We start from the raw sequence: 136484 nt of genomic DNA, 5'->3' as shown, positions 1-136484 counted from the left end.
ACTATTCGGGGGATCCTGCCTCCACTTCCTTTCGTCCTTTCCATTTCGCCTTGTGAGCAAACGGAAACGGAAGTTGCATTTGCGCCTTTGATGATGCGTATGTGGAACATCCCGTCGAATGCATTTCGCCTCTCTTGTTTGCTGTTTGTTGATTTCCAGCTGCCTCGTAACACATTTAACCCGCATCCCAATGCCAAGCAATTTTCCATTCCTTCCTCAAGTTTCACCATTCTTTTTTTTCTATTTTCCTGCTCACGCAGTGTCGACATATTTTCAATATTTGCTCGATTGGGAGTCAATTCAAACCACGTTCTGCTGCCCCATCATCGGCAAAGGGTAGAGAAACCATTTCAGTATTGATAACTTCAGCTAAAGATTAATACAGTACCGAATCTTGGACTGAAATTACCATGGAAACTTCAATGCAACTCCACTTAACCGAGCTGTTGGCTGAAGTCAAATGAGTGTGTCAAACATGACGTATACGCAATTAATTTACGACCATAAATTCATAGCAAGCACACACCAAAATGTCACGCAGCGCGGATATATGCGTTCATGTGCATATATGAGGTCCATCATTTTAAGGACCCATATTGCAGCATGATTACGACTTAAGCAATTGTGGCAAGGGGGCTGAAAACTGGAAGGGGAGAAAAAGAAAGCGGGGAAAGCGGAGAAAGCATGGCGGAGAGGCGAGAGTTATTGAAATGAAATGCTCGCAATATGGCCAATAAAAAAATATGCGGAATATAAACGAAACGCTTAACTCGAGCCGGTCGGCGAGCACTTGGCGAAAAATGTTTGCCAACCAATATCAATGTGTATATGGTATGCATATGTACAAGTTAAATGCAGGCCGCACACACAGACGAAGTTCATCTGGCGCTGCAGGCTCTCAAAGCATGATAAATGAGCGAAGGAGTTAAATGCCGGCTAAAGGAGCGGACCAGGCTCAGTCCAAACGACCGCCATTAAAGCTGTTTTATGGTCAGCTTGTGAAGTTGGGCGGAAGCGAACGGCTAAAAAATATCCTGGGTTTTCACGAACAGGAACCAATATAGTTAAAAGTTATCATATCTTCAAGTTTATTTAATAATTTTTATTTTTGAATTTATACTAAAAGGGATACATTCCAAAATATTTTGGAGCTCAATAATAAATTTGTTTATAAAAAATTATGATTTCATGCAATAGAATACAAATATTTCATTAAACATTTTATGAAATATAAATTTTTTTAGATAACTTTAAACATATAGGAACATACCTCACATTTCTTAATGATTTACAAAAAGACAAAGGTAAAGGCCAACTCCTTTTCAACCGTGTGAACTTCATCCACAAATAAAATCGACGCTGGCTCTTTACTTGCGCTCCCTTGTCCGTTTCCCGATGTAATTGCCGTTTTAAATACTTTCCCCCCTTTTGAAGCTCTTCTTTTTATGTTTTCCTGCCCAGTGATTGATTGAAATGGGGAGAGAAAGAGCCAAGATAGTCAACGCCATATGCCATGTACCATACTCCATTTGCCATATGCTAAGCAGCTTACTGGAATGCCAGGACACGCATAAGGAGCTCAAATTAAATTTTCTGCTCTGCTCCGCTTTTGTTTTCCTTTGGCCAAAAGAAAAACTTTGCTTTCTTATGAGAAATTGCTTGAGCTGCGGCCGAACATGAAAATGAATTTTTCAACATGTTCCTCTTAAGCTGTCTTAAACAGCAAGGCTAACACAAATACTCTGATACAGTGGCATCCATGTGTGTACGGCCGGGAGAAGCTAATAAATAATTGTCTGGTTAGCTGGAGACAAAAGGCGGCGCCTACAAGTGGATGGGCGGATGGGTTGAAAGGACCCAACACCATCGCATCGCAAGTGAGTACAAATAAATCATGTGTCTTCTCCGCAAGCATTTTCCCCTTTATTTTGCAAATAACAACAGTCTGCGGTAGAAATTAACGTCTTAGCGAGAGGAAGGAAGTCCTAAAAAAACGTTGCCAAAAGAAACAAAAAGCCTTTCTTAATTAAAGTGGATTAAAGCAAATAAGAATATTAGAGAGTGTGGTAGAGAAAATTGTAGAAATTCTACCAAAGATACTTACTATACAGTATTTAAGTAGAAAATTCAAAATGTATTGTACTTTAAGATAATCCATTTAAGAGAATTATTTTGGGAAGCGATTTCAGTTCAAATATACCAACAATTAACTGCAATTGTTGACCATCATGGCTGTGAACAAAGGGTTAATTAAGTAGTTACGTTTACATTGTCCGCAGTAACAGCAATCTTACACACATACAATGAATAGTGTCTAAAGCTTCGTATTCAAACAATCGCGCCAATTTATAATCCTCTTAGCTGGTTTAATTTAATTTGAAATTGAGAGCAGGCCACTTGACTGAACTAAATTTATTTGAGGGCAGCAATTTAAATCAACTGTAAAATATCAGAATGCTTAAATATAATAATTTGAACTTTGTTGAACTTTGAAAATTAGCCTGAACTAGTGACACTTTCTCGTAACTTCCTTTACAACTGAAGATGCGAATTCTGTTACCAAGTCCAGTGGATTCCATCAACATTAATTGAATAATTCAGGGCCTTCTGCCCGAATGTGCAACTATACACATTACATTGGGACAGTGCTTAGGCCACAAGCGATTTATAACCGGCCGAGTAGTGGCAACAATACTTAATGAGATATTTTATCTAGGCATTAGCCATAACACCTACGAAAGCAGCCACAGAGAAACTGCTTCTGCGAGAGGCCACTGAGGAAGCTAACAAGTTATAGCAGCGGGACACTTAAAAAAAAATTGGAATAAAAGCTTATTTTCTGTAAAAATATTTTGTCAATTAATTAATTTTTTCTGAAATAATTGAAAAGCTTTTTTGAATGAATAGCTTTTCTATACAGAATGCTTTATACATCCATTATTTTCTTTATATTATAGTAATTGCATCTGCATTTCTTTGAGTGTTACTAAAGTCTTAGGTCTTTTGGACTACCCACTCAAGCAACAAGCAGTGTGTGGGTGTTTTTAGCAAATTAGGTTAACAAACTAATAGATACACGGCCCTGCAGATGTTAGTGTGTGTGTGTGTGTGTGTGTGTGTGTGTTCCGGCGGTATTTGTAAGGGGGCAATTGGCAGGCAGCAACAACAACTTCATTAGCTAATTCAATGCGGGGCGGAGGTAACTGCCATCGAAGGTGAGGGGGCAGAAATGCGGTCCCAGTCGTATGCCAATAAACACAATTTTACGCTAATTGGGTAACAAATATAATTGCCAAGAGCAGCGTAATAAACCACAGGCAAACACAAATACACAGACAAGCTCTTCGAGCGGTACATACATGGCCAAATATCGCAATTGGAGGAGAGCACTCGGTAGTACAACTGTTGATACACAGGACACCGGGGGTAAGTGGCGAATACCATCCAGCCATCCATTCCGTTGGCATCCATTGTTTTTGGCCTGTCGAGCGCCTGCGATCTCGACCTCAACAGGTTCATTAACTAAGTAGCTGCGTTGTCCCGGCAACTCGACATCACTCCACTCGTCCCTCTATCCCGAATTTGGGTTCTGCATCCTTCTCCTATTCCTATTCCTATTCCTATTCCAACTGGAAACGGAACCTGAAGTGGAGCCTCGGAGTGAAGTGGCGAGCGTTGGGGGTCTGCAAGTTTCCCCCTTCGTAATTAGCGTCGAGCGGGACAAAACGCTTATTCAGCTATGGGCAAATTTAGCGAAGGGAGAGCTATTGATTATGCCTAATCAACAATCATATATTAAGCAATGATTTGCCCTGCTAAGTCAGCCAAGATTGGTTTAAGTGCTCCCTGCTTGATTCTTACTTTAATTTAAAGACAATTTGATAAAATTATATTTATAAAAATATTTTGAATTTTCTTTCTTTAAAATCAAAGAATAGTATTCTTCAATCAAATGGAAAACACATAATGATGTAAAGAAGAAAGATTCTTATTTTTTCATATTTCAACATAAATTGTTATAAGAAAACCGGTACTAACTCTTTTATATATTTCTGAGTTAATAAGTTAGTGGTAACTTATCGTCCTACCCTCGCATCTACCTTGCACCGTTTGTTTGCCGCCACGTAATGAGTTTCTCAATTCATTATTAATTAAAGCCTAAATAAACTCCGGCTAAATTATTATCAATCCAACCCAGAGCCATTTGCAAAGTGAAAAATTTTCCCCACTTTCCGCGGCAACTTGCCAACCTTTCCACATTGAACACCACACCCTGAACGAAAAACCAAGGCAAAGGCAAAAGCAAAGGCAGCGAGCGAAAATGTTTGTTTGCTTAACGCGGTTCGATTTATTTGCATTTGGTTAATTGAAATAATTGTCCTTAATTTGTTTGTGCCTCAGAGCAATGACAGGCTGCTTCCCCCTTCCCTCTTCCCTTCGAATTTTCCCACAAGTCCTTCCTCGCAGTTCTCCGCAATTGATTGTCTGCGATTCGCGTCACTAATGTCGGGGAAATCAATTACGTCTAAGCACTTCGAGGGGCAGGGGTATTACAAAAAATTGATTAAAATTGATTTACGGCCGACAACCACCGACAAAAGTCAAAAGGCAAGTCAGACACCGAAGCCATCTTCTTTTACTCCGTAATTCTGCAATATTTGCCTTGAATTGATTTCTCAGAAATAAAGTCTTCGGAATATTTCCTTTTGTTAATTATGTAATGGTAATTATTGTTCAAAAACTGTTAGCTTTGAGGGAAACATGTATCAGTATCATTTAATTAGGAAAAATTCATTGCTCTTTAATTTGTTTAATATCTGCTAAAACACTTTCGGCCCATTCACGCCTAAAATCCAAGCGTAATTTTAACAACATTTTAACATTTTTGTAATTCAAATCTGAAAACAAGTTTAGGTCGTAGAATAATTAATACCCTATAGTAAACATAATTGTTTGCAATATTTTTAAAAATTAATAGCCTATCAAAGCGGTCGTTTCAAAATATTGCGAATTAAACGTATTAGGTTAGTTTTTAATGGATTATTTTTAAAGCCCATTTCTCCATTTGAATATACCCATCTCTCGCAGATTTAGGGGATAGTCATAAAGCCCTTATACCAACCAATCGCCCTGAAATGATTCCATTTATTTTTCGCTGACTTAGCGTCGCCCAACGATGTGTGCGAAATACTTTCCGCTTGCTGGTAATTTTGCGAAATTTTCATAAGCGCGCATTATGAAAATATTTGCGGTTATTAACGAACGAACGGGCGAATGGAATTGAATTGAATGCAACGCGTGTGGTCAGAGACACAGGGACAGGCTATCTAATGCATTTGCCGCAACAACTCGAAATCAATATCAATATCGATAATAATAATATTCTCCATATAGTAACATCGCGCGTTTGTGGGTTTTTCCCCATTTGTATCTGTGTCGTTTTGGCCAGGCAATTAAAATGCGACAGCCACAAAGTGTCGAGTTGCCCATTATTCCCCCCAATCAAATGCACTGAGAGGAATATAATTGATGCATTAGCCATGGGTTCCTGCGGGAGGTCCTGGCACTAAGCCATATCCCCCTCGAAACTGTCAACTGTCGCGCTCTCTTCTCATAAATCAAATGAATGAAAATGCGTTTTCAATGTTTTTTTGCTGAATGTTGATTATGACTATTTGATATTTGCTCCAATTGAGTGCAGGCGTGGGTTTTTCAAAGGGGAGCAGAACGGGAGTTGGGACCTGCATTTACAACCGCTCGCCATGGCTAACAAAATATTCATAATGCGGCTAACATGTCGTATGCGTGATGTGTTATTCTTTTTGCGGCTTTCCAACCAAATCCCTCCACCGGATTTCGATGAGGTGGAACTGCGTGCTTAGCGGTTTTTCGGTTAGCTGCATATTTTCACTTGCTCTCATATCAGTCGCCCTATTAGCACCATCTGACACTTTCCCCCTTTCCCCTCCGGATTTCATTCGTATCTCGTTTTCCCAGTCGAGGATTTTTAAATTGATATAAATTGAAATGCGTTTCCAGTGTTTATGCCATATTTCTGGGTGCGAACACGTGGGTGCGAAAAATTTTAGATGGTAGGGAATAAATGGCAAATTCTTAGTAATTAGTTTATTACGTTCTTACTTAATGATTTTTCTTCTTTAACTTTAATACAAATTTTGAATATGCTGCAATTACTGCATTTTATCGACTTCAATGCCAACTTGTGCATGCCGTGCCAAGTGAGCCGCATAATGGACTTGCCATAACCATATCAATTCTCAGCTATCGCTGCAGAGGTGGATCAAAAAAAAGAAAACAAAATGGTGGGGTAAGAGTGGGTGTAACAGAAGTCTGCTGAAGCATATTTAGAAGGATTCCCCCCACCTAACAAAGAAACAATTATGAGAAAATATCATAGCATACTTTTTAAGCTCAAAAGGCAGAAAAATTAAATTTTTAATGATGATGTTGGAATGATTAATTTCAATTTTTTACTATATTTAATAAATAATAAAACAGTGGCTTTACAATTTTTCAACCTTTTTTTACTTGATTTTGGGACTTAAAAATGAAAACACAGCACTTTTTATCAGTGTACATCGCCCATATTTATTTTGTAGTCTTTCACTTTACATTCTGTTCCGCATTTCGTTTTCCCCATATGTGAAGCGCACTAGTTCCAGGTTCATTGCTATTTTGAATACTTTTATTTTAACTATTTTTTCGCCTTGCCAACTTTGCATTTAAAATGGGCGAAGGGAATGGTAACCGCGGCAATCATGAACATCCAGGTGCACCGCAGTTGGAGCAACAAAAACACAGTAAAAACAACAGTAATAATAACAAGCAGACCCGCGAAACGAAGGAAACAATGCTTAAAAACAAAAAACAAAAATCGGATATGAAGCGAATATTTATATTCGTAGAAAAGTGCAAATGGAAAACAGGAAACGGAATTGTTTATTGTCTCGCTGTTTCTCTTATTTTACAGTTCAAGTGCGCGTTGTATAAATCGATTCATTTGGCAGATCAAACCAGTCAGAAAGAAAATTTTAACTGCGACTGAAAGGTCTCGAAAAAAATAGAACAAAATAAATGTTTTTATTGTCTACAAATACAAGAAAATGGCAACATTATTAAAGCATTTTCTTTTAACATTAAAGTCATTGGAAATCTGATTTTTGCTAAGCTAATAAATTTGTGATATACAAAAACTGAAATGATTTAAATGTTGAAGTCAGAAATATTAGCTTTTTAGCTTTTAACAAAAACAAGCACAAAAGGTGAACAAATATGAAATTATTTAATTTTGAGCAGTCAGTTGATTACATCACGATTGTTTCTCCGCATTGGTAAACACATGGCGTATGCTTAATTTTGTGGGCCAGCTGGCTGGTAGCAAACAAAGTGCTGCTTGAAAATTAATTAACAGCTACGGAAAAGAGCTCACTCGTCCAACGGAAAATAGTTTTTAAGCCACAAACAAGGGGGGATCAAATGAAAAAATAAAACAAAAACGAACCGAAAGCAAAATCAAGTTGTACCTTCAAGTAGGAACCAAAGCAGAGACCCAAAAATTTCATTCAAATGCTGCAGATTGGATTGGATTAACCAAACCTAAGCTACAGGGAAAGCACTCGTACATGTGTACCTCTGAAGCTGGGTAGTGAATCAGTTTTAATTGATATTTACCAAAGTGCTCGTGTAAGCAAACACTTTCCGATTTGCGTCTCTCGAGCAACGTTTCCACGCTTTTCCCAACCTCCCCCACCTCCCAACATTTTTTGCCAAAGGCTGCAGTGGCGATGGTGCTCAAAAAATGCTTAAATAAAGAAAAAAATAATTATACCTTTGATTGTATATTGTTTGGCATTGAAATTGAACTAGGTAACGGTTTGTTTTATTAGTTTTGTTTTTATATCCTCTAGTTTTGAATGTGATGGTTATGCGGGTTTTATGTAGAGGTTGGAAATAGATAACTGCTAGCAAAACTATTTAATTTCGAGGTGAACAAGAGAGTAACACTATTTATTCAACAGTATATTAAAAACTTGACTGTAAGAATAAATATATTGTATTTTCTTTAAGTACAAGACATGTAAATAAGATCTGAAAGTGCTCGGAAGATTCTATATCTTTGTATTCAAGGTGTTGACAAGAGGTATCCTTTAATGCCGTTCCCTTAAGAACTGCCGTTTTGCAAACGTTGTCATTGTTGGCAATTGGTAAACCAAAGCTGGACGCACTTGGCCAGCTTCTGTTGACAAACTGTTGAAAAGTGGTCGGTGGGAAATTAACGTTTCACCGCAAAAATGTTCGCCAGTCGTTGGTCCGGATCCAGGACCCGGATACCCACTATATATACGGGGAGTCCGAACCCGAATCCGAATCCGAGTGCGGGAAAGAGTCCAGTTTCGGGACTCCAGTTGCAATTTCAGTTGCAATTGCACTGCACTTCATACAGACACACAAAATTGTTAACCGAAAAAGTGCAGGCAGTTTGAGTGGTTGTCAGTGGTTGTCGTCACCAACTGTGCGTGTGTGCGTGCGTATCTGTGTCTGTGTGAGTGCGGCTTTTGCGGTATTGCCTTCGCACACACATTCAACGTTAATTGATCCAGCAGCGAGCGACAATAAAGGATTTGATTTTCAGCATCACAAAAGACAGTAACTCGAAACTCGGACTCTGTCATTTTCTAGCTCACTCTGCCAGATACCAAACACTGAAAACAAATATTGTCACCTAATAGTTAAACCACTTTAAAATACGAACTTAAAATAGTATGCTTATTAAAAACATTTATATATTAACTCCTTTTAAATTTGCAACATGCACTATAATTTAAGGCTAAAGTTTATTTTGAATTCGGAATGTACAAAACCATCGTCAAACAATTATTTTTCTTTATTAAAAAGCTAAGCTTTCAATTTTTTTCAGTTCACTTCTTGTCCAACAATCAACTTGTGATCCATTGCCTTGTAATTGAATTTTAAACTTTATTTACTGTGTGCTTTCTCTTTCCCATTCCCATAGTGCAAGAGACAGTTACGCCTACCGCCAAAGGGGGCGTGTCAATCAAAAAAAAAAAGTCGCCGAAGTGTAAGAGAAGAAGCGAAGTCCTCGCTGGGAATGTACTTACAGTTCAATTACCCAAGCAAGAAACACCAGTATGCAAAAGTCCTTCACTTTCCTCTTAGCCACACTTCCCCCGGGCTCCTCGATGGTTAGCAAATACAAAACTCGGCAATTTTCAACGATTTCGCGCTGTTCAACCTGTCAATCAGGAGAGCGCACAAGCCAGACAACAGACGAAGGCTCAACGGAAGATTTTCCGGGGGAGAAATGGGTTCCTGAGGGGGAGGGTTAAAAACCCGCGGAGGGAACTGCCAGCCGAGGCAGTTGGCAGCTGGCTGGCGTGAGTGAGTTATGGCCAAGTACTGATAGGGTAAACGGATGGGCAAATATCGGCGAGACTTTGGTTGGGAGTTGCTTAGGGAAAAAAAAAATGGGGCAAAAAAAGCACAGTGGTGAAAACAAAGGAATACTTGCCATTTCAATGATTTACAGGTGTTTACGTACTTTACTTTTTTTTTTTAATTATATTTAGGAATGGATGATAATCAATAATTGTTTTAAGAATATTTATGTTTATAGTTTATAGTTACTTTTAACAAAAGATTGCATTGATAATTTATGGGTAATATATCTTTGTTCCTTTTTTTTCGAGCTGTTTATGCAACACATAATGACAGGAAAAGCCCATATTGTTCTTAGCTTGACAACTAAATTTGATTGTTTGGATTATTTAAGGCACTGTCAAATTCGCCTTGTGCGACTTAACTGCTGTATACAAATTTCAGCCACTGTAAGCTCTTTTTGACATTCTGCCAAAAAATTAGAAATGCAGCAGGAGGAGAAGGGAGAGATGCCCATAAATGTTTTGCCCGCTTTCGACAACGACAGAGCACAATAATTTTGTGCTGACTTCTTGTTGAAATTTGTAAATTTACGCTGAGCCAGGCCAAGCTGAAAACATGTGTCAGCCAATCAGACGGAATCAGAATCGGAATCGAAATCACAATCGAAATCAGACGGCTTGTAGATAATCACGCCAAGCTATTGACAGCTTTGGGCTTAGCCAGATTCGGATGCGAACAATGCATTCGACAATAATAACAATAATGAAATAGGGGAAATCGAAATGGAAACAGAATAGACATAGTCAAAAAAAAGGCATAATGCAGGGAATATTTAAACGTTTGTCTGCCCGATTACAGGTCCAAAATAACGTCAAAGGGAGCGGGTTTGTCTGGTTTCGGTGGCTGAAAATGTTTAGCCAAGCGGAGTCAGCAGAAAAAAATGCATTATTAATAAGTTGTTAAATTTGCCGAGTAAACAGAACATGGCAAATAAATAATTCACAAGGGTAGGGAAATGGAGAGAACGGAAATAAAAGCAGTAGGAGTGTTGCACAGAGGAAAAATGTGTTTTAAATCCATTCAATAAGTTTTAACTAAATAAAAAAGCTATGTTGGTGGTAATCATAGGTACAATCCATATACCCCTTAATGTTAAAGTTATATTTGAACAACTAAAAGATTGTCAATTGTTGTCACCTATATTTATATTTTGATACTTACAACAAGTTACATTAAATTTGCAAATACTTTATATACATTTGCGTATTTATATTTGGTTTATATTTTTTACTGGATCACTTGGTGGATAGTTTTTTAGATCATCAGTGCAATGCAGTGAACTGCATCCATGTGAACCAAACTGAACTGGAAATTATGCACATCGACTGTCGGAACGATGAAAAGCAACTTTTCCTTTCCCGCTTTTCCTCGCCTTGGGCTTGCATTCTGCGATTACAATATTTTGAATATTTTATGCCCGCAGAGCGAGGGAAGCAATGGAAGGGAGGGGAAACCCGAATGTTCGATGAGTAGGACGCAGCTTCCTTCCATTTTTCCTGTTTTCCTTACTGTCATATCGCCATGAGATGAATATGTGGATGTGCAGGCGGCTGACTCTAATGCAATTTTACTCAGCGCACGATGTGTTGCTCGATGTCAACGTGTTGTCCGCCTGCGATGGCTGTCTTTTTATTCCGAGGAAGATGAAGGAGCAGGACCTGAAGGAGGAGCAGTCGCATCAGGATTCGATGCGCACAGCTGGCGATGGAATAATATCAAACTGTGTTTATGCATTTGCAATGCAGCAGAAGGAGGAATGATAGGGTTAGGAGCTGTGGCAATTCCTTAATGTATGCAACAGCATCCCCGAAAACTCCTTGCAGCCCCTGATCTATTTTTGTCCTTACCACAAACACGCTTATGTCCGGAAGCATTTTTAACTTTTAATGTTATCCCGAAGGACACTATTAGTTTTAAAAAATTATATATAAAAGAAATGCACAAGATTAACCCCTTGTATCCTTAATATAAAACCTAATAATGTGGTTTCGGTTTTAAATTGAATATCATTGCTAGATAAATTCGATTCACTGAAAATTCCTGCAATAAACTGTTCATTTTGTGAGCAACTGGCAACCGCAGGAGCAGCGGGTAGACAAGTTGCGGAGCAAGTGTCAATTACGCCTTAATAGCCAAAGGATGACCAAAAAGGCCGCAGCAAAGTGGGCGAGTGGTCAAACTGCTGCTGCTGTTTCGCTTTTCCTCCGCCATTCAGCAGCTGCCACTGCAGTTTTCCGCAGCAGGAGGACAGCGATGAAAGTGCAAGTGAAAGTGGCGCGAGGCGGGCGACAATCAACGCTTTTGGCCAGACAAGGATATTACCGAGCTTTGAAGTGGCCACCCCATCGCATCGGGGATGATGTGGACCACGATGATGACAATGGTTTGACTGGCGTCGGTTTGCCTTGGTTTCGTTTCGTTTCGCTCTTTCTTCGAGGGGCAAAAGCAGTAGAAATATCAGCAACAATCAGACAAGCAGCAACACCAGCAGCAGCAACACCAAAAGCAGCAACACCAACAGCGACAGCAAGTGCGAAGCGGAAGCCAACAAAAAGCCGGAAACAGGAAATGGTGCAAACACTAAATCAGTGAAGTGCATTAGGACATATCCAAATACAGCGAAGGTCATGACAATAAAGTTTCCGATCAAATCGGAGATAGGAAATGCTTTATTGCTCGTTCATTTCTTAATAATAGTAATTTTATTATCACTTAAAGAAAAGAATTATGTATTCTCCGTTCAAATCAGAAAAATGTTTATAATAAAAATGAATACATCTTTTGTTTGCATGCAAAATAAATGTACCTAAATGACTGCTTTATTTTAGTTATGTTGATTTTTTAAAGTTATTTAAAATACACTCTTATTATAACCTCTGGTGTTTTATATTCCTTAATATTGTGAATTGCTGTGTGTGTATCTGGTTTTGGCCAGGAAGTGCCTTTGGCTTGGCTTTGTGGTGTCTTCGATGCCACTGCTGTTGGCAAATATTGATGCCATTGCAACAAATGAATTGAGGGAATCTTGAGCGGTTGTCTGGCAATTGACATTTTATGGCGACAAGCGATGGTCATAAATCAGTGGGACGATGTTGAAGCCTCAACTCTGGTTTGTTTCAATTAACTCCGGCATTCCCTTTGAAGTCGAAATTAGCAGCCGAGAGGAAAGTACCATTCTGTGGCTTCGAGGGAATATGCAAAATATGCGACTACGTGCGACTAGCAACTCATTCGTGCATCGGTGGCAAATTCAAGGATGTGCCACACAACGGCTCCTCTGCCAGCTGACAGTGCCACATCCTCTCGTGGATCCCTCATCAGCGTTGTTGCCCAATGTCAAATTACCCGCAGACAACGCGGTTTGCTATTGTTGACAATTTCCTGTCACAGCCGCTCGTTGTTCTTCTTTTTTTTCCATTAAATTTGCAGAAGCTTGCCAAAATCTACTCGAGGGCGTGGCAGCTGCTCATTTTTAAGCCGATTTGCCAAAAAAATGGTTGAAGAAAGGAAAAAGAGTATCATGTTTTGTACATTTACAAAATCTTCAAAGAATTTTGTCATTTTTTTTTTGCCTAACGTAATTATTAAATTATACCATCCTTATCAAAACTTAAGGATAATCCAAATATTTAAAGTATTAATTGGAAACTTGGTTGGAATTATGGCAAGTATTCGTTTATTTTAAAGTTCCTAATCATTTTATTTCATTTTGTGTATTTCTCTCTTTAAAAATCCTTCGAAAATTGTGCGAGGGGAACCCTAAGGTACGCAGTAGTTGAAAAAAACGTGCAACTTGACTCCCTTTTGTTGAGTTGGTTCCACTTTGAGTTCAACTGCTGCATCGCGTCCCTCGGGTTCCATGTCTTTTGACACGTTTAATGGACTGCGCCTGCCGTTGGCCCTTCTCCTATTTCAGCTCCCGTTTCTTTCCGAAAATTCCGCTCCTTTTACCGAACTCAGGTCCAGGAACCCCGCTTTTCTGGCTGCTCCTTTTTCGTCCTTGTTGCGGCCGCATTGCGGCGCCGAGCTGACAGCTTACGACTCGGTCGGTGGCAGCTCCTCGTGCATCTCCATCTGCCCTCCACCGCCGCCAGGTAGCCCGACTTCATCACACTTTGATTTGGCATTCCCTTTCGCCACCTGCCCAGTATTCCTGCCCGCCTTCTTGTCCACTTGGATTTTTAATGGCATTCTCTGCATTCGTCCGGAAACCGGCTTACAAAAAATTCTTTGCAGTCTCCACTTTCGGGCTTATACTTTCCCTCGATTTGGCTGTGTCCTGCGAAAACAGGTGATTACTTAGCGGCTTCTCACGAGGTCATCATGCGGCGTACAGAGAATGACAAACTAGTTGGTTTTACGAGCGCCAAAAGACGCTATTTTGTGTTCTCAGACTCATTATGTGGCTTTTAATATTATATATAAAAATGTAAAGCTTAAAAATTTACATTGTTTAGATTGCTGACTCTCTGTTATTTTCAATGACAAATGTAAGAAGTTCCTATCGATGAATGATGATGATACCCAGTTGGTTCCGCCCTTTCCCGACGCATTTAAGGCATCACCTATTTACCTTTCGATCCAAGATAAAGAAATCCAAGTAAGTCGCAACAATAATGCCAAACTAGCCGAGAAATGGCAACTGGACCTGCCCATAAAACCAAAGTATGTGTTCTTTTTCTGCCCATTTTAGCATTTTCCATTGTATTTCGAGTACACGGCAAATGGGTTACCCATAAAATCAAATAAATGAGTGGCTATTTGGTGAAGGACTCCCATTTTTATTTTGAACTCTTCACAAAGCTCTGTTGCATAATTGTGTGTGGTTATAGTTTGCTGATTTGTATTGTTATTTTAACTGTAATTGCCATGTGAGTGGGCGTTAGAAGGCGTGGCAACATCAACTTTATTGAGTTACAAAGCAGAAACCATAGAGATGAGTTCACGGAGTTGTTGTGCGTGAAAGTGGAAACAAAAAGCATAACAAGTGCATGTAATGATGCTGGAAAGACATCACAACAGTCTATTATATATACCTACATCCCTCAAAATTGAGTCGAAACATGAGTATCCATCAATTTTTTTATTGATAAATAAAATATTGTAATATTTGTTATATGTATAACCTATATTAGTCCCAAAAATATCAATAAGTATTAAAATATCTTACATTAGAAATAATATCTTAAGGGTAAACATTCTTAAACCAGGTCATTTAAGACTAAAAGCAATCAAGCTAATATTCTGCAATTTCAAGGTAAAGCTTTGTGTACCTTGGCTCCTTCACACAAAGTGAAAGCAGCCTTCTGTTTGCTCATCTCAAACAACAATTTCGACCAAACGGCAGACAACTATCTGGAACAAATGCATAACTAAGATTTCCTATTTCAGAACAATTTGATAACGGCAACTGGTTTTTGTGTCAGCAGAGCGACAAACGAGCGTTTCTCTGCATTTTTGCATTGTTTCCTCGTGTATGAACAATTTTGTGACAGAATGTGTGTTATTTACTTTGTACACCGAAAATTAAGTATACGACATGGTGACCAATAAAATAGTAAACCTTTTTAAACAAAGCTTGGTAAGTTTCTTATGTTGAATATTTAAATTTGCTATTTATGATTTACAACAACTATAATAAAATTTTTTCCAGTGTGGAGTTCTACTCAACCACCACCCCAATATGATGCATTCAGGCATAACAAAACAATGTCCCAACAGCAATATGCCGTAAAAAGGCAAGAGACAGACTGAACTCCGCCATTGCTCAACTCCATCCAAGCCGTAATTTTTCTTTGTATTTCGCCTTGTTTCATTTCCTTTTACTTGAATTTCTGGGCTTTAGTTTTGCCCTGCTCACTCGACTGGCAAACGATGACAAAAATCAAAGCACAAAAAGGTATTCTTTTGGGAAATGGATATTAGCAAGCAATTAGTAGACATTTGGCTCTGTTTTAGAAACATTCTGATCGCAAACAAGAAAACGCAATTAACGCTGCAACATTGAGTAGTGAGTAATTGGAATTATGAATTCTAAAGAATTTTTATTTGTTAATTAACATTTTCAAATATTTTTCTTTGGACACAATATAAATTAGTTCTTTTAGTGACATTTGTAGGAGTTTTGAAAGTGGTACAAATTTTCTGAATGATACTAAATGGATGAAGGGAAAGGGCCAACGATCCTGAACTCGTTAAGTTTTAAATTCGCTGCCTTACACGTAGTTTGATGCCCTCAGCATTCCCGTGTTTTTCCTTCTCCACATCCTTCTTTGTTTAATTTTTTTGTAACTTTTTTTTACGTACACGCAATTGTCATTTATCACTTTTTATTGATTGCCGTGAATTTATCAATATCCGCTTTCGCCGAGAACAACGACAGGAGCCGCCCGCAGTGAGTGGTTGTAAGGATTCGCCATTTCCCTCTCATTGGCATATACCCACGTAACAATTTTTAATGCCTTTCAATGGAGTTTTTCTTGCTCTTTTTCGACTGCTCTCCTCTTGTTCAAGGCATGAAATTGATGCGCTCTACATGGGCTTCGCGTTGGGGAGGGGATAATATTTAATGTGATTATTTTGAGCATTCTTATTGGTTAAGCGTAAGCCGGAAATCGGTCATGAGATGAAGAAACGCGGAGTGACGTGAACAGGTGCATTTATTATCCTTGAGTGGGGCAAGAAAACTCACCTCGGTTATTTATAGCGTTGTTCCTGAAAGGAGAGAAAACGCCAATGTCAGCGGAAAGTGCTAAAAAATGTTTGCTCACAATGAGTCGTCCATGAATGATGCCGAAATTCAAAGTACATTAAAAGCTCCTTAAATTATTTATGGCTACAGTCTTGGTTATTTTCAGGAAACACAGTTATTAAATAAAGCAACAATCGGTTTCTAATTTATTAATTTAAAGACTTTTTATTAAAGTTTTCTTTACACTTATTAATTATTTTGAATACAATTTTAAAATAAAATCAATTTTAAAGACAGCATATGTTTTCAGATCTTGTAACAAACTTACCTTAATAAATGCAACCCTTTACATTAACCGATTTAACGGTCGCCGCTTACATCAGATTTTGGCGGTCGAGCGCATTATAGTAATGTCGATTAGCATTATGTGCTCGCACATAAGCTTTTTCCCACTCGGCGGGGGGGTCGTAAAAAACCTCGCCCTCTTATCAGGGATACTCGTTACCCCTTAACCGAATTGGGATATTACAAGCCAAACCCTTCGTCCACAATGGCAGCTTAAGTCAGCCGAAATCCCGAGGAATTTGCGCTAAGACCCGACTCGCATGCAATTTGGCCAAATGTATTACATTCAATTTGAATACTAAGCCGCTTACCAACACTAAAAGTTTGATGTGCGCACAATAAACAGGATTTTTGGTTACAATTAGCATGTAAGCTTGGCTAAAATGGGTGGCAAAATGGCCGGGGAAAAGGTCAACTCGAGGTTGACTTGAGCACTGACTCCGCCCGACCCGCGCAATTAACACAAAGGGAACTTCGACTGTTCATCTGAATGTATATATACAAGTATTTACATTTGCGGGTTGGTTCTTCTGAGTGCAAAAAGGCGGAAAGAGCGGCGAAAAGAAACGGATACTTATTTAAAATTTATGTAGCGTAATTACAAGCGATTTAACCCGTTGCCAAAGGGTCGCAGAAAACTGAACCCTTCTCCTTGTTTTTCTCGCTCTGTGGCTTGCTTTTTTCTCCAGTTCTTGTTCCCTCGCATCAAATTAAAAAAGTGATAATAAAAAATAAAATAGAAAAACCGCTTTTGGGTGGTAGACCTAATGGAGTTTGTGTAGAGGGGACAATTGCGGTCGGCGAGTGGAAAAACTTGTCCATAATCTTTATCGAAAACAATCTCATACGCTCGAGTGGCAAAACCTTTTGGTGGGTAACTTTAATTAGTCGAATGGACTCCCCGGGGGACAAAATAATGATGCGGATAAAACAGCTTGATTTTTGCTTTGATAGGAGTGAAAAGATTTAGGGAAATCATCTGTAGTTACTGTTAAGGTTGACCTATTTATTTGCAAAACATTTTATAAGACAATTTCCAAGCAATTTATTTCTAATAATTTCTAAAATTAGTTGATATATTTTTTTTGCTAACTTTTACCACTGTGGGCTTCAGCTAAGCTACGAATTCTGTGCGACTGGTTAGATTTATGGCACTAGTAGCTCTTTAATTACACCTGCGGTGGGCGCTAAACCAAATCTGGGCGGGCCACCCACCTGCGCTCAGTGATTTTGCCACTGCTGCTCTGCTGCCCGTGGATCTGGCTGTTATGTATATAATTTAATTAGTGACACCCACGAAGACCGAGTGGAGGCGCAGTTGGAGCGGTTTGTCTTTGGCCTAATGATTTTCATGTCTCGGCATACTAATTTCCTTCAGGTGGCTCGGCTCCACCTCTTTCTCGACTGCCCGCTCCATTCTTATCGTCCTGGTCCTCGACCTGGTTGTCCTCCTGGTTCCTCCTGTTCGTCCTGGGCTAAGTTATGGCGGTACATTACACCGACGGCATAAAGAAATTACTCACCATTTGATGCTCGAATTTATTGCGTGAGGTTGTCAAGGGAGTGGCCCCCGCAAAAAGTGGCGGCGGGGAGATAACAAGATTCAAATCGAATGCTGATTAATGCGTCATGCAAATTGAAACTGAAGTGGTATTGTCTTTCACGGCCAACGAGGCTTGTTAATGCGCCCTGTCAAATGGTTGACAATTTGCCACATTTTGCTCCAGTTCCACTCGATGGCAAATTATCGAGATAAATCTGTTTAACGGGTTGCGTGAAAAGTTTTACTTATAGACTAAAGCCGATGCAAAATACATATAAAATACAAAAAAATATATAGAAATCCATTGACTTATAAATTAATTAATTTTGATAACCGATAAGAGTTTTTATAAATATTAGTTTAACCCAGTTCTTCGCTGAAAATATTTATTTAATTAAATCACTCAATAAATCCAATAACCAAGGATCCCTTTCCTTTTTTGCTCATTCCCTTCTTATTTTAATCAACCCCGTAAGAACGCTATGAAACTCTTAAATGTTGATTAGCGCCTTCACTTGGGTCACTCAATTCGTGATAAGATGCTTGGCCAGGGCATTAATACTTTTGATTTAATAATTACGCAGCGCATAAATTAATCTGCGAGAGGTCGCGCCCGGACATAAACAACCCGGTAAGCCGAAGGCTCCGAAGGATCCATCCTCTGACCCAAGCCATGAATAAATTCCTGCGGCCGCGCACAGTTCGCCTTCGGTTATCAGTCAAGTCGAGTCGTAAAAGCCGCGCACCACAGCCTCAGACTCCAGACTCCCAGACTCCCGAAACCAGAAAGCTTGTAATCTTAATTATATATTACAAAGTGTTGGGGTTTTCGCCGGAGAAAGGGCACAGTGTGAAGACGGCTCGGTTTCGCCCGTTTCGTCGTGAAAAATAAGCAGGAAATGAATGAATTTTTCAGTGGCATAATCCCGAAATGTGCCAATGTGTTGCCACACCCACAGCTTGCCCCTCCTTCTTCCTTTAAAACCGCAATCCACCAAACCATCTTAGAAGCTAAAGACGCACCACCACCCGCCATTCCTCAACCCTCTTGGCAAAGCAACCCCATTCCTAGCACTTGTCATAAAATATTGTCTGGTTGGGAAAAGAAAAACTTTTCAATGCCCTGCCCCAAGACGACAAAACGTAACCACACGGAAGAAAATAAGTGTTAATTTAATCTATGGACCGACTCCGAGACTTCCGAGAAACGGAAAATTTCAAATCTAATTTCTTAAAAGAGTTCGCTATTCGACGTTTAGAGATATTTTGAAATCGGATGAAAATTGACAAAGTTATGGGCTGGGGACCTCCAATTTTGGCGGCATAGTCAGCCAATCATGGGAAGACTAGGAAAATTCTGACATGAACAGTTGCCAAAAATTGAACCTCCAAAATATGGAAACTTTTAAATGCAGTTTCATAAAGATTTTAATAACAAACGTTTAGAGAGATGCCCATTTGATATTGGATAAAAATTGGCAAAGTTATGGACTGTGGACCTTTAGTTTTGGGAGTACATTCAATAAATCAGTAAAAAACTTGGAAAAACCTGACATGAACAGAGGTCGAAAATTCGATCCCCGAGAAATGGAAAATGTTGAATGAAGTTTCATAAATATTTCAATTAGTAACGTTTTGAGGTAAGCCACTTTGAAATCGGATGAAAATTGCCAATGTTATGGGCTGTGGACCTCCAGTTTTGGGGGTACATTCAACAAATCAGTAAAAACTTGGAAAAATCTGACATGAACAGGGGTCGAAAATTCGATCCCCGAGAAATGGAAAATGTTGAATGAAGTTTCATAAATATTTCAATTAGTAACGTTTTGAGGTAAGCCACTTTGAAATCGGATGAAAATTGCCAATGTTATGGGCTGTGGACCTCCAGTTTTGGGGGTACTTAAAAAATTACTGAAAATCTTTGAAATATCTAACATGAACAGGCTTAAAAAATCCGACCTCTAATAAATGGATAATTTGGAATGCAGTTTCTTAAATATTTCAATTTTAAACGTTAAGAGGTATGTCACTTTGAAATCTGACTAAAATTGGCCAAGATACTGGGTGTGGACCTGCAGCGTTAGTCAAATTGAAATTCATATTTTATAAAGAAAATAATTTTTTCCCTGTGCATTCCTTCTCCCAACCACCCGCTGCGAACCACCCCACCCACCAAGCCGCCCCCTTTCTTGTGCCAGACATTGAAGTGTATAAGAATAAGTGTTGGGATTAGGCGCTTGACTTGAAAATTTTATAAAACAAAATTTTTGCATAAGCTCTGCTGGGGCTGCCTCCCAAAAAAGTGGAAGGAGAGGTTTTGTTGGTTAGCAGAGTTAAGCGCGTTAGCTGTTCAAGGATTTAATGGAAAATCGCGTTGGCGTTTGCCCGCTGAGGAAAAAGCAGAGAGCAGCCACTTTGGATGGAGTGGAAAATGGTAAGAAAAGCGAGCTGGGAAAGCGGATAGCCATGCGAAGCGGCAACGGGGTAAATCACGCATTTAATTCCAAAACATTTAACAGTTTATTTTTTGCTGGCTCTTATCTAATATTTTACAAACCATTTATATGATGATTAGCGCAAAGTGTTTTTGGTAGAGGGAATCTTTTACGGAAAATTAGCAACTTAGGAATTTATGCGGCAAATGAGTCTAAAAAAGTTTTGATTTTGTACATAACTAAAATAAATGTATTAAATAATTGTAATATATTTATTTATATTTTATCAAATAATACGAATATTAACCCATAGTAAATACATAACTTTCTTTTCTTTCGCCATTTTGAGGAGCATTAAAAATAATTGCACACTTTTTTCGCCGGCAGAAAACGGATGTCACGCCCCGGACCATGGAAATTAAGTGAAAAATTACAAGGCAACAAATAATTATACACTTTGCCCCTGCACTTGAGGCTGCCACACACTGCGAATGGCTGGCGAATGGGTGTTAAATGGAGGTGGCTGGTGGGTGTTCTAGGAGTGGGCGCGGAGGTCACACAATGGCATTTGTGCTTGCATAATTATGAAATTACTCTGCCACAGTCGAGTGGCGAAATTCTTGTGTGTGCACTTCCTCAGTCAGTTCCTCTTATACGGAGCTTTCTCTCTGCCATTCTTCGCTTTCTTTTGTCCAATTTTGTGAACAGCAGGAGGAGATTGCGTTGCATAGCATACATATATTTATTTGGTCATACGATGCATTATAATATTTTAGAGGTAAGAAAATAGAAATACGAACAGAGTTTTCTCTTAAAGTAGGTAATTAAATCTGCATTTAGGTGAGAGGTCAGAGCTAGAGATGTATTTATTTCTAAGACTGTAGTTTTGTATATTAATTTAACAAATCAGCTTGCAGTAATCATTTAACACTATAATTATTTTCCCCAACTTTCTTTCCAACTTTTCCTTTCCTCAGTTAATGCTCACTTTTAATTCCCCATTCCGGCTAGTATCGCTCGTTAGTCTTACAAACTATGCACACGACTTCTTCCCGCTCCCATTGTCCTGCCTTTTTGAGTCCTCAGCCTGCTGGAAAGTGCCATCCTGCTCCAACTGCCATCGTGATCGTCATGAATGGCCGGCACATCCTGTTGCCAGGAACCAGACGACTGCGACTACGTCGGCATTCAAGGACTGCTACGCTATGGAGAAATCCCTTTTTATGAATGAGTCGCGGTGCCATTTGCATATTAACGGCTTGTAGCCCTAATATGTGCACACTCCTGACCCTTGGCCCCCCCAGCCCACCCCCTCTCCACTGTATTTGCATAATAATTTTATGGTTGGCTGCAGTGGAATAGGAGTAGGAAAGGCCAACACACCAGTGTAAAGGCCATTGTTGCCGGCCAAGTAGCAGGCCATTAACGGAAGTAAAAGCCCCCTCATGCGCTTCCTGGTCCCCAAAATGTTTCAAACTGATTTTTAAGCTTTATTTTCGAACTTTAAAAATAAATTATTATAATTGTAATTCGTGATTAAGCTTAGAATGATAAACACGTTTGTTGAAAGCAATCTAACCTTTTATATTATTGGCAAATGCCCTTTGACAAGCCTATATTTATAACATTTTAATGTCAACCAAAATAATAACAAATATCAATTACCCAAAAATTCAAAATAAACAAAATGGAAACTCTATACTTTGATTGATCATTTTTAAATACACACAAACACAAACCAAAACTGGTGTTCCAGCCACCGAATAGAATTTGTTATTTAAAATTTATTGCAATTTAATCTAGTCGAGACCCATTCCAAGGGCCATTCCCAATTGGACGAACCCCGGAACATCATTAAATTTGACACTGGCCCGTTCCGCCAGCGGGAAAGCTCGTTCCCCCGTTCCGCCCACAGGCTTTTCATTTTATTTTCCCAAGGACTGGCCATAATTGTGCTAAGAGGAATTGCTGCGGAGGACAATGGATGGGGCGTTGGTCGCGAAGGAAACGGGGGACACTGGCCACAAAAGTGCCGCATCAAGTGACGGACATTTACATAATTATTAGAAACAGTTAAATGTCCACAAATTGTACACTGGCCGGCACACGGGGGAGTCATTACTTACATTACTTACAGCGGATGCGAGGCGGATGCCCACGCTATCTGGCAGCCAAATATCTTGGCTGTAATTTAGAGACTCCCAGGACTCTCAGGACACCCAGGACGAGGCCCATTCAGACAGCTCTCGCCCGTTGACGTGCGTGCCTTCGACTATTTAAAATTGTTTGCTTCTCACCAGGACGAAGGACGATTCGGCGGCGATGTTGGAGGGCGGGAAATAAAATAAAATGTAATTTTTATTAGGCTTGGTGGTTTTTATTGTCTGCTTTATCGTTCTTACAAGTCCTGGTCTCCGCTCCTCGCCTTCTCGTCTTGTCTGATATTTGTCTATGGCATGTCCTGGTCATGCCACAAGTCGCACGCTTACACAAACACAAACACACACACGCACGTACACAGATAAATAGACTTGGCCACAGGACATGGCCCTGACTGCCTCCTTTGGCCCTTTGAGATATTTTCGGTTTTGTTTCTTGTATTCTATTTTTTTATGACTTTTTTATTGACTTGATTATTATGTTGTTTGTTGTTCTCGGCCAGCCAAAAGTTTTCTTAGGCCCCACCGGAGGAAATTAAAAAATAATTTAGAGCCCGGGTTCAAGGGTTGCGCGGCATAAATTGTGGAGCACAGCCTGTGCTTGATTGCCTTCGACTGGTTTAATAAATAACACTGGGGATTTCAGCCCCAGGGAACGGTGTTCTAACATTGTTTAGATACCCTGGAAGATATGAGTTCAACTTCCGGTAACTTTGCATCCATGCACCTTTCCAGTTTTTATGCGCTTTGAACTTTAGAAGCCATACTTCTTCATATAGATAAGTTTTGAACATTTTTTTTAACCCACCCGAACACAAAGTTTGCTATGCAAAGACAAACTACTAATACATCCCTTGATACCCATTGCCTGCTTTTTGCCTCTGTTAATGGCAAAACAAAAACAGGCATAAGCCATATCGTATATGAAAGTATCTAGCTGTATGCGAATGTTATTAAAGCACCTATCATATTTCACAGCACCCAGACACGAGTGCCAGCTAAATCAGTTGGAGTTGAAAATATGCTATGAGTGTAATTGAAACCTGTGCGCACTCAATAAATTGCCAAACACAAAAAAAAATAAACAAGCAGTACCGAAAAAAGTGAAATTTGAAGTTTTGCCAATTAATTGAAAAAAGTGTCCAAGACACCTTGACAACGTGCGTTAAAAATTTATGGGGCACATGGCAAATGAAATGCTAGACGAAAATTCCTCGAGTAACTTTCCGCAAGCGAATTCGGGGGAAAACTAATAACAAAATGGGTATCGAATGTACACGGGAGGGTACAAAAAAGTCAAGTTCAATGGTTCCACGAAATCTACTTTATGCACCGAGGGATTTAAAGTTACTGTTGTCTAAAATCCCATTTGAATAAGCCATTTAACTGCTGGCGGCTTAAATTAAGTGCCATCAAAATGTCAAGGGCGACGGGGAGCCACAAAAAAGTGGAAAGAAAATCAAAACAAGATGAACCCCAAAACACAAAGACACAAACGGAGGCAAAAGAAAAGAAGCCACAAAAGAAGAGCAAGTCTCATAATTAAAAATTAAGCCATTCGCCTATTAGTTTTAACCCTCATTAACTTTAGATAAACTAATCTCCAAAGTAAACCACTGGCATTCAGGGCCCGAGTTAAACTGACACGACCCTTGCCAAAGGGGGAATCCCCTCAAAGCCAACCAAAAGGCCACCCACTTTTCCGCCCAACCCATCAGAGTCTCAGTTCTTTTTTTTTATTCCGCGCGCGCCTACAATGCGTGAAAAGCTCATCAACTCGGGGCAACTGCTTCACAGAGGCAGCGAAATGATGTAGAAACTGAGAAAAAAAACCGAACCTAATATGCTAAAAAAAAAATGAAGAAGGAACCCATCACATCGAGAGCAGCCAGAGAAAGGAAAGATAATTAAAAACGCAACCTTGATGGAAAATGAAATGTTTACAAAGACACAGCCTCAGTCTCAGCCTCCAAAAAACAAAAAAAAAATCCAGTGACAAGCGAAAGAAACCGGTGAAAGACGCCGAGAAAGTCGAGGAAAACATTTGCACTGCTCAGCCAGCGGGACAAAACGAAAAAATAAACGGATACGCGCTACGGATGCAAAGTTTACTCGGGCAAAACAAAGAAAAAATCATACAAAAAGGCAAGTGGGAGGCCTAGAAAAGTCAAAGGGAATCCAGCCAAGGCTAAAAAGAGGCGGAGGAGCACAAAAAGTCGGACCAAAATTAACCGGAACATTTACTTTTTCACTCACAGAAGAAACAAGGAACCCGGCAACAATCCCATCTTCAAGAAGTTTCCAAAAGAATCCGGTCTTTATATTAATAACTCAATCTTATCTAACCATATTGAAATCATGGTCTGCAATTAATATTTCTGGTACGCATTTCGGAAAGTTTATTCACTTTACTTATTGATAGACTTACACGTTTTTATGTTGTATATTCAATTAGGGCTACTTATAGTTTAAACACAATTGCTTTGCTCATTGTTGCATAGTAAATCCTAGAATAACAAAACCATGTAATAATGATAGTTACAAAGCGCCAAAATTGAGCAAATTACACGAAGCACTTGACTTTACATCTATAAAAAAAGAGAGTATACAGATACGCCTAAAAAGTATGGGAAACGAGAGCAAACCATTTACATTTGATAAGAAGCTGCCTTACTGGCCAAATAATACCGCGAGTTTCAACTTTAAAGCATGCTAGGTCAACCAGGGTAATAAATAATTAAAAACTTTACACGGGGTGAAAAATCTATACATCGCTACTACTTAAACTAAACCGAACGACTTTGGGTAAGTGTCAATTGTCATAGATGTTTCTCTGCCATGGCTGCTAATTCGTTGGTGGTCGATGGTTCTGCTGTTGCTGTTTCTGTTGCTGCTTGCCACTTCCGCTGGCTCCGCCATCCCTTTCCACTTTGTTCTCGCGCACCATCAGCAGCAGTTGCAGCATCATCATTGCTTGCACCTTGTCCAGCGGATCCATAAATCCGCGCTGCAGCCACTTCGGTATGGTGGTGCGTGCGTGGCTGAAGCCCAGTTTATTCAGGATGTAGTCCACGCCGTAAGGCTCAATGGACTTGCCCGCCCAGGATAAAAGGCGCACAGTGGGCTCCAAATGCCAGGTCTGACACTCAAAGTGCCGCCAGTCGCGCACAAACGATTCGAGATCAAAGGCGGGCGCCGAGCCCTCCTGCTGCGGCTGCTTGCCATCGGTGGCGTCGTTCGAGGCGCTTGTCGATGGTCCACCAGCTGTCGCTCCGGGCGACAAGGTTGTTGCTGATGTTGTGGCGGTCGACGTCGTCGTCGTGTTTGTTTGCGCTGCTCCCGCAATATTGGCAGCAGCCGTTGCGTTCGCTAGGCTCGTGTGGCTGCCCTGCAGCGGGTCCAGGCTGCTCTTGCTGGCACTCATCTGCTTGCCATGGGCAGTCAGATTCGTACTGGAGGCGCCCTTCTTCTCCTTGAGTATCTCGTCGGTCAGATATGGCTTCAGGTTGGCCTTCTGCGAGAGATTTGGCGAGGCTGCCCGCGCCGACTGAGCTCCAATCTGTTCGAGCAAATACAAATATTAATTAAAATTCACAAAGATAAATTAATTGAGTACTTACCACCTTCTCCTTTTCAGTCACGTAGGAGGTGATGAGATCGTGCAGGAAAAAGAAGGCGTCCGCATCGACGGTCACAAAGATGTGGTCATCGAATTCGGTAATGAAGCTGCACAAAACTTCTGGCTTGGTTTCTGTAATTGATATTAAAAGATTATCAACATGTTTATAATTTATATATTCAATTAATATTTTAGGTACTGACCACTTGGCTCTGGTGTGGTTGGTCCCTGTTTGTGCTCAGTCTTGAAATGCAGCTGCAGACTGGGCAGAGCGAAGATGACTTCTCGGTTATGATTGTGCTCCTGCGCCTTTGCCGCACTGCTGCTGCCGGAGGCTCGCGTTCGCTCTATGGAGTTGGAGGCAATCTCTCGCTCGCACTCCAGCATGGGGAAGCGATCGACAGCTGTATAAAATAACAAATAATATTTATTTCACATAAAACAAATAAAAGTAGTTATCAACTCACCATCAATCTCGCTGTTGGCAAAGGCATAGTGGAACCACTCGTTTAGAGTCTTGAACTGTGGCGGAAAGATGATGTTCCTGGTGATTCGGCTCACAATCGCCATCGAGTGATTCTGTTGCTGCTGCACCTCTGTAGTCTGCCCCAAAGAAGAGGTAAGTGTCTGGGTGACCAGCACTTCATCCTCGGTCTGCCGCGCTTCCGTGGCAAAGTTAATGGAAGGGGATCTCAAGCTAAACAGCGCCCACGACTTTGACTTAAAGTTTATGCCGTGGAAGCAGGCTAGCGAGATGTTCTGTCCTCGGAGCTCAACGGTGCCTCCTAGAACATTGCCATGTCGCGGCAGACGGGTCACCAGTGAGGGCACCACCAGACCCACAACCTGAGCCAATGGTTTCTGCCAATGTCGATGATGTCGAGCGTCCGTATTTTCGCCAATCAAACCGTGAATTTGAACAGGAGCTACGAGCTCTCCGTTGGCCGGCTTCTTCTTGAGCTGCTGACGCCTCTTGATGCTGGCAGTGCGATCTTGGAGACGTGGTTCCAGGCTGGAGAACACCCTCTTCGAGGACTTAAACTGCTGCGTGAAGAACTCTTCCAGTTTGAAGTACATCTTCAGCAGATCTGCGGTGGTGGACTTGCTAATCATGATCTGCAATTGGTCCCAGCTAAGATCGCCGTGGATAAAGATCAAAGCTCTGGGTTGATCCTTGCCATGTGAGGGAGCTGCTGCCGCTTGGGAGGCAGTGCGCCACTCATCTTTCATGGCGGCAGAGAAGCTGCTAATCCGGGTCATCAGCACCGAAGTTCCCATGTAGTCAAGCCTTAGTTCCAGAGCCATAAAACTCAGTCCCATGGTGTGGTAGGGTTCCATGCCCGCTTCCTCCTTGATATGGAATCGTTTGTTGATCTTGTTCACCTCGAAGCTGCCACCCACTATGCCACCCTTGGCATCGAGGGCTGATCCTCCTAAATAGATCCCAGCATACATGTTCTTGTAGCCAGTGCTGCCGATGGAGAGTCGTCCATCCGATTGGAAATCCTTCGTGAGCCACACAACGTTGCCACACACATTACCAATGTTCATTTGCACGTTCAGCTTGGTGAAGTTTACTGCAAATATGACGAGGGTTTCCCAGGCAGTGATTTGGTTCTTCTCCGAGGGAGGGGTTCCCGAGGATTCAGCGCTGGAGGATTTGCCCAGGTTCTTCAGCTGTCTCACAGCTCCAAAGTGTCCCAATTGCTGTTGTTGCGATGGCTGAGCATCGAAGTCCAGGCGCATTTTATCCTTGGCTCTACTAGAATCCTCACCTGGGGTTGGAGTGGCAGGTGGACAGCCAGTGGGTGTTTCAGCTCCATTTCCCTGCTGTTGCTGCTGCTGTTGTTGCTGTTGCACGCTAAGATCGCCGAGGAAGAGTCGCCTTACAATCCTGCGGCGATACCAAGCCTTGGGAAAGGCTAAGATCTCCGTTAGCCTCCTCATATCGTATTTAAAACTGGCACTTCCAATATCCACAATGGTAGAGAATCGTATCACAGCTCTCGACTGATCGAGGGATCTCTTCGAGCTGGGAAGCGGTTCAATGTAAACCTTTCTGCAGCGCGTAATGTGGAACTTGACAAACTCAACGTTGATGCTCAACGAATCCTTTCGTTCACTGTCGCTCAGCGGGGAGAACTGCGTCTCCTTGGAAGTCTTTTTGCCACCATACGGATGGAAGATGAACACATTGAAGTCGGCCAGGCAACCGGTGACACTCAGTCCGCCAGTGGGCAGCTGCTGCTCCGGATGGGCGTGAATTCCTGGCTGCGTTGAGTTCTCCTCATCGCTGCTCCTCTTCGAACTGAACACAATATCCAAGCTGGGAAGCTGAAGCATGCATTCCACTCGAGAAACTGGCAGACAGCTAAATCTGAAGGTAGAGGGTTGCATGTGGAAGTAAACTATAACATCGACGGGGAAAGATGCATAAGTCACATAGTTGGCAGGCAGTATGTCCAGATTAACGGCTGTGTTATGGGATGGCGTCGGCGGAACACTGTTCGATTGTCGTGCTGGAATGGGCTCCAGAGTCTGCTCCAGGAATTCCAGAATATGTGGTGATATGATAGTTTCCTCTGGGATACTCTGCAGGGTCATCCAGGCGCACAGAGTGGCTCTCTTGCTGCCCAAACGGCGACCATGCGGCACCTGATCTCCAGTCAATTGCTCCGCCAGCGTTTTAGATTGATAGTGAAGCTTAACATCCAAACCGGGGATGTGGAATATGGTGAGATCTGCCAGCAGAGCGTTGGCATTATAGCGCAGCTTGCTCTTATCCCTTTGTCTTCTCGAGGGAGTCGGACTTCCCCAATCGTTGCCTATGCTCCGTTCCCTCTTATGGGATTTTACGCTCGAAGCTGGCACTCCGCCAGCAGCTGCTCCTGATCCTCCAGCGTAGCCCTGAGCTCGCTCCTCGCCAGTGTCCTTGGTGTGTAGCACACATTTTCCAGAGTTAACGAGCACCTTGATGTCTAGTTCAAAGTCGATGTTGGGTTCCGGTTGTTTCTGACCATGACCGTGTTTGCGTCGCATCTCCACGGAGGTGCCATCAACATCTATTTCGCTGGGAGTAGTGTCACCTCGCCAATCGAGCTCATTGTCCGCCGTCTCCGTATCCGTGTCCGCATTGGGTAGTGAAGTCTGGCGCATAGCTTCCGTGAAAGTCACTCTACCGAGCGCATTTATTCCTCCTCCAACGACTCCACCACCACCAGTATGTTTCAGGGAAGCGCTTCGCGAATGGCAAGAAGCCGGAGTGCTCTGCAAGCTGGAAATCTCATCGTTGGAGGCAATTGTATCCAATCTCCTGCCAGCATAGCTTCCATTGTCAAGGGTTTGGGGAACTCCAACGCCACTTGCCGAAGATCCCGCTCCGATGTATGATTGCGAGCGACCGTAGTTCTTCAGAGATCTTCTCAGCGAGGGTCTCTTCCACTTCTGGATCATATCTCTGCGGAAGTACTTGTAGCAGATAGCTTGGAGCTCCTGCAGTCGCCGCTCCTCATGGGCCACTGTATTGTGCGATGCTCCCAGGGTGCGCAAATCATTGATGATCTTTAGCTGCTCGGCCATCTCCTTCTCCATCATAAACGAGCGCTTCTTGGAGTCGATTGTGGGATCGAAGACAAACGCTGGCAAGTTGTCAAAGTCGCCTCTCCTTCGCACAAACGTATCCCTGCAGCTCTGATCTCCTTCATCGCTGTCAGGTGACTCCATTTGGGTCTCATCCTCTTCAAAACCTGTGAGCATAGTAAGCGTATGGCCAAGGGAACTCAATTGCTTGCCAATATTCACATCCAGATGAATGTCCACGCCCTCCATTTGCCATTTGACGTTTAGCAGCCACTTGGCATTTTCACCCTTTTTGGCGGCTGTTGTGCGAGAGCACACTTCAAAGGTTCCCTCGGACACTACGCAAACGTTCATGATGGGCTCGGCACTGTTGGGCTTCCAGTCATCCAGATTGGTTTCAAAGTCATCTGCAAATCGCAGACACAAGCCCTGGAACTTGCCCTTAGACACCAAGGCACCTGAATTGCAGGCTGAAATGATCGTGTTTTCAAGTGTGATCACAACAGCACCCTTGGCGTCAAAATCTTGGTACGAACGAGAGCCAAATGTCTGCGGAAAACATATATATTATTTTAAGCACAATAAATCATAATCTAAATAGGGACTTACCGTGGTGTTAACCTGTTTGAGGGGCAGGCAGATGCCCATGTCCTCCACTGTGAGTTGCAGGAATAGCGTGGATAGATTTGAGCTGGCTATCTGACCAAAAGCCACTCGGTCGAACACCTGAGGATTCTGGTTCTGATGCTGTGCCGTATACTGACTGAATTGGCTGTGCTGGGTATGCTCATTGCAGAGATTAGCCCTCTTTTCCGCCCAGTACTCGTAGGCGTTCTTGTAGTTGAGCCACACCAGGATGGCCTTGTCCACGGCAATTGGTTGAACGTAAACCAGCGGTCTCTTGAGGGTTAGCAGAATCAACTCCTTATCTTCGTTGAGCAGCTCGTCTTGGAAAGCATTTCTCAAATTAATCGTTGTGTGGAAGAAGGCGTACTGCTGGAACTCCGGCTCCGCCTCATCGAAAATTACATTGCGAATAATCTGACCCAGGGACAGATTGAAATCGATGTGAGCCTTGAAGAACAGCTTTCGATTACTAAGATCCCCCAAGTTCTTCACGCGGTTTGATAGCTGCAACTCCAGGGTCCCAGTTTCAAAACGAACGGCAGAGGAACAGGGAGTTGTGGCCGTAAGCTGGATGCGTTTCATCGAAATGTTGATGGAGAAGAGGATTCGCTTGAGCGAGGACTCCTGCACTGCTCCGGAATTGTCTCCGCTCTCCTCTGTCCACAGGGGTACCGGCTTCTCGCCTCCGTAAACCTTCTGCAGAACCTCGTTTATTTCTCGCATGAAGACCTTTTGCACAAAGACCAAATGGTTGAGGAGATCGGTTGTCAGGCAGCGCTCGAACTCTCCAATCTCGGCACTGGCATTTACGTAGCCACCTTGGCGCAAAACAATGCCCTCAACGTTTTCCGTGTGGTCCTGGCGGTGATCTGGAATATATTCCGCCAGGACGTGAACTGGCGGAAGACCAATACACGCCTCCGATGGCAGATTCATTTCGTTCTGAAAATTAATAAAAAAAAAAAATGTATTAAGTTAAATATTTTTAAACAAGAAAGATTATGAATTCATTATACAAAAAAATGAGTAACAATATTATTAAAAATAAACAAATCATTTTAAATTTTCCGCCAAACATGCAAGCCCAGCTGTTAGTGTTACCTTTTCCAATGAAAAGCTTAAAAATACTAAAAGCGAAAAGGCGATATGATATAATTATTTTGATGGCGCAGTATTTTCGCCCTGTGATAAATTGCAAATTTTAATGTGTCATTGCAAAAAAATAATTACTAACTGCGGTCTAAAAAATTTACACCCTGTAATTTAAACTATAGTTTGACAGTCCCTGTGAGTATGACAGCTATATGTGTCAGATTATTTATGTGTTTATGGGAGAACGGACACGATTACGTTTGATTATCTTATCGACTTAAGCTGATTTCAGTTTCTGTGTGCCATTTTCCCCATCAGTTAGTCTGCTGCAATTGAGGAAAGGAACCGAATATGAAGAGGAGCACCACCCAGATTCTAGCCAAGCTGAGGGAGCTGATGCAGCGCGCCCAGGTGGGCGACTCCACCAGCATATCGGCGTACATTGTGCCCTCGGACGACGCCCACCAGTCGGAGTACCAGTGCCAACATGACGAGCGACGCGCGTTCGTGAGCGGATTCGATGGTTCCGCTGGCACGGCGGTGATTACCACCGATACCGCCTTGCTCTGGACTGACGGGCGGTACTATCAGCAGGCAGAGAAACAGCTGGACTCTAATTGGACGCTGATGAAGGATGGCCTGACCACTACGCCATCGATTGGCGCCTGGTTGGCCAAGAATTTACCCAAGGGCAGCTCTGTGGGCGTGGACCCCCGCCTTTTGTCGTTCCGTGTCTGGAAACCCATCGAAACGGAGCTTAACGCCGCGGAATGCCAATTGGTTCCCATTGAGAATAACCTTATCGATGAGGTTTGGGGTCAGGATCAGCCACCGCAAACATCCAACACGATTATACCCCTTAAACTTGAATACTCCGGCGTCACTATCGCCAAAAAGTGGGAACTGGTGCGCAAACAATTGAAAGATAAGAATGTGGATGCATTGGTGGTCAGTGCCCTCGATGAAATCGCTTGGTTCTTGAACCTTCGGGGCTCTGATATTGACTTCAACCCCGTCTTCTTTTCTTATTTGATTGTAACTAACGAGGATCTACTTCTTTTTGTGGATTCCGGAAAGTTACCTGCTGATTTTGCTCAGCATCAAACCGAGAACAATGTAAAAATCAGCGTATTGCCATACTCCTCCATTGGCTTGGAAATCAGCAAAATTGTCTCAACCAAGGAGTCGAAGATCTGGATTGCACCCACAAGCAGTTACTATTTGACTGCCTTGATACCCAAGTCACGTAGAATTCAGGAGGTGACGCCCGTCTGTGTGCTTAAGTCCATTAAAAACGATGTGGAGATCGAGGGCTTTGTCAACAGTCACATTCGCGATGGAGTTGCTTTGTGTCAGTATTTCGCCTGGCTTGAAGACCAAGTTAAGAAAGGTGCGGAAGTCGATGAAATATCTGGTTCCGATAAGCTGGAATCGTTCCGCTCCTCGAAGGACAGATACATGGGCCTGAGCTTTACCACAATCAGTGCTTCTGGTCCCAATGGCTCAGTTATTCACTATCACCCGAGGGAAGAAACTAACAGGAAGATAACCGACAAGGAGGTCTACTTGTGTGACTCGGGCGCACAGTATTTGGATGGCACCACGGATGTGACAAGAACCCTTCACTTTGGCGAACCCACTGAATTCCAGAAGGAAGCCTACACTCGAGTCTTGAAGGGCCAACTGAGCTTTGGTTCCACCGTATTCCCGGCCAAGGTCAAGGGCCAGGTTTTGGACACTCTGGCGAGGAAGGCGCTTTGGGACGTTGGATTGGATTACGGTCATGGCACCGGTCATGGAGTAGGTCACTTCTTAAACGTTCACGAAGGTCCCATGGGCGTGGGAATTCGTCTGATGCCCGACGATCCTGGTCTACAGGCGAACATGATCATCTCCAACGAGCCTGGCTTTTATCAGGACGGAGAGTTCGGCATCCGTGTTGAGGACCTTGTTCAGATTGTGCCTGCTCAGGTGGCCAACAATTTTGCCAACCGTGGCGCCCTGACTTTCAAAACAATCACCATGTGCCCTAAGCAAACTAAAATGATCAAAAAAGAGCTCTTATCCGATGTGGAAGTGAAGCTGCTCAATACCTATCATCAGCAAGTTTGGGATACCCTATCGCCAATATTGTCACGCGAGGGAGACCAATTCACTTTGTCCTGGCTCAAAAAAGAGGTTCAGCCAATTTAATTGTTTCTTAAACTTGATCTTTTTCGTCATTCATATCTATTATACTCTCATATAATCTTTACTCGAGACTAAAACTGCTTTTATGTATCTTATTAATAGATAAATATTAAATTTTCACTTTGATCAACAAAAACTTTTTAAATAAATAAGTTGAAAAATAACGTTAAACTCACCTGAATCTTGGTGTTGAAGCTAAGCGTGTGCGTGGGCAGATCTATCACGAACTTGGCCCTTTGGCCGGTCACTCCCATTGAACTGACGTGGTTCATGCGATACTGGGCCTGTAGTGAAGGAAGCAAAGCCGCATTAATGGACAAACTTTGCAGCAGCACATTGAACTGCATGACAAGTGGCTGAAGCAATCCATTTTGGTGCTGGGCCGTTGCTGTCTTCGATTGCGCCATGTGAGCAGCCCGGCGAGCCGCCTGCTGCGGTTGCTGTTGCGCTCCTGCTCCACCGGAAACTGTGCGCTCGCGCATCTCGCTGGCCACTCCAGTTCCGCTGCTAGCTCCTCCTGAGTTGCGGGCATGGAATGGAGACTCCGGCTCTTCGGCAGTATGCGAACGCAGGGTAGATCGACCCGAATTACGCTTGACTCGCAGCTCCTGTAACGTGGATGACAATTGCTTCGAGCTACGAGTCATCATTCCGTGCAGAGCAACTGGATGTTGTGGGATGTCTATGTTGACAGCACCGATTGAGAGCAGTCCGCTGTTCTTATCCTTTCCTCGCTTCGAAAGGCTCGAATATAGAGTCTGGCTTTTACCAACGGTCACCTTTACAACGGTTCTGGAATTTAAGAAACATTTTATCATACAAAATTGGGCAAACAAAAAAAAAAAAAAAACTTACTGCTGGCTGGGAGCCACTCCCTCAAGCAGCACAATCATGGCTCGTCCCACTTGGCCAGTAAGCGAGCACTCTAAGGAGACAGGACGTGCTTTCTTTCTCCAAGTTGCTGTGCTGTTTAACGTGGTAATCTCCGACTCCAGCTTAAGACCGGAGAGCGTGGCCAGCAGGCGAGTTTTGTGGATCTTGGCCACGCCAAAGACAATCAGACGCGTTCGCTCGTGCGAGGGTGCATCCACCAAAAGCATCTCGCGGTGCTGAGGCAGGGGTGTTGGAGCACTGGCCAAATCATCCTCATCGTGACCGAAGCCCGCTGGTTTGCTCTTGTGCTCATTCAAGGAACTCCTTTGAACCACCGTCTTGGTTTCTGGCATGGTGCCGTACAATTCCAACAGGTGGTAGATGGTCTTCCAGCAGTTTGGAGTCTCCAACATTGGAGCCATTGTTGGCATACCCGCCTTGGTCAGAGTGTTTTGGTAATCCCCACTGACGCTGGTGGCACAAGCTCCATTAAGCGAAGCCTTCGACTCGGTGGTCATCTTAAGTATGCTCTGTTCGTGGAGTGACATGGTAGGACTATCCCTTAACGGCGATGAACTGGACTCATTCAGATTCGTGTAGCCCAGTTTGCCCTTCACTGATTTCCCCGTGGATCGAAGCTTCTGGGCAAAACTCTGCGGTCTGTTCTTGGCATTTGGAGAGGGTGTCAACTGGATGATGGGGGCCAAGCCTCCAGGACGCGGTCTAGCCAGCATTGTGGGCATGGTTTCGTTAAATTTGTCGTATCGTTCATCCGAGTAGTTCTCCGCATGAGCAAAACGCTCTGAGACTGAATTAAAAGCTAGGATGTCTGTTGGCTCAGAAGCTGGTCGAGAGAAATATTAAATTAAAAGGCGTTTTATGATTTCAAAATGAAAGATACATACCCAAACTGCACTCATCTTTGGTCTGACTCTTTTTACTCAGCTCAGGTTGTTCGTGGAACTCGTTCTGGGCATCCTTTACATTCTGGTACATATTGCAGATCTGATGAAGCAACCTCAACAGCGGCATATTAACCTTAATTTAAAGTAAAAAGATTGAGTTAGTTTTATTTAGTTTCTTTTAAGTTATTCCACCCACCTGCTGCGAGATAAATCTCACATTAAGGCTGAAATTAATCACAGTGCTGGTGTGCTTCTTCAACTGGCGACGCGACATATAGATGACATTCTGGCGAGCCTGATCCACCATGCCATCGGACATTTTGAGGACTTCCAACTCCACCCCCACTCGTTCGCATAAGAACAGTGGGGTATCCATCATTATGGAGGCCCTGCCGCCATTTGATTTTTTGTTCAGCTTGGCTGGTTTCTGCGCTGAGTTCTTTTTGTCACCAGCCTCGCTGACCACAATATCCACTCGTATGGAATCGAATGTACCGATAAGGGACAGGTTTGTGCCAAAGTTTTCCAGTGAAGAGATGTCAGCATTGGAGAACTTGTTGATCATCTGTTGAGGCATCACTCCTAAGCAAGTGAGCAGTGGTTCAAAGATCAAATGGGCATCCAGCAGCTTGATGGAATCCTGCATAATGCCACTGCGAGTTTGTCCTGCTTGACCATGCATTTTGGGAGGAGCGGGGCGAGTGTGTTCTTTTTCAGCAAAATGTTTCTTCTTGTTATCCTGCTGCTTTGCCATCCAGAAGTATAAATCTTCCTTGTGGTTCTCAGCTCCCAACCAGAACTTATTCACCGAGTTGGTGGAACTCAAGGAGCCCTCTTGCAAGGCTCCATATTCTATGGACAAAGCATAAATATGAAATCACTTTCTTAAGGATATATGTAAAAAAAAATACATACCGAATTCCGGAACCTGCTTTTCAACTAGCCCAGAAATAATGGGCAGCATCTGAATGCTGGAACGAGATGAATTGCCATGTGAATAATTCGAGGCTTTGCTGTGCACTTTATTGAGGCTGATGCACACGGATGTTTTTGGGGGAGAAGAACAGATCACAAGCATGACATTAATGAGATGGAAAATGGATATAAGCAGGCAAACATGTACAACTTACCCTCGACGAGGATGGTGTATATTTGGCGACGTAGAAGTAGATCGCTGAGAGGCTGTCCCATGGTTTCCAGCCTCGTGGCCATAAGGAACACCTCCGTACTGATTGTTTTCTGTATAGAAAAGTTAGGAAAAAACCGTAAATAAAGGATGGTTACTTATTTTATTACAGCACTCTTCAAGAAAGCACTCTTCTTGGGATGTTGTACACTGAACGAAAAAGTGTTTGGGTAGTTACAGAACCATAGAAGAAATAAAGCTTGAAAGAAGAGTAGGTTAAGAAAAATTTACAGGCTTCTCATCCGATATTGTTCGCTTAATGTACAACATACTCAAAATAAAATTTAGGTCCATAGGTATAGATATAGTAATAGCCAGAAAGGATAGAAGAGTTGTATTGTTCTGTAGAGTAATGCAAACGCAAAGCATCAACAATATGAAGTGGTGAACACTCAAAGCGGTGGATAACATTTGTGTAGTAGGAGTGTAAAGAGATAGAATAGGAAATTGAAGGAAAAGGAGGATAGATCAAAGCAACATACACACGCAGACACAATCTTGAACTTGGTTAACAAACAATCAAAACGTGCATCAAACAGGAAGGAGGAAAATATAGAAATAGTCTATAACTATACATATATCTAGGTTAAAAGGAGATAACCACCCGCCACAGACGGCGGGCAGGAGAGCGTTAATCAAAAAAATACCAATGTGAGTTCGATGATGCTGTGTTTGCCCAAGTAATAAAGCATTCTCACTCTCTTCCGGATTCTCGCCGACGCCCGAAAAGGCGCCCATTTCAACATCACCTTCGCACTCATCGTTCTCCGCCTCCTCCTCGTTTTGGGGGAACGAAAAGGTCACGTTGATGGGTCGGGCCAGCTTGTTCTTGTACTGGTGCTCGAACAGGATGGGATTGTACAGGGTATTCTTCCACTGCCGACTCAACACAATGATTCCCTGTAGAATAATGATAATTAAATTAGTTTCGGAAAGATGTGTGTATGGGAATTACGCACCTGTCGCAAAGTGTTTAAATGTGGCACATCGTGTTGCTTGAAAATCGGCTCAATCCTCTGAACACCCTCGTCCAGGACCAACTTCTGCATGATGTAGCACAGCTGGCAACTGGGATCCTCCTGCAGGGTCTTGGAAAGCAGGGTGTAGTTGTTGGCATAGCGACTCTGCAAAAAGAATAATTATATTACAATGTGAACATAAAACTGGTAAATGGTGTGATATTTAACAGGTGAAGCATATGTTTATATTTAAACCAGTATACCTCTTTTGTTACCTTCTTGATCTTCGGGTTTCTCTGGATCTTTTCATTGTCCATGGCCTCCGCCATGAGACAAGCAGCCACAGCCGTTTGCCTTGTGTGGAGAGCCTTCATCAGGGATACGATCTTGATAGCCAGGCGATTGCTGGGATTCATCCATGCCGTGATTGCCGGCGAAGCAGTGCTCAAAAGATTCCAATCCAAGCGCGTCAGATCAATCTTGCGGGTAATTGGCACGCAAGGTGGAGCAGCAAAGTTGAACCAAACCGCTTTTAGTTCGATCACGCAAGAGGAAGTCTTATCCGTTTCCTTGACATTGGACAAAACCTTGTCGTATGCATCCTTGGAGTTGGTTCCTGCCCCGGCAGCGGGTTTCTGAGCTCCTGGTGGAATATTCGCAGTGCTGGTTCCCTTTTCCACATCTTCATCTGGAGGTTTGGGTGTAGATTTTCTTTGTTCAGCTGCAGAGGAGCTATCTCCCGCAATATTGCTATCCGAGGCGGGCTGAAACTTTTCCTTGGGCGTTTTGGGAGTTGGAGGTTTCTTGGTAATCAATCGCCAGGCGGCCTCGGCCTTTGATGTGGCTCCAGAATCTCCGCTAGCTGTTGCTCCGTCGCCTTGGCCAACCAAATCGTTGAGATTAAAGCCACCGGCGGTATTCGCACCTCCTGCACCCGCTCCGGCCATTTCGGCCAGCTCCTCTTTGCTGTTCTCTGACTTTTCAAAGTGCGATCGCTTCACTATCTTTACACCCACGCCCTCCAAGCCACACTCGAACATAATGTAGCCAATGCTTTCGATACCCGTGCTCTCCGGCATTTTCAGGCACTCAAACAGCACTTTGCTCTTGTGTTCTGGAATGGCGGTGACGATGATGGGTGAGTCCTGGGCACAGGATTGCCCCTCGGTCTTCAGCCGGCGAAGCTGGGCATGCGCCCTTCCGATATCCAACGTGATTACCAGCTCCTCCAGCTGCTTTTCCGATGTCTCGATAAGGATGGGCTCTCCCTGGACATTGTCGGGTCGCGTTTGAGATGAAAGATGTGCCAAGAGGGCGCGAGTGCCCTTCATGATGCCACCCTTCTTGTTACTGCTGCCCGATTGGACCGTCTGCTGGATATACACGTTGTGCATGGAGGCGCGCGTCGTTTTGCCAAGGTGGAACTTCGTGGAGATGCCCTCCATGTAGAAGGTAAGCAGGGAGACGCAGCTTAGATCCTTTAAAAATAGATGATTATTAAATTATAACTTTGTCTAAAAGATTTCTTGTCTGATATGCTTACCTGCACATTATCCAACGCTGCCACCGAGATAATCTCCTCTACAATGGAGGACTGCAGCATGGTGATGCTGACCTTGGGCAGCACAATCAACCCCTGGGTCTTGGTCGATATACTCTCCTCGTAAACATCGCTAAGGAACGAGTCACCGGGTCCCTGAAGGTGTCGTTCTGTTGTGGATCGCTTCGAGTTGGAGTGCACCTGCGACCAGTAACTCAAACTCTGGTCCCGTTTCAGGATGTTGTCGTTGTTAACCTTTGCGATGCAGGAGGTATGGATGAAGTTCACCACCGAGAGCAGGTGCATCGATTGGATGGTTGGTACCGCAGCTTCCACCATTCTTAAATTAAAAATCACAACATTTTGGTAAAACATTTTGGAATACTGGATAACTTAAAAGTAAAATTTTATAAATATATAATATATTCTTTAAATAAGAAAATGTAATATTGAGTATGTTAGGGTTTTAGGAACGTTTTTTTTAATAATCGTAACTGTTTAAAAACTGTTTAAAAGTATTTATGTAAAAAAAATTTTTTTAATGTAGAAACATAATTTTTGGTATATTTTTGATTCGCATATTATAGTATTTTCATGGGATGGGATTATAATGGTCATAGTGCGGTCACACTTGAACCACACGTGTAGGTAAAAAACAGAAGTTAAAATGAAAACACCGAAAGCCAAAGAATCGACAAAAGCTGAGTTAAAGCCGGTAAAGCAAGAGCCTGGCGTTGCGGAGGAGGGTAAAGTGGTCAAAAAGGCGAAAAACAAGCCCCAAAAAAAGGCTGTCAAACTGCCAAAAGAGGAGGTAACTGCCGCGGTTCAGGAGAGTCCCAAGAAGCTATCAGCTAAAGACCTGGCCAAAATCGAGAAAAAGAAGGCCAAGAAGCAGGCACAAAAGCTGAAAAAGCAGCAGAACAAACTGTCAGCCAAGGATAAGAAGGAACCTGAAACCACAAGTAAAGTCGAGGAAAAGGCCATCAAAAAAGAGAAAAAACAAGAGGAAACTAAACCGGCCTCCAAAGAAAAACCCAAGAGTAAAGCAAAGGCCAACAACAAAAAAGAAGGTAAGTTTATACACAAAATAAACAAGACCGTTATTATTAATAAACCTATAATTTTTCCAATAGATGGAGTCAAGCGGGAACGCAATCCCGCTGACGAAGCAGCCACCGTATTTGTGGGTAACTTGCCCATAAACACCAAGCGCGTCCAGCTCGTCAAGCTATTCCAGCAATACGGAGTAGTGCAATCCATTCGGTTGCGAACCGCCGGTGGCAAGCAGCTCTTTAAGCACAAACAGCGCAAGGGAGCCGGCTCCCTTAACGCCTATGTAGTGCTCCAAAACTCGGAGATTGCCCAACAGGCACTGGCTCTAAATGGCACCGAGTTTAAGGAACATCACTTGCGAGTGACACCCGCTGCCAAGGCAGAAGCGTATGCCAAGGGACAGGATCAACAGCCCAATGATGCGGATGCCAAGCGAACCATTTTCGTAGGCAGCCTCAAATACTGTAAGTTAAGAGATCTGAACATTTTATATGAATGCTAATAACGAACCTCTTTCCCTCAAGCGGCCAACGAGGAGAAACTGCGCGAGATATTCTCCAGCTGCGGTGAGATTGACTACATTCGCTGCCTCCAGGATGGTGACAAAGGATGCAAGGGCGTGGCCTATGTGTGCTTCCAAAAACCCGATGCCGTAGGCCTAGCTTTGGAGCTGAATCAAACCCTTCTCGACGACAGACCCATCAACGTGGAACGCTATCAGGTTAAAAAGCTGGGCGCGAAGCAAATACGAGACGCTGCCGCCGCCTCTGCTGCATCAAGCGTTTCTTCAAAGGCTAAGGCCAAAAAACAGAACTCAACGGGTGCCAAAAAGCGACTGGACAAGAAGAAGGGCAAGGAGAACGGTACACCGGCAAAGCAAGCAGCAACTGGAGGTCAGAAGAAGAAGTCCGAGTACCGTGGCGTAAAAGTCGATGGTATCAAGAAGGCCAAAAAGCCAAAAAAGAAGAGCAACGACCAACAAACTGCTTTGGCCAAGAAAATAGCCCCCAAGCCGAAGAGTTAATTTAAATGTAGTTTAGTTCTAGGGCTTAAAATAAGTTGCAATCAAATCGAAAAAGATTCATTTGATTTTGTTTTACGAAGTTGACCACCGGCTTTGTTTCCGTAAAGCATATAATCATTGGATGTTGACGGAGTAATCGCTTAATCTTTAAAGATTACTAGATAACTTTTTTAAGATTAAAATAAAAGTGAATTTTTTAAAATTGTTGTGTTGTATTAATAGAAGCTAGGGAAATATTTTCAGCCGATAATATCAAAGAAGGTTTTGCAATTATGATCAAATCCACTTCAAACGTAACTTATTTGTTATGAAAATAAAATGTTTCTGCTTGGGGTCTGCTTACTTTTCATAGTGAATCCCTTATTGCTGAAAGCTTATCCTGTGGTAAGTTTAGTAAAGAACACTTTTCAGTGCATACCGAAATTATTTAGCAGCAATCCAAGGCTAAGTCGGATGAACCCGGTATCCTACCCGCTCCCTTATCCGAGCCAGCTGATTATCCCGATCTTACAAATGGCCTTAGCGACGACGAGGTTCAGGAAAGTCTTCAGGACTTAACCCTAGATGATCTAAACTCATTGGATAAACTCCTCGATGAGCACAGCAGTCAAGACGAAGACGCCGACACAGACGGTAAGTAATCAAAGCATTGTATCTTCCATTATCAACGGCTGAAAACTTTCAAAGCAAGCGAGTCTAAGAACTCAAAGTAGAAGGGCGAAGGCCAATAAGCAGAAGCAGGGCTTTGACTCTTGGGATTCAGAATTTGATGATGGCTGCCGGGATGATGAGGATTCCGATGATCCGAGGCCCAATCAATGCACCAAACGACCCAATTGCCAGACTACCAAGCGGTACTGCAAGAAGCCCACTTGCCCACCAAAAACTACTCGAGCGTGCAACAGTAGGCCGTCAAATGATAATTGCAAGCAAAAATCAAATGGCTACATGGATGACGACATGACGCCAGAGACCACCAAGTGTCCCAAGCCGAAGCCAAAAAAATGCAAGAAGCCAAAGGACGACTTGGAGTGCGATGCAGATGATTTCCTGTGCCACGCCATGAAGCGGGAAAGATTGAAAGCGGGTAGAAGAAACCACCAAGAGGATAAAGTAGCTCCTGATGCTTTGGCGGAATATGTTCCGGGGAGAGAACTAGCTGGAATAGAGCAGCTGGGAGAGCAGATATTACCCGCATTCAATGATCAAGGGGAACCGATAGATGAGAGTTTTGATTTTGAGTCAGTTAAATTGGAACAATCTGGACAACCAGACATACAGTTTAAGGGTAAGTTCGATTTAGAGCTTAAAGACCCATTTAATGCTGAACAAGAACAAGAATCCAAGTTGGACAAGAGAAACCAGGAATATTTAGATCAGGAACACCAGTCGAGTAGAAATAATCGTTATGCGGCTAACCTTAATGTAAAGCAAAAACATAGAGAAAACTTTATGAACGCATATGCGTCAAATATAAAACAAGATAATCTCAAGAACTTGGATCAGGAAAACGTTGTAAATTTAAAAGACGAAAATGGTGCTAATGGGGATTATAGTCAAGAAAATTTGAAGCAGGAAAACCAAGAACTAAATAATCTAGAAAATGTAAATCACGAATACTGGTCCAACATGAAGCTAGATAGTCAGAAAAACTTAGATCAGGAACGTCAAGTAAACGTGAAGAATGAGTATAGTCCCAACGTTGAACTTGATAAGCTCGACAATTTTGACCAAAATAACGAAAACCTAAAGCAATATTACAGTTCTAACGCGAAACTAGACAATCATGAAATGTCGCTGCAAAAAAATCAAGAAAGCTTGAAACACGAATATAACTTGGAACCAGAAAATCATCAAAATTTTGAGCAAGAAAATGTAGTAAAACTTAAACATGAAGATCAAGCGAACTTTGGAACTGATTTTGAGTCACATCATGGTGCTAACTTAGAGCAAGGTCAGGTCAATTTTGATCATGAATCCCAATCAAATTTTGACGAGGAAAACCAGTCAAATAATCATCAGGCAAATTTTGTTCAGGAGCACCAGTCTAATTTGGAAAGGGAAAGAAATTTAGAGCAGGATAATCAGGCCAACTTGGAAATGGGAAACCAGTATAATTTTGAAAGGAAACAACAGTTTAACATTGACCAAGAACATCAGGAATCCTTTAATAATGAAAATCTGGCTAATTTGCATCCTAATGAACAGCAAATATTTCCCGATCAGAAGGATTCCAGTATGGAGGGAGTGAAACAAGTAGTAGAAGTCCCAGCACCACTTAATTCCTACGACCGCAATCAGTACTCCAGGATTGCCTCTCGAAAAAGAAAGCAATCTGAAGCACTTAAGGAGTCCTCACATAATGAAGATGAAAAAAAGGAGGCATTTGGCAATGATGAACATATACCATTGAACCCATCACTAAAAAAACAGGAACCTCTTTTCGATAGCGACAGGTAATCTTCTCTGTTTAATAAATCTTTGAATTCTTTCAAAATTTACATTTATCCGTTTTAGTTTTATTGCCAACAATGCCCGTGACCCACCTCGGTATCTAATTCAAATGCAAAACGACTACATTAAAAGTGAAAACGATAATGGCGAACGTCGATTGCGAGAGGATCGAAGTCAGAGCGAAGCGTTAAACCTGGACCATCTTACCGACGAGGAATCCAGTCCAATAGGGGATTTGAATTTAAAATCCAACTATAAGAGGAGCAAGCGAGAGAATAAAGAAAGTGATGATGCCCCGGAGGTGAGTGGATAACCGCAAAACTCCTAAACGAATATAGATTTCTATGCAGTAGAATTCCAAAGAAACATATATAAAGAAGCTGATGGACTCATTTCCGCGGGATCAGGGTGGCCAGATAAACGCCAATGCCGCTCTGAGGGGATCCAATCTCGCCCATTTGCGCATTAAGCGAAGTTGAGTTTTATTTTGTTATTTTCACACTGATTAATTAATGTCTGACCTTGTATATTTTTTATAAACAGTCATAAACTGATAAACCGATTGTTTTCGCTAGAGTTCATGTTTGTTGTTTTGCGCATTAAAAAATAAGCAATATTAATCCTATATCTTTGCAAGTGATTTTAAAGCAATTCTTTCTAAATTATTATTACAGTTCGTAATTATTATCACTTACCGCTGTAATCCTTCCAGCAAAAGCGGTGTAAGGAAAATGTTCAGTTGTCCTTTTAGCCTGGCCACCACCGAAGTGCATGCCGCTCCTCCTTCCGCCTGCAGACTCATGAACTCGCCATCATCGAAACCGTTCGTGGTCTTGTCCGATTCCTCCTCCTTCAGCAGCACACTCGGATCCCAGGGATGCGACTTGGGTCCCCCCATAAATGTGGCCGAGCTGTTGCTGCCAGTGGCATTCTCGTATCGGGGAACCACCTTAATCTCCCGCCAGCACGAGTAGAGATCAAAGTGGGGCAGCATTTTACTGCCAATATAGGTCAACCCGCCGTCTTCGTTCTCGGAGAAGAGGGGCGTGGAAAATACATCTGGACCCAGAGGAAAGGAGCAACCATTCCAGTTGAAGCACTTCACCTGCGACAAGTGGTTTAGGTAGCTGGCCATCAGCAATGGCGAGTCGATGATCGGCCTGTTGACCTGCTGGTGCAGATTGACCAGCGCCACATCCTCCTGCGACGACATGGCCGATATGAAGGAGTTGGAAGACAGTGACGGAGTGCCAGAGGAAGAGCCGCGAGAATCAGCCTGTGAAATGGAGAAGAATTTAAAAGATTAGAATTTGGTTTCAATGCAGCTTTGGTTTACTTTTCAGCTGCTACAACTAAAATAGCCAGATCAAAGGGCACAAGCAGAAAAATCGTGAGAAACATTTATCTTGAAGTGCAGCGAAGATTAAGGTCTGTTTTGGGCCTCAGAACTTTTAAAACTCCAAATCAAAATTATTTAAAAATTTGTTAAAATATTCCTATTAAAAACAACTTAAAGCACAGTTTTTAACTTTAATCAAAACCAAAATAGACCGAAAAATGGAAACGAATAAATTCTGTTATCATGAAACCCAAACTTCTGGCTTAGAAGTGCGCAATCTTAACTTAAAAGTAGTTTTGTACCCGGTTGGATCCAATAAACTCCACATGCACTAATTTCCAACATCCATGCAATTTTTGATAGCCGAACCAGTTTTTAATATTATCAAGAATTTCGGAATTAAAGGAATAAAAATCTACGGATACATTGAGATTGGTCAGAATAGACTAGCATAATAATTTCGGTTTAGTTGCGCTACTTGTTAGTTAGAAGAGGTTGGTTGGTTGTTGGTTGTTGGTACTAAAAACTACTCACATCATGAACAAAATGTCGGTACTCAGGTCGTGATGAGATATTTGTTATTTTTCTTATTGGTGTGGCAAGACCGTGAATGCGTCTCGCGTCTTCGTTCTGGATGAGTTTTGATTTAGGTTTCGGTTTTTATATCGATTTGGTTAGTTCATTGATTGATTTTTGTTTTCGATTTAAGATGAGTCGAGTTTGAGGAGAGGAATAGATTTTAGGTGTGGTTTACAGAATTATTAACGGTCTCTAAACGTCTTTGTATTTTCACTTCGTTCGAAGTAATTCTTTTAACCAGACATTTAGAAATCGTTGCTTAAGACTTATTTATAATTGATATATGTATAGTAATGGATAGACAGAATTATGTTATAAGAGCGAAGCATGCACTGAAAGAGACTCGAATCGAATAAGTTTTCGAAATCGGTTCTTATTGCCGCCTTGATTAATACTTGGGTGATATTGGATTTAGTGAGAAACAGAGTGAAATATAAACTTGGCTTCAAAGCAGCAAAGCTAAACGCGCTTGGTGTACATAAATCACTGTATAGTTCGACCTAACATGGTAGTATACATAAAGTATTGGCGTAATTGATTGTTCAGCTTTACCAGTTCGGTGGTGCTCTGCGGGCGCTTTGGAAGTGTTTTGTTGCCATCGGGAGCGTGGATCTCCAGATCGCTGCGATACGTCGGCAACGTGTGGCTTCCGTTTTCCGCACCAATACTATGAATAAAAATATATTGTTGATTAATGAAACAATATATATAATCGGGATTTATTTACCTTAAGTCCGATGAGAATCGCTTCTTTCCAGACAGCACCACTGATCCGCTGTTTGCACTATTCCGTTGCTTCATGGATCCTCGCTGGGACATCACATTCGATATGTCCTCCTCGGCGGAGAAGAACATCTCCGAGGGGTTCTCCGATGTCAGCGATATCGTGCGCTGCACCTCGCGAGGCAGCTGGTCTCCTCCAAGTCCCTGAACATGGAGCGCTATATCCGCTATCTCAAATTCCAAGGGATGGGAGTGAGGTGCCGAGTGTGACATTTCATCTGGTATCTGAAGAGTAACAGCGAGAGGATATTAATAATGCTGAAAATCAAATAAAGAATTGTGCACCCCACCTCATGTTCATCATCGAGAACATCGCCTGTTAGTCTGGAATCGGATATGCTCGTTTTGGGCGGCGAAACTCGCAGCCTGTTTGAATCCGATCCACGACGATGGCCACTTCCTACGTCGCCAGTCGACGCTTCATGTTGCATCTGGAGCTTCTTGGAGGGACTATCCAGCAGGCGAGCGTAGGGCACCTCCACGGAAGTCTGCCGAGTGCAGGGATACCGCTTGCTTCTCCTTTCCAAAGTGTTTGGTGAACCGATGCTCTCCCGGGATTTGTTTCGACAACTGATGTCCGGCTTCTCCACTCCAGCGGTTCCAGAGGCTCCAATCTTAAACTTGGTGCCATCGGGCAGAGAACAGAGATCCGTCTTCTTGAGACTTCCGTTTCGCAGATCTCCGGCCGGCCTGTACAGACGGCCCTTACCATTGAAGTCTGCAGAGTCGTAGAGCGAAACGCAGTGGAGACTGTAGGGCGGGGTGTGGAAGACGAGTTGACCCTGGTGGAGAATGCTCTCGCCGAAACCAAAGTCCTTGTTGTTGTTGATTATGCTGCAATCGGAAACAAATTTTTAATAGATTGATTTATCATCACAATTAAAAATCATTTTCGGTAGCAATTATTTCAATTTGATAAGTTTTTTGCTGATCACAAATGACAAGCGAAACTGATACCATTCCGATATGACAAGTGTATCAATTACTGCAATTACAAGCAATTTGACTTTGAACTGCTATCGCTGTTGATAATACAAATAACACACGCTTGTGCTTCTTTAAATTTAATGAAAAAAAAAACGAAAAATGAATAAAAGTTTCTGACTCACAAGTAACGCGCTATGTTGTAGTTATCGTGAACATCCTGAGCCGTGGGCTTGAAGAACTTCTGACCATTCCTGTTGCTGCCAAAGAAGACACAACCACCGATGCAGCCACAGCGCGAGATCTCGCTTCCGGAGGACAGGGCGCTTCCATTATGAGACCACAAGAACCAAAGTCGCTTGAATTTGGCGTCGTGCTCACGAAGGAAACTGAAAATAAAAAGAATTATATTTTAATTGGTATAGAATTGAAATGTATAATAATTTATATCTTACTTGTGCTGCACGAGGTGGAGTTCGTGATCTGGAATGGGCAGGGCGGAAGCTCCTTCTAACAGAATGGGTCCCAGCGAGGTGCAGCCCACCTCCACCCAGTTCTCACAAAGTTCCGCGGTGTCCGGCGTTCGTTTGGCATGTGCTTCCGAGAAACTATCCCTCAACTTGCGGGTGGCCTCCTCCCGCGAATCCCGCCGTGAAAAGGAGTTTGAGCTGCGCTTTCCCGTCCTTCCATGCGTGTTATAATGTGATCCTCCAGCATCTTGGGATTTCAGAGAGTCTTGATCCGCTCGCCTTAGTTTGCCCGACCGATTGCTGCCCGTGGTGTTGGTGTTAAAATTTGAATTTGTCGTGTGCAGCATAAACAAACGCAGTAGAATGGAGGGCAGCAAGCCGGAGATCCCAGATTTGACACGCTGGCCGTGAAGATTACAGTTGGCCAGGCGGATGGGCGAGATCCAAGCATGCAAGGCAGTGCCACTCTCTATCAGATAGACGTCCACAGCGTCCACCGAAACTCGCGTCATTTTGTATTTTATGTCCTCGGAGGAGGGACACTTGTACTTCTTCTCCTCCTTGGTTTGAGGGCACAAATTGCTGGGCACTCCGTGATGGCAGTTCCTTACGGTCTTCGGTGACTTCAAACAGTTTTCCGGGTCAATGGCAAGGAGGATGAGTGTCTCCAGTCCGGTGACCACATTTACCAGTTGCGGCAGGGTTAGTTTCCCAGTAAGTTTTCCCAACTGCACCTCCACTAGCCAAGAGTACTCCAGGGTATCCTCGTCCAAAGCGCAGCCTTCGTTGCTGAACATGGCATGGCCTCTCACCTGGACTGCTGAGAGCATCAGATGACCCTGGTTGATGTGCTGCTCCCGCTGCGAACGCTGCAGGCAATCCGAGGTCAGTAAATACGACGGACTCACCAGCACCTGCAGTGTGGTTTCATGGTATTTCTTGTTCATCTCGAAGCCGAATCGCTCAATCAACACCACCGGACACGGGGGATCGTCTTCATTGCAGTTCTTCATCACGTGCGCCTGAATGTCATGAACAATCACAGAAACCATCACTTCCAGAGGTCGATATAATCGGGGATCGAATGGTTTGCGCTTTTCCTCAGGCGCCTGGGTTTCCGAAATGGATTTGTTGGCCAGTTCCTTTTCCTTGGCTAGTAGTTGGTCTTTGGGATTTAGCTGCGCTGCTCCGGGCTCCTTCATATTTACATTCGACTGCTCCATGTCCGTAAAGTTCTGATCTTCGCCGAAGATATTCTCCTTGAGGTTGATGAAGTTGCGCAGCACATTGCCATAGGCCATAAGCACCGAACTACCAATCTCCAGTTCCACGGTAACATGATCTGCAGCCAGCGTACCAGGATCAAATTTACTATACTGCTCAGGTGGCTGCTGCCAGGTGCTCACTGGTGATTTCCTCACTTTAGGTATCCGCATGGGACTCAGCAGGATCTCCTCTTTTTCCGGCGTTGTAATATCCGCTTGAGGATCTGGTCCCAACGGCGGGACCGGATGATAAACATACTGAATGGACAGCGCCAGAATAGGAACTGCCCAGCAGTCGATCCAACCGGCAGAGCGCTGGCAAATCTTGCGCCACTTTTTCGAGTACAACTCCGGGCGCCGGATGAGCTTGCCCTCCCTGGTCAGCAGTCTTGCGTTCTCATCTATGGCTAAAACAATAGGTCGCACCGAAGACACCTCAGGTACGTACAAGCTCAAGTCCAAGCCCTCGCCGTGGATCCAGAACTTCAAAGTCACCGTCTTGGGCAGGAAATCGTCGAAGGGCAGGGCGAAACTCATCTCGAAAACGTCTCCGCAGAAGGCCAAGTGGTTGTTCTCCTGGTTGGCACTACTGCAATCGATCCAGTTGTACTCGTTGCACAGCATCAGAATCTCAAACTCGTGCAGTCGGATGCTAAAGTTGCAGGTGTATGGAACGAAGCTAAGAATATCCGGCCTGGCCTTATTCGCCCAATCCTCGATGAGATCCTGGAAGAAGCACTTGTGCTTGTACACAATGAAAGCACTCGTCTTGCAGCCGGAAAGGGAGATGCTCCAATCCTGCGGTGCATTCCACTTGGTGGGATAGTGAATTCGCACCTTGTACTCCAGGGATTCAAACTCCGCCAGGCTGCGATACTGCAGCGATGTGGTGGCTTCCACGTGGAAGAGCTGTCCCTGGATCTTGGAAGTATACCCATCCGGTTGGGTGACCCACGGAATCGTAACCTCTACATAAGAAGCCGGTCCCACAGTTATGTGCATGGCGTTTGTCTCTTTCTCCTTCGAAAAGAGTATGTCAATGGTGGCTTCGTTCAGCACGCACAAGGTCACATCGAAGGATTGATAGCTGCGCAGTTCCCCAGGCTGAGGAGTGGGTGTCACTTCCGCTTCCTTCCAATCCGATGGGTAAAAGTACTTGTACAGATGATCTCTTTGACGATCTGCCCAGGGTCCATAGCTGAAGTCCGTGCCTTTGAGGCACCTCGCATTGATTCCCCAAACCGGAGGCGAAGGCTCCACCACATCGCCGTTGGGCAGGACGATTTGTACAGGTTGCTCCGGCACAACTCCCGGTTCATCCATGTAGAAGTACAGATCCATTTGGTTGGACATCATCACCACAAAGCCTTCGCCCATATATCGAGGTGGTTCATCAATCAAACCCGTATACTTCGGACTCGGACAGAACAGCACTTTGGCGTTCTCCACTTTTGCTTTCACAAAGTGCATAAAGTGATCCAATCTGCAGACAGCTGGTTTTGTGCTGTAGGTGCAATGGGCTTCCTCCACCGAAATCGAGAGAGTAGTCGGCGTCAAACGGTTTCCGAAGACAAAGCGGCCGGAGCAGACGTCAATCTTGATGACCGGAATCAAATCCCGCCAAGTGGTGGCCTGCATGGCCTCCGAGTTCTTCACGTTCTGGATCCTCTGGCTCTGACGCGCATTCTCCAGATTCATGTGGTGCTCCTTCAACTTGTTCCTCTCCTCATTGCTCACCACATCAGTTGGTATGAGCAGCGATGGCTCCAGTCCAAAGGTCTTCTCCAGCGTGTCGTACAAATCGGATCTGTTGTATATGTGCAGCTCGTAGCCATTTAGTTGGACCGATAAACGGGTGTCCGAGTGGGAAAGATCTACGCAAAATGAATTAAAATGTTTTATTGAAATCATAAGAAGCTCATAGATCAAGCTTACCCTCAGAGACATCCTTTGGCACGTAGGAGCGCCACCAGCGAAATATAAAGTATCCGTCCTGCGCTCGCACCGTGTAGTCATAGGTTATATACACAAAGTCCCGGAACATGATCTTCCCAGCCAGCGGATTAAGGGCCACCGAACCGATCTTAAAGTACGCACCCTTGATGAACCAGCGATTGGCGATCTTCGTGATCAGCATTCCAATCACTCGTGAATTGTAGAACGTGATGTACGTCACCCAAGTAATCGTGGTCAGCAACGAGGCGAGCAGCCATATCTAAAAAGGGCGGAGATCGATTAGGTGTTGAGAATATTGTAGAAAGAAAAGTAAGAGTTTTTGAAAATTATTTAACAACAACTTCATTTCGTTCTTCCCTTACGACCTCAAATTCTCTGTCCACTTTTTATGTCAACCATATTAAAACATATTCATTTTGTCTATGGGTTTTTTATCTGCTTTAAATTTTTAGGCTTAAAAGGGATTAAAGATCAAATGCCATTAGGCAATTGTACTTAAATAAAAATCCAAAGGGCAGAATAAATCTTAAAATGATAAACACAAATGCATTTTCTGGACTAAATATATTTTCAAAATGTATAAAATATATAATACAAATTTACAAACATTTCCGACTATTTTCTATCCGTTCATTACTCTTAATAAACGATTGAGAAGCAGATCCATAATTTAATTATCTTAATTGCGTCAAGAATGGGTAAGAACATCTTTTTGTAAAATTTAATATGTTGATCCTTAGAATCGTCACAAGCTTTATCGAAATGACCAAAATGTGCTACGTATAATTTTAAGCTATTTTCCTTCGAAAGTTGAAATTCTGATTTCTCAACTGGACTTTAATTCGCGCACAATCAGAGACATGGAAATGAGCAGCTGGGCGGCGATCTAATAATCCTCTAAGAGCACCACGTCTCCAGGACCTTGAAGGGTGTGTCCGTAAAAATGCAACCGGTGAACTGATCGCTTTCCTCCTCCTGGATAACAATGCATCCATTCGCATTGGTAAAGGCCAAATTACGAGCCAGAAACTGCGCCTCCCGGTGCTTCTTTCGACTGGCGTGGGCGGACCGGAAGTGGGCGCGGCCAGTCAGAGGATTGACAAAGTCCGCCCAATATCCGTTATGCATGATCTCGCGGGAATTGTGGCTCGCGATGAGGACAAAAGAGCGGAGGGCACTGTCGGCATCCGTGTCCTTGAAACGCAGTCCAATCATGCTAAAATTCATCGAGCTGTCGAAGCTGGCGTACGGATGTTGGAACAGGCGGCGCATGTAGATCACCAGCAGCTTGGGGCAGGCCAAAACAAACATGTCGGAGGGCGAGACCATAGACCCTGAAACACTGTCGCTCTCCTTGACCAGCGATTGTGCATCCGCCGGATAGTAGGCGGAGCCACACGGATCCATCGATGAAATTAGACCCTGGTACGCCGGACCCACACAGTGCGGCATGTAGAACAGATCGGTGTGGCGACTATGAAGGATCGGAAATTGTGGATCCAGGGCTTCCTGCTCGTCCTCCGGCTCCATGTCCTGGTCGTCGGGAAAGACCAGTTCCGGAAAGCTGCTGCTACCGCTGGACCGTCGCACATGGGTCATCATCTGGGACTGGCGCGTCACTAGGCGCTGTATTAATAATCGCAAGGGCTGCATCTTTTCTTTTAAGTCAAGAACTTCTATGCGGAATTAAAAGGTTCAGAGTAACGTTTCGCTAGGTGCCCGAATTTCTGCTGCAAACCACGAAAACTAAGGTTATCTTATGTTCTTATGAATAATGAAAATTTTGATGTTTTATGTAAATTGGGGAGGAAAACACTATGACTGATTTGGAGCTCTGAGTGTTTGACAGCTTTTCTATGTGCTGTGCGATTCTGGTACTTTTATGAACGTTGCTATTCCAGTAGCCTAGATCTTTATTCTAAATCACTAGATTATCGCTTTCGACAGTTTGCAATTGACAATAAACGTTAAACCTCAAAGATCGAATAAGTAGATATTTTATAACCGAAGAAAGTCTAAAAGGTGTGAGTTTTTGAAAGAACCTAAAGAGCTTCATAGAATAATTTTGAATTTAGGGACTAGGCTTACTAAACTATTATTTCTTTATCAAAAGGAAACTTTTACTTCATTAAATGGGTATTTATTTTATACAGAATCTATAAGTCAACCAAAATTAGTAAACAAGCTTTCTGTAATCAATGTCAGCTGTGTGATGCAGGAAAACCAACAACAGTATATTAACATTTCATTCATCTTAACTACATATACATATGTACTTTAGAACAAGTACATAAAATACTTGAATGAAACTAGCAATGTTAAAATTAACTCTACAGCATTGAAAAGATTATTTTAAAGAGATGATCTTGAAGGTCTTATCAGCAGAGAAAAATGATCAAGTCTTTATTCTTTCCATTTGTATGTATTTGTATTAAAAAATTTAAAACGTTTATGAGTTCATATAAGCTGAATTTAATAATTCCCAACCGGGTTTGATTTTATATTTTTTTTACAAAAATATCACTATAGGTAATTTTTAAAATGACTTTAAGCAAATAAATTTTTTCAATTTTAAAAATGGATTTTTTTGATCGACCCTAAGAAACGGATTAAAACCAATATACGCTGATAAGATTCTTTATCAAAGCCATTAAGATTTTTTTTTTTTTTATAACCAAGGAAAGTATTTTCTGTTCTGCCACTATATGCAGTGCACAAGCAACAACGCAAGCACAAATCATGGAAGAAATGGTGACAGCTGAATAAAAAGTTTGTTTTGAGCGATAGAACTTATAGATCAGCCTAGAATCCAGTCTTATCAGAGTGATCGAGGGGAACAAGTAGTACGGAATGGAATGGGAGGGCAGTGTATGTCAATGACCAAATGCCGCTGATTGATAAGCTTCCCGCTTCTCCCGTCGACCATTAACGTGGAGATAAAGCCGTTTGTCGGTTGATTCACTGGCATACCAGACGTATTAATCAAATTATATGCCCTCATGATGGGTATTCAGTTTCACATTCAAATGGAAGCTACATTAATGCGTATTATTACCATGCGCGCATCCAGATTCATGTCGTTTAGGGAGACATTGTGGGTGCTGTTCCAGGTGCCCACTTCTGGGAATCCCATTGGAAGGCTGTCGTCGCTGGTGTCCTCCACTTCCAACGCCTCCATCGCTGCTATGTGTGTGTGTTTGTAGGCGGGGCGGATTAGGTGTGCTGCTGCTTTTGTGTTATTGCTGCTGCTGCTACTCAAATTTCGCACCTGCGATTATCGATTACTCATCGCCGCACTCATTATCACCGATCGCAGGCTATATATAATGGCATTATTCGATTATGGATTGCTCAATCCTTAAAACTTAAATTTAATTTACTATTCTACACACACACACTACGGGTAAACACACACGCACACAGATTCGATTTTTCCCACTTTGTATCGGAGGTCGCGGGTGTCTCAATTTTCGTTTCGAATTTTCACGCTTTTATCTCGGGGCAGCGCGTTGCCGTTATTATCACAGCAAGAGTTGCAACTACTCGAACGCGTTTTAGCTAAATTTGCTCGATATCTGCTTGCTATTTACCGCGAAAATAATAAAAATAATTTCGCTGCGAACGCAAACACTCCCATTGTTTCTTTTTTCCTTCCTCTTCTTCTTCTTCGCGAACAGCTGACTGACAAGCGATGCTCAACTAGCTTAAAGTCGCAGTATGGCAGAGGTATGCCACTGCACACTGGTTGATCTTGTATGGCAAAGGCGGCCAAAAATACTTCCAGTTGGAATATGGAGCTCAAAATTTCTGTACTGCTATATAGACCCAATATTATCAAGAATATTAAAAAAAAATGCAAAAACCATTCGTTAAAGCCCTAAAAAATTAAAAAAACATCATTTTGAAACATTAATTCAATTGCATACTTTCAGGCTACGGAAATCCCTTATTAATTAAATTAATAAATTATTAATAATATAAAAATAAAATACAAAGGTTGTTTAAATATATAGTAGGCTTTTAATATGTACTAAATAAAATATTCTAAATTAAATAAAACAAAGCAAACAAAATCAAAAATAATATAAAACACAAAATATGCACGAAAACAACAAAACACAAAATTTGCTCGAACACAAAAAAGGGAATAAGTCTGAAGGTTGCAAAAAGTTGCAGCTCAAATTTAAAACATAGTCTAAGAAAACACTCACTAGTATTAATAAACAAGTTTCATTATTGGGTGAGACTGGGATCACAACTTTTTCTTTATCTAAATTCTATGTACACATAAAAACTCGCCACTCGAAAGGTCACTAATGAAACACTAATTTTAAAACAATAACACAACACATAATGACATAAAAATTAATTAGTTTTATAGTACATGCCTTTATTTTCGTAATTCATTTTATTTGATGATGATCGGACTCGATTTAATATTTAAATAAAATTTTTTTGTAAGAGCTAATTTTCAAGCTGCGTTCACTGCAACGATCAAGTGTTTTCTTTGTCTCTCTTCTCTCGCTATTCGTAAAGCGAGGGAAAGAAATAGATCGAAAATAAAAATACTGTTCGTTTTATTGATCTGTTAAGAAATATTTTTAAGACAAAAAGTGACCAATTTCGAACTTTTGTTTTTTTATTTTTGGCCTATGGAATCAACCACTGTGCACTGGTAGAAAAATATAGGCGAATACCCCCTTCAATTCTTTAGTCCACTGCTAATGAAAAGAGTGTCTTAATTATTTTTTTGTTGTTTTTATTAAAAATTACAAAACAGTGGCGGTTTGTTTTGCACTTATTGGCTGACCGATTATATTTCGACATATCGATATGTAATCGATAGCTAATCGTATATCGTGAAATATTAATTATTTTATTAAAAACAAATTTGATCGAAACGTGAAAGAACCCAGACGTGCGGACGGTACTATGCGAAGTGCATATTAAAAATTAATTTGAAACTGAGCAAAACAATTAACCAATCAAGGTAGTGCAATCAGAAATTAGTGTTTTCAAATTTTCCGACTCCCCTTAACGTTCAGACCAACTTTTTTCTTATATCACGTCGGTAGGAATAAATTCCTCGAAGCCAAGAAAAGCAGCTGCAAATTAATTGATTACTTGCATTTAACAAACAAAAAAACTCCGCTGACCACTGGTGATGTCACAACTGCGTTCGAAAGTCATTAGCCTCTACAAGCACGTAAGTTCTGGAAGTTCCGGGTTGCACGTGCCACCGCACCCCCACCCAAAAAAAAAAGTTATGCCAACCCCACTTGACATTGCGTAAACACTTGCAGTTGCAGTATTTGGGCCGCGAATATCCCGGCCTGAACGGGCCGCAAAAGTTCAGGAAGCAGATCCACGATGCCTTCATGAATAACAAGGATGAGCAGGATCCCAAGAAGATCGTGGCCCTTCTGGCCCAAGGACGCTATTTGGCCAAGGAGGTGGAGGCCCTGTACTCCCTAAAAAAGTATAGGAGCGTTAAGCAGCGCTATAGCTACAATGACTAAGCGGGCGAAGCGGAATGAAGGCGTGGCAGCGATGCGGAAATCGTCCGAAAATTCAAGGACTGATGACGGGAGTACGAAGGAGGGAGGGATCGTGAGAATATGATACGTATGCCTTGCTTGTCGCACACAAAAAGATACAAGATATATATACACCCATAAATGCTTATTGTTCGGCCAAAGCAAAGTCAACCCAAAACACACGCAAAAAATACATATTAATAATTTCGAATGTCTTGTCAATGTCTAACTTAAAGTTTGTTATTGAGGCAGCCAAAAACAAAAAAAAAAAAAGCGAAAAAAACGGACGTAGCGAATAAACGAAGCAGTCATTGAATAAACCAAAATACCCAAAACGAAGTTAATTGAAAACACTGAACGAAAATAAATCTGATAGGTTTGTATAAATATGTACTTCTCAATTTAAACTATCTTTTAGATCGATTTTTTAAGTGCCCTTTTTGAGAATCTTAGGATTGATTTCAGTAAATGGATCTTTACTTTCTTTCTGCGCTGTGACCTTGGATCGATTTCGCCGGAAGGGGCCTGGCAGGTGTATGTTTATCTACGTTTATTTCGGATATGTCGCTGAGATAAAAGTATCTATCAGATATTCGCTTCGTCTGCCAACTTTCCCCAATTGCGTTGGGCGCCGTCTCCTTTTCGCTTATTGACAATATTGCGTATTTAAATTCATCTGACCGCTGATCGCGGGTCGCCCCCATATATATAAATAAATATATATGTATATAGATCACGCTTGCCTCTAATTGTTCATGTATTGGTGATAAACAACCTCCGACGCCGTCGATTTGATTGAGCTTTTTATTTCGCGCTGACGAAAACATGAAAGCTTCATTGCAATTAAAGGGAGATTAGATAAACTATTCCCTATACAGTTTTATCAGCGAGCTTTTCATTGATAAGAGCGTTTAGGAATTTTGAAAAGCGCTTGTGCGGTTTTCTAATTTTTTACATGATAAGCTGAATGTTATTTTTAGAGTGGCGTTCGATTTTTCTGATATAAAACGTTTAAAAAAAAATTTCAAAAATAGTGGTATAACTTTGATTTACACGAATTTATTATTTAACCAAACAAGATAACATATTTTCGTAAACAAAAAACACATTCATCAATTAAGCACAAGTTGTTTCTTTAAAATTAACCTGCTGACACAAACTGGTAACAAAAAATCTATGAAAATAAAACAAGTATGTACTGCGTATACAGATTTATACGCATACTTAATGCGTTCACAAATGTCAGCCCCTTCAACATCAAAATTTGGAATTTACCGGACGAGAATTTTACATTACTATATGAAAGTTGTTTAACCGTGACTGTTCGGATATGAGGGTTCTCCTTGACAAATAAACGAAGGAGTAAACCCGGGTTTTGTATTGGGTTTTGCATGTAGTTTTGGCAGTGATACAATAATTACAATATGCCTTACCTATTTTATGATATACCAGTAACAAACCAATGAATGACATCTGTTTATCATTTTATGGCTGTATTAAATTGTACACTTAGAGTTTCTTAAAACTAATTAAAATAAAAAAAACAAACGTTGCTTTGGAGGACCTAAAATCAAAACCCTGGAAAATATTTGTGCGCGGGGAGGTATGCATAATTAAATTAATATTCGCATGGGAGTGCACTTCTACAATTCTACGAATCCTATCCTAAAATCACAATCTTTTCCAGTGGAAAGCGTTATGGTGGTGACTTGTAAATATAAAGAGACAGCAAGCGATCGCAATCAACCAAACTCGAAGCCAAGGACTTCATCTAATCCGTAGTTGAAGAGACGGAAGTCCTCCTCATAGATATCGTACAACTCTCGAATGACACCAATGGGCAGGGGATCGAAATATTTGCGCAGATTGGACCTTGTGGTCGATGGTTTGTGGCCAGTGGGGAATGTAAGATTGCTTGCTCCAGCCAAGTAAAGTGCCAGTGCGGAATCGTCCAAAAGAGTATCGTATTTGCCTAAAAGGAAAATAGTTCGTTAATCAGCAGCTTTTTCACAAAATGCAATTTAAGACTCACCCACTACGTTGTATTTCATCACACATGGATTGCATAGCTTGGCTATAACTTCCCAATGCTCGTTGTAATCCGACTGATTGGCTCGACTTAGCTCGGGAGTAACCAGATATTGGACAAACTCTTGAAAGCTTACATCGTCACCATGCTCTAGGGAATCGTTACTGGCTCCTTGCCGAAGCTCCTTCACGATCTGGCGACCCACCCGTGACTGGAAGTACTTGGCACTCGGGGAATCCCCCTCCAACTTATTCCGATAAGCGGACAGCAGTCGTTCAAACGGATGTCGCACAAGAATAAATCGCGTATACTCCTCGCTGAGAACCTGTTGCTGTTCCGCTTCACTTAAGTCGTACAGTTTGGTAAACATTCCCACCGAATGGGCCAAAGATCCCGGAATCTGGAGAGGATCCGTACCATTGTGCCACTTGTCCGAGAGCATCATCAGTACCCGCTTCCAGTTCGTGCAGGCAACCTGGAAAACAAAGAAACGATTTCAAATTGTTTAGTTGAACACTATTCTTCTGCCAATTGGGCTAAATAAACAAGAACAATAATTCAGTTTCGTTTATATTATGAAATATTTCGAAGAAAATGTACGACTTTGGTTGTTTCGAAGTGAATCACCTATTTGTGGCGTGTTTCACAGGTAAACATAATTATTGTAAACCACCGATAAGAAGGAACACATCAACCCTTTTTCCAAAAAAAAAGTCTACATGAGTGGTTCGAGTAGATAGTTCTCTGATTAATCTATGCGCAGGTGTCATTCTGTACACTCATTTGAAAACTATTCACTGCTTATTAATAGACATTAGTACTGTTTATGATTCGGTCAACCATTATCAATAATTGTTAAATCGGTCAACCATTATCATATTTTCAGGTGTCGAATAAGAATAAGTACCTTTAAAATTCGAAAGTAAATGGAAAAAGAAGCAAAAGTCAAGTGACCCGATTTTAAAATCGTTTTCTTATTGGATTTTTTTACGACTCAACAAAGGTTTACCGTTAAATGAAACCTCAAAAATTTCAGTGCTTTAAGATGATAAGCTTAATTAATGTTTTAATTGCCCAGTGCAATAAATTATAAATTTCGCCAAGAGAGATGTCCGGATGTTTGGGTTTCCCTACTCAGACGCATTGGGCAATAAGTCAAGTTGTTGAAGTCAACTAACGAAAACTAGAGACAAAAACAACTGCAGAGTTAAACTATGTACATAAATACGTGCCAGAGTGTATATAAACATTTAGTTGGCCGGGCAATGTCGAGACCAATTAAACACCGCAAAAACATTTCACATTACAAAAACAAACATTTCCATATACAGTGGATTTACGTTTAGGAGTGGAGAAGGTAAAAATGTGAGGCAATATACAGAAATACAGAAAAAGATCGGCGGCAAGGTTAAGATATGTCAAAATGTCGGTCTGAGGCGAAATTAATGGATTAATGGTTTGTAAACAATTAATAGACATTTTCCAACAGGCAATCCTGAAGATTCAAGTTTCTATCTACTTGAAGTCACTTTTCCCTTTCTTTTTTTTCTCTACTTTTCAGCAAGTCAACTTAGAGAGTGAGCGTTTACTTTTAAATGTTTAGACAACTTTCAATACTTAAGGATGTGTCAATATGCCAGATAAAGTAAAATGTTGAATAAAATGTTAGACGTAGTTTGTTATTTTTCAGCAATTCATCAGCTACAACATTTTTCTTCAAAAATCCTAAAAGATTGTGTTAAATCCTTAGTAAAGTTTGAAGACTTTCATGAGTTCTTTTACCAATCCTATATGAATTACATGATTAGTTCAAAGGTCAGCGTAATGATGAAAATCCTCTCGACACGTAAGCTACAATAAAACGCATCATGTTAAACCTAACGCAATTTCTTTACGGCCATTAAAGTAACACGCGATGGTCGCATAAAATTCCCGACCAAAGTGGCGAGCCCCCATTTCGAGGGGCGAAAACGGGTTGGGGAACTATTGGCCAAGGGCAAACATAAACAATTTACGACTTCACGGAAGAACGAGCTGGGAACATGTAAAGCTAAACTCACTAGCCACTCAACAAGTGGCGAATGAGAATGCGGAGCCGGCAATTGAAATTTCTAATCGCTCCAATGACCCCTCTTATGTGGTGAAATCAAAACTAGTCGCGCTAATGTTCGATGATAGTAATTGAAGAAATGCCAAGATAACAGGTGTACGTTCAGGTGGCATGTTCCACAGACACGCCCCCTGGCAAGTGGAATACTTCAATGACATCGTGCGACTTACATACAATCTCCGTGTGTTCAGTTCAGTTTAACTAAGTGGATTCTAGAAAACTGGATAATGTCTATTGAAGCTCAGTCTAGTAAAAAGTGTGATTATCTAAGCCATTGAATTGTAAGTTGAATTTGCCTTTGATAAATTTATGCATACGTAAGGTTTTTAATAAAGAAAACTCATTTTTTACATTTCCTATTCAAAAGTCATTCCAGTAATTACCTACAGACTAGTCTACGAGTATAACTTGCTGATATTCATTTTCTAAAGTAAGGGTTCAAAGGTTCGACATGAAGCATTGAGCTATTTTGGTTCCACGCGTGTCACAAACTTAGCGAACTTCAAACACCTGAAAACCGGCACCCCGCAATCTAATCGCATAGTTTTGGTTTGATGTTTTTCAATAACGCATTGATTGATAAGGAAAAACTGTGAAGGCAATTTCCGAAAGCTGTTTCCCAAAACTTATTTTCCTAATCCAATTAGGTAAATCTTAGTCCCCGGATGGAAACCAAATTAATTAAGTAAAGAAATAATCTCTATCTATTGTTTCGGACGTCATTCGATGCCTTCAAAAGGCCTTAATCAACATTGTTCTATTTCAGAAATATTTATTTAAATTACGCTTATCAAATAGACTGACACGAATCAAAAACTTTAAAGAACAATGGCCTTTGAATTGAGCTCGAAAGATTTTCGCATTGAGATGATTTGCAAATGAACAAGCAACAAGTTACAGACTTGCTCGACTATAATTGCTGCCTGTTTCGCAGAGGTCACTGTTGCGACTTCAAGTGGAATTCTTGCTGCTGTAATTGATCATTAAATCGCGTGAAATCAGCACTATATTGTATGCACATATATGAATAAAGCTGACACGAGCATTGACTCCCCTTTTCGATAAGCCAGAAGTGGCGCGCGGGCTTAGCAATCAAATGCACTGGTAATGCAACCCTCTATAAATCCACTTAAGTAAGTCACACTATTGGGATTTTATGGCTTGAAATCTGATTATTTGGAGCACTGTCTGCGGCGATATCGCCTAAAGTTTGCGACAAATTGTAGGGCAAATAAACATACCATCAAAGTCAATCGAGCTGATGCCACAAGCCACAAGATCGGCAGAAGCTCAACATGTGCTTTAAATTGAAAAAGAAGGCGTGCTGTAGAAGAAAAACAAGTTTCTATAAACAAAGCGAAGTCAAATCAAATCACAGATGCCGATTTTGAGTTATGTATGTATGTTGATCTGATTTTTGGTTCGACACAAGGGATCTAACCTTTTATTTTTATTCAGATTAAGTTAATAAAGATTTTATGGAAACGATGTTGAAAAAAAACTAAAGTGAAAATTCTATATTAACTAATTTTAATTTTTTTTTTAATAAGTAATTGAGTTCTTCAGGTAATAACTTAACCAAATTTAACGCTGAATCGCTGAAGCACACTCCCTTTTCGAAATTCAATTTGCTGAGGCAGCAACTAAATACTTTTTCCCTTTCTTCTTTTTACACCCGTACCTTTGGCACATAGCAGTAGAGCAGCTTGTGCTCCCTGTCCACGATCATGTGATCCATCTGGAGCTCGCTGAGATCCTCCAGGGTTTGGCTGTGCTCCCCGAGCAGCTCGCATTGCCGCTGCATGTACTCCTGACGCTGGATGTTGATGGTTTGGGTCAGCTCCAAACTCTGGCGGGTGATCTTGACGTTGTTATTGTTGCCATCCTCGAACGGCAGGCCGGCGGAGAAATTGCCCAGGAGCAAGAGACCGAGTGAAATGCAAAACGAAAGCCAAACCAGTTGATCCATATTGACCGCGATTTAGTGTCCGACTTTCGAATCGGATGGTTGACAATCGTTAGAGGCTCTATCATTGATTTTCGATTTCATTAACTCTGTCGCTGGCGCCCGAAATACTTGACGCGATGGACAAACTTCAGGGTGGCGGCGTTCTCAATGCCCAGCTCTTTCAAAGTGGCCCTGCCACCGGAGCGTCGGTCGTCAATCGGCTGATTGGTGTCCACGTTGAGAAGTCCGAAACAGCGCCATAGAAATCGCCACGAGACGAACGCGCGATGATCATGCCCGTTGCGCTGAGCGGAGTGAACTAACTCGCCGGTGGAGCAGGCCACCGCAACTGGTTGCTTCTGCCGACGATCGTCGGAGTCGTCGTCGCCGATTCCCCGACGCCGAAGACGCTCTTCGTAGCGTTCGCGTTGCCTGCGCTTGTGCTGGGCGCGCGAGATCAAAGCAATTGCCCTCTTCAGCTGTGCAATCGTCGGCTCGCGCTGGTGGAGCTGCAAGAAACCGGCCGCAATTAAGTTAGAAAAGAGTCAAAGCTGGGCAGTAAAGAGAGTGTGGTCGCTAAAGAGAAGTTTAAGCTTAATTTTAAGGTAGAAACCAGGATACGCTAATACTTTTGGTTTAGCAGGTGCACACATCGATTATGGTAAATTATACGATACGAATTCGCGTTAGAAAATATATTACCCTATAATAGCTGACCTACTTTTACTTGCTATTTATTAAATTACTTTCCGTCCATTATTGTGAGAGGCTAATTGAAAAACGGCTAACAAGCGAGTGCAAGCAGCTGCGAAATAAATCAATTCAAGGGAATACTGACCACTACGGTGAGGGTGCTGAGTCCATCCCGCTGCACGTGGATCGTTGTGGCATTTCCCTCGGCGATGGCTATCTGGAATTATGAAATGTGTTCTATAATACAACCAGTGCAATAAAAACCCGTAACGGGAACGGAGATCTTCATAATAAATTTCCTCCAATTAGCACATTGAGTGTTCGGCAGTAGGTCAGTAGTCAATGGCCAATATCGGTGACGAAAGCATTGCAAGAACGAACGCCTCGATGTGTTAATTGCAACCGGTACTGGTGGGCTGGAAGGAGTAAGTGGCTATATGTCTGTTCATATGACTGTTAATTGTATTTGCTTTTCGTTGGAATTATGGGCGATCTAGTTTTGTCAATCATTATTAGCACTAAGAGCTTTGGGGCTCTATGAATGTATATTAAAATTTTGCAGTCTTTTATTATGCAGATAATGAGTTTGATACGTCATTTGTGGGAAAATTTTAAACATCTAATCAAAACAATGTTAAATTATGGTCAATAATTGGTCAAAACTGTTTGCTTAATTTTTAATATGGTGCTTATCTTTTGCATGATAAGTAGTATAGATTCTGTAAAAAAATTGTATTATTTAATCACAAAGCAATGGGTGATTATACCTCCCCCTGAAGCTCTATGGGTGTAATATCATGGGGAATGTCCGAGAGGGTCTCGAACTCCTGGAGGATGCGTCGCAGTTCCTTTGAAGTGCTGGCCAACATTGCATTGTGTTCGGAACGATCGAAGTTGTTGCGAACGCGGCGGGCTGAGGTCACATTATCAGGCTTCTTTCGGCGCTCCCTCCGCTTTCCCTGGATTTTCTCATTCCGGTTCCGGGCTTCTCGAACAGCCTGCTTTCGAAGATTTACCGGCATTTTCTGCAGCTTCTTGTAGGTCAGAACATTTCTCTGTTCCCTTCTTTTATCTCTGTGAGGAGAGCGTTCCCTTCTTCTTTCTCTATAGGACGAATGATCCCTTCGCCTTTCCCTGTGAGGCGAACGTTCTCTTCTGTAGCGTTCCATCGTATTTTTTTTACTTCGATTTAAAATATCTTGAATTTTCTTTTTGTTTTGTTTTGATAATTTTGTGCGGAAACAGCTGTTTTTCTATTAAGGTGACCACACTTGTCGAAATACGCAATCGCGACTATCGATATATCGATACCTAGCTTGTAAACCTGATGGAGCGCTCTAATTTTAAATTATACTTTTAGGAATTATCATTTTTTGTTTCGCTTCCAAAACATAAATTTAAAAGAATTTTTTAACAAAAAACATTCTTTAGCAAATAACGTACAACCATATAAGCCTTATAGTGGAGTCACACATTTCATCTACACATATTGATTAAGAAATAAAGAAAAATTTTCCAATATAGCTTACTTAGCTTTTTCTTTCTTTTTTTCAATTTGCTCCTTTTCGGTTTTTAAAAATTTTTAGTTATCCATAAAAATGTCAAAAGGTACGGGACCATTGTCGAAGCTCTATAATGTCGTAATTCATTCTGTAGAAAAGGTTGTGCCAAAAGCAGCGCAACCATTTTGGCAATCGCCAGCAGGTGAGTTAGTCCCCCCTTTATTATATAAAAACTACTCGAAATCCTTTTAATTTAGGTCCTCGTACTGTTTTCTTTTGGGCGCCGATGTTTAAATGGGTGAGAGTTTAATAAGCTAAGGCATCCATAATATAATACATAAATTATTTCATTAATTTATATTTTCAGTCCTTGGTTTTGGCGGGGCTGAGTGATACTTTAAACCGTCCTGCTCCAAATATTTCGCTTAACCAGTGTGGTGCCTTGGCTGCTACGGGATTAATTTGGTCCCGCTACTCAGTGGTTATAACACCCAAGAACTACAGTCTCCTAGCTGTCAACATAGCCGTATTTTTCATCCAGAGTTATCTTATAATTAAACACTTGAGATGGCGCAATCAAAATGCCAAGAATGCAGTGTACAGTCATACTAACTTTCCCTTCCACTCGGAGGATGAATGGTGAAATTCTACAAAGGATACAAGAGCTAAAACTATTGGTTTTAATATTTATAGAAAACGGGAATATAAAAGAAGATCGTTTAAGAAGTTGATAATCTTTGAAGAACCTTGTAAAGTTGGAATGAAAATAGAAGTCCGAAAATATAAAAAGGATCGCCAATACAAAGAGTAATTATTGCTATGCAGTGCATGGAAATATTCTTTTGAAATTGACAATCCATATTTTTAAATAAAAACAACCATAATGTTTGTTGTGCCGCTCTGAAGCTTTACAAATTTTATTCCTTTTTCTCTTATGCATTCTTGAAATCATCTTCGTATAGCTTCTGCTTGAAACTAAGAACTCTATCGATAAACTAGTGTGACACGCCCCCGTTCGGATGTTGTTCCGGGGGCGTCGGCTTGGGCATGTGGCTTACTGCTAGAGAACTAAAATATAGGAGACTGTTGGCATAATATCTAAGTATGGCTATCGGCCCGGGAGTCTCCGGCTGAGGTCCTGGATGCCGTGCCTTCCGTCCTTCGTACGGCCGGGATAGTGCGCACAAGCCCCGATGTGATTGGTGATTGGTCGTCCTGTCGCCGGTCGTCCTGCAGCCAATGCGCTGCTTGCAAAGGACTCGTCGTTTGGCCTCCTGTTTGGGAGGAGTGCGATGTCCTCGGGAACGTTGGCTGAAGTCGTTGGCAGCCCCGCAATGCAGTTCGCAACACTCGTTTTTGCCCATTTGCACACACGCACACAAACTGTGAACTGGCCGGCCAACAGGCGTATACTTGATATATTACGTATACCACTCGATGCGCATGTGAGCGGGGCAGAGTGTCCTTGTTGTTTGTGTGTGTGTGTGTGTGGGGAGGCCGCTTGTCGCGTTGCCAAAATAAATGCACTGCAGGGCTGCTAGTTTCCTTCGGATTCCTGGGACTCCGCCGTTTTCGTCGAGCTTCGTCGCCGCCGTTCGTTGCCATTGGTTGGTCAGGCCTTCGGCGGTTGCAGCGGAAAGTCGGCTCGATTTTCTGGCTCTCCTCCTCAATTGGCCAACAAGGCTTCCTTTGGGCCTTCAGCAGCTGCAACGAGGGAGGAAAAGGGGGTTTACGTTACTTTTGGATGCCAAATGACTGCTTTGTTTTAAGTTTCGGATGGAAAGAGACTTAGCTTTAATCTCGCAAATTTTTTGGCAATTGCCAAAAATGCAAGTTATTTTCTGGGTTCAGTTCTTTTAATATGATTATAAAACCTGATCCGAAACTCTATTTTTTTATGCAATTTGCTGAATTTAAAGTAGTTAGTAGTTGTGTAGTCTTAAAATGCTCTAAAAATTGCAAAATTTGAATAATTTTGAAAACAAAAAAGGTTAATAAAAGAAAGATATTTTTTGTTAAAAAATAGCTCTTTTCCAAATTAATATATCTAAAATTTATATATTATCACTCATTATGCCATCGAACTCATTTTCGGGACCGGCTTCCCCAAACTTGATTCATCCCGCCCATCTATTCTTATCTCTAATTTATAAAGACCTGGGCCACTGTGCCACCGTGGTGGTGGTGGAATGGGTAATGGGCCTCTGCCAAGATGGTAGCTTGCCAAAATCTTGCCTAGAATTTTTCTCACGCTCGGTTCCAAAAAATAAAAAAAAAAAATTTAGAAAAAATGATGTGAGAGAAAGAAAGCAACTGAAAGACGGGCGGGATGGCAATGAACTTTATTGCGTAATGCTGAATCTTGGCAAGCGACTCGATGAGATTCTGCGGGGGAATCCCCATGCTGTCATGTAATTAAAGCGCCACCTGCCGGCCGATGCGTAAACAAATGAAGCCGACATAATTTATGATCATGGAGTTTTGCCAATAAGTTTCCGAGGCGCGCAGCAGACATGCCGTCTGCTCCGATCGTTTGCCGGAACGCGTCTCTATCTCAGCCCCCTCATTATTTTTCCGCCGACTGAATGACTTCGGGAGAGTTTTCCCATTGAGTCAGGTCAGGAACTGTGTTATTGAACAGCTGCCAATTGCGGCTAGCCCGAAATTATATTCATTCCAGACTATTTACCACTCTGTCACCCCTCTACCCGCCAATTTCACACGCACGTGTTTAACTTACGTGAATTATGGCCAAGGCAAGTGGTCCAGAAATATCCCAGAAGGAAAAGTGATTGCAAAGGCTGAAAGGCTACAGCATTTGCTGTTAATTGCCTGCGACACAGCTGGCTGTCTTATTTATGAGCTTAGTACGACAATCATTGGCAAATTATGATAAATAATCTTTGTGGTTTTTATTTTTGCCTATATGCCCTCCCCATCCATTATTCACTATTGGACATGGGCGGAAATTCTTAAAATGTCAAGTGAGTGATGGCTTTGAAGTGGTCTTATGTAAGCAAAACAGTTAGGGATTTTCGAAAAAGAAAGCAAGTGTATATACCATAAGACCAAATAAAATTCCAATTTCCTAGTTCAGAAAACTCAACAATATAACCATTTGTAAGTTAAAGCACTTGACAAGTTACGCAAAGAATAGATCATAAACTTAAATCCTCTTCTACATTATTCAGTCATAAATATTCCAATGATCTCATCACATATGTATGTTCTAATACCGTCAGCTCTAATAACCGATTTTAAAACTTAAAATTAAGTTTATGTTTTTAATTTAAATTTGCAACGCTCAAAAGCCTGACCAAAAGAATGACCATAAAATTCTGTGAAATCCACAAGAAGAATATATGATTTACCCCCTACAGAAAAGTCTTCATTATAGAAAGCATACGGAACGAATTAATATAGAAAATTTTTGTACAGTTTTTGGGATTATATATGCTACAGATAGAAAAAAGTGCAAAAAGTCTTTGACGTTTTAAGCAAATTACGCTGTCTTATATTTTTCTAATATATGATGTTGTTGTTTCTGATCTCTATATGTAGTCGAATATTTTCAATGATTTTCCGAGGGAGAAAATTGCTTTTATTTATTTTCTCTAGAAGCGAACATTCGAAATTCGGCATTTTGGGTTGCTTAAAAGTTGATTTTTTATTTTTTGTTGTTTGAATTTTCTCTCGTTTGGTCGCTGATTTTGCCTCGTTTTGCCGTGTTGAATTTTTCATTTACCTTGCTATTTTCGGACACACTTGACGGGCGGACGGCCGAAGATCGAAGCCGAAGGCGAAAGGCGCAGAAAAGCGATAAAAACGTCAAGACCGAAAAAGAAAAGCCCGAGAAAACTGCGCAGAATTGTCGCCTGCCCTTATGTACCGAAAAAAAATAAAATAAAATAAATAAAAGGGGCGGAAGGGGCGGGTGTCCACCGACTGTGTTATATACCACATATAAATAGTATTCAGACTGGCTCTCTATGTGTTCTTGGATCTTTGAGTTGCGATGACGCGCAATTGACGCGGGCAAAGACGCGTTGAAAGCGTCGCCGCTGCTTCTATTTTCGTGGACACAACTAATACTTTCGCACTGGCTGAGATACAGATTCAGATTCGGGTACGGATACAGATACAGATGCATCTGGTTGTATATTTCGTTTTAATCTATTTCAGTTGCTTCATCGAAAATGAATTTTTGTGTGGCTCGTTTTTTCCATCCGTCTGTGTTTTTGCCTCTGTCTTTAGGGCGACGGCACAAATTGTAATTAGTGTTAGTTTTTCTTAGCTTTAATTAGAATTTGCTTAATTTGCACGTCGGCGTGTGTGTTTTATGGTAAACAAATGAACCTTGAGATGCAGTTAGCCTGCAGTTTATTTATCGAATGAGCAAGCTTTTAATTGGGTTAAATTGGGGGTTCGGAAGGAAGGCTGTTGTGCAATCATCCTTGTTTTCTTCAAGCTGTACCCTTTGAGTATTACATCACTGAACCTTATTTGCACCGCTATTTCTTTCATGATTTTCTACACTACCAAAATATATGCATATAGTTATCAACGTATAAATTTACATAATATTTTGAAAAAAAAAATCAAATTTTTCAACTGCTAGCACGCATAATTTGTTTGCATTTTTTTGTATATTTTTTTTTCAAAATGTACGAAAAAATATTGTGCTCTGTGTTTATGTCGACAAGCACATGTTTTGTTTATTTTTATTAACTGCAGTGAAAATTTATAGAGGGGGCTATTTACTTATAGAGAAGCGTTGTCATCGCTCTAAAATCTGACGAAAACTAAAAGTCAATCAAAACAGAAGAAAGAAGACAAAATCAAGCACCCCAAAATGCAAAAAAAAAAAAAACAGAAAATCGTAATCGGGAAATTGGCAGGCTGCAAATATTAACTGGCTGCCAAAAAGCAAAAAAGCGGGGAACTCAAAAAAAATTGCTTGAATATTGGCCAATAAATTTTACAAGACGTTGACATTTGGCCAACGACAAACGGCCTTGCCGAAGGCCAATCAAACGTCATTATTTGGTTTTATTCATGTGTGTGTTGGTGGGTGATAAACACAATCATAATGATAATTGGACACCTGTTGGCAACTGCTGGCTGGTTTCTGGCCAAGAATTCTTTGGCCAATTCAACAACAATCGGTGACGTAGCAGCCGAACTGGGCAGCTCGTCAAAAATGTGCGTCAGCAATTAAAATCATAATGAGAGTGCCAAGTTAGAGGCGCCACCCCGTCGAAGGAAAAGCGTTGCCAACACCCCAATCCACGCGACAGACACGCGATTCGCATTCCACAGGATGCGTTGCCAACGATGATGCCAAAAATCTTGGCAGCACCCGGCCAAGAAGCCATCGACTGCTGGCTGCGTTTTTGTTTATGTTTATGTTTGTGCGTTTTGGGCTCCAGGGAATGTGGGAAACACTCTCAAAAGAGGGCGAAAAAGGCTGAAACAATTGGAGAAAAGAGTTGAAAAAACCATGGTGGAAAGGTTTGAATAGGTCAAAAGATATACATTATATTAATCATATTTTTCGTACTTAAAAAAATGTATTAAGGAAGAAGTCTCAAAAAATAAATAAGTTTTTTTTTTCTTCTTTTTTTTCTTGGTAAAGCCAATTTTTTTGAAATACAGAATAAAACGCCTTGTAAGATGCAACATTTGTTATGTGTTGGCCATAAGCAGCAGAAGAATCTCTACCGCAGACTTGTAGTCGCTGCCAATTGCAGACTGCGACAATGCGGCGTATACGTAATGAAGAAGGAGTCCCCACCCCGACCCTCACACGTAACGTATACGCAGTGCAGGACAAAGTTGCGGGCCAAATGCATAACAAATAAATAACAAAGGCCTGACCATCATTATAAAAAAAGGCAAAGGAAAGCCGAAGTTGCCAAAAAAAAATAGGAGCGGACAGTTCAAAGGCTGGCGAGGCGCACTAATAAGTTTTAAGAAAAATGAAAATGAAAAATCGTTTGTGCATTTTTATAAGTGCAAAAATATGCAAATAGAGTAAATCATTACTGGACTGGACCAAAGGCAGACAAAGTTCTTCTTGTGCGATTTTTTTTGTTTTTTTTTTTTGTTTGTTATTCCACTGCTGATGACTGCAGGAGGAGCAGAAGGAAGCGCTAGCCAAAATCATAATTTGGCGATTTATTTGTTTGTTTGTTTTATTTGGCCCGTCTAGGCCATTGAGAATTATGGTTTGTCTGATGCCGACACACAAAGCAGCAGAGGGGAGAGGAAATGAATGTTCAACTTAAATCGCCGTCGATATGCATTTAAAGTTCGCTTTGACAATTTCTCACTGGCAATTCAATTAGTTTTAATTGCTCGACTTGGCGGACGTTTAAAAATGTTTCTTCGGCCCGTGGCCATCAATAAAATCAATGCAGGACATAAATCTTCAAGCCTTTCGCTGCAATGAATCGGAATTTGAATACCGAATCGAATATTTGGCGGAAACAGAGATAAAGCGCAATGACCAACGGCGGAGGAAAGGACCTTTTGTTGGACATATGCAGCCAGTCAAGAGGAAAGGACACAATGCCTTGGAACTTAACTTGGCGTAGTTGCCAATTTCCTGGCGGGAAAAAAGAGAATTATTTGCCCGGATGTCCGAAACATTGTTGGTGTCAACAAATTCCTTTTCAACGGCTGCAAAAAAATGTTCGACCATTGCCAGCATACAAAAAAAAAAAAGAAAAAAACGAAGCGAAGACAAAATTAATGTGGAGACATTAGGGAATGCGCTCCCAGAATGTCCTGCTCCAAGTCCTTGGCAATTAAATTTCGTGTTAATTTTTGGCTCTCCTGCTGCCCTCTTCTTTCTGGCCAATTAACTACTTAGAAAGCTTTGGGTATATTTTTAATTGTTTTAATGGATCGTAAATCTTTGTACAACTTTTTGATTGCTGCAGCTTGTTGTTGTTCTTCATCAGTGCAGACGCTCATAAATTTTCCCATTTAAAATTTCTAAAATCCAACATAAAACTATCCAATTTTATGGCTTCAATCGGAAACTACAAAAGCCCAAAATTTAATTGTCTAAAGTACAATGTACTTGGGCATGTTTTTTTTAGTTCCCGACGCGTGTGTGAGCTCAGTCAAAAAAGAATAAATCTGTCTATGAGATTAATTTCTGATATATGAATTTCGTTTCATCTTGTAGGATTCTGGGATGAGGATGGATGGGTTTTTGGTCTGGCTAACAGTCTGGTTGGGAATCTCCTTCTAACACAGACAACTCATCCTTGGTGGCTGTTCATTGAACCATAAGCAGTCAACGACAGGAATCGGAGAAGGCGAATCTCCAGTTGTGGGTGAGCTCTTTAACAGTTTTGGCCAGGCCTATAAATTCGTTTTTGGTCCCCGAGAAAATGTTGGATGGTCCTTCACCGGGCACGCCCTCCTGTGGCGCATTTAGCATTCTCGTTGTCATTTCTGTGTTGCATTTGGGCTTATTTATGTGGCGCCAGGCTGTTACCAATGACATCCCTTTCTTAACTCTATTGGGGGTTAGGGTTTTTCACTCTTTTGGTGGACGATTATCGTCATAATACAAGAACTTATATTTTCGTATGCACGAATATTCTTAATGTCTGATTAAATGTATTTTTTTAGGTTAATCATTTTAAAATCGATAATAGTAAAGGGGTTTGATTACATTTTCTATAGAAGTAAAATAACACTTCTATCAAAATTCTTTTAAATTAATTAATATTTTAAATACTTAATAAAAAGGTAGCTTGATTGTCTACTTACCATTTTTCAGCACTTATCCGCACTCAGATGTTTCCACTCCATAATCTTCAATCGATGTATTTATTTCCCACCATTTGAGCTGTGTTTTACATCTTATTCTTTTACCACACCGAAGATTTCCCGCGCTGATACAATTTTAATATAATTGTTTGAAAGTGCTTTTTATAAACAAAATTTCTTTGCGTTATAAAACTTTTGACATTGAATTATATACGTATTGTATTGCAACATTGTTTATGCTTGGTACTATTGTATATTAATAATTGTTTTTATGTATTATATATATAACGACTGCTGGGGGTTATATAATTATTGCTCATTTTATTGCTTGTTGAGTAGTTTATGTTTATATTGTATGCGATTATGGTTCATATGGGGATTAAGCACTATTTTAACTATTTGAATAATAGTTATTGGTTGGATAATTTGAATATATTTTTTTTTTATTTTCAAAGTTTTTTTTTTGTCAACTAAATTATTGGTATTATTTTTGTAAAGTCTTATGTTGAATTTTATTATAAAGAGTCAATGGTTGACACTTTGATTTATTATTATCTATAAGGGTTTTTTGTCATTCAAAGTTGCAGTTTTATTTAATTTTTTGTATATATAGATTTTTGGAGTTGATGTTAAGGCTTCCTTTGGGGATCTTAGTCCATTGAGTAGTATTTAGTTTAATTTACATGGTTAAATATTGTTTTGGAGCATCCTCCGCTGGAGATACCGATGTTGTGGCGATGCTTATCCTTTGGGGCTCCGCTGGCGTTTGCCCGACTTGACGGCTTGTGGCCAGGAAGAGTCCTTTCATTAAGCCTGGCCAGATGAAACAATCAGCTCCTGCCAAATGGCAGTTGTTCTTGCCGCTTGGGTCCGAGCCAGAGGGCCCGCCACCTCCTCCATCCTTTCGCTTTTGGCACGTTGCTGGTCAGTTCACGAGCCACACACTGTTACACACTCACTTTTGGGCCACAGAGCAACTGGTTGTTGTCGCTGTCATTGGCAGTTGCGGAGCAGATACTCCATGTTTTATTTTTTTTAATTGTTTATTTACTGTTTCTTATTTGCTGTATCATCGAGACGGACGTGGGTATCCGGGCGGGCAGCGTCAGGTGTTGCATACTGCCCAGGCTCCACTGTGGTCCATCCGTGACCGTTGAACACTGTGTGCTTGTGACGGTGCCAAACGCAGGGAGAGCAGCTGTCAATTGCCCTGATCTTGGCCCTGATGTTTGAGTTGGCTAATCAAACGCGGACCGTGGCCAAAAAAGAAGTGCGCTGCGTTTCCTCCATCTCCTCGCCGAGGGTCTCGCCATTGGCCGCATCCTGCGTCACCTGTTTTTGTTGTTGGCCGGTGGCCACTCTTCTTGGCTCTTCTGGCTACGCGTCAAATTGAGACCCAAACTCCGCTCAATTGGCAGCCGTGCAGCCGCGGAGCGGTGGATCCAACGACCCGGACCCGGACCCGGACTTCTGGGCCGGGTCCGGTGTTGGCCGCCCTGCCAGCCTTTTGTTGGCTCGCCACACCAGACGCTACCAGTTTGTTGGCCAACTGACTGACGACTGGCCGCGCGGCCTGCCAAAAAGCGAGCCAGAGGCCCTCGAACGATTGCAACGTTCACGTTCACGTTTATGTTACGTTCCGTTCCGGCGTTCTCTTTGTCGCAGTCCTCTCGCTCTGTCTCTGTCTCTTTCTCCCTCTCTCTGTCTCTGACTCTGTCTCTGGTTTGTGTGTCGTCATTGTCACAGTCGTCGTCGGGGTCTCCTTCTTGCAGTCTCTCTTGCCCCCTGATGCAGTCAAAGAAAAAAGGTTTCAGTTATTTGGAAGTGTACAAAAATTTTTTCAGTTTTCTACAATTCAAAATTAAGCATATTAAGTTCCATTGTAAATTATAGGTGAAGTGATCATTAATTATTTAAAGCAAAGAAAAATCTATTTATCTGCAAAAAGAGACTTATGACTTTTTTAGTCAAGAAAAAAAATTTAATATCACAAATTTAAATTATTTCCTTCCTGAGGACTTATATCTTATGCAAATAAAAAAAATGTTTTATTTTTATAACACTCCAAATAAAAGTTTGAAACCATTTTTTCAAGTGTAAAAGGGCTACGCCTCTCCTTGCATTGGCACAGGCCAAAACTGCCACTGCTCTCCGAACCCCTGAACCCCGACCTCCCGCCCAACTGGCGGAGCTCCAAGCGAACGATCCTCCCTCCCCCTTGGAAAACAATCGTGGAACTTCGGGTGCCACTCGGCAATTCTTCGTTTCAGTGGCAGAGCTCGTTTTCCTCTGCTGCTGCGGTCTCTCTGCTCTGCCCGCTGTTGTTCAAAAGTTTTTGAGTAATTTCGAATATTTTTAAGTCTTTAAATATTCTAATATTCTTTAGCTTTCACTGTTCCGGTATTGAGCACAAAAAACATTACAATAAGATGATTTATGACTAGCACGTGGTTTTTGGTAGGGCGTACATATATAAGTTCAATAATATATAAATGTTACTTTTTTTATTATGCTTCCAAAATGGTTCAGTTTTTTCAGTTAATGTTAATTTTATTTACTACAAATAAATTTTTGCACTTAACCTAACATTTTATCTGAAAAGGAATAAAAATGGTGACTTATAAAATCCCCAAAATATTAAGCATTGAATCTGTTTTCCATCTCTTGTCATGACTAATCAAGCTTTTATCTTACCAAATTGTTCTTGGGGAAGAAAACCAAAAGCAAGGTAATCTGCCGAGAAACAATCAATTTTTCACCCCAATTATGAATGCAGTTGCAGTTCGAATAGCAAGGAGCAGATCTGCCAGAAATATATAACTACATGGCTGCTTTTCGACAAAAGCATAAACGCTGCAATAAAATTAGAATTTAAATGAGGCACTAAAAAGTGCAAAAACTACAAAGGAAACTCAGAGACTCAAGGGCCAAAGCAAAGGCCCTTCGAGAACTCCTTGAGCTAAATGAATGCAAATGGTCAACAGGTTTTAGCACATGCAAGGACACATCTCCGTTTGGATTCGATGCCAATCAGAATAAGTGGACTTAGGAGTGTCCCCAAACCTACAGGATCGAAAAGCCAGCCATACGCTCCCGTCCTGAGTGGTTACTTTGTCTGAGTTATGAAACGATTGGCGCCAGTGTAAAAATTTTATGCAGGCGAAAAGCAAAAATCTCGATGTTAAGTTGTAACCAGTGCTAATAAATTTCTAATAAATGCATGTTAAATAAAGGCCACAATGTTCTAACTGCACTGAAAGAAGTCGTACTATGGAATACTATTTTCAATACAATATTTTAAAAGTTTCAAATATCTTCAAGTTATGGCCAAAAAAAAATCAATGGATTATTCAGTAACGTATATTTTAAAATTTTATTAAAAGTATAATTTTTTTCACACATAGTTTTTTTTCCAGTGCATCCAGTGGAGCCGACGCCCGTGTGTGTTAATTGAGCACCGATTACGCGGCCATTAATGGTCACCGCCCGGCGGAGAGCGAAGGTCGAAGGACGGGAGTCAGTTAACCACCGGCAGCAAAAAGTGTGACAACAATGCGAGCCACACGTTGACCGCAGCAGCACGTGCTGCCAGAGGCCAAAACAAGTTTTCTCCTCCGGATTCCACCACCTCACCACCCCACCACCCCACCTGCACCCGCCATCTAATGCCATTTCCTCGTGGGCCACACCCCCAAGCGAATCGGTGGAACTGCTGTTGCTGTCGCCCTGTTTCCGCTACCAACTAAACGTTTATTTATTGCCCAAACAGCGCCAAAGGACAACAACGCCGGCCTCGATACCCAAACCACTTTCCCTGCGAATTCCTGCACCACTTCAGCGAGACAAAGGGCAGGCCAAAGATAAACATACGAGTGCATGGTAGGGTACACCCAATATTTATTTGGTTTTTAAAATATATAAAAAAAATAAGAGCAAAAAAACAGTTTTAAAATCATATGAGATGTCATAAGACTTATAATATAGTAAATATAATATAATACAAATTGTATTAATAATGTTAAAAAAAATTTTACCATTAACAAATAACAACATTTTTTTGTATGTTTTTATTCATATATTGCAATACTATTGATAAATAAAATGTATAAATATGTTAAATTATATAACGCAGATCTCAAAGCTTTTCAAGAACACCCTATTAAACACATATCCCCCTTTACCAAGAATCTCTTCACTGTTGCCAACAGTTCTTCTAACTGGGCAGTAAAAGCCCAAGGAAAAGTGGTCAGGGGATCAGGCTGAGAGCAAAAAGCGAGAGGACGCCACACATCTTGATTTTTGCCAAACAAAACATTTTTCGAGCACTTGCTCACCGAGACGGCGATGGCTATAACTGTATTTGGTTATGTTAGTCACGTGGCCTTTACTTGGTTTTTGCCAAATTGCTGGACACCAAAGGAGGAGGCGGATGGAAAGGGTTCACTTGCCTTGGCAGAAAAACCGCAGTGTTTTTTTATTGGTAACTAAAGGACTTTGTGAGTGAATGGGCAAACTTGCGGAAATTCGGGTAAAATAAAGTAAATCTGTTTTTTTAAAATTTGGGATTTTGAATTTACTCTTAAAGTATTTAATGCTTCACCCAGGCAATCTTTACCATTACAGACTTAGCCTAAAATGTTAGTCTGTTGGCCTTATCTATCACTCCTTTTTGTAAGCCCTTTAAACCCCGAAAACCGTTTGGTTTCCCTTTTTATGCACTACCAACAAGAATTTCTAATCGTTTTCCTGGAAATTACCTTCCATCCGTTTTTCGCTTTTTGCTGAAGGCGTTGAGTTGATAATTTCCTAAGCCCGCACAAACTGGCGAGCGGAGACAATGAAGAGTCACCCACATTATCGAAATGTTTTCAGGTCATTAAGTTTGTCCACAGACGATGAGGAGGAACATCCAGAACAGAGCAGCCGAGGAAGGTGCAAGTTAAGCGAATAGAAAAACAATTGAAAACTGAAGTGGCAATTAAAGTATGTTTTTGGGGAAATACTTTAGCCGATCCGGGATGGCAATTTAATGCACATATGCCGAGATTTATGTGTTTTGTACGAAGGGTAAGACACAAGCGACATTTCGCTTTAGACAATATTTTTCTTTTAGCAAAAATCTGTGCGAGTATGAGGATGCCATAAAGAAGGAATCATCCCGTTCCATGTTCCATGTGCTGGCATTTAAATGTACGAAATTGTTTTTGCCCCTTGCTGGCATCCTCTGACAGGATGCGAAAACGTTTGAATATTCCTTCCTCCGAACCAGAACACTGTATCCTTTTTCTGTCTCCACATACACATATATATATATTTATTCTGTTTTGTCGCTGTCGGCGATTTTTTGCCTGGCCGCGTATTTGGCATCGCGATAGCGCCAGGAATTGTCTGCCCAGCACCAGAAAATGCAGTTCAAATATCGGCCATTGAGTCGACGGGGGGTGGTGGCTATGGTGGAGAAACCCCCCTTCGAAATTGGAGAGCCTCAGCTTAGGCGAGCACCATCCGCATATTAATTTCATTTGCCATGTTGACTCTGTCGGTCAGCCGTCTCGTCTGCATTCAAAATGCGTTCTTATGCAGTGCAGAATGGCAGTGGAAAATCACTGAAAAACGCGAAAACATTCGTCATTTGCATTCAACGGGGCCTACATGGGCTTTTCTTTTGATTTTTCGTTGGGGCCTGATCTGCAAACTTGGATACTTCTACTTCGGTTGCCTGTTCTGCGAAACCAGGGCAAATTTGCGGACTTGTCGCTGTGAAAGTTTCACCGTTTGTCAAAGCTGTGATTTGTGCCCCACCTGGCAAGCGGCACCAAAAACAATGTGATTAATGCAAATCCTGGTCGAATGATAGAGAATGTGACTTCGAAGAGTGTAACAGTTACATCAAGAGGTGTTTTATTGTGAAAAGGTTTTAATAACTAGTATTTTCTTTAAGAATTAGAAATCTCTTTCATTTTGAATTGGCTTAAGTTTCTCAGTTAAAAGATACATAGACATTTTCTTACTTCAAGAAGCTAAATTTCTACCTTTCTATGTTGTTTTCTGCTCCCATTTAATTGCCATCTTGTTTGGCTAAAAAAACAACAACTTAAAGTACATGCAAATCAACTGCACTTTCTCGTACAACTTAATAATGACAAAAGACTGCGCCAGTCAACATTTGCCGAGCCGACATATTCCCAACAGGTGTAGACGCCACATCCAATTGCAGAGCTATTTTCGGTCATGGGAACGATGACACCGCTTCTATATTGCCCTCTCCACCAACTTGGCTATAAATATGTACATATTTGTGGCAATGTGCAGCTGGAAAGGCGAACTGAATGCATCCGCAGAACTCCGCAGATCAACTTTAACCCGAAAGAATCGCATCTGAATGGTTATGGCCACCCGCAACAACATTGCGACACAAAACACTTGAACGAGCAGCATCAGCACGGGTCTTCCACCCACTTTTTTGTTTGAGTTATTTTACGAGTTTTATTGGCTTTTATTGGCAACGAGATTTGAATTTTTCAAAACGACACTTGCTGCCTGTCCCGGGGTCCTGTGCTCCGTTTTGGCTTAATCGTTAGTCATTTTTTATGGCCAGTATTTCGCCTGCAGGTGCCGTCCGGACATATGAACCCACATCCTGGACATAACTTAACCACTGATTGCACTTTTATGGCCAAAAGTTGCTCCTTCGGCAAACAAAGCCACATTTTTTGCGATAACCACAAACTGCTAATTAACTGTTGACTGTATGAAACCGTTTAATCCTTTAGCCTTAAATGGCTAACCATCAAAAAAAAAGGAGTACAAATTTGTAGTAAAGCCATTCAAAGTGTGCCGCATAATGGCAGGCGACAGACAACTCGCTAATTTTCATGCGCCATTTAAGGGGCGAATTCTTTTGATGGGGGAGCAAAAAGAGAAAGCTCTCCTCCAACTTGTCACGAATTCACTTGACAACTCTTTTTTGCGGCCATTGTTTTTTTCACGATGCGCCAAGCCAGGCCTCCTTTGGAGCTACTTAAAATTCAGTGCCTGACATAAACATCCTTAAGCATCCTGCTAGTCAACAGTCGGCAGTCAAAAGTGCCAGCAATGCGCTTTAACGATATGTCAGAGATTAGAGAGCGTTACAAGCGATTGCCAAGGCAATTAATTGGGGGAATTTGGGGAGATTTCGGGTGAAGAAAGGATATTGCTGCTTAGTTACTTTTTATGTTTTCTAGAAACGTAGTTTTTAAACACCATCTTAAAAACTGTAATCATTTTTTATTAAGAGTAAAATCTGTAAAGAAATTTACCTAAAAAAATATTCCATAATATTTTTAATCTATAAAAGTAAATAGAGATGAGATTAATTTACTACATTCCATAAATCTTTTACTTTGTTCGTCGTTATTATCTTCAGCTAAAGTTAGTCTTACCCTTACCAACATATCTTTGCTCACTCCCTTTGCCAAAATAAATGCAATAATAACCACAATAAAAATCTGTAAAAATGAGCATTACATGAGCTGAAACCATAGTCATATGAATGAAAATAGAATAACCGCCAGCGGCAAGCGCGAAACAAAGCAAACAATAATTTCCCTCATATATAAAAAGGCGAGTCGAGGACAAAACTTTCAGAAGGAGTGGGCGAAGGACTCGATGTGTTTTGGGACAAGTCAGAACGGATGTACAAATTGCAGGGCATAATTCAAATTGCTTGACTTTTTGACAATGACTGCGCCAGTTTGGACTCCCACTACCAATGCCACTTTCTTTTTGGACAGCCTCTTATCTTGGCATATGTACCATGAACTGAAAACTGGCGCCATTTGCCTGCATTATTTTTGTATGGCCGGGCTATATATTTAAGTTCTTGACTGCACTCTCTCGAAATTTAAGGTTTCGGCGAGCGTGTGAGTCACATTAATTAGCTAAACTGCCAGAAAGTGCGCTTAAAAAGCAATTAAATGTGATTAGCATAAGTTAACCCCTCAACTCGCAAACGGAACAAACCACATATATTTTCGAAAAATTGTTAAATACTTTTTGGCATTGGTGGTGCAGGAAAATCGCTGCATGCTTCCAGGCGCTGCCATTAGGTTCAAATGAGTTCTGGCGGCTTTCTGTGGCATGGCCTTTAAAACCATTCGACTTAATTAGTTGGCCGACGCCAACAGTCGACGCCCCCGTCTTGCCTTTTTCCTATTTTTTGGAACCAAAAACTATGAATTTATTTGACACTTGAATAAATGCGGTTTTTGCGGCAGCCAAAAACGAGGAAAAATGGTAGGAAATATATTTCTCAAAATGGATTTGCCAGCAGCCAAAAAGGCTCATCCTTTTTCCCCGGGTGTCGACACACATGGTTGATATATAACCCATGTCGTGCTCTCGTTCCGCAGTTCGATTCACAGCGCTTCCTGATCTCCTTGCCCCCGAAATTGGGGGATTCCCCCCGCTGTTGGTTGGGGGGCGTGTGTGTACTTAGCGTTCTGTAAAATGCCATTTCTGGGCCCTCCTTAATTTATGAATGCCGCTCCAAGGCGGTAATTGTGATGTGCGAGTGTGTGGTGTAAAGTGTTCAGTGCATTTTTGGCGAACAAAGGACCAACGGGCAATGATGTCATCTGCGGATGGAGTTGCGGATTAGAAGGTGACTGTCTCTAAGGATGCGTGATGATGAAATACACAGCTTTATTATTTTGAAAGTTAAATATAGTTAACTCGGTTCTGTAAATATTTGGCTAAGCTCAACACTTAATAACCTATAAATATGAATTCATTAACACTTGACTTAAAAGCGTATCATCTCCCCTCGTCATTTTATTTCTAATGACTTAGCTACTTTCACTTGTTCTATTAGGCGGCTTGATCTTTCAGGCCAATTGGCTAATTAAGCCGATGCCTCGAAAGCACGACCTTGCCCGCAAAATTTCCAGTGCAGTGCACCCAAAGAAATAGATGGGTAATTTTAATTTAAGCATTTCTAGGCAAAGAGACACACAAACCATAAAACAAACCCCAATTATGGTTTGGTAAAACGAATTAATAGCGAATCGCACACATTATGATAACAATATAATCTGTAGGCACACTTTTAACGGCAAGTCGAACACCTTTGGTTTGCTCGAACTTCTATAAATAAAATACAAATTTATATTCAGCGCCCTGTGCGACAAAAAGTGTTGGAATTGAACCGTGACCACAGTCCGTTTGAGGGAGTCGACCGGATCGCACACGATTTCGCTGCATTCTCCACATTATAGCACAGAAATAACAAATAGTCATGTTTTGTGCCTTATCAACATTTCTAGTTTCTATTGGACTCTATGCCCTGGGTTCTTATCTCTACGAGCAGCTAAGAACGCCGTACAAATTGATGAAACTTCGATACTTTAGCGATACGAGACCCACTCTCAAGGAGCGTTATGGAGATTGGGCGGCTGTCACGGGAGCCAGCGATGGAATTGGCAAGGAGTACGCCAAGGCTTTGGCCCGCCAAAATATCAATGTTGTGCTGATCGCCAGAAACGAGGAGAAACTTCAGGCGGTGGCCAAGGAAATTGGTAAGTCAAGTGGCGAAGAGATTATGATAGGTACTTGATTACAAAACTTTGGTTATTAACATGACTGGTTTATTTTTGTAATCTAAATACGTGTTGAAAACTGGAACACAATTGTTATATCACTCAAACACAGTACCAAAATAACTTCATTGCATTCAACTAAAAAGAACGCAGATGTATAGATTTATAATTCTTGTTTGGCAGATATTGCTCCCGTTAGTTGGTTAATTACAGCAGATTTGTTTGAATAGCACGAGACTTTTGAAGAACACGCAATCCGTTGTCTAAATTATGATGTAAAGCCATCGAATCTAGTTTTGTACGAACCAAAAACTGTTAAGAGCATACCAACAAAATATTTGCTTATTTTCGATTTTTATAATTTTTAGCGGAGATTGTTCCTAAAGTGCAGACTAAAATTGTGATAGCTGACTTTACAAAGGGCTCGCAAGTGTATGAGCATATTGAAAAGGAAACTGCCACTATTCCCATTTCCATTCTTGGTAAGTAAATATTTACTAAGTTATGATATAGTAAATAATAATTGCAATTATTATGCTCCGTAGTAAACAACGTTGGCATTGGCACACCAGCGCCTATTCTTAAATGGACCCAAGAAGCCACAAAAAACATAATTGATACCAATGTGGTGGCCGTTTCCCAGCTTTCTCGGATCTTCTTCCAGCGAATGAAGGAGTCGAAGATCAAGGGAGCCATCGTGAATGTAAGTTCCGGCACGGAACTGCAGCCCTTGCCCTATGGAGCCTACTATGCCGCCTCGAAGGCGTACAACCGTAGTTTCACTTTGGCTTTGTATCACGAAGCGAAGCCATATGGAATCCATGTGCAGCTGCTGTCCCCGAATTTCGTGGTGACCAAGATCAATTCGTACTCCAGGAAGATCATGAAAGGCGGTCTGTTCATCCCATCAGCCTCTGCTTACGGCCAGAGTGCCGTGGATCAGCTGAGGGACGGAGTGGAGGAGACTCCGGGTTACCTGTGGCACCATGTTCAGAATGCTGTGGCAACCGCGTTTACATGGCGGGTTCGTACCTATGCCGCTATGAGAATTTTTAACAAGGCGAAGGACAAGAAAAGGCAAAGCTAATGTCTTCAATTTCGAAAACAAATAAATAAAAAAACAAACCACAAAGCCATTCTGTTAACATTTACACATATTATGTTAAATACCAAATTTAGTTTTTACATAAAGCATAATCCCTCAGCCTCTCCAAAACATTAAAAAAACAGAAAAAACTTCAATAAGCTTTTAGTTTGAATAGTACCTTACGATAACAATATAATTTGCGGGCCATTTATTATGGGCCATTTAAATTCAGCTCTCTGTCCGGCAAAAAAAAAAACAAGACCTCAGTCCGTTTGAGGGAGTCGACCGAATCGCCCACGATTTGTCTGCATTCTGCGTATTATAACACAGAATTAACGAACAATCATGTTCTGTGCCTTATCAATGTTCCTGGTTTCTATTGGACTCTATGCCCTGGCTTCTTATCTCTACGAGCAGCTAAGAACGCCGTACAAATTGCTGAAACTTCGATACTTTAGCGATAAAAGACCCACTCTCAAGGAGCGTTATGGAGATTGGGCGGCTGTCACGGGAGCCAGCGATGGAATTGGCAAGGAGTACGCCAAGGCTTTGGCCCGCCAAAATGTCAATGTTGTGCTGATCGCCAGAAACGAGGAGAAACTTCAGGCGGTGGCAAAGGAAATTGGTGAGTCAAGAGGCAAAGAGATTAAGACACTTGCTTAGATTACGAAAAACAAAATTTCAGTTACTTAATAAAACCATTTATTATTGTTATTGTTAGCGGAGATCGTTCCTAAAGTGCAGACTAAAATTGTGGTAGCTGATTTTACAAAGGGCTCGCTGGTCTACGAGCACATAGAAAAGGAAACTGCCAGTATACCCATTTCCATTCTTGGTAAGTAAATGTTAAATAAACCCTAAACTTTTAGCTTCTTAATGGAATTTTTAATTGCTTTTACCCATAGTAAACAACGTTGGCATTGGCACCCCGTCACCTGTACTTACATTTACCCAAGAAACCATTCAGAACATAATTGATACCAATGTGGTGGCGGTTTCTCAGCTTTCGCGGATTTTCTTCCAGCGAATGAAGGAGTCGAAGATCAAGGGAGCTATAGTGAATGTTAGTTCCGGATCGGACCTCCAGCCTATGCCATATGATGCCTACTATGCCGCCTCGAAAGCGTACAACCGTAGTTTCACATTGGCATTATATCACGAAGCGAAGCCATATGGAATCCATGTGCAGCTGCTGTCCCCGAATTTCGTGGTGACCAAGATCAACTCTTACTCGGAGCAGATAATGAAAGGCGGTCTGCTCATCCCATCAGCCTCTGCTTACGCCCAGAGTGCCGTGGATCAGCTGAGGGACGGAGTGGAGGAGACTCCGGGTTACCTGTGGCACCATGTCCAAAATGCTGTGGCAACCGCATTTACATGGCGTGTGCGTACCTATGCCGCTATGAAAATATTTAATTAGGCAAAGGGCAAGAAAAGGCAAAACTAATGCTTTAAAAAATAAAAGATATTGGAAGAGCAAACCAAAAAGCCATTCTGTTAACACTTAAACAAAATACTGCTAATATCCAATAATGTTAATTGTACAAAAAGCTTAGCATACTTTCAAGGGGGTTCGTTACTCGGTTGGGTTTGTGACACTGCTAAGTAAAAGTAAACAATTGATAACTTGAAAGGGTATTGGCATTTTATTTGTTTTCACTACAAAACCGACAAACTGACAACACTATTTAATTTTAGAACGTTTTGGAAAAGCTCTCTGACTTCCTCGTTGAAGAAATTCCCGCCATGTTCCTCAGTCTGGAATCGATATTCAGTTGGAAAGACGGCGGCCGGCAGCTCCTGCATAAAAAGTATTGATTTTATTTATAGCGCTTGGAGACTTAACTAATTTGGTTTATTGTCAGCATGTGAGTTTACTATTTGGAAGTTTTTTGAATAAAAGGCTTTGTGGAACGTTGCTTTTTATCAGTGGAACTGTCTACCTATAAGCCTCGAAAAAGACTTTCGGAATTAATTAAACAAACTAGTGAGCAACAAGTACAATTGAATGTTTTATATGCAATGACCTGTTTACCCTTTTCATTTGCTCAACTAAAACAGAAGTCTACTTTATCAAGTCATAAATAAAATTAAGCCTAGAGAACTTATCTTCACATATCACCATTCATATTAATTGTGGGAGATATTCACACCTCAGTAGTTCGTCGTACATTTCCGATTGCCATTAGTCTCTATGACGCTTTTTGTTCGCTAAAATTCACTTAATGGCAAAATTCATTAAATAATTTTTTCAAATCACCGATGAAAGCAATTACCCTAATATTTCTGTACAAATTTTTTTTTTAATTTTTAAAAACTAATTGTAAGTGTTGTTGTAAAGCCAAAGGTCACTGATAGGTTTGTTTTGCTTGTTTGCTCGGAAATGCATTTATGCCCTTTCCCGCAGTTGATAAGGAATGCTTATGGTATTGAAATACTAGAAGATAATGTCATAAAAACCATATTAAATATTTAAAATAAGATTTAAATAAAATTTAAACATTGAAAAATTTTAAAAAAGAAAGAGACAGAAATAAGAAAAAATATTAAGATGCATAGAATAAAAAAATACGACAGGTTATGGGAAACATTTCAAAAACGCGATAAATGCCAGTAAGTTGACATTCAGTTTATGTAGTACTAATTTGCTAAAAACTATTTCAATCTTGGAGCATTTATCGACATGCAAAACAAGAAGTAAGGCAAAATGAGATCTGTAAAAAAAACTGTCTCAGACGACAGTGACATTGCATGATAACAACCAATTTGACGCATATTTCGCTTAATTGTTTGCAATTAGTTTAACACCGCCAATAATCTGATTATGCACTTAGCAAATAAGCCAGCATTACGACAGTTAAACGCGGGTGAAAATTCCGAGAGTACGAAAGGGTCATATATTTTGCGGCAATTAAATGTCAAATAATTCACCCGGCTCCGACACGTAGTTTTTCAACATCTTCAGTCCGCCGCAAAAGGCAACAAATTAAAAAAACAAACTTTTATGAAATAATAAGCCGACAAGAAGTGAGTAAAACCGCGGAAAAGAGCCCCAACTGCAGTGGCCTTTCCGCTGTAAGTCGGTGTTTTTGTTTTTTTTTACAACTGTTGCTTGTTGAAGACCAGATCCGAAACAGAAAACCCGAGACCGAAAGTCCGAAAAAAACGAAGCCGCAGCTCCAAGTGTTTAGTGCGTGATCGGCGCTCAGACCTGCAACTTGTGCCTCCGGAAAAAAAGAGGCAACCAGACAGACATCGCGATAGTGCGGAATTCGAACTGCTTTAAATAGCTATAGACTATAGTAGTAATAACTGAACGAAACAATAAATTATTAGCACGAGTGCCCAGTGATAAGCAAACAGTTCCACAAGCTCTTAAAAAAAGCTCTTATCACCAACTGAAAGTTGGCCTACTTTGCCTATATAAAGAAAACTCTCTTAACCATGCAGCCAGTTTTGGAAGTGAGCATTTACACTCTGCTAAGGATGGCGTTCCTTTGGCAGCTGATCTCCGCCGCAATCTACATAGTGGGCTCCCTCACTATCGTGGCCTACCTGTACGACAACCTTAAGTCCTTGGTCAGTATTATCAAGGCTGTCCTGGAACCCTACTTCCAGCCACAATTGCCAAAGACTCTGGTGGAAAAGTTCGGCCAATGGGCAGGTGAGTGTTGCGATCGGTAGGCCTATCATACCCCTGACTTTCGCCCTTTTTGCTATATGTTGCCAATGTTATTCAATCACAAAATTTGCATACTCGAACCCCGCGGTTTGTCAATATTTGGTGCTTGCGTTTTTGGTTGCTTTACTGTGACAAATGCAAATTGTTTACCTTATTTTTTTGAAGGAGTGTTTTGCTAAATGGGGAAATACTTAGCACTGCACAGAACGTGCAATCGTTAGCTAATTTTTATCCCTATTATAACAAATTATTATATACAAATTGCCTAATAATAATGAAAAGGTCTGTTACAGCACAATAATTTTATTCACAATTTTTATAACAGTATCGTGTATTTTTTTCCATCATTAACCTAATCGATTTAAGTGGTGCAGTATATTACAAAATTTTAGTTTTTTGTTTCTGATAAATTAATCTAAAGATTTATTTAGTATTACTGCTTTAACTTGATTACAGGGTTTATAGGTAAATAAATCTTTGACCAATATGGAACGATTTTCAAAAACACTCGTTGCTGCGTCTGGTTACAAAATCCAATAAAGATTAGATAAAGACACAATAATCATTATGATTTTCCAAAATAATTTATATTGTCTGCACGAGTGACCTACAACTGCTTATCAGTATGTTGATTATATCACAGTAAGGTTAAAGTTTTCTTGGTTATATTAGAACTGAAAAGTACTATAAATAATTATTCAGAGAAGAAACACATTTACTTTTCTTACTAATTTGAACATACATATTTACTTGATTTGGCAAATCAATTACCAAATTTTGTAAAAAATTAGCTTTGTTTATATTTCGGTATATGGACTACACAAAGTCATTCAACTCGTAAACCGGCTTTCGATTTTTTGTTTATTTCTGTTTTTCTTTCGGTATATTTTTTTTGCTTTATTATAATTAGTTGTATCGCTTTCATTGGCTCATAAAGTCTCGTGCTGCTCTTCGCGGTCTATGATTGTGAATTTTACTGTCTCATCTCACTTTAATTGCTTTATAAATGGGTGACCTTCAATGGCAACTAGTGATCGACTTCTGCATAGTTTTCCTAATTGAATTATGGACTCTTTCAAACCAATTTTGATTATTGACCAATCGAACTGCAAAATCTTTGCAAAATTTATGGCATTCATAATTATCGGACAACACGCAAGCGCAACAATCATTTGGTGTTGCCGTTGTACTCCTAAATGTTGATATTGTTGCCGTGTTTTTTCACGTTTCCGTTGCACAAACATTTGGCAACCAATAACCAGCTGCCAGTGGCAACATTGCTGCAATTGCCACGCTAGCCGGTTTGCTTCTGAGTGCTTCTTTGCGGCCAAATCCATTCATGATATTTGCTGAGGTTTAGCCAACCAGCAACTAGCGATGTGATTAAAAGAGACTCAGTCGAATGCAGTGGGTTAATTAGCAGGCAAATGCTAGATTCGAAAAGGTCTTTTAAGAAGGTCTTGGCTCTGTTTAGTTGCTAAAAATATAAACAAACGGAGAAATGTGACGAAATTTGTGAAGAAAAATATATATTGAAAATTTAAATGACTTAAAGATGAAATAATATCAGTTAAATAATTATTTTTGATAACTTTGTCTGTACAAATATTAGAATAGCTTAAACTTAACATTGATTTTTTGTGCTTTAGTTTTTTCTGTAAAATTCTATTAATATGGTTCCCACTCCTTTTGCCAACCTTCACCTGTACTCATCAGTTTTTATTCAATTCCTTTCACTTTAGTGGTGACGGGTGCCACCGATGGCATTGGAAAGGAATATGCCAGGGAGCTGGCTCGACAGGGTCTCAACCTGGTGCTCATCTCGAGGACGAAGGAGAAGCTGATTGCCGTCACCAACGAGATTGGTAAGCATTCACTAGCCAACTTGTAAACAGTTTTTATTTAACTTCGCTATGCAATTACAGAGAGCCAGTACAAAGTGAAGACCAAGTGGATTGCTGTGGATTTTGCCAAGGGACGCGAGGTTTACGATCAGATCGAAAAGGAACTGGCAGGAATTGATGTTGGCATTTTGGGTAAGTAATTGTTTAAAAGGAATTTAGAGCGAAAATTGGTGGAAGGAAGTTATCTCTTTGAAATGTGAAATAAAACTAAGCTAACTAACTAATATACACTTCAGTTACTACTCAAACATATATATATTTAATATAAAGCAAATTACTCAATTATATGATAAAAACAGTCATTACTCTAATTTTTTTTTGTTTAAATTTTTGTTGTAGTTTTTATTAAAAGATATTTACTGTACAAATTCATACATTCATCATTGTCAACAGCAAACGGCAATCAACAGTAGCAGCTTTAGGTTTACGTTTTGTTTTTTTGTGACTGCTTCTTGTGCGGCTGCCAATGTCAAACAATAATAATTGCGTGCAATTATAATGACTCTGGTTTTTGGTCTATTGGCGAGGCGAAGAGTGGTTTTTGAGCTTAGGCGATGTTCAAGTACAGAGGCGATACGCTGTTGTTGGGGTTTTATTCGCCCGACCAGACTCGTAAACTCTTTGGACTCTTACGCGCTTCAGCAATTTACATTTCGACAACCTTGCGAACGCCTCAAGGTGTTTTTAATAAAGTTTTCGGCTGATAAGAGCTGACATTGATCTTGGCCGGCGGCATTTAATTGGCACTGTAATATTATTGTGAGTTGTTATACATAGTTTTGGTTTTTGATGAGGCTCGAAAAACTATTTCTGTTTAAAGCATGTTGACGTTTTAAAAATGAATTAATTTTTTTACCATTAATAGCTAAAATCTCTAATTTTTAACGAAATCTTTAAATTTTACAGTCAACAATGTGGGCATGATGTACGAGCATCCGGAGACCCTCGATCTGGTGTCGGAGGATCTTCTGTGGAACCTCCTAACCGTCAACATGGGATCGGTTACCATGCTCACCCGCAAGATCCTGCCGCAGATGATTGGCCGCCGGAAGGGCGCCATTGTGAACTTGGGATCCTCGTCGGAACTCCAACCCCTGCCCAATATGACCGTCTACGCGGCCAGCAAGAAATTCATCACCTACTTCTCTAAGGCATTGGAATTGGAGCTGGCGGAGCACAATATCCACGTGCAGTTGGTAATGCCCAACTTTGTGGTAACCAAAATGAACGCCTACTCCGATCGGGTGATGCAGGGTGGTCTGTTCTTCCCCAACGCCTACACATTTTCCCGCTTCGCAGTATTTACACTGGGAAAAACGAGCGAGACGAATGGTTTCTGGACTCATGGCATACAGGTTAGTTAAATTATATTTTTAAGAAATCTACAAAATTAAAAATTGAAGCTGAAACAAATGAAAGAAAGGTAAACAATATATGCAGAAACAAATTCTTGTTCTGCCATAAATCAATATTGCTCATACGTAGTGTTGTCCCAAGGAATATTGTAACCAACACAATTTTAGTTAATTCAATTATACCTATATTTATGATCACATTTTTTCTTCTCTGTTTACAGTATGCCCTCATGAAGTTGGCTCCCCTACCGATTCGCACATATCTGGGCCACCGGCTCTTCAAGAGGCTGCGAATCGAAGCCCTTGAGCAAAAACAACAGAAACTGAAGCTTTTGTAATTCGTTAGGCTAGGTTAGGAGTCATGTAAATATTTGGTTCTTAGTCGTAAGGCTTAAGCTATTCACTAGAAAAACAATTTTGTGCAAAGCCATAAAGAAATAAAAACGTAAAACAAAAGATAAACCCACGAGCGAAAACCGGCTGGCAAAATCAATTGGCAAAATGCACCAAACTCTGCCGGATTGCATAACCGCTGCAATTTGGCCGAAGTTGTAAGTGGGAAAGGGGCTTTGGACGGTTTTAGCCATGAAACCGGTTGGCCAGCGCGCGAAACTGCTGACCGACAAAATGGCTAAGTGGCCAACTGCAGTCGGAAGAAGTCAGTAGACCAACGATCACGATGACGATGTCTCCGCTTCATTGCCTGCACTTTTCGCATATTTTTAGCATTGTATTTTTATACGATTTTCGTTTGGCTGTTTTATTATGCCTTTGGCTAGTAGGTAAAACTCTTTTGCATGCAGTTAAAGTTCGAATACTTCAATCAGGTCTTGAAGAACTGCCCACAATTACACAGAATTGCATTATAAACGAATCAGCAACTATGATTGTGACTTGCACCTTTCTGGAGGAGGAATTGTGCCCACTAAAAAGAATTTGAATTTATTTGTTATCCGTTAATTGAACCCGCAATAAAAGTTGCATATATACACACATAATAACTTAAACAACGTAAGTATCAACGTAAAAATAAATAAAATAAAGTCCCAAGAACTAAAGGGAACTTAAGTAGCAAAGTATTTGAATAATTAAAGTTCACTATAATTTGGCAACCTGTAATAATCAATTTTAACCGATTCAAAATCTGTTAAAGCCTAAAAGTATGTGATAAAGATATACTAGCGATACGTTCAATCTTAGGTACAGAATATGTCTATGATCAATAGAACAAACATAATGTACTTGTATATCATTACTATTGATCCTTGAGCAATAATATTCAAATCAAAATCGATAGGGCCATGATCCAAAGTCCCAACACCAAATATTAAAAATAAATTAAAAGATATTTTTAGTTTTGTTTTGTTTTTATTCCTGCAGTTTGATGTTGCTTGTTTTTTGCGGTTGTTATTCACAAATAATTTAAGAAAAGTCGATTAAAATGCAGTTATACATTATGTATGTCTTAATAAATACGAATGCGAAATATCTGTGTTGTTTCAACAATAAAATAACCAATTCTCATTGATTGCTGATGTTGTTCTCAATTTGCTTATACTGTACATCATGGTCTATGAATTGCAAACTAAGTAGATTCCATTGCCAAACAAAAATGAAATAGATCACAAAATAAAATTTATGATTAGGGCAGATGACGCCAATGCCGGTGGCAGAGTTTTCCGAATGGATCGATCTTGCAGCGCCTCGAAGATGGAATAAATGTGGCGAAGCACTGCGAAAAAACACACGTTGAAATTATGAGGGAAATATTTAATTGAAGCGTATCCCAGGGGATCGTAATTTATGGCACTTACCACTCAGCAGGGGTTTGGCCATCGGTCAGCAAAACGCTCATCAGAATTGCCGAGCCTCCATTTTTCGGCAGCTAGTGGCTTTGACGTCATCTGCAAATGTGCATTATCCAAGAATTTATTTGAAAAAATCCACTTTTAAAAGCGATTTATTGATTATAAAAGAAATTATTTTTCCTCTGACGTGAAGTCTCTGCAATTGATAAATTCGTGTATATATTCTATTGCTATTTTGTTTGTTCAAGTGGCCGCATTGGCATAAACAATAGTCCACAACTTGTTGTTTGTTTCAAAGACCATAATCTTCTTTGAAATTTATTTTTGGTAAGACGAAATAACTCACCGAGGGATTTTGAAAGCAAAGATTGGACTTTCTCAAAAATAGCTATCTATACTCGAATACTTTTTCAAGTTTATCCATCAAGCTGCTTGAAATATTCGAATACATTTGATACAAATTAATTATAATTTCCACCTTGGCAAATCATAAATTCTGGCCATAAAAAAGTGTGTCTTTGAACATTTTTATGCTTGTGCACTATGGCGGATATTTTCGGTTGAAAATGTTGAATCACAAAGTTGCGACATTCGGAAAATGTTCTGCGAAAACGATTTTTAATGTTCCCAAATGAAGGGGGCTACGACGACAGGAAGGTGTTTAGTGGGCCATGTCGAAATTTTGTCGTTAAAAAATAGAAGCGGAAAATCTATTTATTATCGAGCTGCCAAATGGCTGCCAAAAATTTAGTCAAGGTTTTTTTTTTTTTTTGTTTAAGGCGAAGTGGGAATATTTCGATAGTTTATTTGATGTGTGATGATAATTGAATTAATTGGTTTAATGCTTACCTGACTTAGGTTACTAGTAGAAATCCATTAAATGCTAAACATCTTAAACGCGTAGGGTCCTAGAAGCTCCACCGGACCACAAGATGATGGCATGGCCGGCGGCTTGGAATTGAAATTCAACATGTAAGCTATCCTTGATGGGTGATGGGTGGGCTGGTGGGTGGTGGGGATGGGCCTAGAAGGCGGCTTCGTAGAAGGCATAGAGCAGGAACAGCAGGAAGGCCAGGATGAGGAAGGTGGTGAACAAACTCTTGGCCTCATTCATTTTGACTGCGGTGTTCTGGCTTCTGGCTGCTATATTAATTACAAGGGATAATACGGAATCGGATTAGCGATTGATCGATCGATTGACGGTCACGAATAGTCACACACTTGGGGATGAGTTGTTAGTTTTTTTTTTGTTTGGAGAGATTTCCAACCGTTCGTAGCTAAAGGCGCGCAATAACTGAATTTTCCGATCTGAATTCCACTTCTCCACAAAAAGTTGGACAGCGTTTGGAATTATGGCTATTTCCCAGGCGCACGCACGCACCCACAAAGATCCATTTATATAGGCGATATATAAAAAATTCATTTATATGTATGTATATCGCCGGGTAGTCGCTTGTATGGGTATCCAGTTGTTGCTCATATTTTTTGACGCGGCACAAATATTTTCTAGGCTTTTACTTATACATATATAGTTTGGTCTGTATATTTTGCGATACACATACTTATATATTCGAATTCCATGCGATTCTAGCCAACTTTTCTCTGATCTCTGAACATTATTTATTTGCTGGACTGCACCCTAGACAAATTGATTTTTTCCGACTTCACCTTGTCATTTGAAAATGGTTTATTTATTTATTTCTTGGTTTTTGGTTTGAAAGATGTTTTTCTCCAGCTGTCTGTTTGATTAACATATTTATTTACTTTTACCGAAAACAAGCTACATTTGCGTTTTTTTTTTTGGCTTTAATGTTTTAAAATATTGAAAGAATCTTGAAAAATTGGGTACATCACGTAGCCCCCATCGAGTTTACTGCACATTTTGAACTTAATGAGCATTTCAAGGTTTGTGATTGATGTGGATTTATCTCGATTAAATTCAATGAGAAATTGGGTAATTGGGGTAATTGGAATTTTATTCATGGTCTAAGTACAATCGTGTAATAAATATGTGGTTGCTTTAAATATTTAAAGTATTGAAACATTGTTAAAAAACTTAAGTTGAATTAAGATCATTATAAAGCACTCATTAAAGTCACAAATTTATGTTCCTGACAATTTTTTGAGTTTTTCTGGCAAACTTTTTAGAAAAAAATCGTGGATCAAGTTTTGTTTCAAATACCAACTTTTGATGATGATTTTTCTCGTTTTCTCGGCCAAAAAACGTTGTACAATGAAGAGACTACAATTTTTGGATGACTTTGAAAAAACATTCAATTTTTGACCAACAAAATAGATTTTTTCACATTTTTAATAAATTCGTTAAATTTTGATAAAATTGGTCAAAAATAAAAATTTACAAATTTTAATATCTATCGCTTCAAAGTGTGATTACGAGCTCAACGATGTATGACATTTACATTTCCTAACATTTTTTGCATTTGCACTCCTTTTTTGCTACGACGTTTAGATTTCCCAGTCCAATCTTTAATTTAATTACATTTGCTTACCTTGAATCCTGCTCTAAGGACCTTCTTCTTGGCTCCAACATTTTACAAGACGGCATAGATAAGGTAAAGGAAGAAAAGAAGGATGGCCAGAATGCCGAAGGTGGTGAACAGGTTACGGGCTTCGCTCATATTGATTGGATATTCTGCAAAAAAAAAAAAAAAAATATAAGTATAAATTTGGATAAGTGCCAAACATAGGTTAAAATTATTTTTAAATATTTTCTTAATATGTATACAAAAATATTTTTTTATTAGACGCGTGGGGAGTTTAATTTGGTAGAAACATAAAAAAGGCGGCAATAAATTCTCTCACGGAACACATATGATTTTGTTTTAAAATAATCAAATAAAATACCAACGTATAGGTATATATATTTATTTATATAAAGTCGACAGATATTAAAGCCATATGGAAAATATTAAATTGTTTTTTGGATTTGTCTACGTCTGGTTATATCTACTTGATGGTTTTGTGATCTCTGTATTGCTGATAGAGCAATCAAAGAACCATATGTCTATATAGATTAAGTAATTCCAGTTTTATAGATTGGAACGGATCCAAGAAAAAATATTTAAATGAACACGAGTGAGGAAATATTTACGAACACGGCACTCTTGAAATCGATTTTTTATTTCCCGAATTTTATCATTTGGCTAAAGTCCTCAGGTCACTTCACTTGTCTCCTGGTTTACCTTTGGTTTTTTGTCCGCTGGGGGAAGACACAATTTTGTGCTACTAACTGGTGAAAGCCTTTGGCTCAACTAAAACCGTTGGCCCGTCCACGTATTGGGATATAGATGAAATACTTAGCGGTCTGCAAGCATCCATACACACGCAGTTGGAGCAGATCTGACAAGTGGATATAGATTCGTGTGCGTGTGTACGTATTTTGGATATATAGCAATATATTTTGTCCCATTGGCCAAAATGAGACGCCACGACCAGGGCAGAAAGTGCAGACTTTATGGAAAGTCGCGTAGAAATAACATCGAAAATAAATAAAATAAATTTGCCGCGCACATCTTGACAGTTTTCGAGCAGCCGCTGGCCAGATCTGAAGCCAAACCACCAACAATAACAATACGCCCATTAAAAATAATTCAGGCATCTAGTATATTGTTTGTTCCATTTCTCGAAACATTCGCCTTGAAACTATTGACAGCGTTTTGGAATTTCCGAAAGTGCAAAGGAACTAGAAACATGAGTTTCATATTTGGCGTGTGATCTAACAGGGTTTCCAGCTAAATGAAAAAAACCAAGGGATGTTGGATTTTAATATTTTTTCCAGTTTATTAAATAGGAAAGTCTGAATCGTCATACCCCAAACAAACCAACCCCCTTTTCTTCTTTTGACAAATTAATACCACCCAAAATTTTCATAAACAACTGTCACACGTTTCGGGTCCTTGCCTTTTCTAAAAAAAAACATACACTTTCACTAAGCTGACACTTGTCATTAAGTCAATTTGGAAATGCAATGCGCAAATGGCCCAAAAAAATAAACAAGTAGACATTAAAATATACATAAATAATGACCAAAATAATTAGGAGAAGTTCATGAAATTTCTATTAGGTAAAACAAAGCATTGATTAACTTAAAAGTAAATCTAAGATACTTATAAAAAATGGTAAACAAATTGAGCTGCGTCAAAAAAATACTTGTGCCTCAAATAAAACATTCTTGGAAAATGTGTGCTTTTGGTTAACCAAATGGAACAACATTTGGTTTTTCAAGCAAAAGTTGTTTGAAGATTGAGCTAATGCAGCTGTGGCCACATTGCGTATGCTTAATTTTTTTGACTTAGCATGCATGTACATATTTATGACGATTGAGGGCGATTTTAATTGTTGTATTTTTAAAATTTAACCTGGAATCCTTTTGAACAGTACACAATTTTTTCCAAAACCATATTTATAATCAAAAACATGCCTGAAACCATAAACAAATATCTCTCTAGGTTCATTGCGCCAATAGGCAATGTAAAACAAAACGGAATGGCAAAGATCTTTAAGGTCAAGGCGAGCTCTATGAGGAGAGCAATGAGAACTGGGAGAACTTTGATAGAATCGAGAATACATAGCTCAATCCGCAGCTTCGTGGCTTATCAACTCATTAGAGAGTAAGTCCGAGTAAGACGAAATTTTTGCGCAGTTTTCGCGAAACAAAACAAACGAGCGGACCCACAATAAATTGTAATAAAAATGCGCTTGACGCTTCAGTTAACTTTGCTCGCTTTTGTGATCCACATTGTTAGATCTCAAAATGATCAAGAATCGATTGCGGAAGTGGAAACCGATTCGGACTCGGATTCTGAGGTGGAATCGGGCCAGTTTTTCAGCCATTTGTACAAGAAAAATTTGCAACAGATGGTGAAAATAAAGAATGATTCATTGGATCCGTGTGATGATTTCTATGCTCACGCATGCGGAAATTTCGACAAAGCACTACAGGAAGATCCAGATGATTCCTTGCCCCCTTATCTGTATAACAAACAGGACCGGATGAATTTCTTCACGGCTCAGGTTGGCAACTTTGAAACGCTACCAGGAAGACTAATTTCACAGCTGTATGCGGAGTGTCGGGAGAGGGGAGATAGTAATGTTCTCGGTGGAAAGCCTTCACTATCGCAATGGGAGCGCCTTTTAAAGGAGATTCCCTTTCTGGCTAGACATGAAGATGTGCTCTCCTCTTGGCCATTTCTTAAACATCAGTGGGAGCGAAGGCATCTAAACGGACAACTCAATTGGATAGTTCTGTCGGCTCAACTGGCAGCCCATGGATTACCCACTCTGCTCAACATATACTTCGCTATGGACACGATTTATGTGAGTCCCATTGAGGATTTGCCCTGTCCAAATATGGAGGACTTCCAGTCCAGTCTCTCGGATGTTTTAGAGGGTCGTCACCATCAAGTTTCCCACATAATAGCTCATGAGATGAGGGTTCTTTGCCGCGGAATGAGAGGAGAACTCCCATTGGTTATGAGTTTGACCAGAAATGGCAGAACTACCACACCAAAACCTAATGAAGAACAGCTTCTTCTAGATGAAAACACTATGGACTACTTTCAACACTTTTTTGCGGCACTTAACTTCACCACGGAACAGTTGGAAGTAGCGAGAAAATTTCCCTTGAATGTGGAGAAGATCACCCAAGCTTGGAAGGTTTTGAGGCTAACCGAACCACGAATAGTTTACAACTATGTGATGTGGCAGGCCAAGGAGCAGCTCAGATATCCGGATTGTTATAAAGTATCTGAGGAATTCGAGCGGCTTTTGCATTCGGAATACTGGCAGTGGCATGTCTTAAATTCCTATCTAAGTAGGGAGGTCGCTTTAGCTTCCTATCAACTGCATACAACTCGATTTCAGAAGCTTAGAAGATCAAAGTTGTCCACTAGAGATTGGTATGGTCATCTTTGGCCCGCTTCTGTGGAAAAAAAGGAACTTCAGGTGGCAAGAATTCTTCATGCTCATGCCCAAAGCTATTTAAATATAACTGAACTCAACGAGAACTACAATGGTTTGGGTTTCGTTAATAGCTCCTTCCACGGAAATCTTCTGCTCCTTAGAAAAGCTAAACTCCGTCATGGTTTCATGTCTCCATATATTGACGAGGAGGATGTGAATCAACCTGCATACTTTCTAAGGCACTTTCTCCATTTTGTGCTGCTTTCGTTGCACCGGCCAACTTATCATTATTATGCCACCCAGGGCTTGGAACTTTGGCGGCAATCCAGATTGCTTTTGGATACCGATGGTCACTATACAGCAATGGATTGCCTTGAACGACAATCACTTCAACACTTCGATGCAGAAACGGCACCCATTTATAGACCGTTAAGTTTTTATGAGATCGGGGAGATCTTTCACTTTTATCGCTCATTCCAGGCTTCACTCAGAGATTATCACTTCTGGCTCCAAGGTGAAAGATTCTCCTTTGCCGAGACCTTCGTGTTGCAGTTCTTCGGATTGGATACACAGAGGGTGCTCTTCTATGCAGGTGCTCAGCAGTTATGCAATCGCCAGGATGACATATTTGCCGTCCAGTTAAACAGAGGATACATGAATTTGCCTGAGTTTCAGGAGGCTTTCAAGTGTGGAGCAAATAAGCTAATGAATCCCTCGTCCAGATGCATGATTAATATGTGTGAATAACTGATTCGATCATTGAAAGTTACAAAGCATTCAAAACTTGTGATTGTAATTATAATAAATATATTTCCTATAAATAAATTTTTAAAATACGCTTTCATTCGTTAACAGGATTACCAATTTGTGGGGGTGTGTTCATCTATGTTTTACCAATTTGTAAATATACTTTCGAACTGTTAATAAACATGTCAGACTCTCTGAATCCCCCCGAAGATTTTATAGTTTTACATATGAAGATTTGCTATTAATAATTTAATGGATGTGACAATATTGCCAATCTAAAGCACACATGTCGCTCATTTGGAGACCCCGGCGAATAAAGTCTGCCCATCTGCACATTTATTCGCGTTTTGTTTGACATTCCATAGAGCAGTTTATTGGCATAGAATACATAGAATATTTTATATATGTATATATGTTTTAAGTGCCAGTGGATTTCGGGCGGAATATCGTAGGCGTTTTAGACACACGTACCGGCAATAAATTGAAAAATCATCAGAACCAATTCCAGAGAACTATTTTAGCAAAAACACACATGTTTGGTTAAGAAAATTATTGCAAGTGCTTAAGTGTTTTGCATTCGCAAATTTAACCACATTATGGCCGAAAAGCATTCACTAAACACGAAGTATGTATATATTTTTATTTTCCCAGTTTGTTTTCATTGACCCTGGTCGGGAAGTATCCCAAGTTATCTATGTGGGTCTCCGAATCCAGACTAAGTCAATAAAGGCACAAGATTCAACGTAAGACCCGATTCCTATAAATTCAAAATACATGCGACCATTCGCCTTTGTACGTGCGCCAAGATCGCTTGCGAAGACAACAAAAAGTTTTCATTCAGTAAACGTTGATAATTGAAACCGCAATCACGTAGATAAGTGTATATATGAGTGCATATTGTTGAGTGAGTGAGTGCTTTGTGAATGCATTTTTTCGTCCAAAAATTATAAACAAATAATAAACATTTCGTAATTTTGAAAATGTTCTTCTGATCTGATCATGCATTTAATTTAACCCCACGAGTTTCACAGCGTAAAGAAAAGAATCGTTTCAATTATTACACGCATTTCATAGACTCTTCCTGAAATAATTTACCTCTGACAAGTTTTTGAAGCTTCATTTCTCATTTCGGTTTCACTTTTCCACCCGCAACTCTCACTTTATAACCGCACTCAAACACACACGATCAAAAGTACTCAGTCATTTGCATATCTCATTACAAATTGGCCAAAATCGTCTTGAGTCGGACTGCCGGTCTTTAGTTTCTCCACCATTTTCAAGCCGAACACTTCATGCAACTGGCCAAGAAACTGATTTTCAATTATTATTTTAAGTCAATAGGAACTGCAGGTGGTTTTTCACAAAGAATCAAATTACCGAAAAGCTGAAAAGATGCATTTGCGATGTGTCATTGGATGGCTTATTATAGGTATGAAAACTAAATCAATTTAAAGATTATACACTTATTTTTCTATTATTTACAGCAAGTTTTAGCCACGAAGCTTTTTGTAGAGGATTCCTGAACCTTAAACCGGTTCCAATTCACGAGGATGAGGGCAGTACCGAGGCTTATACTTCTCCATCTCCCCCTGCTGCACCAACCCCTTCGAATAGGGATATAACCATCGGCCCATGCAAATGGGCCATTGGTCGTAGTTGTCCCGATCCGGATGTCAAGTATTACATCTACACACGCCACAATCCCATGGATAGACAATGCCTGCATATAGATGAATCCCAGGAGAAGTCCAATCTGACTGACTCCTACTTTAATCCCAGATATCCCACGAAGATAATTATCCATGGCTATAACTCGGATATGTTTCTGCATCCGTTGCAGCAAATGAGAGATGGTGATTATAAATCCTATACTAAAAACATATATTAAAGCTATACCTTGCATTTTAGAATACCTGGCCAAGGCGGACTATAATATCATCTATGTTGACTGGAGTATCCTGTCGCCAGGACCCTGCTATATAAGTGCTGTTCATAATACCAAACATGCTGGCACCTGCACCGCTCAATTAGTGGAGCGTTTGGTGGAGACAGGAAACACGGATATCCATGTTATAGGATTTTCCCTAGGAGCTCAAGTGCCCAACTATATAGCCCGAAATCTAACGTCCTTCATGCTCCCAAGGATTACTGGTTTGGATCCAGCAATGCCTCTGTTTATAACCTCTGGAAACGCGGATAAACTGGATCCCAGTGATGCCAGTTTTGTGGATGTGATACACACAAATGCTTTGGTCCAAGGAAAAATGGAGAGATGTGGTCATGCGGACTTTTACATGAACGGAGGAATCATGCAACCTGGTTGTAATGGACAGAAAATTAGTAAGTCCTTGGCTGCCATATAATAAACAGAGGTCTTAATTTATGCTTTTGATTTTCAGATTCCTTTGCCTGCAGTCATCAAAGAGCTCCTGCATACTTCCTGGAGTCCATCCGCTCACCCAAGGGATTTTGGGGATGGGCATGCAGTGGTTATATATCCTACCTCCTGGGAATGTGTCCTCCCACAAACTTTCTGCTCGAAGCTGGGGATAATATACGTCACACTACTAGAGGAATGTTTATGATCGACACCAATGATAGCTCGCCATTTGCTCTGGGCAAGTGGACCGACTTACCCACTTTGGGAGCGAAGCAACCACATTGGCGAGCTCCCCCGCAGAAACTGAAGGCTCCTCCAAATCAGGGTGTAGATCCACTACTGCATCACATAGATCAGTTTGGCAAGCTGGCAGCCAATTTTAACAACCTGCAGATGTCTCCCGGTGGACAGGATCCTTATGAGCACTGGACCAGCTACAGTCCAGAGCAGAAGGAAACCGATGATGACGACAAGTCTGTCGAGGAGCAGGACACGGTTGAATTTGCCGATCCAGATGATCGGACGTTGAGTACGCAGGCTCCGACTCCTCAAGTCAGTTGGTGGGATTACAGAAGGAATCTCACATACGGATTCACGGAGAATGACATATTTTCTGTGCCGACAGTGGAATAGCCCCAATCGATGCTTCAAGCTATTTATACCCCTTCCTTGCCCCCATTCCTTACTAATATTTAAGCGTCACTTAAGCCGATGTTCATATTGGCAAAAACAATGCACACAGAAACAGAAAATTTAATACAAATTTGTTTAACTCATCTAATATTATAGGACCTATAATAAATAGTGAATTCCTATTGTGCAATTTATAAAATTTTACGCGAGAGCGAAAAAATAAACAAAACACAAGCCAGGACCATACAAGATTTAATTCAGATGTGCTTTAACCATATGGTTTATGATTTAATAATCGGACAATTGATACATTTGTGTGTGTATGCTTGTAATTTGACATTCGGACAATTTCCAATTGCTAGGTATTTCAATAAGTTCAATTAGTTTAATACATTTTCATTTCGATCTGTTCGGTTACATAAATAAATATTCGTTGAGTATGAACACCGATCCTTTGCAACCGGTGCCTGAAAATCAAATTTACATTTACAGTCCGAACTGTAATTCAAGCATCGTATAATTAAACAATTCCAAATACAATAGCTTTTTGTATATATTGTAAATTGTAATAAATTGGTTGCCATAATAATTAGAAATGGACTTGTAGAATGTGGACAGCCGGGTCGGGATGCGGGTGTGTAATTTGTTAGTCATACATGCTAAGTTCTAGTGTTGAAATCCGTCGAGAAGATCCAGGGTGGGTACGTATAGTGACCTTTTGGTTATACATCTGTGTGTATAAGGGCTTTGGCCATTCAATTGAACCGATCCGACGCGACCCGACCGCTGTTTTTGCTGTGTGACCGACTAATTCGTCCGCCTACTGCCATTCGTTCTCTGTCCTGACTACTGAGCTTACACGTAAAATGCTAATGCTTTATCCGTAATGTTAATTAAGACCACGCTCTAGACCTTCTTTTTGACCACCCGCTTGGCTCTTGTCGGCGTGGCAGCCACCGGGGATACGGGTTCCGCTGGCGGGGGTGCTTCGGCGGCGGGAGCGGCTTTGACTGCCGCTTTTGTTGGCGGTTTGACTGGCTCTTTCACTGGTTTAGGTTCGGAAACGGGAACGGGTTCGGATTCGGTTTCAACTTCCTCCTTGACTGACACCTCCTCCGGCTCTGGCTTTATGTCAACATCCATTTCTGGCCGCTCAGAGTCGCTGGTGGCCGACATCGGAGATGGTGGTGCACGCTCCTGGTCGGGATCGTCGTCCTCCTGTTCGTGTGTTGTGTTATTTGTGCTGGTTTCTTCCTCCTCCACCACTGACAGGTGGTACAGCTTCATTTCCTCGTCGGAAATGGGAACTGGAGCGTTCGAGAGCGGATCGCGGCCATTTAGTGACTTGGGGAATGCAATCACATCGCGGATGGACCGTGCACGACACAAGATGGCAATCAGGCGATCCAAGCCCAATGCAATGCCGCCATGAGGCGGACATCCAGACTCCAGTGCGCTAAGTAAATGTGACAGATGATCATGCGGAATCTTCAGAATCTGTTCTAGTATAAAGTGCTGCATATCTCGATCGTGGATGCGAATGGAACCGCCTCCGACTTCCTGGCCGTTCAGCACTAGATCGTAGGCCTGGGAGCGTATGTTCTCCAGGTTTTCGCAGCTGGTGGCAAAGTTATCCAGATCATCACTGTGCGGCAGGGTAAACGGATGGTGAACACTTTCCAACTGGTTGGTCTCGCGATTACGCTCGAACAGCGGGAAGTCTATCACCCACAGGAATCGGAAGTCATTCGGCTTTTTTACCTTGGCGTTCTCCACGAGAAAATCGTGATAATCCAGACGAATGCGACCCAACATAGCGCGCTGAAGGAGTATAATTAATATATTAAATAAGTATATCAAATTATTTTTATGGACTACATACAGTTTCCACTTTCGGTCCGATTCCTAGGAAAAGCAGATCGTTCTCCTCCAAATCGAACTTCTCAGCGATCTCGTTAGCCACTTCCTCGCCCAGCAGCTTGCCCAGCTTATCCTGGACATCCTTCGTCGGGCCGAACTTGCGAACGAACAGCGTGCCCTTGAAGTCCTTGCCGAGACCTTCGTAATGCTTACGGGCAGCTCCATTCCAAAACGCTTCACTGGCCCTCACTACTATGGCATAGGCGCCGAGATCCTCGTATTTTTCCTTAAAATCTCCGCTCTTTTCAATGATTTCCGAGACATTGTTGAGCAGGAACCCAAAGCGAGTGTCGGGCTTGTCATTTCCGTACTTTTCCAGGGCCTCTTCATAAGTTATGCGGCGGAAAGGCGTTTGCAAGCGGGGGAAATCTTTAGGCCATGAATACCGGAGAGTCTCCTCAATCAATTGCATGATGTCATCCCGGCTGGTGAAGGACAGCTCCACATCCAATTGGGTAAACTCCGGCTGCCGATCTGGACGCGTTGCTTCATCTCTGTAACAACGAGCAACCTGGAAGTATCTGTCTATTCCTCCAGACATCAACATCTGCTTGAACTGCTGCGGACTCTGCACGAGCGAATAAAAGTGACCTGCCTTACGTGTGGGTACCACAAATTCTTGGGCGCCACCTGGAGTCCTTCTGAAGAGAGTCGGCGTCTCCACCTCGACGAAACCCAAATAGTTGATCAAATACTCTCGCATTTTCATAATAACAGCAGATCGAAGGCGAAGATTATGTTGCATATCGTTGAAACGCAGATCCAGATAACGATGAGTGAGCCTCAGGCGCTCGCCAGCCCTGTTAAACTTCCTAATTTCAAATGGAAGATTTTTCTTTGCGGGATTAAGAACAACGACCTTATCCGCCTCCACCTCAACATGTCCCGTTTGCATTTTGGGGTTTATGGTGGCCGCTGGGCGAGGTATCACTGTTCCCTCCACTCGCACAATCGACTCAATGGGCACTCCAGTTTCTGCATACTCCTCTAGTCCTTGCGTTTTAGGTAACAACAGTACCTGAGTCTGTCCATATGCATCCCGAAGTATAAAGAATTTGTTCATCCTCTGGAACTCCAGCCAGCCACAGATAACAACTTTTTCGTTTATATCATTGGAGCTCAGTTCACCGCAGTTATGTGTGCGATCAGCGAACTTGTTGGTATCTGCCACCTTTAATCGTTGTTCTGCGTTTGCGGAGCTATTAGCAGGGGGAGCTGCATCCGCACCATCATCCTTGGATTCTCCATTGTTGCTGCTGAGATTGGCCGAGGCCTCGGCGGCAGCCTCTTCTGCCTCCAGATCATCGATGGAAAGCTTTTGCTGCTTCTCTTTGGCTTTAATGGGACCCTCGTAGGGATCGTCTGGGTTCAGGATCTTTACGCTTTGCACACTGACCTCCACTTCACCAGTGTCGTATTTCTGAACAAGATTTGATGACTTACAATGCAGTATACAAAATAGCATTATGAAAACTCACCAAATTAATATTGGCTTTGGGTCTGCTTAGTACCTTACCCACAATCTGAAGAACTGTTTGCTCTGGTGTAGATAGGAAAGTGTCGCTCAGCTGAATACAAAAGTTAAAGTTAATACAATTCGAATAATAAAGGCTTGAAAATAACTACCGACTGATCCTCGATCATAAGTTGGGTTTGGCCATAGCCGTCCTTGAGCTGCAGAAATTTGTTGTTCTTGGTAGAGGGAATCCATCCGACCAAAGTCACCGTTTTGCCCACATCATCGCGGCGCAAGTCATTGCAGGTGAGATCACGGTTTTCGAAGTACTTCAAGATATTTTCATTCTCTGTAAAAGAAATTACATTTAAGCTTGCAATAAAAATATCTGAGAGACTTAAACTTACTGGCTATTTTGTATTCGGTGCTGGTGATACCAAGGTTACTCTGCTGCTGCACCATGGTACTATATGTGCGCTTGTCCCCAGCTCGCTTTGTCCCACTGGCCGGGAAGTGTATATTTAGAATGTCCTGCACTTCAACTTCGATTTCGCCTGTGGGCATCGTCTGATTGCACGAATTGTGCGGTCGGCGCATCACCAATCCAACAATAGTCAGGGTAGTGTTCTCTGGCATGTTGTTCATGCGCCGAGCCACCCGCGGATGCTTGTCCTCCAGAACCACCAGCTGGCAGGCTCCACCGTTGCGATCGCGCAGCTCGGCAAAGCGATTCACCCGCTTCTTGATCAGCCTGCCGGACAGCTCGACGAACAAACCGCAGTGATGATTACGCAACTCTCCGCAACTCTGGCGAATTGGCTGAGGGGGCTGCGAGTTCATATTGAAGTTGCTGGCCATGGCACTCATTAGTTGCATCAAATCATTGCCGGATATGTTGGGACCGCCCACTAGAAAAAAGAAATTGACAAATTTTAACAAATTGTATTCAGAAAAATTACGTTGAACAACTTACAATCCAATAATAAATGATTTTTTAATTGCTTAATCATTAAAAGTGTGAATAATCATTGAATCCCGGGTTTTTTGGATGACTACTTACTGTTGAAGGGGTTCGGTCCAGGACCTGGTCCAAAGTTGTCATTGAAGCCAGGTCCTCCTCCACCGCCGCGGTAGTTGTCGAAGTCGTTGTAGCCACCTCCATCTCCATAGCCACCGCCACCTCCACCGCCGCCTCGTCCTCCAAATCTTCCGCCGCCCCCGCGATATCTGCCACTCATGACCTGCTACCGAAAGGGGTTACTGGTCATGATAGATTCTCATGGCTAAGGGATTTGAATCACGACCACTTACGTGACTACAATCAGCCGGCTCTTGTGCAGAAACCAAAGAGTCCGGGGTGCTCCGATGTCTAATGTGCTTTTCCGCCAATAAACCGCCACTAGACGAACTTTTCACGATTTGTTGTTGCAGTTGCAGGCGCTGATGGCTTCGCCAAAGGGTCCTGGAAATTAGTAACATTGTTTTTTGTAGCAATTATTCCCCCTCACATTTAAGTATTGCCTCATCCAGCGAGCGAAAAAATTTTTAGACCCCAGCACGAGCTACACACACACTCAGGGGAAACTAATCAGACACCGCTACACATATACACACTGTCCAAGAAGCGAATTTGTATGCGTGTATGTGCCGGGCGTCGCGAAAATGCCGACGAAAAAGTGTCCGAATTATAAGCAGCCCTACCGTATTAAGTTTTTCGAGTGCGGGGCCACAATTACGCTGGAGTTCGACAGTCAAGTGTCACCAAAAAATTGCTAGTATTTGTCCTGCAATCGGACGATTTATTCTTGAATTCTACGAATAAAAATGTCACTGTTTTGGCTTGGCTGCAAACTAGTGTGACCGTAGCAGCTGTAAGACATCGATATTATTAGTGAAGCTATCGTATTCATAAAGCCGTTGTGTTTACATATCGATGTATTGATAATTTATTATTTGTTTAATTAAAAAACTTACAGGCGTGTTTAAAAAATTGTTTTATTTACATGACACTTAAATTCATTAACAAATGCATTCAATAACAATCTATTTTTGTTCATCAGTTCTACATGCATGTGCAAAAGTCATACAAAATAAGCTTTGTATTGTGGCAATCACAAGTTTCCTTCCCAACTTGCATTCTGGCTTTTAAATTACAAAAAGTACACGGACCCGACCAGTGCAGATATTTCAGTGATTAATAAAGTCTAACTGTTGTAGTCGGTTCCATTAAGTGAGCTCCTAAAATGCTGCACCACATAGTCGTGATAGTAGGCCATAATACATAGAGGTTGTCCAAGAATAATGGAAGCCCACACGATTATGTTGCCCATTCGGGGGCCCAAACGTTTCTCAATATTCTTTGATATGGCCGAGAGGGGAATCTGACCCATCATGCCCATAAAGGCCCAGATTTTGTAGGTTTGCAGGGGAACAGAGACCTGACAAAGAATTAAAATAATATTTTATGTTGAAACTTAGTGAAATTTATATTTACCAAATATTCATGGAAGAAGGCACTAAAGAGGAACACAATGGTAGACGCCTGTCGTGAGGAGTAGCCCATTTGGACAACTGGGATATAAAGATGACGGACACACCACCTGTGAACTGGCATGTTCCAGGTCCTCCAAAACGTGTCAATATTATTGGCGTTCCACCAATCACAGTAAAAGTTGCGATCTGCAAAGTTCAGGAGTTCACCCACCGCGTTCAGAAAAGAGTGGAACATGAGGTAGAAGAAGCACAGCCAGCACAGGTGATTGGGTAACTAAAAAAAATATATTATTTTCAAACTGAAATTTTTAAAATAGTTATCTACTAACCGCCAATTTTAAAAGTCGCTCTGTGGCCAAGGCCACATCCATGTTGGAAAACGGAATAAGAGAGTTGCGCACCGAGGGAATTATCCACTGCTGGAACAAAGCCATCACCACATTTACGCCAATCACAACCTCCAACAAACGCTTGAGCAAAAAGCGTTTGCGCACGCGCGAAGTTCGTGGGAAATTCAATTCATAGCAGAGTGTTGGAGCACACAGGAAGTAAAGGAGATCCCTGTAGGTAAGATTATCCGGATACTGCACCAACTTTGCAACGTCCTCGTCCTCTTCACCGTCATTTAGAACCCCATTTTCTAAGCCACAGTTAGTTAGAATTTTCTATAACAGATAGGATCACTTCTTTACTTACTCAGTTCAGCCAATGTTATGCTGGGTCGACGCTCTCGGGTATTCTTTTGGTAGTATGTTTGGCGGCACCACATGTTGGTCTGCACATAGGACCAGAGTTTCAGGAACAATACAGAGTAGAAGAAGCAAACAGTTGAAGCGCCCACTAAAGAATTAAGAAGGTTTGTACCAATCTTTTCATATTTTTAAAATTTCCTTACTTAAACTGAAGGCATGTCCCTTGAGGTGAATGGTGACTACCGGCAGGCAAACAAGAACCACAATGTTTACTATTTGGATGAAGATTCCTAAGCCCTCGGCAATGATTTCCTATAAAGATAGTTAAAACAAAATTATATTCAAATATAGGCTGTTTAACAAAATCAAATTTAAATTCGTAAACTATCGATAGCTAGAAACGGCAAGAGCTCCCGTCGCTAAGCCATCACTAAGTAATCGATACCGAAATCCACGCTAAGTTCCATCCGCAGATCCGCAACCATTGTGCGAAAAGTGTTTTGTGATTTCATTTGATGTTGAAAAGTTGAGAGGAAACAGCCGCAAGTGATATTATTTAAAGCGATTAAGACCCCGAATTAAAGCATACTCGAAATGGAAGTCACCGAGGCGAATTTACAGCTTCTGGCCGGTTATTTGCAGCAGACGCTGAGCGCCGATCCAAATGTCCGCCGACCGGGTGAGTGTGTCTGTGGGAATGCGTGTGCTCACGGCACTCACACAGCTGCACATGCGTGCAGGCATGCTATTGTGTGCGTGCGCGGGAAATGATTTTTGGCGACGCTTAAAAGAAATACGGTTTTCTTTAAAACCTTTTGAGGATATTTTTTCGAATTGCAGTCTTACGCAAGATTGTAAAACTCATTAAATACACCGGACTTTTCTTATCTTGAAATGACAATACCCAAGCTTAATATGTGCAAATATATGTGGTTTAAATTAAAAGTTCTTATCTCCAAAGCCACTTATGTAAAGTTTAATCTTAAAATTTTTGAATCCTTCAATTGTAAAGGAACCCTTAAACTTCTTATAAACCCTTACTTTCTCTACCCCATCAACAGCCGAAAAACTTTTGGAGTCCACGGAACTACAGCAGAATTACCCAATATTACTCCTAAACCTCATAGACAAAGCGCAAATGGACATGACAACGAGGGTGGCAGGCGCCATCGCCTTTAAGAACTATGTGAAAAGGAACTGGGCCGCTCACCTGGACAGCGATGGACCGGATCGCATCCACGAAAGTGATAGGAACACAATCAAGACCCTAATCGTAACGCTAATGCTCCACTCCCCGGTGGCATTGCAAAAACAATTGAGCGACGCTGTCAGTATCATTGGCAAGCATGATTTCCCGAAAAAATGGCCGCAGCTCATAGACGAGATGGTGGAGAGGTTTGCTTCCGGCGATTTCAATGTGATCAATGGCGTTTTGCAAACCGCACATTCGCTGTTCAAGCGCTATCGCTATGAGTTCAAGTCACAGGATCTTTGGGAAGAGATCAAATTCGTGCTGGATCGCATGGCTAAGCCCCTTACAGACCTGCTTCAGGCCACTATGCAACTGACCAAGGTGCACGAGAATAATGCCGAAGCTCTGAAGGTCATCTACGGGTCCCTGGTGCTGGTGAACAAGGTGTTCTTTTCGCTGAACTCCCAGGATTTGCCCGAGTTCTTCGAGGACAACATGAACACCTGGATGGGAGCGTTTATTCAGCAGCTTGCCGCTGATGTGCCATCGCTTCGCACTGGCGACGATGAGGATGCGGGTGTGCTGGAGCATCTGCGTGCGCAGGTCTGCGAGAATATTTGCCTATACGCCAAAAAGTATGACGAGGAATTCAAGCCCTTCATGGAGCAATTTGTGACCGCAGTCTGGGAGTTGCTGGTCAAAACCAGTCTGCAAACTAAATACGATGCGGTAAGTTGACCAAAATATTCTACGATTCACTTAATTAATCATTTTCATTTTTATTATTCCACAGTTGGTTTCCCATGCGCTACAATTTTTGTCCGTGGTGGCTGAGCGTAAGCACTATCATAGCATTTTCGAAAACCCAGAGATTTTGGCCCAGATCTGCGATAAAGTTGTCATTCCCAATCTGGACATTCGGCCATCAGATGAAGAAATCTTCGAGGACAGTCCCGAAGAGTATATTCGCAGGGACATTGAAGGCTCTGACATTGATACCCGGCGAAGAGCGGCCTGTGATCTGGTGAAAACTCTATCCATCAACTTTGAGCAAAAGATCTTCGGCATCTTTGGTCAATATCTGGAGATATTGTTGACCAAGTACAAGGAGAATCCAGTCGCCAATTGGCGTTCCAAGGACACGGCTATTTATCTAGTTACATCGTGGGCATCTCGAGGTGGAACTCAGAAGCATGGCATCACACAGACTTCTGAGTTGGTCCCACTGCCAGAATTTTGTGCCCAGCAGATTATACCCGAACTGGAGAGACCCAATAGTGAGTTGAAACGTAAGAAAAACTCATTGAAATTCTAATTTCTGTTTTGCTTTGCAGTCAACGAAATACCCGTACTCAAGGCAGCTGCCATTAAGTACGTAATGGTGTTCCGCAGCATTTTGGGTCCGCAGGTCTTGGCCAATTGTCTTCCGCAGCTCATTAGACATCTTACCGCCGAAAGTCAAGTGGTTCATAGCTATGCTGCTTGTTCCGTGGAGAAGATCCTAACCATGCGCGATGCCAGCAATGCGATTGTGTTTGGTCCTCAAGTGCTGGCACCCCACGCCACACAACTCATCAGCGGATTGTTTGGCACTCTCTCGCTGCAAGGATCCGGGGAGAATGAGTACGTTATGAAAGGTAGGTTTGTGAAACAACTTATATATTTTTGTTGAGTAAAAAAACCACTTTCTTTTAGCCATCATGCGCAGTTTCTCGGTTTTGCAAGCGGCTTCTATGCCATTTATGGGAGTTGCTCTTCCCCGTCTCACCGAAATTCTTACCCAGGTGGCCAAGAATCCTTCACGCCCACACTTTAACCACTATTTGTTTGAGACGCTGGCTCTCTCTATAAAGTAAGGATGTCAGCTGGGTCTTCAAGAATCTGTTGCTAACTCAACTCCATTTGCAGAATTGTTTGCCAGGCTGATGCGTCTGCCGTGAGCTCTTTTGAGGAAGCGCTGTTCCCCGTTTTCCAAGGCATCTTACAGCAGGATATTGTCGAATTTATGCCATACGTTTTTCAGATGCTTTCTGTGCTTCTGGAAGTGCGCGAGGCCTCTGGTTCCATACCGGAACCTTATTGGGCCTTGTTCCCATGTTTGTTGTCTCCAGCTCTTTGGGACCGAACGGGCAACGTAACACCCTTGATTCGGCTTATTTCAGCTTTCATTAAGCAAGGCTCACCACAGATTCAAGCCTTGGGCAAATTGGTAAGTAGTATAATAGTACGAAATCACAGGTTTAATATAACTTAAATTATATTTTGTTGCAGAGTGGAATTCTCGGAATCTTCCAGAAAATGATTGCCTCCAAAGCTAACGACCACGAAGGCTTTTATTTGCTCCAGAATCTCCTTTCCTACTATCCAGCCGCAGAAATACAACCCACTCTTCGCCAGATCTTTGGACTGCTCTTCCAGCGACTGTCCCTCTCCAAGACGGCCAAGTATATCAACGGCATTATCGTCTTCTTCAGCTTCTATGTGATCAAGTACAGTGGCAGCGAGCTAGTTCAGTTGATAGATGAAATTCAGCCGGGTATGTTTGGTATGTTGCTCGATCGCGTCTTTATCCCCGATATGGGAAAAGTTATCAAGGAGCAGGAACGCAAAATGGTAGCTGTGGGTGTCACGAAGCTCCTCACTGAGACGCCAGAAGTGCTGCAGCAACAGTACGGAGCTTTCTGGCCACGCTTGCTTCATTCTCTTATCGATCTTTTTGAGCGACCACCTGAGAAACTCGAATTAGGAGGAGAGTCTTTAGGAGTTGCCGAGGATCCCGATGCGGGCTATCAAGTGGCCTTTGCCCAACTAACCCATGCCCAGCCTACCCAGCATGATCACTTGGCCGAAATCGTTGATGCACGCCAATTCCTGGCCAACTCGCTTTCTAAGTTTGCGCAATCGAAGGCAGGAGAGTTCTCAACTTTGCTGTCGCCCCTGGAGCCGGAATACAAACAAGTGCTGCAAAAATATAGTGATCAGCATGCCGTACGCATTGCCTAAAGAAATAGAATCACTCGGACATTATTTATCGCAATCAAACCTCGCCATACATTCGCAACACCTATCTATATACACACACTTGATCACTCATTGCCCGGTTTATTGTCATTGATTTTTTGTATCTTATGTACCATATGTAAGTCTTGTAAACAATAAAAAGTTATGTTTTTAAAATACGACTTGTTTTTGCATTGCGGCTAAATGAAAAAGAATTTAATTTCAACTTATTTCACAACGTTTTAAATGAGTGAAACACATATAACACTTTTCTCCCAAAGTAACAACTCCTTCGTTGTTAGAAACTTCAACAAATTTACTTAAATATTCCTAAATTGTGTGGCAACTTGAGATTTACAAATTTAGAATATTAGTTTAGTTGAAAACAGATAAACCATGTTGAGGCTAATGTCGTTATTCAAGACGCGATCGAAAAAATTTGGCGTTAGATGCTATCAAAGTAAGTACTCACCATGGCAAGGCCTTTTTCCACAGCCAAACAGAGGGAAATGTGAACCAAGGAATCTGAAGAAGATTTTGATTTAATGGTCAAGAAAGTATGTTGGTAATTCTTTTGAATTCGGATACTTACAAATGCTGAGGATTAGGGCATTGTGGCCCTCGCCTTCATTGTGACCGCTAATGAAAAGAACCAATCCAGGGGATTAATGCGTATTCCATACCTAAGAAATAGGATATATTTTGTTTAAATTTTGTTTGAAGCCTAGATTTTCTAGGTATTTACTTGAGCAGATTCTCCAGACCCAAGCGCAAACCTCCAATGCAAAGCAGTAGAAAACCCCAGTTTACCAGACCTGTAAAATTGGTAAATCCGGAGCTCCAAGAGAACAGAGAGTCTCTTGGTCGATGGATTCTACAAAGGAAGAAGTTCTTTATTCACTTTTCAATAGGTTATTTTTGGTTACTGACGGTCTGCCGGGTTGAGCCCTCCTCTGTTTTTCCTCTTTATTGGAAATTTCCTCGGCGCGTGTCACACTTTGGGTCCTCCTATATCTTAGCTTCTTTTCAGACCCATTGGTTCCATTTCCATTTTCATCTTTATCTAACACCTTTCGGTACTGCCGCAGATCGATGGGATTGCCGTGTTGATCGAAGAGGTTTTGGGTTGACTTGCGGTTCCTCAGACTGCTAAGATTGTGTTCTGTAGCAGAAGCTGATCTTCTCAAGCGCTTCATGATTCCCACACCTCCGGATCCGCCATTCTTGGTCGGTTCTTGTTTTCCGGCTCCCTTATCTTGGGGATCTTTGTTGGTGGTCATGTCGTTCTAACAGTCCCTCTCTATAAAGAAATTTCAATTTATGGTGATTAGTTTTTGCTTATCGCACATTCTTTTGCAATTAAAATTGGTATACGAAGATAAGATTTGTTTTGTTATCCGTTATAAAAGTTGAAGTACTTTTAATTTGACACAAAAATAACTCAGATTGGAATTAAAGAGGCTTTAATCAGTAATGGGTTAACGAATCTTGTAATCCATTCAAGTACTTGCTGTAATTAAATAATACTCAAAACTTTGTATATAAAAACTTGTCATTGTTAACGAATAAAAAGCTCTTAAACAAGTCATAACAAATTTAAATATGAGTACTAAGATTTCTACGCGAGACGCACCCGAAGCAATTTCCGCAGTTATTGCGGTCAAAGTTCGCCTGACTTTGTGATTACTGATTAGGTAATCAGATACCGATTTGCATAGACATTGAACCCAGCAAATGATAATGTGGTTAGGTTGTCTGAATTATAACCCAACAGCATCTCACTTGAGTCGTGTAAAACCAGTTGCAAAGTTGCTATGATCGTACTTGACACTAACTTAAGATCGCATGTCAACTGGATGATACCAAATAGCAGGGTGTTATAAGCATTAAGCTGATAAGCATCGTTATTATTTTAATTTCACTCGCTGCCCTTGGGAAACCCTTGTTCAATTTCTTTTTTATTACCCCTGCAAATCCCTATTTTTTAATATTTAAGATTCTAGTTTGAGATTCGCAAACACGTAACTTGTTTATGTCATAAAACGAGTGGCAAGGTACGATTGGGAAATTGTTAGTTCAGCAGTTCTTAAAATGTATTATTTAGTATAATATATAAAAACAATACTATGACGAAATTTGAGGTTATCTGTAGAAATTATTTCTTGAGTAACAACAACTACGTCACTTTATGGCGGCAACAATTTTACCTAATAGTTTTATTTGAGTATTTTCGTGATACCTTGTTTATTTCACATCAAAGTTCGATTACTATCGCTTCGTATCGCCTAAGTACATAAAAAGCAATTTAAAGTCATTCTACAATACGTTTTAAAACTATTAATTTTATTAACTTTGTTTTTAATATGTGTTAAATTTTTTTTTTTTTTTTTTTTTTTTTTTGAGGAATTTAATTTAAGGACATTGTTTCTTTCGTGAGTGCAGTCTATAGTTAGTATTTCATTGGCAACAATCACAACATTTTACAAAATTATTCAGAGCGTTGAACTGATTGATCTTACTGCAACTGTTAATTTACTTCGAGTGCAGAACGATTTAAGTCGAGTCACCGTGACGCAACGTCATTCAGAACTCGAAGTCGAATCCCGTCATGGCTCATCAACCAAATGATGAGTAATTACCAGGCTTTGGAGAATGGAGCAGTACGAGATGATATGCAGAGCTCCAAGAGATTCAGCAAAACATGTATATTAAAATATGTACAGTGGATCTTGCCACAGAAATAAATTCGAGTTAAGGGATCATAAAAAAAAAACAAAAAACAAATCGAATTAAAAGGGTTTAGAATGTCGAGTTCACAAAAAGTGTCGCACTATTATCTTGACCGCTGCTGTTTGAATAAATATGTGCACACATATATAACCCGCATGTGGCAAGGAGAACCGAACCTGAGTTGAATTGCCGCTGCGGTTTGACGATTAGTTTGTTGAACTTTCGGTTTATATTTAAACCGTTTAAGGTGGGGGTGATCAGATGCACAGATATAATTGGTATGTTCATTCACCCAGTGCTCACTGTCGACTTATAAAATGCACTCCTCAATTAATGTACATAGCCTAGAGCGACCTTAACATTTTCAAAATACATATTCCAGACACTTGTACTCTACTTGCTCGAATAATTAGCTCCGAAACCGGTTGTCGCTTTATAAGGAAAGAACTTCCCGTAGCAGCGCTAAAAGTAGGTCAGTAACTCAAACGAATTCATCAATCCGAGTGTAGAGCGTCTCCCAATCGACCGACTATTGATAAAGGTTATCAATGCTGCGGTTCATAAGCTCGGGAGTTGCATAAGCCCCTCGTTATCATGTTGCCAGGGTAGACATGTCTGGCTGGGCCATTGGCAATCAAAATTTCCTTGCCCCTTACAATGTAAAGCGGATGCAAACAAACTACATTCGATAAGTTTATAAGTAAATATAGTTTTTTTTTAAAACATTTCTATTTGTGGTTTTGGTGAATTGTTAGTATTTTATGGAAGCTTTTCGTTTGTATTTGGAATCCTAGCTAATGCTTCACCATAGATTTTTATGGGTTTTTCTATATCTTTTATTTAATTGGTATGCCTAGCCAAAAAACATGTTTGTAATACAAACACACTTATATATGTACATATGTACATATGTACTCTTTATAGATATGAGTATTTCAGTTTTATAAATTCTAATAAAAGCGTAGAAAAGTTTGATTATAGTCCAAAACAAAGAGGGAAAAGACACGAAAATTCGCCGGCTGCTTTCTGACAATTAGGAAACAACAATACTGTTATCAGCGGAGTCTGACTTTTGACGTGCCAGTGATAATTTCTAAATGGAATTGAATGGAATGTATTCTTCCAGCACAGAAACACTTTCTTTCTCTCTTATTCTTCAGTTGGCACATTTTATCTCTGATCAGAAATACTCTCTGTTTGGGTTTAGCTGAAACCGGTTTTTTGGCATAGAAGTTTGTTTGGTTTTTGTTTAGTTTTTACTGTTTGGCTTTTTCTGATTAGTGGGTACGACGCCACATTTCGGAAATGTTTTTTTTTTCTGTTTCAGGCCGTCGCATTGCCCGGATCAAGGTTATATAGACATCGAGCAAATATATGCACAGACATTCACACATTTAGCTATATAGGCATTATCACCGGTCATTAAAATCAAGGGGAAGCGGAGATAGTTTCACTAAATTATGATTGCCGTACTAAACCTAAATTACTTAGGTACTGTATTGGAATAAATACGATTTATTGGTTTTTTTTTTTTATCAGCTGGCTGCCGTTATCATTAAGTTAAGTTAAGGCGCCTTAATGGGCTTTGAGTCACTAAATCACTCTGCACGTGTTTATCACTTGTTGCTTTTGCCTTCTTTCGGTGGCAAAAACAAAAACACATTTCAACTGATTTCGCAAATCTTCTTTAACTTTGTTTAAGTTCATTACTCCGCTGTCATTAACTCCAAACAAAAACGAAAGTAGGAAAGAGAACGAAGATCGCTTAGGAAGCGTAAACAAAACACACAAAAACCGTCACTTTATCTTGATTAAGTTTCTAGCACTTCTGCCGCTGTGAACTTTTACCGTCTTTTGATGTTTGTTGTTGGTAAATAATTTATTTATTACTGAGCTTCACACCTTGCGCACAATTTAATCCAATTGCCGAATTGTTGTTTCTTCCAACAAGAACAGATATGTTGTCACGTACTGGAAGCGATATCTTTTACCGTAACCGAACGATTCGACGACAAGTTCTCAACTGGCGCCTGGAAAAGCCAATGGAAGTAAACAACGCTAAGCGATAGGTAGGGCATCAGTGGTGACAGAATTCCAGCGGGAAATAAACATTAAACTATAAAAGTTGGCCTTCTCTGTATTTTTAAGTAAGATAACTACTTCTTGATTTGTTGCTTGTTTTATGTAAAATAATTTTCAATTGGTTTTTGCCAGCACTGTTTTTGTCATCGCTATCGATTTGAGAGCGATCGATATTCACTGAAAGATCTTTTGGCGGATGTTTGAACTTTTAAAACTCAAATACTTATGTGTTACTGGTTAAGAAATCTTTCTAAGTATTGTGATTACTAGATTATAAAAATATTATAAATCATAATGGTATCGGTTTTATCCACAATGGACCCAACTTAGTTAAGTGAGATTAGTTACTTTAACATATTTTAAAAATGTACTTACTTTTCCAGTGAACGTACAAATAAGTTTAGAAATGTAAAATACACGAGCAACAGGTGGCGCTTTCAGCTGATCTCCAACTTAGATGGCGCCACAGATTTTCTTTAGACTTTTGCATTTATTTATCAATTATTGCACACTTAACAACTAAAAAACGTAAGAAAATTTCAATAATTTAATGCTTAATTACACAACGAAAACTCTTTGCTCGAATTATATTGGGTATAGAACGCAGTCACATTGTGACGCCAGCAGGGCCTACCAACTAACAACAAATAAATACAGATTCAATTAAAGCTGACTTATGTACAAGAACGTATTAGGCGTGAGAAAAAGTTTCTGATAGATTTGGTATAGAGCGCAGTTTAAGAAAAATGCTTATCTTGGGCTAATGCTGCTGCTGCCGCCTTTCCTCGATCTCACCGTCGTCTTCGTCCAGACCCTCGATTAGATCCTCCAGGTCGTCATCTCCATCGTCCACATCATCCACGAATTGATCGATTCGCTTGAGCAAATTGTGTGACTGATCAGCCTCCTCATCCTCCTCGTCCTCCAGTTCACCATCAGCGGTGGTTTCGTCACCTTCCTCCAGCGCCTCCTCTTCATCATCAGCGTATTCTATAATATCGCTGGTGGTGACCCCGTCTTTAATCCGTGACTCTGGCAATTGATCATAGTCAAAGACTTGACGCGTTGCCCGTGGCGGTGTCTCAGTGGAAATCGGTGACCCTGCATCCTCGTCAGCTTCATCATCTTTATGGGTGTCATCTGCGAGGAGGCTCTCTATGCTCCCCGCCTTACTGGAAATCCTCGGTTCCGGTTGTTGGGGCAGCAACTTGGTACTAACTGGCTTCAGCACGGTGCTCGCGGTGGAAGTGACCAGTGGAGGTGACCCAGTGGATGAGGCTATTTCATGAGCATCGGCAAACATGTTGTCCAATAAGCTCAGCAGATCGTTAACCCCACTTGAAGGTTCTGGCTTCAATTCTACTGGGATCAAGGGAGTAGCACTGCTAATGGATGTCTTCGTTGTGGTTGCCTTTGTGGTTTTCACCGTGGTGGTTGCTGTAGGCTTGGTGGTACTGCTAACTGGAGCTTTAGTAGTGCTATAAACCGGAGATTTATTCGGAACCTTTGTGGTTGAAGGTTTCATGGTCGTTGTGGTTGTCGTAGTTGTCGTTGTCATCGGAGTGGTTTTCGTGTGCAAATGTTTCACCTGATAGGACTCGACGGTTCCTCTCTTCTCGTTGGGATCTGCTATCCTGACAACCGGTTCCCTCTTCGAGATAACCGGCACTATTTTCGGACTGTGCGGATCCAATTCGTTCTGGCCATAGGTCTTGACCTTGGAGTGACCCTCGATGATGAGGTACATGGGTCCCAGGAGCGGTTTCGGTGGCTGCTTGTAGTGGGAGAAAAGCGAGTCGGTGGTGGGTTCACTCCGGGCAGGAGCCACTGTGGGTCGCTGGGCCAGATTGCTCGTCTGGGGGATCAGCAATCGATTACTGGTCGTCGTTGTGGTTCGTTGATAAATGGGCAAAGTGGTCGATGTCGAGGTCGAAGGAGTGGTTCCCAAAGTGGTTGTGCCTGTGACCAACATGGGCTTGAATCCGGAGTTACTTGTTTGCGGAGTGGGTGTGATGAAGATCTCCGGCTGGGGCTCCTGTCTGGTGGCCACAGTGGGCACTGCTATGGTGGGTGGTCCGGGTACAAAGGTCACTGGAGCATAAGTAAATGGTGGTCGGGTGGTGCTTATGCCAAAACCAACTGGTGGCAGTGGATGATGTGGCTTACTCGTTCCCATCAGATACTTGGTTGCTGGCATTGTGGGCTTAACCTTCGGCTTGGAGGTAACCACAACCTCTTTTTGGAGCAGTTCATGCAACCAGGGTTTCCTCAGTCCTGCCTTCGAGCCACTTTGGTGTCCTGGCAGCGAATTGGGCGAGTAACTCACTGATTGCTGGTGTAGGGGCCTCGAGTAGCTAAAGGTGTGCATTGACTCCTGCAGATGTGGATCCGAGTAACTCAATCGATGTGGTGGCATACTGGTTATCCAGGGAGTGGAAGAGGACATAGAGGTGTGATGACCCATCGAGGGTTGGTGGTAGATCACCGAGGAAGTCATCGAATGTTTGGGCGTCGGGGAACTCATGTGGTTGAGACTCATGTAAGAGGTGGGTGCTCCCGTGGCCATCATACTGTGCCTGTATTCCAAATGAGGAACGGAGGATCCGCTTGATTTCATCATCATCATGGGTGGTGGCATCAAGTGGGTGTGCGGCATGTGCTGCATTGGAATGTGTTGGCTTTGTTGTGGCATTTGTGGGCTATGTTGCTGTTGGGTGGGAGCATAGTAGCTCCTCCGAATGGCTGCATATTTAGCCTGCTGTTGCTGTTGCTGCTGTTGCTGATGTTGATGGTGGTGTTGGTTCAATCCCACTGGTGGATAGGAATGGGAGTGAGGCACCCTCACCCGTTCACTTGATACACCCAGTAGCAACACCTCACTCTTCGTTTTGTTGCGAAGAACCTCCGGAGGTAGCTCCTTTTTCCTGGCCTCCGAATTACTCTGACCCGTGCTGTTGTTCTCCGCCCAGTAGCGAACTCTTTCCAAGGCCGGCGGACTGTAGTCGTAGGTGGGATCCTTTTGCAGGGGATCGCCGTGTCCAAGTGGTCGCCACTCGTTGTTGTTGTTCGGATCCAGTCGTGGGACTATGGAAAAGAAAAGATGCCGGGTTAGGTGATTGAGTGCCGTATCAATTTACTTTTACATGTGCAGCTTTAATTGCCCCCCAAATTGCCGGCAGGCATCTAAGTTGCAGATCCAGCTTGGAGGTAGCCATGGCCACAGCCGAATCATAACTCGTTAAAGTGTTAACAAATGTTTTTGTCCCGTCACTTGGCCAAGTCGGCATCCTGGTTGGTTAAGGCGAGGGAAGATTGGGATTTAAATATGAACTACCGATAAAAGATTTGAGTCTCCAGCTTGTAAAGATTGCCATCTCATAACTATTAATACAGTAAGAGTCTCAAAATGAGGACAAAATTTCCCATTACTCCTTGAACAACCCTCGTGTCTATCTAACTTCAATCGCTTTGAACAGTTTTTGCATAAATTGATTTTAATGCCTGCGGACAGTGTGCAAGATTGCAGCTCCACTCGATTGAACCCGACGAAGCTTCAGTCTCGACTTCAGGCCTGGATGAGCCGTTTAGCCCCCCGCCATGTGGCTCCTAATTAAGCCAAAGTCAGAGGCCAAGCCGCCAAAAAAAAAGAAGTCGGTGATCCCCAACGCCCACCTGGCAGCCAACACTTCAGGGCTCAACCGTCTCCGTCGGCAGGCGTTGATCAGTGGGGGCCACGACCATGGCAATCAACACTGCAAACAGACAGACAGTCAGCCAGACACAAAGTCGCATTACATCCACTCGGGTCGACTTCGACTTCGGTTTGGGTTTGGGTTGGCTTGGCTTTGCTTGATTGACTGATCAACGGACTGAGGAAAAATAAATGGCAGAGGCGGCGAAGGCGACGACTGCGAATGCGGAGGCCTGATAAATTATTAGCTAAAACCAGACAAATCGCTTTCCATTTGAGCGGTGGCAAAGGCATGCGGAGCTATAAGCTCCCAGCTCCCAGCTCCCAGCGATTCAACGTGAGGACATGCACTTGGCACAAGCGGAAATGGCCACTCATGCATCTTGATCTTCTAGCAATTGGCTTTTAATACGCTTACCAAAAAGGCTACACATTTTTCAAACTCAGCTTTATTATAGCGTTAATAGGTATCTTACTTAAATCGAAAATTGCTTGAGAAATGGGTGGAGTCCAGGTTTGGATTACTTTCTGCTAGCCGCCGCAAAAAATTAAAAAATTATCACATAAACAACAGAGATCAATTAACTATCAGTAACTGAAAAATGTTAAGAGGTACCACTTTAAATTCTGATGAAAATTTTAGAAATTAGGTGTTCTGATAGTACTGCTTTGGGTCACCTTTTTGATATTTTCAGTGCAGTTCGTTTCAGACCCCAATTACAAATGTTATGAGGTATTGGATGAAAATTGTCAAAATTATGGGCTGTGGACCTTCAGTTTTGGGGGTACATTCTGCAAATCACTGAAAAACTTTGAAAATTCTGACATGAACAGGGGTCAAAAAATTGACCTCCGATAAACGGGAAATTTGGAATGCAGTTTTTTTCAGTATCCATTTACAAACGTTTGGAGTTATGCCACTTTAAAATCGGATCACCATTTTAGAAGTTAAGGGTTCTAATGTTTCCGCTTTGGGTTACCTTATTGTCGAAAATCAGAAATTTAAATTCAGATATATATTAATAATCGAAAATGTGTACTGGTATGCCTATTTGAAATTGGATTAATATCTAGATAGTGTATTTAGAGCATCGACTAGACCAGCCCTTCCTTAGTCATAATGGGTGGGCGCTCTGCTCAGAGTGAGCTACCCACTGTAGCTGACTTTTCCCGGAGCCACGCCAATCCCACCCAATCGGGCACATGCATCTGAATCCCATTTATCCTTGCATAATTGCCTGTGACCACGAAACAATGTTGCCAGACGATTTTCACTTTCATTCGCATTAAAATGCCTCGCATGATTGCGTTCAAAATTGTTTGATCTCCTAATGCTGGCCATTAAAATAGTGCCCACTCTCCGCACCCGAGCACCCAATTATGTTGGCGAAACAAAATCAAAGTGCAAATCTTTCATATTTTTCATTTCGCTGCGGTTGTTGTTCGCTCACCTGTTGTCGCGCCAAGCGTCAGAGTCGCCTCATCCTGACTGCCGTTCGTCTTCGTCTCCAAAGTCTGCGACTGCGTCTGCGATGTGGATGCGGTTGTGGATGTGGCTGTTGCTGTGGCTGCTGCTGTGGATGTGGATGATTGAGCCAAAACCTCGACCACTTGCCCGGAGGTGAATCCGAGGAGCAGGAGGTGGAGCAGACCAAGTATCGTAACCAAATCGCGGCTCTTGTGGCGTTCACTAATCATCGTGTTGCTCGGTTCGTTGATCGGTCTCTCGGGTTGTCTAGTTTATTTTTTTTTTTCTTTCTCGTCTTATCTGGAATTTGTTTAAATTGTTCAGTTTCGGTTATGACTGCGCTGATGATTTAATAGCTAACATCGATTGTGTCCGACGAACTCGATCTGTGCAATTTGCAGCCACCGCAATTGATTCTTAGATATTGGATAACGGACGTGAATGAGGAAGTTTGGCGGCTGTTGCATTCGACTCACTTAACAGGTTGTTATCCAGATTGCTAGCCAGTTAATTAAGAGTGGCCGTAAAATTCAGGTAGCCTTTTAGTTGTGATCATAAAATAAAATGCAAGTTTAATATTAACGGAAGAGTTGGGAAAATTACCCTTTCACTTAGCTTGCTTTATTAATGAAAAGGTAGTAAATTATATGTTGATTTTACAAATCAGATTTTGACGAGGGTTGTTTTGGTTATTGCGTAAGGAAGCAAGGCAGGAAACTAAGGACTTAGGACATGAACTGAGAAATTAGTGGCTATAATAGATTTTAAAATCAATAAATAAATATATAGATATCTAACCCCTGATTGCAATTTGATAATCCTTCACTTAGATTAAACTCCCATTATTTATGCACCAAACAAAGTTTCGGGTTGTTGTAAAAGGCTCTTCCTGCCCACAAAAAACTTCCCGAATCGAAAAGATTGATACGATTAATTCATAATTTATGGCATTATGCGGCAGAGGGCAAACTGACAACGTGACTGACCAGAAGACTCCCCGAAGACCGAAGACCGAAGACCGGAGACCGAAGATCGGCGATCAGAAGACGCAGACGACCTGGGTGGGCGGCGGCTCTTCTCCTTTCGGCTTTCTTTCTTCTGCACTTCCTCTCGAAGAAATATCCTAAGGGCTTCTTATCATCATCTCCCTCCCCAGTTGCATGTCATCTTTGTCTCTGTTTTTTTTTTTTGTTTTTTTGCGAATATTTCTTTTTGACTTGCGCTTGCCGGCGAATTCGTTCCCATCGAAAGTGAAACCTGTGCTTTTTGATCATAAAAGAAAATTTGCATTTATTTTGCAGCAGCCTTACGGGTTTCTTGTTGTTGCCGGCTTGCTGTTACGCTTGTTGCTGTTGCTGTTGTTGTTGTTGTTGTTGCAACTCGCTCGGCGGCAATCGTAAAAATTAACTTGATTACTACACGCATAAATAAAGCCATTAAATGGCAAACATCTTGCTATGGCGGCAATTAAAATCAAATAAAATTCGCCGACGGTCAAGAAAAGTGGGAGGGGTGATGATGGCCTTGCAATTGAATATAATTTGATTCGGTCAACTTTTTGAGCACAAATTTTCCAAGTATTGCCACTAATGATGGACACAATTTCCCCCAATTTTCCACAGTTTCCTCCATCGAATTGGTTTGCTTTTTTTATGGCATTTTAGTCTAACTTGTTTCGACGCTCTCGTTTCGTGTGAGTTATTTAATTGTCTTTATTGTCTTACATTGCATTTGCATAATCTGTTTAATTAGGCATAATTTCTGTGTGGTTTCATTTTATTGGCTTTACATGACAAGTGAAATGTGTTGGTTGCTAAGTGAGTGTTGGAGTTAAGTATAATGATATTATCGGATATGTAAATTATGAGCTTTTATACAATCATTGCTATTTAATTTTTTTAAATTGTCAAGCTAATAATGTGAAAAAAACATAATTTTTACTGCCTGGTATTAAATAATATTTTGGTTTATATAAATACAAAAGTTTTATATGAAGAAATACAATACTACCAATACTAATTTCAGGATATTTCAATAAATTGTTGTGTCGAATTAAAATTTAGTTCCGGGCTCTGCTTTTTATGACAGCTTCAATAAAGCTGGAGTTGTATCATAAAATGCTTGTCACTTTATATTTTTCCTTTCAACAAGTTTAAGGATTTTTGTATGAAATCGCTTAGGCGCTAAGCCATAACACTTGCTGCGATAAAACTAGCCCGATTTATTCCGCAACTTTCGAGTAATTCACGGGCCTTCGACCCCTTCGACTGCAATGGATCGAGCAACCCACGCGGTGTCAAAATTATATGAACGCATCAACTGGATGGCCCCCTATCATAAATGCATTCCAAGCACTTTCGATCGGTGTGTCTTAAGAGCCGGCACTCAGTCACTCAAACGCTGCCCACAACATCAAAACCCAAAAGGCTCCACCGAGATCGAAAGACACCAGAGACATGGAGACATGGAGATGGAGTGAGAGATGCACTCGAAGCGACAGCTGTTAAGTGGACGACTAAGCCAATGTGCGTTAAGAAAAAAAAAAGGCTACAAAAAGCCGATGAGCAAGCAAACAGACCAATAAATAGACAAACAACCGAAGCACAGACCAAATATCTATTCAAGTGCGCGACACTTTTTATGCCAGCCGCAGTAAACAGTAAACCAGAGACAAGAGACCAGCAACTATCAACTAGCAACCTGCAACCTGCAGCAGCAGCAACAGCAACACGAGCAACAAGAAACTGGCGCACAGAGATGCATACCAACATGGCAGCGTATTAGCCAAAGACAAATACTAATTGCAGCCAAAGCAGCTGCCAACAGAAGCAACTGCAACTGCCGCGGCGGCAACATTAGCAGCAAACCTCGGCAACATCGGCTGCTACATCAGCAACATCAACAACAGATGCATCAGCATCAACAGTTGCAGTTGCACTTGCAGCTTCAGCTTTTTGTTGCCGGCAGTTAATTTCATTTAAAGAATGTCATCTTCACTTTAAGTGAAAGATAAATGCGCCGAGTGGCCCGGGAGTGCCTGGAAAATCAAGTGGCTGCCCTTTCTCTCCTTGCATTGATTCGGCTCTTTCATTCTGTACACACGGCGTATGAGTGATGTCCGTTGGTTTGTTTGCTTGTCCATCTGCTGTTGGCATATGCGCACCGGCTTAAACGCCATCGAGAGTGTCTTAATTCTTTGCGCAAAGCTGCAAGATCGTAAAACATTCGATTTCGCTGGCGAAGAAAGGTGGAATTTATGTGCCGCATCCGCAGCCATGGATTATACCATTGAAAACCGAGAGTTGATTGATGGAAAATGCGTGAAAAATATCATATAACACAAATCGTGAGCAAGTCTTGCAGGCGAAATGTTTTTAATGGTGTTCTTGAAGATCGATATGATATCTTATGTATCTTTTAGCCCATACGAAAACCATAACAATTTTAAATACAAGTAAAACTTTATTTACTGATCCAGCAATCTGTTTAACGATCGAATGCATCCTTTAGTGAACACTTAATTTTCACAAATTAACGTAGCTCTTAAAAGGATGTTAAACTATTTAAACCCATTAAAATGGTAATAGGTTATAAGTTTTAAGGATACTTGCACACAATGAACTAATAATTAAAGGTTATTATTATTCAAAACGAAGTAACCTTTTGTAATTTATTTACTTTTAGAATTTGTGTTCTTTTACTTATTCAATTCAACTTCTTCATTCTTTCACTTTCACAAGCTTACACAATCTAAACAGGATCTTACATCACCTTATTTTTCCGGCCAATTGGCTTACCATTCAATGCTACTGCAACCAAAACAAATATTTTCACAATTTTGCTGGTAAAGCGTTTTTATAATCTCTATGATTTTTTCCAATCCTTTTCAGTAGGCGAATGTTGGCCAACTAATTTGCAGTCATTTCCTTGCCGACAATTGTCACAAATCAATAATCAAACACAAAGCCAGTCGGCCAGACAGCGAGGCTGGCCAGAAGACATTTCATTTGGTTTCATTCAGTAAATTTCACTTTTAAACGACCAGCGCGACCGACCGATGAAGATAGCAGCTCTTCGAATCGAGCTTCTGCCGCCGAAACCGACAGACACATTCGCACGGCCTCGGGTTTTGGGACAAAACCTGCGATCTTTATGGAGGAGCCAAGAGTTTCAAGGGGCTTCAGGTTTTTTTTTTTGTTAGTAGCTTTGCTGTGCTCCGCCACTGCTAGCCAGTGCATCCGTTTCAAAACGCGTCCGTTTGTTAACTGATTTCGCGCGGTCTTGGCCAAAACTCAAATTCGAAACTGTTAAAAGCGGCAGAGTCGTCGACGCAGACGGCGGCGGCAAAACTGAGATTGCAGGTACAACGAACCAGCTGAAAAGCAATGCCTGCACTTGTCTTCGCGTTGTTGCTGCCGTCGCAACGCTTTTGACCAACGCTTTTGGCCAAATCGAATCCATAAACACACGCGTCGCAGTCGCAGTCGCAGTCGCAGTTTACTGCGCAGCCGGCTTCTTCTCCAAAGTTGTCGTCTTTTCGCTTTTGTTGCCGCCTGTTTGACGATGGTTGTTGTCGTTGTTTAGAGGCAGACTCACTTTTCACTACCTGCAACATGTTGCCGGTAGAATTTTGAAAAAAGATGATCTGTTTTCCTGCTGAAGGTTGAGGGAATGTTTATCTAAGTTCCCAAAACCGATTAAAGACTTAAAATCTTTTTTAAAATCATAAATTTTTAACAATATTATATGTGGCCACATCAATAAGTTTTTTTTTGGTAGTGTTCCAAATCTTATATAGTTGGTATAAAATGGAAAGTCTTTACTAATTAGCAATTGACAATGATCTTTACTTGGCTGAAAACAAAGAATTTTTGTATTCAGCTTTCTTGTGCTTTCGCTTTTTGCCACCACCTGTTGCATAAAAACCGAAAATCTTTTGGCAAAATAAATTTCTACCGGCGACCAAGAAATCGTAAAATATGTTAAGAGCTTTGGGCAGCAAAAACAATTGGCAATCGTCATGACATGACTGGCTGTCAATTGGCGTTGCTGTTGCTGCTGGGCGTGTGCGTAGTTGAGGGGCAGATGAGAGTTAGCCGACGGACATGCATACGAAACTCGTCAGTCCAACAAACCAAAAAAAATCAAAGAAAATAACAACGGCAGCGGAAAGATTATGCTGTCGTTTTGGCCACAAAGCCCCCTTTGTCCCCTTTTCTTTCGACCACCAGTAGGTAGGTGTCAATTAAGGCGCAATGTTGCAAAAGCCTCGAACAAAAAACGTTAGGCAAATCAAAAGACTCTGGCAACGAACTTGACACATGACTTTCACAACCTAGAATGGCGAAACATGTAAATATCCATACGCACACCTAAATATCTATGGTTACAGAATATCAAATGTTTCACAATTATTCCACTTTCTTTTTAAGTTTTTTGGAAGACGATAGCCACAAGTAAATACAAATTGAATGAATCGCACATGCAGAAAACAACTGCGTTAAATAAAAACAGAAACAGATTATTACCAATAATTTTAAGATAAATCAATGTTTTACTTATTTCAACAATTTGTAGTCAATAAAACTAAATTAATCTCCCAAGTTAGTTAATCTCCCCACGGTAATTTGCTTCCCTCCTTTCCCTCCATTAAATCTAAATCACCAATTGAATTTCCTCAGTCAGTTGGTCATTTGGCCAGGCTCGTTAACTTGTTTCTGTAGCTCCGACTGGCAAGGCCATCTCGCCATCTCCGAGAGCCACATGGAGGAGAGCCCAACTCCCCCGCCAGCGAGCTGGAGCCCCCTTAATTAGCGCAAGTGTTGCATGCAACCAGGTTGCATGTGGCCAGAGCCAGAGCCAAACCCAAAGCTATCTGGCAGCCCACTCAGCCGTGTAAATTGTATCAATAAATTTATTGATTTCAACTGTTGCCGCTGACTTGTTTAATATTTTGCGACGATTTATGTTGCAGGCATGCAAATTTTAGTATTTATTTGCTTTGTCGGTGCACCAGAGGAACCGGCATGGGCAAATGGGGTATGGGGATGGCGACCAAGATGACGCGGCTCTGGCTTTAATGAACATGTCGTCTCCGCCGTGTCGTCGCACTCGGGAAAGAGTCATCAAAAGACACACGCATGGCAAATTTGTGTGCTCCGGCTGTCAGCTCTTGTCGCTCGGACTCCTCTTGCCCCAAATCTCCTTGTGGTATCACACTATAAATAATAGTCAAGTCCTTATTTAAATCATTTAAAAAATTATTTTATATTATGAAGTTTTAGGAAGCTTCCAAGTTTTTAAAAAAGTTAATGGAATTGCAACGAGTCGGGCTTAAGAAATTATTCAATTAATCAAGATCTCAAAACTCGGCTTTTTTATTTTAAAAATTCTTTGACATTTTAATAGGTGTACTTCTTCACATTATAAGGATTTGCATATATATTTTGTCAAGTGAATTTAATTTTTCTTGTATCCAAAAAATTGTATTAAATTAGTCTGTTCAGGTTTAATTGTAACTAATTTGTACAAGTGCACCTCTGATCCTGCTCGTGTTCGTGTAGTTTAATGACAGAAATTAGGCAACCTTTCACTGGCACATAATTTCACCCACATACACGCACACCCGCACACTCGCACACACTTGACTTATACAGAGACACTTCCGGCACTCGGCGAGAGTTGGTTTGTTTTCTCATTTTCGGCTTTTATGTTTCGGTTTCTGGGGTTTTTGGTGTGTCTGCACACCCATAGAACACTTTCGTTCATTGGCCAACCCAAAAGCGCGCCTCGCACATATTTTTATCGCTTTGCATTTGGGGTTAGGGCAATTTCTACGGCCATCGACTTGCCACCAGCCACTTGCACCGCCTGCCATGCATGCTAAATCAGGTGAAAAGCGCCGCTGAACGCGAAGACGTCGCCCGGTGCATTGCTAATTAGATAAACAAATTTTTGTTTTTCGCTTCGTTGGGTCGCACCGTCAAGAGTCGCCAACAGAAGCGGACGTTCGCCGCTGGACATTGTTGCACGCACTCGAGTTATTGAAAAGTGAAATAAGCCGACGAAGATGGCAGCTTTGGGTGCCAAAAAAAAAAAAAAAAAAAATCGAATTCCCAATGCTCTTTTACCAGAAAAGATACAAAAAAGAAAATCATACAAAAAAGGATTAAGTCTGATATGTTTAAATATTAAATGGTATGTTGTTAAGAGATTATAAAATAGGTGAAATAATCTTAACCAAATTATTATGCAAACGTTTAAATACATTCTGAAAAGGGTACTTTATATACTTACTTTATTATAAAGGTGACTTTATTTTGAATGACAATTCTCTTAGAATCGTTAAAAGGTCTTCGATTTCACTCTGCTGATTAAGTAGCAGCAATCGTCAAAGTGAGGCTACCCATTGAGCAGCAGGTACTTCGGTGATAAATACACAAACAGTCCGGTGCTTAGTTTCTAAAAAGAAAGTGAAATTCGAATGCGGACAGAACGAAGCGCAAAGAGCGCGGCCCAGCCAGCTCCCAACTTGGTCAAAACTTGGCCAGGACCAGGCCAATAAGACGGCAACAGCATTAGTTGCAACAAAAAAAAAAAAAAAAAAACAAATAAATAAAATAAAAATCAAATACAAAACACAACAAATACAAGGCGAATAAAACCTGACTGAGCTGCAACAAACGGCAGCGAGTCATTCACAAGTTGTGATGCTAAGCAAATATGACTAATTATGGAGGAACTGACGCACTAAACAGCGCCACATAATGCGCCCGTCGTCTCGGTTTCGACGTAGATGGTCCACGGAGATGGCCCGGACCACGGACCGGTTAATGGCGGCCAAAACCAAAACCAAAGCCAAAGCCAAAACCAAAACCAACACCCGCAATTTCGCCAGTTCGTGGAAAAGCGATCGATTGTATGAATGAAATGCGTTTTACGCGACAAACTAGACACCGATCGCCACTGCTCGTTGTGCACTGCAAAAATTAAATGCTTGTTGGTAAAAAATATATTTCAAATCACAATTATTAAATAATAGTTTTAAGAAATTTGGGAGAAAATTAAAAATAATTCCTTATGATCGAATTGAGTTCAAACTTAATTGAAAATTAATTTCTTATAATCGAATTGAGTTCAAACTTAATTGAAAATTGATTTCTTATAATCGAATTGAGTTCAAACTCATTTTATCTTTGTGGTATTTCTTCTATGGTTTATAAAAATAAGTACAACATCTATATAATACTTAGTATATAAGAACATTTTTATAATTAAAATTTTTTTTCGAATTTAAGCACTTCATTCTTCCCAGTGCAGTTTTCTCTATACGAGATGAGTAATACAGCACTCTTCACTCCCCAGATCGCCTGCCCACTGGTCGTGCCTCACGCTGCAAGTTGGACGACAGCCAAAGCCGATTCGGATTCGTTGGCGGCGATCTTGGAGACTCCAGCATGTGGCGACCCCGCCCCCGCCAGCTGCACATCAATAGGTTTCCCTCCGGCGATGTCGATTCAAGGTCAATACAGAAGGGCGAGGGAGAGTGGGTGGCGGATGAGGGGGCAACACTGCGCTGGGGCATCGCTCCCGTCAGTCTGATGGCGGATGACTTTGCTGCCGCTTTGAGTGTCCTGCCGGAGAACCACCACCGCATCGTGTCCTGCGTGGCTGCCTACCAGTCACATGCCCTCGCCTTCGCGGATCGCCATCAGGTGGAGAACGTGTACACCAGCTTCGAGGATTTGGCGAGGTGTCCGAATGTCGGTGAGTTTTGATTAGTATTAATGGCCTCTTTTTTGGAACACAAACATTGGCTTACATGGCGTATGAGTAATTAAATTATAGTTCAGTTTTTCGAACTCATTTGTTTAATTGTGGCAGCACTTTAATTCTCTTAAGGAGGAATTAAGTTATTAGGTTAAGTAAATATTAAGTATTACTAATTAATGTTTAATAGAGATTCTCATAAACCAACTTAGAGATTCCAATAAATCTAACAATTAAATTACTATAAAATTATTAATTTTGGAACACAATCTTTAAACCTCCTACTTACTAATCGTTTTGTTGAAGCTCAGACGTTGTGTACATCTCTCCGCTGAATCCGCAACACTCGGAGCTCTGCCACTTGATGCTGAATCACGACAAGCACGTCCTGTGCGAAAAACCGCTCTGCATGACGGAGGAGCAGGTGACCAAGCTGCTGGAAAAGGCGCGGGCACGGGGCCTCTTCCTCATGGAGGGAATGTGGCCAAGGTGTGTGCCCGCCTACCATTACCTGCGCCACCAGATCCTGCGGAATCGCCTCGGGGAACTGCAGCAAGTGCACTGCACTCTGGGATTGCCCGTCTCGCAAGGGTAAGATCTCTTCATATGGTTTAGACCTACTCATAATCTCGTAAATCCTCAGGAGACTTGGACTTTATGGTGGTGTGACCAATGACTTCGGTGTCTATGGAATGCAACTGGCGTTGTGGGTGTTTCGGGAGGTGCCACGTTGCCTCAAGGTCAGCGGAAGGGTCAACTCACATAACGTGGATGTGACCGCTGAGATCGAACTTTGCTTCACTCGTGGAAAAAGGGCCTTTATCCAGGTCAGCGCGGAAAAGAAGCTCAGCAACCAGGCTGTAATTCAGGGAAAAACTGGATCCATTAAGGTAAGTTATTCCAAATATAATCTTTGATTTAATATAAATTATTTTCATAGATGAACAACTACTGGTGTCCCACACGTTTGATAACCGAGGAGGTGGACTATGAGTTTCCGCTTCCTGGTGGCGACCAGATGCCACCCACCCACTACCACAATCGATTGGGAATGTGCTACGAGGCCGAGGAGGTGAGGAACTGCATCCTGAAGGGCAGCCACGAAAGTGACGACTTCAGTCACAATGAGAGTCTGCTCCTGGCGAACCTAATGGACACCATTCACGCGGAACTGGGAGTTGGAGAGTTTGCTCATCGCGAGAAGGTTCCGGATTTGCAGAAAGAGATCGAAAGTGTTCAGGATGAAGTTGAGGATCCCGAGGAGCTGGCCAGTGAAACGTGTCGTGTGGTGCAGGATGTAATTACCAGTGAAGTCATCGAATCCAAGGAGCAGGAGGAAACTGTTCCAGCCAGATCGAAGGTCGTTGATGCCCCTTAAAAAGGGGGCGTGGCAAAATGGTGTCTGTGTAGTCTTTGTCAGAATGCAAATCAGATGGTATGACTATCTATATTAAATAAAATTAAAATGTATTGACTAAGGAAAAATTAAATAAAGAAACTTTTATGTGTTGCTGAAGTAGTTTTCCAGAAGAACTTCCTCTTTACATGGTTGCAGTCCATGCTAAGTAAAGTAGTTGATGTCACAACCGAATAAAAAGTTGAACAAAAAAAGGTGAATACTGAAGAAGCAGTACAAACTGAGGGGAAACTTTCGTTTTTAAATTGAACATTAAAGGATCTTCATATCGACAAAGATAGATTCAGATTCTTTATACCACTACTTGAGATTACGAAATAAAACACAAACCATTAATACAAATGTTGTTCTACAACATGTTACTTGTTGTCACTGTAGTAAACATCGAAAGTGATATAATGCAGGCCAAAGGTTCTATACACTGGCGTCACCGGCATGTAATTGTTTTAATCGCTGATAACGATTGTTGTGAGATAAGATATTCGGCAGCCTATAATAGATATTGGTAAACAAATTTGGTAGAGGACTAAAATTTACCCTTGCGTTAAATTTCCAAGTCAAAATGTAATACATAATGATATAATAAAAAAACATTTTTTTTATCTTATAAATTTATTTTGTTATATCTCGTCTTTTGAATATTTGTAAGTCGTTACTGAGTATTAATATCTACTGCTTCTTCACCTTCTTCTTTTGAGCAGGTGTGTTCGATTTGGAAAACAGTTTCCGCCACACAAACTTCCACACAATCTTGTTAATGATGAAAATAATGTAGAGCACCAAAGCACCAATAACATAGACATCCAGATTATTGCTGGCGATGAAGTTCATGTGGACCAAAGGACTCTGCATGTGGGCAGCACCATGATGACGGATCACGTACTCCGTCCAGTAAACAACCGATTCCTGGGCAGTCATAGGACGATCGCGATAGAGTTTCGAGAATGCTTTAAGCTTCTGGGCAAACTTGGGGTTCTCGATGATCTCCTTGATGGCCGCCTTGAACTCATCCACTTCGAGGGAGGTTAAAGCCAATTGCAGGCCATATCCACTTTCCACCAATTTGTCGGCATTTCCGGGTTGATCGGCAAAAACTGGCAGAGCCAACATTGGAACTCCATGATATTGGGCCTCAGCCACTCCACCTTTTCCTGCATGAGTGATGAAAAGCTTGATCTTCGGATGGGCCAGGATATCGTCCTGTGGCAGCCACTTTTTGTAGAGAATATTCTCCGATTTGCCGGGTATATTCTTGAGATCGTCCCACTTCCAAATCACTTGCTGTTTAACGCTGCTCAAGCCCTTGAAAATAGTTTCCACTACTTCGGGCTGGATGTGTTCGCCTTTCAAGTTGGAACCCAAACTGAAGAGAATGGCACCATGCTTGCCCTTGTCCAGGAACTCCTTGATGTCCTCGGGCAGAGGATCTGCCTTGCCCTTGACCTGAATGCCTCCGATTTCGATGATGCCAGGCACATTCGGACGAATGGGACCTTCGCTGATGCCGTGACCATTGCAAAAAGCCAGCGAAACATTCCTCTGTGCCTCCTCAAAACTGGGCATAGACTTATCTTTGCCCCAGAGCCGACTAGAATAATAAATATAATGATTAGTTTGTTTTAATCTTTAAAATACTTTACTGATAAGTACTCACTCATAAAACCTATTGTATTTGTGATGAAGGAAAAGTCCAAGTGCATTAAAGCCAAGAGTTCCAACGAAGTTCTGAACTCGCTGCTTGAAATCCATCGCTTTTCCAGGGGCCACGGAAATATGACTTTGGGGAACGCTTAGAAGCTCCGGATTGCCCAGAACCTCGTTGACCATGATCATGGGTGGACCTGGCCAGGAAGCAATCACGGGGCAATTAAACCGGGCACCCAGAGCCACCTGATAGGTGTTGAAGAAGAATCCCACGAAGACCACGTCGAATTTGTTGCCCTTGTTGAGGTAGAGCTCCTGGAAACGCTTATCCTCCAGCACATCGACCTGTTTGTCGATGAGCAGGGACAGCGAACTGAAGATCGACTTCATGGTGGTCCAAATGGATGGCTTCTCCTTGACCATTCCGGTCATGCCTTCGTTGAGGATCTTCTCATCCTCGGCACTCATGGGAATGACAATGTGCTTGATGCTCTTGTGGGTCACTTTGGGCGACATGGAGGAGACAACCGTGATGTTGTGACCCTTCTCGGCCAGCGCCTTCATGATGGACATGTGCACGATGAAGTGCGACGGACTGTGGCTGGTGAAGACGCCCAGGATGTTGGATCCTTCGGTGCCCTGCGGCATCGACTGAAGGGCCAAGAGAGCGACCAGAAGGCCGCCCAAGCTGCAACCGATCAACCGGCTTTGTGTCATGACTAGCTCCGTTGAAGTCCAAGTACAAATGGTAACTGAATGGGTTGCAGGCAGCCGGTAGCTATCTTATAGTCAGTCCGGTTCGTTGATAAGGCACTGATAAGATTCCTTTGCCGCTTAATCTGCAAATACATTTGTTGCTTTTTCGGAATCATGATTTTCACAAAACATTTGTTAAGGAAGTTATTACGTGTACCCCAAACAAAGTACACGTTGTCTTTTATGCAGGTATTTATGCAACATTTTCTCTAGGACTTAAAAACATTTTTAGTTCAGTCTTTAAATTCAAAGTGAATGAAGTCATTTAACATCAACTGACCGCCGACAGCTATTTTCGTGTCATTAAAAATTGTTATTAGTTAATGTTTTTAATGATGCCTATTAAATATATGTACATGTCATGAACCGTAACGTATATGTTTTTATTTTCATTTATTATGTTAAGTTCTGTTGTCATGAACACACATAAAAACACATCAATTATTATTTCCCTATAGGTTGTCAGTTAGAACTGCATTCAAATGCATACACAAGATCTGCTCGAAGCAAATGTTTATTTTGTAATCAATATTTATTCACTGCACATACAATTTTCTTTAAATAGCTAAGAATAACAATGATTCTGGGCTCACATTTGATATTCACTTATTTATTGTTAATGTATTTATTGTTCACTAATAACCAGAAATATCCACCTTCCTTTTAAAATAGAACAGAGTAAATATTTATAATTTATTCCAAGTACAAGTACAAAGTTTAAAGTGCAACCTTGTCGCATTGTCAATGTCAACTTGTAGGTTAACTATTATTTCATTAAATTGGCACTTTCCCCCGATGACTCCAACAAAACAATTATAGATATTCTAAATACCTAGTCTATAAAGAGACACCCAAGTAACAAAGAATTTGGAAAACAATACGCGTTCGGCACGCGTCGCCTCGCTGCCACTCGAATCACTGAGAATTGAATCCAAACCGAATCCGAATGCGAATCGGAATCGGAATCACCCGAAGCTATAGTTTCCCGAGTAGAGAGCAAAACCAGAGAATCACTGAGTGGGGGGCTTCTATAAATAATCGCTGTGGGAGAATGTGGGAGCAACCTGTTAAGTGAGTGTTGCTCTAGGTCTGGGGATCATTGGATCATTGTTGCTGTTTTTAATTGCCGGGTTGGGTAAGGTGCATCTCATTAACGCAGTTCACTGCTAGCACTTAAGTTCGCAGATCGTAAGTGTTTTAAAATTGTTTTTTATTACGTTTTAGCTCCGCAAAGAAACAAAAGTTTTTTTCCATATGGGTTTGTATTGTTATTATTTCAGTTTCACACTCTTCTAAAATTTTATTTTTTAAAAAGTCGAATCCGAGTTGAATGCGATTAATTTCATGGTCCCTATGTTTCTCCGTCATTCTCTGTTTATACAAACATTTGTATATATAATG

At 41.4% G+C, this 136484-nt stretch overlaps 20 protein-coding genes and 2 long non-coding RNA genes across 40 annotated transcripts; 12 read left to right on the top strand and 10 right to left on the bottom strand.

Annotated features, from left to right (window-relative positions):
* Positions 1-25028: 25028 nt before the first annotated feature.
* On the bottom strand, positions 25029-54428 carry LOC108098212 (transmembrane protein KIAA1109 homolog). 8 transcript variants are annotated; one of them, XM_017200978.2, is made up of 24 exons: positions 54126-54428; positions 51050-51329; positions 47835-50988; positions 47565-47768; positions 46746-47289; positions 46400-46680; positions 46225-46339; positions 45628-45723; positions 44450-45030; positions 39227-39563; positions 37947-39161; positions 37684-37848; positions 37372-37624; positions 36669-36777; positions 36454-36569; positions 35735-36390; positions 35539-35671; positions 34616-35477; positions 33937-34552; positions 30461-31420; positions 26740-30400; positions 26476-26676; positions 26274-26404; positions 25029-26212 (listed from the first exon to the last, which is right to left on the bottom strand). In XM_017200978.2, exons 1-24 carry the CDS (start codon positions 54246-54248, stop codon positions 25499-25501), a joined length of 15507 nt encoding a protein of 5168 aa, XP_017056467.1. In that variant the 5' UTR covers positions 54249-54428; the 3' UTR covers positions 25029-25498. The 8 variants fall into 8 exon arrangements, with proteins under 8 accessions (XP_017056467.1, XP_017056470.1, XP_017056469.1 ...); XM_017200981.2 differs by having other exon boundaries at positions 36454-36509; XM_017200980.2 differs by having other exon boundaries at positions 37423-37624.
* On the top strand, positions 31651-33931 carry LOC108098214 (xaa-Pro aminopeptidase ApepP). 3 transcript variants are annotated; one of them, XM_017200988.2, is made up of 2 exons: positions 31651-31765; positions 31889-33931. In XM_017200988.2, exon 2 carries the CDS (start codon positions 31922-31924, stop codon positions 33761-33763), a length of 1842 nt encoding a protein of 613 aa, XP_017056477.1. In that variant the 5' UTR covers positions 31651-31765; positions 31889-31921; the 3' UTR covers positions 33764-33931. The 3 variants fall into 3 exon arrangements, with proteins under 3 accessions (XP_017056477.1, XP_017056479.1, XP_017056478.1); XM_017200990.2 differs by having other exon boundaries at positions 31863-33931; XM_017200989.2 differs by having other exon boundaries at positions 31853-33931.
* On the top strand, positions 39854-41502 carry LOC108098216 (RNA-binding protein 34). The gene is made up of 3 exons (XM_017200994.2): positions 39854-40293; positions 40357-40740; positions 40801-41502. The coding sequence occupies exons 1-3, from the start codon at positions 39891-39893 to the stop codon at positions 41298-41300; spliced, it is 1287 nt and encodes a 428-aa protein (XP_017056483.2). The 5' UTR covers positions 39854-39890; the 3' UTR covers positions 41301-41502.
* LOC108098215 (putative uncharacterized protein DDB_G0279653) lies at positions 41590-44433 on the top strand. Its single transcript, XM_017200993.2, has 5 exons — positions 41590-41684; positions 41744-41933; positions 41992-43756; positions 43818-44055; positions 44108-44433. Exons 1-5 carry the CDS (start codon positions 41619-41621, stop codon positions 44231-44233), a joined length of 2385 nt encoding a protein of 794 aa, XP_017056482.2. The 5' UTR covers positions 41590-41618; the 3' UTR covers positions 44234-44433.
* Positions 51620-53141, bottom strand: LOC108098217. Its single transcript, XM_017200995.2, has one exon. The coding sequence runs from the start codon at positions 52721-52723 to the stop codon at positions 51968-51970; it is 756 nt and encodes a 251-aa protein (XP_017056484.1). The 5' UTR covers positions 52724-53141; the 3' UTR covers positions 51620-51967.
* Positions 54429-55927: 1499 nt separating the features above from the next.
* Positions 55928-56933, top strand: LOC108098187 (electron transfer flavoprotein regulatory factor 1). The gene is made up of 3 exons (XM_043209316.1): positions 55928-56060; positions 56146-56276; positions 56374-56933. Exons 2-3 carry the CDS (start codon positions 56235-56237, stop codon positions 56587-56589), a joined length of 258 nt encoding a protein of 85 aa, XP_043065251.1. The 5' UTR covers positions 55928-56060; positions 56146-56234; the 3' UTR covers positions 56590-56933.
* Positions 56934-57650: 717 nt separating this feature from the next.
* On the bottom strand, positions 57651-62715 carry LOC108098266 (carbohydrate sulfotransferase 13). Its single transcript, XM_017201064.2, has 3 exons — positions 62428-62715; positions 58640-59111; positions 57651-58579 (listed from the first exon to the last, which is right to left on the bottom strand). Exons 1-3 carry the CDS (start codon positions 62713-62715, stop codon positions 58350-58352), a joined length of 990 nt encoding a protein of 329 aa, XP_017056553.1. The 3' UTR covers positions 57651-58349.
* Positions 62707-64617, bottom strand: LOC108098267. Its single transcript, XM_017201065.2, has 3 exons — positions 64155-64617; positions 63533-63604; positions 62707-63203 (listed from the first exon to the last, which is right to left on the bottom strand). Exons 1-3 carry the CDS (start codon positions 64554-64556, stop codon positions 62796-62798), a joined length of 882 nt encoding a protein of 293 aa, XP_017056554.2. The 5' UTR covers positions 64557-64617; the 3' UTR covers positions 62707-62795.
* A 300-nt stretch (positions 64618-64917) lies between these two features.
* Positions 64918-65794, top strand: LOC108098260 (mitochondrial pyruvate carrier 2). Its single transcript, XM_017201060.1, has 3 exons — positions 64918-65091; positions 65147-65187; positions 65257-65794. Exons 1-3 carry the CDS (start codon positions 64986-64988, stop codon positions 65530-65532), a joined length of 423 nt encoding a protein of 140 aa, XP_017056549.1. The 5' UTR covers positions 64918-64985; the 3' UTR covers positions 65533-65794.
* LOC108098261 lies at positions 65776-74242 on the bottom strand. Its single transcript, XR_001771826.2, has 2 exons — positions 72678-74242; positions 65776-66593 (listed from the first exon to the last, which is right to left on the bottom strand). It is a non-coding gene; the product is annotated as an uncharacterized LOC108098261 (long non-coding RNA).
* Positions 74243-81888: 7646 nt separating this feature from the next.
* Positions 81889-83391, top strand: LOC108098287 (inactive hydroxysteroid dehydrogenase-like protein 1). The gene is made up of 3 exons (XM_017201094.2): positions 81889-82234; positions 82624-82737; positions 82801-83391. Exons 1-3 carry the CDS (start codon positions 81955-81957, stop codon positions 83340-83342), a joined length of 936 nt encoding a protein of 311 aa, XP_017056583.2. The 5' UTR covers positions 81889-81954; the 3' UTR covers positions 83343-83391.
* A 200-nt stretch (positions 83392-83591) lies between these two features.
* On the top strand, positions 83592-84804 carry LOC108098288 (inactive hydroxysteroid dehydrogenase-like protein 1). The gene is made up of 3 exons (XM_017201095.1): positions 83592-83967; positions 84064-84177; positions 84248-84804. The coding sequence occupies exons 1-3, from the start codon at positions 83688-83690 to the stop codon at positions 84760-84762; spliced, it is 909 nt and encodes a 302-aa protein (XP_017056584.1). The 5' UTR covers positions 83592-83687; the 3' UTR covers positions 84763-84804.
* A 284-nt stretch (positions 84805-85088) lies between these two features.
* Positions 85089-90745, top strand: LOC108098275 (hydroxysteroid dehydrogenase-like protein 1). Of its 2 annotated transcripts, XM_017201078.2 has the most exons (6): positions 85089-85210; positions 86793-87006; positions 88767-88889; positions 88950-89060; positions 89835-90283; positions 90505-90745. In XM_017201078.2, exons 2-6 carry the CDS (start codon positions 86829-86831, stop codon positions 90619-90621), a joined length of 978 nt encoding a protein of 325 aa, XP_017056567.1. In that variant the 5' UTR covers positions 85089-85210; positions 86793-86828; the 3' UTR covers positions 90622-90745. The 2 variants fall into 2 exon arrangements, with proteins under 2 accessions (XP_017056567.1, XP_017056566.1); XM_017201077.2 differs by lacking the exon at positions 85089-85210 and having other exon boundaries at positions 86527-87006.
* An 886-nt stretch (positions 90746-91631) lies between these two features.
* Positions 91632-95400, bottom strand: LOC108098276. Of its 4 annotated transcripts, none has more exons than XR_001771827.1 (5): positions 95295-95400; positions 94602-94744; positions 92941-93234; positions 92098-92187; positions 91632-92015 (listed from the first exon to the last, which is right to left on the bottom strand). It is a non-coding gene; the product is annotated as an uncharacterized LOC108098276 (long non-coding RNA). The 4 variants fall into 4 exon arrangements; XR_001771829.1 differs by having other exon boundaries at positions 92941-93231; XR_001771828.2 differs by lacking the exons at positions 94602-94744; positions 95295-95400 and adding an exon at positions 93313-93415.
* A 1404-nt stretch (positions 95401-96804) lies between these two features.
* LOC108098178 lies at positions 96805-98821 on the top strand. The gene has a single exon (XM_017200911.2). The coding sequence runs from the start codon at positions 96805-96807 to the stop codon at positions 98758-98760; it is 1956 nt and encodes a 651-aa protein (XP_017056400.2). The 3' UTR covers positions 98761-98821.
* A 1196-nt stretch (positions 98822-100017) lies between these two features.
* LOC108098257 (pancreatic triacylglycerol lipase) lies at positions 100018-102022 on the top strand. The gene is made up of 4 exons (XM_017201057.2): positions 100018-100189; positions 100245-100613; positions 100669-101100; positions 101160-102022. Exons 1-4 carry the CDS (start codon positions 100153-100155, stop codon positions 101771-101773), a joined length of 1452 nt encoding a protein of 483 aa, XP_017056546.1. The 5' UTR covers positions 100018-100152; the 3' UTR covers positions 101774-102022.
* On the bottom strand, positions 102009-107016 carry LOC108098256 (aspartate--tRNA ligase, mitochondrial). 3 transcript variants are annotated; one of them, XM_017201056.2, is made up of 8 exons: positions 106851-107016; positions 106461-106611; positions 106210-106390; positions 105557-106057; positions 105320-105498; positions 105172-105261; positions 103656-105113; positions 102009-103594 (listed from the first exon to the last, which is right to left on the bottom strand). In XM_017201056.2, the coding sequence occupies exons 3-8, from the start codon at positions 106385-106387 to the stop codon at positions 102680-102682; spliced, it is 3321 nt and encodes a 1106-aa protein (XP_017056545.1). In that variant the 5' UTR covers positions 106388-106390; positions 106461-106611; positions 106851-107016; the 3' UTR covers positions 102009-102679. The 3 variants fall into 3 exon arrangements, with proteins under 3 accessions (XP_017056545.1, XP_017056542.1, XP_017056543.1); XM_017201053.2 differs by lacking the exon at positions 106851-107016 and having other exon boundaries at positions 106210-106393; positions 106461-106774; XM_017201054.2 differs by lacking the exon at positions 106851-107016 and having other exon boundaries at positions 106461-106771.
* A 110-nt stretch (positions 107017-107126) lies between these two features.
* LOC108098249 (diacylglycerol O-acyltransferase 1) lies at positions 107127-117291 on the bottom strand. The gene is given in 11 exon segments (XM_043209320.1): positions 107127-107587; positions 107644-107916; positions 107972-108282; positions 108339-108482; positions 108538-108646; positions 112999-113051; positions 113119-113175; positions 113178-113209; positions 113272-113400; positions 113457-113824; positions 117159-117291. Coding segments are annotated over 10 exon segments (1692 nt in total). The 5' UTR covers positions 113807-113824; positions 117159-117291; the 3' UTR covers positions 107127-107353.
* Positions 108786-112705, top strand: LOC108098246 (exportin-2). The gene is made up of 7 exons (XM_017201035.2): positions 108786-109013; positions 109396-110255; positions 110320-110803; positions 110861-111163; positions 111222-111378; positions 111435-111735; positions 111798-112705. The coding sequence occupies exons 1-7, from the start codon at positions 108929-108931 to the stop codon at positions 112527-112529; spliced, it is 2922 nt and encodes a 973-aa protein (XP_017056524.1). The 5' UTR covers positions 108786-108928; the 3' UTR covers positions 112530-112705.
* On the top strand, positions 112807-132776 carry LOC108098250 (trans-1,2-dihydrobenzene-1,2-diol dehydrogenase). The gene is made up of 5 exons (XM_017201041.2): positions 112807-112986; positions 130862-131263; positions 131578-131857; positions 131910-132156; positions 132207-132776. Exons 1-5 carry the CDS (start codon positions 112923-112925, stop codon positions 132642-132644), a joined length of 1431 nt encoding a protein of 476 aa, XP_017056530.1. The 5' UTR covers positions 112807-112922; the 3' UTR covers positions 132645-132776.
* LOC108098247 (mucin-6) lies at positions 117809-126775 on the bottom strand. 4 transcript variants are annotated; one of them, XM_017201037.2, is made up of 4 exons: positions 126269-126775; positions 122859-123036; positions 122481-122797; positions 117809-120422 (listed from the first exon to the last, which is right to left on the bottom strand). In XM_017201037.2, the coding sequence occupies exons 3-4, from the start codon at positions 122725-122727 to the stop codon at positions 118099-118101; spliced, it is 2571 nt and encodes an 856-aa protein (XP_017056526.2). In that variant the 5' UTR covers positions 122728-122797; positions 122859-123036; positions 126269-126775; the 3' UTR covers positions 117809-118098. The 4 variants fall into 4 exon arrangements, with proteins under 4 accessions (XP_017056526.2, XP_017056527.2, XP_017056525.2 ...); XM_017201038.2 differs by lacking the exon at positions 122859-123036 and having other exon boundaries at positions 126264-126775; XM_017201036.2 differs by lacking the exon at positions 122859-123036.
* A 500-nt stretch (positions 132777-133276) lies between the features above and the next one.
* LOC108098285 (UDP-glycosyltransferase UGT5) lies at positions 133277-135993 on the bottom strand. Its single transcript, XM_017201092.2, has 3 exons — positions 135916-135993; positions 134338-135166; positions 133277-134271 (listed from the first exon to the last, which is right to left on the bottom strand). Exons 2-3 carry the CDS (start codon positions 135042-135044, stop codon positions 133353-133355), a joined length of 1626 nt encoding a protein of 541 aa, XP_017056581.2. The 5' UTR covers positions 135045-135166; positions 135916-135993; the 3' UTR covers positions 133277-133352.
* Between the last annotated feature and the right edge of the window lie 491 nt (positions 135994-136484).

Source organism: Drosophila ficusphila, unplaced genomic scaffold, assembly GCF_018152265.1.
Source record: "Drosophila ficusphila isolate 14025-0441.05 unplaced genomic scaffold, ASM1815226v1 contig_797, whole genome shotgun sequence".
Classification (NCBI taxonomy): Eukaryota; Metazoa; Arthropoda; class Insecta; order Diptera; family Drosophilidae; genus Drosophila; species Drosophila ficusphila.
This window is presented reverse-complemented; position numbering and strand designations above follow the sequence as displayed.

Coding starts and splice junctions, on each gene's coding strand:
- LOC108098214 (XM_017200988.2), top strand. CDS start 31,922: ATGAAGAGGAGCACCACCCAGATTCTAGCCAAGCTGAGGGAGCTGATG.
- LOC108098216 (XM_017200994.2), top strand. CDS start 39,891: ATGAAAACACCGAAAGCCAAAGAATCGACAAAAGCTGAGTTAAAGCCG. Junction 40,294..40,356: donor GGCCAACAACAAAAAAGAAG/GTAAGTTTATAC, acceptor TTTTTCCAATAG/ATGGAGTCAAGCGGGAACGC. Junction 40,741..40,800: donor CGTAGGCAGCCTCAAATACT/GTAAGTTAAGAG, acceptor CTTTCCCTCAAG/CGGCCAACGAGGAGAAACTG.
- LOC108098215 (XM_017200993.2), top strand. CDS start 41,619: ATGTTTCTGCTTGGGGTCTGCTTACTTTTCATAGTGAATCCCTTATTG. Junction 43,757..43,817: donor CCTCTTTTCGATAGCGACAG/GTAATCTTCTCT, acceptor TATCCGTTTTAG/TTTTATTGCCAACAATGCCC. Junction 44,056..44,107: donor AAAGTGATGATGCCCCGGAG/GTGAGTGGATAA, acceptor TCTATGCAGTAG/AATTCCAAAGAAACATATAT.
- LOC108098217 (XM_017200995.2), bottom strand. CDS start 52,723: ATGCAGCCCTTGCGATTATTAATACAGCGCCTAGTGACGCGCCAGTCC.
- LOC108098212 (XM_017200978.2), bottom strand. CDS start 54,248: ATGGAGGCGTTGGAAGTGGAGGACACCAGCGACGACAGCCTTCCAATG. Junction 50,989..51,049: donor GCCAAAGGATGTCTCTGAGG/GTAAGCTTGATC, acceptor CATTTTGCGTAG/ATCTTTCCCACTCGGACACC. Junction 39,564..44,449: donor TTGCTGGAAGGATTACAGCG/GTAAGTGATAAT, acceptor TTTTAATTTAAG/AATGGTGGAAGCTGCGGTAC.
- LOC108098187 (XM_043209316.1), top strand. CDS start 56,235: ATGTCACAACTGCGTTCGAAAGTCATTAGCCTCTACAAGCAC. Junction 56,277..56,373: donor TCATTAGCCTCTACAAGCAC/GTAAGTTCTGGA, acceptor AAACACTTGCAG/TTGCAGTATTTGGGCCGCGA.
- LOC108098266 (XM_017201064.2), bottom strand. CDS start 62,715: ATGGATCAACTGGTTTGGCTTTCGTTTTGCATTTCACTCGGTCTCTTG. Junction 59,112..62,427: donor TCTACTGCTATGTGCCAAAG/GTACGGGTGTAA, acceptor TTTGTTTTCCAG/GTTGCCTGCACGAACTGGAA. Junction 58,580..58,639: donor GATGAAATACAACGTAGTGG/GTGAGTCTTAAA, acceptor TTTTCCTTTTAG/GCAAATACGATACTCTTTTG.
- LOC108098267 (XM_017201065.2), bottom strand. CDS start 64,556: ATGGAACGCTACAGAAGAGAACGTTCGCCTCACAGGGAAAGGCGAAGG. Junction 63,605..64,154: donor CCATAGAGCTTCAGGGGGAG/GTATAATCACCC, acceptor TCATAATTCCAG/ATAGCCATCGCCGAGGGAAA. Junction 63,204..63,532: donor TCAGCACCCTCACCGTAGTG/GTCAGTATTCCC, acceptor GGTTTCTTGCAG/CTCCACCAGCGCGAGCCGAC.
- LOC108098260 (XM_017201060.1), top strand. CDS start 64,986: ATGTCAAAAGGTACGGGACCATTGTCGAAGCTCTATAATGTCGTAATT. Junction 65,092..65,146: donor ATTTTGGCAATCGCCAGCAG/GTGAGTTAGTCC, acceptor CTTTTAATTTAG/GTCCTCGTACTGTTTTCTTT. Junction 65,188..65,256: donor GGGCGCCGATGTTTAAATGG/GTGAGAGTTTAA, acceptor TTATATTTTCAG/TCCTTGGTTTTGGCGGGGCT.
- LOC108098287 (XM_017201094.2), top strand. CDS start 81,955: ATGTTTTGTGCCTTATCAACATTTCTAGTTTCTATTGGACTCTATGCC. Junction 82,235..82,623: donor GGCGGTGGCCAAGGAAATTG/GTAAGTCAAGTG, acceptor TATAATTTTTAG/CGGAGATTGTTCCTAAAGTG. Junction 82,738..82,800: donor TATTCCCATTTCCATTCTTG/GTAAGTAAATAT, acceptor TATGCTCCGTAG/TAAACAACGTTGGCATTGGC.
- LOC108098288 (XM_017201095.1), top strand. CDS start 83,688: ATGTTCTGTGCCTTATCAATGTTCCTGGTTTCTATTGGACTCTATGCC. Junction 83,968..84,063: donor GGCGGTGGCAAAGGAAATTG/GTGAGTCAAGAG, acceptor TGTTATTGTTAG/CGGAGATCGTTCCTAAAGTG. Junction 84,178..84,247: donor TATACCCATTTCCATTCTTG/GTAAGTAAATGT, acceptor TTTTACCCATAG/TAAACAACGTTGGCATTGGC.
- LOC108098275 (XM_017201077.2), top strand. CDS start 86,787: ATGCAGCCAGTTTTGGAAGTGAGCATTTACACTCTGCTAAGGATGGCG. Junction 87,007..88,766: donor AAAGTTCGGCCAATGGGCAG/GTGAGTGTTGCG, acceptor CTTTCACTTTAG/TGGTGACGGGTGCCACCGAT. Junction 90,284..90,504: donor TCTGGACTCATGGCATACAG/GTTAGTTAAATT, acceptor CTCTGTTTACAG/TATGCCCTCATGAAGTTGGC.
- LOC108098178 (XM_017200911.2), top strand. CDS start 96,805: ATGCGCTTGACGCTTCAGTTAACTTTGCTCGCTTTTGTGATCCACATT.
- LOC108098257 (XM_017201057.2), top strand. CDS start 100,153: ATGCATTTGCGATGTGTCATTGGATGGCTTATTATAG. Junction 100,190..100,244: donor CATTGGATGGCTTATTATAG/GTATGAAAACTA, acceptor TATTATTTACAG/CAAGTTTTAGCCACGAAGCT. Junction 100,614..100,668: donor GTTGCAGCAAATGAGAGATG/GTGATTATAAAT, acceptor CTTGCATTTTAG/AATACCTGGCCAAGGCGGAC.
- LOC108098256 (XM_017201053.2), bottom strand. CDS start 106,628: ATGTTACTAATTTCCAGGACCCTTTGGCGAAGCCATCAGCGCCTGCAA. Junction 105,499..105,556: donor CACCGAATACAAAATAGCCA/GTAAGTTTAAGT, acceptor TTTCTTTTACAG/AGAATGAAAATATCTTGAAG. Junction 103,595..103,655: donor TCGGACCGAAAGTGGAAACT/GTATGTAGTCCA, acceptor ATACTCCTTCAG/CGCGCTATGTTGGGTCGCAT.
- LOC108098246 (XM_017201035.2), top strand. CDS start 108,929: ATGGAAGTCACCGAGGCGAATTTACAGCTTCTGGCCGGTTATTTGCAG. Junction 109,014..109,395: donor TCCAAATGTCCGCCGACCGG/GTGAGTGTGTCT, acceptor CCCCATCAACAG/CCGAAAAACTTTTGGAGTCC. Junction 111,736..111,797: donor TTCAAGCCTTGGGCAAATTG/GTAAGTAGTATA, acceptor ATTTTGTTGCAG/AGTGGAATTCTCGGAATCTT.
- LOC108098250 (XM_017201041.2), top strand. CDS start 112,923: ATGTTGAGGCTAATGTCGTTATTCAAGACGCGATCGAAAAAATTTGGC. Junction 131,264..131,577: donor GGCGAGGTGTCCGAATGTCG/GTGAGTTTTGAT, acceptor GTTGAAGCTCAG/ACGTTGTGTACATCTCTCCG. Junction 131,858..131,909: donor GGATTGCCCGTCTCGCAAGG/GTAAGATCTCTT, acceptor GTAAATCCTCAG/GAGACTTGGACTTTATGGTG.
- LOC108098247 (XM_017201038.2), bottom strand. CDS start 122,727: ATGATTAGTGAACGCCACAAGAGCCGCGATTTGGTTACGATACTTGGT. Junction 120,423..122,480: donor GACGCTTGGCGCGACAACAG/GTGAGCGAACAA, acceptor TCTTTTCCATAG/TCCCACGACTGGATCCGAAC.
- LOC108098285 (XM_017201092.2), bottom strand. CDS start 135,044: ATGACACAAAGCCGGTTGATCGGTTGCAGCTTGGGCGGCCTTCTGGTC. Junction 134,272..134,337: donor AAATACAATAGGTTTTATGA/GTGAGTACTTAT, acceptor TTATTATTCTAG/TCGGCTCTGGGGCAAAGATA.